Here is a 144,179-nt window from a genome sequence, read left to right on the forward strand (position 1 = left end):
GTGAGAGTTTATTTGAATAAACTTTCCTGTAAAAACAAAAGTGAAGTAGGATAATTGTTTTACAAATTCGAATTATAGTACTCATAAATTAGCAATAAAATTTAAAAGTATACTGGAGAGAGTTTTTATAAATTAGTTTATACATAAATTACATTTAATATAAAAATTAGAAAGTTTTGATCCGATTACACATTGCCTGGTCAAATGGGCTCTACCAGAAAGAAAGGCCAGGCCCGTATTTTCAATACATAGGTTTATGGTTCGAATTAGGTAAAAACGGGTTCTATTTTAAATACATTTTGACTAATTTCTTAAATCTAATAAATACTATATTTTTATATATGAAAAGTTATCTAAAAGAAAACTTAGAATTAATTTTCTTCATATATCTCGATATATTTTACATATTTAAATCAATGCTCAATTGAAATAGATACTGGTAATTAAATTCCTTTTCCTCCTTTCTACAAAACGTCCAAAAGAAAAGAAGAAAAGAAATTAAATCCTTATTTACCGGGATAAAAAGCATAATAGGCTCAACATGATCTTCATATTACTAACTCTTCATAGATATAATTTGATACCACAACAATTAATAATCAACTTATTTTATGATTTTAGAGAATTCGGAGAAATTGAATTGTAGAAAGATACAATTTCTAATGAAATAAGAAATAAGCACTTATAATACATTTGTAAATTTTCTATTCTTTATCCATTTAAAATCTATTCTTTATCCATTTAAAATCTATTCCTATTAAAATATTATGTCTTACAATTTGGAACACTAAAATATGTTTTTTTCCTATTGAAAATTAAATTCACATGTATTCATGATCTTAAGAATTAAGTGATATACTAGTCGTGCATAAATTTTGTATGATTAATTTTGTTGGTTTGGTAAGTTATCAACATGATGAAATTAATTTGATGAGTAGGAAAAAGTCAACCATACAACACATTTTTTTTCCAAAGTTTAAAGAGTAAGCATAAATGCTATTATAATAGGAAGACACAAAAGTTAAGAGTGTTATTTAAAAAGTTTTCATGTTTAAAAATTATATTTGTAATAGAAATTTTTCAAAAATTTTCTAACTTTCGTTCAAACAAGTAATATTTGGGTTGAAGAAGGTGAAAGAATTGAAGAAAGACAAAGAAGAAAAATAAGCATAGAATATGGCTTGTTGGTGGTGCCAACTACAACGCTCGAAAACGACACTTAAATTATTAACATAAAAACAGCAATAAACATATTACTTTCAAGTGATTAAGTTTTTTATGTACGTTTTTACATTAACAATGTTATAAATTCTATAACATTTTCATCTACAATTTGGTGTCGTAATTTATACTTAGGTCACATCATCGTGTTAAAATAAATAATTATTTAATCAACTATGTACATTGTTCCAATAACTCATAAAAGCGTTTAATGAACGTTCGAATAGAATTAAAAGAACAAAATATATGTAAGCATTGATAGTGCGATTTATTTATATAGTTATTTAATTATGAGTTATATATTTCACGAGGTGTGATTAAGTACATTGAAAAGACATGGACAGATTTTAATTGATTCAAATTGTAAAAATTATTATTTTAAAAACTAACTTATCCGGATGAAACTCAACTTAAAATGAAAAATCTTTTATAACGTCTTTTTTAGAAGTTATTCTTTTTTACGCAAGAAGACAATCGTCGTTCTAAAAGCACTTTTTCTTGTAAAAATAGTTTCTTGAAAAAAAAAGGCAAACAAACGTTTCGTTAAGAAGATCTTTTTGTGATGAAAAATGATTTAAGATTGCTATCAAAATCAAAATTGGTGAACAAGAAGTGGATTGGAGGGTTTTAGAAGAAGCGAGACCAATCGAAAAGTGCTTTAAAACGTCAAAAACTACGTTTTTCAAAGCCGGCAACGTAAATAACTTGTTTGGTTTGACAATCTAATTTTGTGGAAAGCTTTACGTTTAGAGTTTGGCATCAATGAAGATGTAATCTAAGTTCACTTCACACCGTTGTTTTTTCTTAGAAAAACTTCTTAAAAGCAAGTAAAAGGACATCACATTTTACCATACATGAAAGATAAAATTTTCAATCAAAGTTCTCTTACACCGTGCTTGGACGCATTTTTTAAATATGTATAATATTATGTTAGTAAATAGTGATAATGTAATGTTATTAAATTAATATATAAAATAAATTATTTATTAGAAATAAAGTAAAATATATTAGAAAAGATGAGAGAATAACTGTTAATAAATATAAAAAAAGAAAAGAAACAGAGATAGACCATTTTAGAAAAAAAGCTTATAAAAGTAATGGTTAATTTTTAAAAATTTAATAAATAATTATATTTTAAAGGATAAAATTGGTATTTTAAAATGTGGACACAAAATAGAGAATCATCTATATATTCTTATAGATAACTATTTTTAAAATATTATTTTTGATGTATGTAATAGTTAATTTTAGGTGTTAGAACTCATTTTCTTTTACTTTTCTCTTATTCAGATTAATAAGAAAACTAACTCAAAAATACTTTTAAGTTAGTAAACAATTAAAATACTCTTTTAGTTTGTTTGTTTTTTTTTCTAATTCTCATATAAATGTTTATAATGAAGTTCATTGAATCTTATTTTTGTCAAGTATGAATTTATGGCACAATCTAAGGAGAAAGAAGGTCTTGTTTTCTATTACCCCATGCAAAGATACACTTGGTGTAACAAGTTTCTTGAGTATGAATATGAAATGAAAAAATAATGAGCAGGTAAAAAAGCTCTACGTTTTCTTTTAAACAAGAGTAGGAAATAAGACCAAACTTCTTCAGAAGGAGACAAATCCATAAGCAACAAAAAATCATGAAGCTTGTTCAACATTTATCGTGGCTGAAGAACTAATTAACCATTACAACGTTGGTGATAATGGTATTAGTTATCGTCGTCGTCATGTTATTCCACCGTTTTTTCCTGAATTAAATTATAGTGAAAATCATACGCAACATATTACTAATGTTTTCTTAATTGTGCATGTACCTAAAAGTCTCATATATACCTTGTTTAAAACAAAATGTTAAATTAAGGACCACACTTTTTATTAAAGTCATGATGTTAGTGAGACTGGACAGTAGGTAAGCTATTTACCAAGTTTAATTTGGATGAGATTACAAGTTAAATTAAAAAAGTATTATTCAAACGTAAAGTCCACGTCATATATATTAAGACATTAATTAAGATAACATTCTTCACTTTAAGATTATGGGACATTTCTAGTCAACTATACATTAAAGATTATAAAGTTTTAATGTATAGATCTCATCGTCATATATAAACTTGTAGGGTTGAATTAAATTTAAATATAATTTTTAAAATAGTATTATAATTATTTAAAAAATATCTATGTTCGACAAAATAAGTGAATTGAAAATCTACATCAACTAAATTGATAAGACATATTTACAATAGATAAAATGTTAATTTAATTTTATTGAGTTAAATTTAAAATTTAATTCTTAAACTAAAATATATATATATATATATATATATATATATATTGATTTTTATTTCTAAAGATGGAAGCAAATTCATTATCCATCACTGTCAGTGCTATCTTTTGTATATTCACACATACCCCTTGAAATCCCGAACCGTTGAGCTTGAGGATTCAGGACCGATCCAGAAGTCAAGAACAGTGTTGCAGAAAATGCGCATTAATACAATTCAATAGTGTTAATGTATGCATTTGCAGATATATACACTAATGTTTTGTCTCAAAGTACTGTTGATATGTTGAAAACCGTGAGCGAGGTGGAAAAGCTTCTAATTCACATTTCAGTGTTACCAACAATTAATGCTTACTTACTGTGCCACAACAAGTTATTGCAATACATGTGTAACATGGTCTTTCCTTTTGTCGTTTAATACTATATATATATATATATATAGATGCATGTTTGGGTTGTGGCATTACATTTAGACAACAACATTGTGTTTGTGTTGTGTCTTACTGTTTAATGATCAACATTTCAAATCCCTCTCTCTATATATCTATCTATCTCATAATTTCTCTCAAATGGAACTGGGAAGCATAATTCACTTCTTTCAGGATAAGACCATCTTAGTCACTGGTGCCACTGGTTTTCTTGCAAAAAGTCTCTCTCTTTCTGTTATATTTATCCTTCTAAGCTTGTTTTATGTAGTGCTTTTCTACTACTGATACTAAGCTATATATATGTGTGTGTTTCCTTGTATGATTTTGCAGTTTTTGTGGAAAAAATATTGAGGGTTCAACCAAATGTGAAGAAACTTTATCTGCTTTTGAGAGTTAAAGATACTGAATCCGCTACTCAACGCTTAGATAATGAGGTGAATGATTCATCATATAACTTTCTTTAACTTATATCATAACCTATCCAATGTATTTAAATCTCTTTCTTTTGTACGTAGATCATAGGGAAGGATTTGTTTAGATTGCTGAAGGAAAAACTGGGAACAAGATTCAGTTCCTTTGTCTCAGAAAAGCTCACTGTGGTAGCTGGAGACATTTCACATGAGGACTTGAATTTGAAGAACTCCATTCTGAGGGAAGAAATTTGTAACCAAACAGATGTTATAGTTAATCTAGCTGCAACAACTAACTTCGATGAGAGGTAATGTTCAAGGTTTTTTTATTTTTTTGGAATAAATTGGTTGAGACCATTTAAAGGTGACGTTGTATAGACTTCTTTAACGAACTTTTAAACTGAAGTCGTCAGAGAAGATAACTTCTAATTTTTGAATTTAACTAAAGTCGAGTTCTCGATTATGACAACTTTAATTGTGCACCGTTTGGATTTTCATTTTCTACGAACAATAGTTATATCAACTTTGAATTACAATGTTGGTGTGAGGAGACGATTTTTGTTTGGTGGCACTGAGGTATTGAGCTGACCAATGAGAGGTAGGCAACATGAAGAGAGAAGGAAGGAGAAAATGACACGTATAACTGTGCTGTGGGTACATGTTGGGTAGTCTCGAGAAGGAAGAAATGTGGGATTGGACTGGGAAAGTGGGACCATGCATGGTGATTTTATTGGTAATGGTATTAGAAAAAGCATGCATTTCACGTATTTCAGAAATGTTTCTTTATGCATTACATATATGTAATATGCTTGAGGAATAGTTTAGAAGTCGCTCATTCCACATACAATTTCAGTTTAGAAGGTCACTTGTCCATTTTTGTAAAAATATCAGTGCTTGTATGGTAAGTTTTTCAACTGTGGCAATCATTTTAAAATCCATGTCACATTTTCTGATAGATTAAAGTTTCTTTTTTTTCGGGTTGATGAAATCTATAAATTTGTGTCTTCTTATGTCTTTTGAATATTCAGATACGATGTTGCACTGGGTATAAATACATTAGGAGTTAAGCATGTGATGAGCTTTGCCAAAAACTGTGTAAATCTGAAGGTGTTTGTACACGTATCAACAGGTTAGTATAAATGCATGATTAAAACTTTATCTTGCATTCAATCTTCCAAGGTGGTTGCAGTTTGTACTATATCTTACACTCTTGATGAAAAAAATGGTTATAAAATATACAGAAAATCATTCTAAAAAACCAGTATGTGCAATATGTTGAGAACTATTCGGAGAATTTCTTTGCTGTGATGTTGCAGCTTATGTATGTGGAGAAAGAGGAGGACTGATAGTAGAGGATCCACATGAGTTTGGTGTGTCACTAAATGGAGTGAGAGGACTAGACATTGAAATGGAAAAGAAGAAGGTAGAGGAGAAACTGAATGAGCTGAAAGAGGAGGGTGCCACAGAACATGATATTGAATTGGCCATGAAGGACTTGGGAAGTAAAAGGTTTGTTCCAATTCTACCACTACTCTAATGGTACCACTTTCATGTTTAACAGTTTAAATAACTACCAGAAGTTTGTCTAATTTCATGTGTATTCCAAAATATATGTGATATCTTGTAAAATTTTGCTGTCTAACATGATTAGAGCAACGAGGTATGGATGGCCAAACACGTATGTTTTCACAAAGGCAATGGGAGAAATGATTGTAGGAAGTACAAAGGGAAACATGAACGTGGTAATTGTACGTCCCACAATCATTACTAGTACTTACAGAGAACCTTTCCCTGGTTGGATCGAAGGTTTAAGGTACATCATATATATATGGTTTCAATACGTTCCTTTTTGTTTTTTCTTTCCAAGAAGGTGGTACAAAGAAATGGAAACACATAGTAACACAAATTTTCTTATCTGGTGGGGAGTTTCTTTGCAGAACCATAGACAGCTTGATTGTTGCTTATGGTAAAGGAAAGTTAACTTGCTTCCTTGCAGATCTTAAGGCTGTTTTTGATGTGGTATGCCAGTAACCAAACCCTTCTTTTATTGGTTTTTGTGAACCCTTAGTTGAGAAATTCAAGTTAAAGTTAGAGTCTAGGTCTCATTGAGAAAATTAAGCATCATATGACATAAATATCTTATGTGGATTGGACTATCGTTAACTTTTCTCATTAATTTTTCTTCTAAAAACTCATCACTCTTTTATGTAGTTCTTTTAAAAAAGGTTGATAAGTTGATAACTATATAATGTTGATGAGTTTGAGGCCATTGTTTTGGTTCAAATAAACCATGAAACAGATACCAGCAGACATGGTGGTGAATGCAATCCTGGTGAGCATGGTGGCTCATGCAAATCAACCTAGTGACATCATATACCATGTTGGTTCCTCTGTTGCAAATCCAGTGAGGTACCTTAATTTTCGAGACTACAGCGTAAGATATTTCAGGGAAAAACCATGGATAAACAAGGAAGGAAAGCCCGTCAAGGTTGGCAAAGTTACCATATTGAGCAACATCGATAGCTTCTACAGATATATGTACATTCGTTATCAGCTTCCCTTAAAGGTTACTTCAAATCCTAATTTCTCTAATTCATCCAAAGTAAACACATCATGTGAATTTTACTTGAGCTTAACAATGTTGTAATATTGTGTGCATTTGATAGGGACTGGAGCTGGTGAATGCAGCATCGTGCCATTATTTTCAGGAAATGTGTGTGGACTTCAATAGGAAGATACGCACAATCATGCGATTGGTCGAGCTTTACAAGCCTTACTTGTTCTTCAATGGGATGTAAGTTAATTATTAGAGGCCAACAGAAAACTTGTTTTGATAGTGATATTGATTATTAACTCACGATAATGCATGTTTTGTACACAGATTTGATGATTTGAACACAGAAAAGTTATTGTCAATGGCAAGAGAAGGTGGAGTAGAGACTGAATTGTTTTACTTTGACCCCAAAATTATTGATTGGGAAGACTATTTCATGAATGTTCATTTTCCTGGAATCATAAAGTATGCTTTCAAGTGATGCGTAAATACGTGAATACGTGCTTCCAGTTTCAATTTTAGCGTTTATCTTATGAAGCTTGAATTTGTTGCTTTCAAATTAGTGCTGCAGAGTTTGTAAGTGTTTGTAAGTGGGTTAGAGAATGAGTATGCTTGTTTCTTCTGTGTTTCCCTTATCTGTAGTAGTAAAATAATAATAATAACCAGGTACTGATTAAGCCATTAAAATTTCAATACAGAAAAAACTACAGCAATTTCTAGTAAACTTTATCAGAAAGAACTCTTTAATTTCTCGTAAGAATTTCCATGAATAAACTTATAATGCAAACTCTCACAATCAAAGTTCAATTTTAAAAATAATTAATGTTTTAAGTTATCTAATTGTGACTGAAAGGATACAATGTTAAAATTGAAAATTTAGGTTACAAATTAAGTTAAATAATTAAACTAATATTATATAGATGCGTTTGAATTTTTAAAAATATTAACAGTTATGTTTCCGTTACTAAAATTCCAAATTTATATTGAAAATGGAAATATTATTAATCAACACGGTAAGGTGGACGAATTTAAATTAAACTTGTGCCTCATTCACGAACTTTAGACAAACAACAACATATTATGCTAATTAATTATATTTAGGTTTCCAACATTATATTTAAAATTTTCAATTTTAGCTTTATCAATTTTGAAAACGTAACTATCAATAGTATTCAACACTTTGCGTGTGTATGTATCATCATACTATATTTTTTGGGACATGGGAAAAAACTCTTCTAATTTGAATTATATTATCAATGTTCCATGAAAACACGCTACCAATTGAAGTAATTTTCTATACAATTACTCCGGCAAAATGTCAAATAATAGTAAAAGAAAATTAATTTATGCTAATTAAGTTAGTGATCATCGTTTAATATAAAAAAAAAAGAAAAAAAAAAGTATAATTGTTGAACGTTTAGTTCTTGAACAAAAAATACCAACTTCATATTTGGACTAGTTGATGATGTTTCATTCATTCAGTATGGTCCAGCAACAGGTGTATCAGCCACTAACTAACTAACTCTTTGGAACCATGACCGAAACCCCGCACCACCTTAGATACTTACAACAATGGGATTAAACGGCAACTAATGCATTTTTAGATTCCACTTGTTTAGGGTTGAAAATATATTTTTTCAATTAGCTTAAAATCATTTGCAGAAGCTCAATAACCACGACAAAGTTTGCTAAGGACAAGTCAAAGAAAGAGCCTGCCCATGGAAAGATTTATCATGAAGGAGGAGACCTCTCTTTTCTTTTACCACTGATGGTAGTGGCATTGTTTTCATCGACTTGGGAATCCAAGCAGCTACTTGCACCATTAGAAACAGTAGCGACAGGATCATCACCACTTGGCCGGGTAATGCAGAGCCAACATCTTGAAGACTCACTGCTAGTACCTGGTGCTAGAGGTACATGCCAATAACCTTTTTCCGATTCCTGAAACAACATTTCAAGAACGGCATTTAAAAACAGTGGTCAAGAAACAAGGTTCCTAATTTGATGAGGCATGGTATACAAACATGTTGGATGCTGAAGTATTTAGGATTTTTATGTTTGCAAGCTCAGCTTAGATTTTTATGTTTCACTAATAACAATCATCAGATATACAACTTCAATATCCAAACATATAACGTCACTAGTTTCTACGCTATTTTGTAATATGAAACAAATTAAGAGGTAAAAACAAGCAATTGATAAAAAAGGGGTAGAAAAATCGTGCTCAGGCATCTTGACATTCCTATGGGTTTGGAAGGGTGTCACATCATCCCACACTCAGTTTGTTTACCCTCAGTCCTCAATCTTTGATACCTAAGTCCTAACTTCCTCCCATATCCCCTCAAATACCAAAAGATCAAAACTACCAAGTTGTCACAGAACAGAATGCAAGCGCATCCCAGAAGGAACAATAGAGTGGCCACTCCAAGCATTACCTGGATAACCAATGAATATGATGGAGGCATCTGAAGCTTTAGGTTTCCTTTAATAAAAGTGTAGTGAACCTGTACACAAAGAAAACAAGTTAACTAGAAGAAAAAAGAAGGGTAAGCCATATAAATCTTGAATAACCTACATATCACATGTTGGACTATACACAGATGAACCTTAACAGCTCCAACCGGAATCAGTTACTCCTATCTCAAACATAGGAAAATGTCCTAAAGGGAATAACAAACAACTAAAAATTATGCATAACATTTTTGTTTTCTCAAAAACTACACACGGCCTCCCAGAAAAATTGTAATCCCACATAAAACGGGTATAATAACATTTAATTAACATAAAATCATAATATCCAAATGAAATATCTTCCCATAGAAGACCCATTTTAAATTGTGAACAGCCAACAACTCACTCATGTATTGCTAAAGTAAGCAAAGCCACAAAAAGAAATATCTTACCTGATGTCTTTCTTTCCACTGGTTAAAAAAGTTGCTTCCTATGAGTTCAAATATGTGATCTCGCATTTCATCATTGGTCACAAGCAAGCACCTAAGTTTTACTGCAGCAAAGAGCCAATACCTGAAGCCCAAAAGATTAATATGATAGTAAATCAGTGATTAAACTTAACAAATTCAAAATAGGTCTTAAAAATACATATGAATCAGTGCCAAACAGAAAAAAAATAATATAACAAATTCATGAAAAACACAACAAAGAATCTTGACTAAATTAACTATTAAATATTTGAACCTCAAAAAGTTACCATCGGTTACATTTTAGTCCTTAAAAAAAATAACTTTCATTTAGACCTTCTCGGTTATTCAAGTCTCTATCCACTTTAGTTTCACCAAGAGCTTCAGCTTAATGCAGAAAAGTATCATGTATGGGACATCGAATGTGAATTAAGTCCCACGCAAAATTATATGTATTGCATAGATAACATGATAAATTCAAGTTCTAAATGCATACACACCAAACTGAATGCCAAAAAATAATGTAATGACAGTTTAGGACCAAATAGTAAATAATCATTTCTGAAAACAGTCAAACAGATCAAGAAATGATATTGTTGTCCAAAGATTAGCAGTGAACAAAAGCAGATGCAATGTTTAAGATATTTATTTGGAAATTTACCAATCATCATTGGACCCATTTGGAGTTGTATACAGTGCACCATTATTCATCCACTCCTCCACCAGTTTCCTGCTGGAAGGATTTTCCATCAGCCCTCTTAGGCGCTTGTTGTGCAGTACAACGAGCGGCCATTTCTTCCCACTCCGATTGTACAGTTCTTTCACAACACCATCAAGCTGCACTATTACAAAATCAACAATACAAACACAATTAGCTGCAAAAGCAATCAAGCGAAACTATCAGGCAAGAGCAATAAACTTACATAACTTGTTCAGACAGTAAAATTAAAGGAACTCTATAACTTAGGCATACAACCTGAGAAATGCTAAATCCACCATCAGCAAAATTTTGTTGGTAGAGCCCAACATTTGCTCCATCCACTATAGCTTCATAAGAGTCATGTTTTTCAAGCCAGGCCTGTAAGGGATAGAAGTATCAAAACCAAGCTATTATAGCCAGACTAACAATATCAATAGTAAATAATGGATGCATCAATATTGCAAAGGGTTTTTATACGAAAGTAATCCAATCCCAAATTGTGATGCATATTAAGTTTGTTGACTTTAACAATAACTACCCTAAAAGTCATACCTATCAAGATTCCTGATTGATACATACATAGCACAGAAACTAAACTCTAACAATAATATACCATCATTCATCTCATTTAAAATTGTGTTGCATTGCAATGAATGGAGAGATCAAGAACACCTGAAATTCACTAAAATTGGCTTTGACCTCTCGTTCCAAGGCCAAGCCAGCAACAGACCCTGCAAACTTCTCCGTCTCCGCATCATCAATATCAACACAAACCAATTGCCCGCCACAACAACAACAATGTCCATCAGCACCAACACTCGTTCTGCTGACGGCCCAATCCCCTTTACCAACCCATCCCTGACCATGCCACCCTCCCCCATTCCGCAAAACCCCCTCTTTGACCCGCCCCACATCAAATTCCACCTCACCAACCTCAGAGGCCTTGGCACCACGAAACCACTCCTCAATAACCACCGCAGTGGACTCACTAACACACCTCACACAGCTTCTAAGCTTATGCAAATACTCATACACCTTGTCCGCTCTACCACTCCGCGCACTCACCTTCAAAAGCGCGGCGAGTTCCGCCTCCTCCAAACTCACCCCAACGCCATTCATATGCTCCTCCACCTCGTAGGCCTTATCCGCGTCTAGCATTTCACAGAAACAGAACAACGCGGGATCGTAGGTTCGCAGCCTCGGGGTAGCGTTGTTGTACTTGCCAATGCCCTTCACCAACTCGAAGGCATAATCGGCGTCGCCCTTGGCCGCAGCGAGGCGCGCGACGGCGGTGACGGTGGCCTCGTTGGGAACGACGCCGAGAGCGGACATGTGACGGAAGGCGCGGAAACCGTAATCGAGTGCGGTGGTTTTAAGCGAGTGGTCGGCGACGGAGTTGGAGCAGAGGTAGAGGAGGGCATTGAAGTGGTGCTGGTTGAGGCGCGTGTTGTTCAAAACGGCGTCGTCGTAGAGGGATATGGCGCCTCGCAGGTCCTTAGCCTTGGAACATGAGTTGAGCTCAAATTGGAACTTTGCCTCAGGATTTTGACTGGTTTTCTTCTTCTTCTTTGGATTCTCCATTGAAGCGCAAGACTGAGAAATTGGTCCAGGAATTAACAGTTTCAAGTTGCAGGGTTTAGTTTAAAACCCTAGATGGCGGTTTTTTCTTGGGTTCGTTCGTTCCAAAGAGATGGCGGTTACTCACGATCGGGCCCTTAACTCATTGGACCCTTAACCCATGGGCCTGTCTTTGGTCTATACTTTTAACTCTTTTACACTGTTATATTAAATGATATTTTTATTTAACTCCTTTATTATGAAATATTATCTCTAGTTTTAAAAATAATTAGAGATTGTGATAAGTGCAATAAAAAAATATATAGAATTTTAATTAATAGTTTGAGGAGAAAAGAACATATTTAACTCTCTTTTTTATAATTAAAATATGATTATACTTACCATACATGTTTTACTTACTATTTCATTAATTTAATACATTTAGTATTAAACATATTAGGTATGTTTTTTAAAGACTTTAGATGATATTCTTAAATTAACTGAATACATTTCTTTATTACAAATTTAATATTTTTCTAAAAAAATTAATGAATACATTGACCAAAATTATTTCAATGATTAAAAATGTTATATTTCCCAATTTTGAAATCTTCTTGGTTAGTATTTAATATTTAAAAAAAAAAAAAAAAAAAAAAAAAAAAAAAAAAACTCCCCCCATTTTATACCACAATTATATTTATAGCTTATAATATATTTATTCATTCATTATTTTCATAAATAAGCTAACATTTGCTTGAATAAATGCATTCTGACGAAGACAAGGAAAAGAAACGGTCCCTTACAACCTGCAACATTTTTACATATTTCTATGCTGAGTTTAGGGTAACTGACAGTTAATTTCAACCTGTATTTAGTTAATTTATTTTACAACGTTATTTTTTGTCTGTATCCATCTGGGTTATGCAATCAAAAAGTATCAACTTTACTTCTCCAAACGAGATAGTTTCACTTCTTCTAAAAGAAAGAAAAAAAAATGTCTCTGTCAATTCTCAGAGGACTTTTGCAAGGATACACCAAATCCTTGCTTGACGAGGTAAGAAAATTCTACTCCAAATTAATTTAGATTCCACATGCATTTAACTATTTGTTGGTGATTTGTTTAGAATTTTCAATCTCCAGAAAAAATTAGCTTTTTTTTTTATTCCACCATCCGATTGTGGTTATTGGATACATAACATTTAGTAAATGATGATTTTTATACAAATCTAAATCTATATATATAATAAACTATTATTTTAGAATGTACTTGGTGCATTAGAGAAAAAAAAATGAAAAGGGAGAGAATTTGACTGTTTAGTTAGTACATAGGAGAAAGAAAGAACAAAAAAAAAAAACTTATGATGAATCATTGCTCTATTTCTAACATTTTATTTATTATTTTCAATCAAATAATACAATCTTGAAAATAATTTTTGTTTATTTCTTGTTTTTATATATGCAGGGGGTAGTGAATGATGAATTTAATGTGATGGTGGCTTTGAAGCGCATCGGAGAACCAAATCATGTTGTGCAGTTGATAGAAACATATATTGCAGATGTTGAAAGGATCTTATCTGAACTTTTACGTCATGAGTAATGTTATTGGTCATTCTATGATTCGCTTTATGTTCATATTATAAATATTTGCCTATTTTTCATTTTGTATTTTTTTTTTTTTACATTTGTAGAGAAGATAAAAAAATCGAGTTACAAAAGTTGACATCTCTTGCTCGTGAAATAGAGGATAAAAGCACAAGGTAGCTTGTTTGTTTACTTATTACTATGCATTTTGATACATTTGTTGTTCTTTTTACTTTGGTTGTGAAAAAAATAAATATTGATAGAAAAAAACCAATTGATGTTGTTAAGCCAGGACTTACAAATGTTGTAATAGTTCAAAATAAATTTTAGAATATCAAGTAAAATTATGCAAAAGGAAACATTATATCAGTTCTCATTAATATAGTTAATTTGGTTGAACATTAAACCTATCCTTTTAAGTAACATATTGATTTAAAGTATTACAAATTTTAATTTATCCATTATAAGCCACACCTGTTTAATTACTCTATTTACTAATTACATTTAGTCACTATATTTTTCCCTTTGTATTCAACAACATACAAAAACAGTTTATCTTAATAATCTTCATACAAAAACATGCAAGTGTGAGTAAATGTTTGTTATTATAAAAAAAAAAAACTGTAGAGTGTGAAAGTTTTTTTTTTTTTGCTTGTTTATTCAATATTGGGTCTTGGGTTATTACCGATTGAAACTTTAAATTATATATGCATTATTTAGATATATATTTATATATATGAATCATTTTCATCAGATATTTGGACATTTTATATTGGTTGTACAACTTTCATTTATATAGAGATATAGATAGATAGATAAATAAACACATGTAAAAAATTGTGGAGTTCTCAAATTAATTGATAATTTGTGGAAAAAGTTTTACATATAATATTGGCTACACAATGAGATGATGTTATATGTCAACTTTTTTTGACAAAAATTAGAAGCAAAATGATACTTTCATGTTGATTATGTGACACGATGGATGCAAAAGTTTCATAAGTATTCATTCAATCATGAAGCATAAACAATTTTGAGTGACTACATTAGCCAAATATAAATCATAAGACTTAATTTGCATGAGAAATTGTATTAGCACAATAAGATCATAAACAAAGTGAAAGACTTGAATTCAAACAATACACATATGGAGAAAACATTAACACAGGGAAGTATGAATTAATTGTCAAATGCAAACCAAGAAGTTAAATATACTAAATGCAATTATTAGTATATTATGAAAGGAGGTGGCACTAGCAATAAGGGAACATAGACAAAAAATTCAAGGGTATATTTTTTCAAATTCATTACATGTAATTTTAGAACTTCATGTAATTGTTTCTTTTTTAAAATTCTTTGGATTCTCATGAAATTTATTAAATTTAATCGACATAAATGTACTTTTTTTATCTTTATCTCAAGTCTTTCTCTTAAAAAAATCATTTTTTTATTTTTTATTATAATTTTTCTAATATTAATTTAGCAGCTCTCACATGTTTAGAAAAAGATAAATTTATCATTGTCCTATGGTACTCACTAAACAAATTTATCACATACAAAAAAAAATCCTTAAAAAGAGGTAAAAATAAATTTAATCAAAAAAAGAAATTAATCAATTCAAAATATTCTTTAACTCATCAATTTTACCATTGTGTAATTTTATTTTGAAAAGTTAAAGAAATCAAAGATGAAAATTCAAGAAGAAAAAGAGAGATGAAAAAGAAATAGAAATACAAAAAAAATGAAAAAAAAAGAGAATGAATTATATATACACAAGGTTTTAAGAATAAATATACAAATATACAAATATAATTTTAAAATACAAAAAATGAAATAAAAAAAATTTGGGAAGCTATGGGTCTCCTATGTCAACAAGAAGGTCCTGCGATGGGCACTAGGTGGTGGTGTTGAATGGTGACTTTTGTGTGGAATGTTGGTTTTACGTTATTAAATGAGGAAACATCACGGCAAGAAAAGGAGAGCAAAGGTTGTTGTTTGGCACACTGAGGTGACTTCACATCGGTGGATTTAAAAGAGCAAAGTAAGAAAAGACACACTTATTTGTACTTTAATAAAGCCAATCCAATGCATTAAATCTTATTATAACTCATGGTTATAATAGGAATTAATGTATTACATGAAATATTATATCGGAAATCTTACCGATTGAACAGAAAAAGCAACTAAATCTTGAGAGGAATTAATGGTGGCCGTTAAAGGAATTCTCTTTTATGTTGGAGAATCATGGAAAACAATCTAATAATAGATGGCATGAGATCCATGATCATGATTTGAGAACGAACTTGAAAGTAATCATCATTCAACCCTCTTAGAAAAGGAATAACACAGTCATTCTTCCTTTTTTTTATGTAACTTTGCAAACAGACCACACAAACACGATACGGAACAAGTGCAAACAAGAACACGATATGGCATGAGTCACCTTGTTTACAGTGCAAGATTTGATCTTGAAGATCCGCCACCCTGAATATATTTGAATGAGAGAATCAGTCCTTAAGATCGATCCATATGTCACGAGCTGTATCCATCCACATTACTGATTGTTTGATCAAAGCACTCAGTGAGCGTATAAGCCAAGACATCACCATGCGATTGCAACGACGCCAAGCATCATGTAGGGAATAAGTGATGGGAAGACATGGAAGACTGCCATTGATAAACCCTTCCTTGTTCTTGGTTTCAAGAGCCACCATCATTTCTCTTTGTCATTGATGGAAGTTGTTTTCGGTGAGAAGGGGTGAAACAAGGACGAATGCAGGGTTTCCTTCAGGGTAGAGGTATAAGGGGTTTGCCGAATTTATGACATGATCCGGAGGGTTTTGGCTTGGGTGAGCCATTGTCGATCAAAGAGAATAAGCAAAAGATTGGAAAAACAGAAAGTAAGAAGGGTAATTACCAAACTGATATCATATTAGTGTATAGAGGGTAACAGAAAATAAAAACCAGAGATAGAAGTCTTAATGCTTTATTGATCAACTCAACTGATACAAAGATAGAGAAAAAATAAAAGAAAACAAACCCTGTAACGGTAACAACATAAAACTAACTCAACTAACTCTAATAATTTATACAAATGGTATTACATTATTTTTATGACATTTTTACAATAACCAAAGTAGCATATACAATATTATTTCCATTTTTACACTACTAATAAGTGTATTGTTTTTATTTTATCATACATATTAAAATGGCTATTGTATGTAAATATATATATATATATATATATATATATATATATATATATATATATATATATATATATATATATATATATAAACATGGTTTTAAGCCAACACATAAACATCACATAACCTTTAAGTAAACACTCAAACATACTTGAGTTTTTAAGTTAAGTATGATATCACTTCTCATTTTTTTGTCATTGATATTGCATCTTTTATTATTTAAACTTATATTTTTTTGTAATTGATGTTGCAGAATTGGTGCAGAGCTTGTGAAGGCTGCATGCTATGATGTCATCAAAGCTTGTGACGACAACAACCAACAAAAGTAATTTTTTTCCTTTCTCATTCTTTATTTTGTATTTCAATCATTTATACAATACACTGTTCTATCTATTAAAACATTTTTATAGGAAATTATTGAATAAGACTTAGGATACAAATATGTGCATACATATTCAATCTTATATCAAAGATTATGCTAGAAGCAAAATGCTACTGGAACATGCAATAGTTAACCCTTTAGTTGCATAGATAAATGTAAGAGAAATAGAAATCAATGTTACAGCAGAGGGAACATATAGAAAAGAAGAGAAGGAATATGAATTAGTTTCTGGTAGGATAGTACTACAGATAAACAAGTTACACAACATGTTATTATAATGTGTTATTTTTTTTTTTCTTTCTAATTTTTATCGTTCTTAGATTTTGAAAGTCTATAATTTTGATATAACATTTCATTTCACTATTAAATTTGATACTAATTTTTGTGTATAAATTCTGGTGTTCAGTTTTGGTCGAAGTTTGACGTTATTAAGAAAGGAGTTTAGCAGTACCAAGAAAAAGTTGACTTCCTTTGCTCAAGTATATATAATATCTTTCTTTCTAGATAATTTAGTTTTTGTTCATTTTTCACACTTTATTATGTTTAATTACTTTGTTGTTTAATTCACAGATGGAGCAAAGGATTATCAGACTTGAGAAATCTCAATCACCAGCCTCTACTTCTCAATCACCAAAGTAGAGTTTATATCATGTTCTTATTTTAATTAACACTGTGTACATTTATGATACTTTTGTTGTATTGTGTGTTTTTTATCAACTTTCTGAATGATACTAATAGTTTTCATTGTAGACAATCTTATTATAATTAATTAAAATAATTATAAAGACACAATTATTAAAAACAAAACTTCTATTTACAAGTAGAAACACTTTTGTATTTCTACTTAAATAATATAATTTTTAAAATGTATAAAATAAACAATTTTGAAAAAAAAATTAATGAAATATTAATTACGTGATTATTTTTTATTAAAGAGTTAGCATTTTCTTTTATGTAGAAATTATATAATTATGTATTTTATTAAATAATAACATTTTTTTAATGTGATGAATGATAAAATTAGAAAAATGGCACTAAAAAAATGATACTTTTTGTTATATAAAAGCTAGTGAGACATAGGTGCATAGTATCTCTTTCTTATAATAAAAAAATACAATTAAAAAACTATTCATTGAAGTTATAAGAAGTTAATTATTGAAACAAATATTTTTTTTCTTTTTTTTCTTTGAATATAATTAGTAATTAGTGTAAGCATTTTTTATAAATAATAAAATGTGAAATGAGTTCCGTTGAAAACGTAAACGGTGGATATATAATAGGTATATTAGAAAACTGTTATAAAATATATTTTTTCTCTATTAATTATTATATAATGATAGATATAAATTATAGATCATAGATATATATTAAATAAAATAATTATTCTAATTTATATGAAGATGAAAAATAATTGAAATTTTATGACATAGGTTTTGTAAAAATAAAAAAAAGGGCTCGTCTGAGAATATGTATGGGCTTGTGGATCTGGGCCCATTTGAAAAAACGGGTGAAGGAACGAAACCATCCATTCTGAATAGTATAGTTCTCGTTATCCTTTCCTGTGTCTTCTGTGTCAAACTCAATCCACCAGAAATGACAGCAATATTAAGCCACCACCACCGCCTATTCTCCACTGCCACGCGCTTAAACTCTGCCACCAGAGACTCACGGCGGCGGCGAGGGAGCGGCACAAACTCTGTTCGGTGTGCTGATGTGAGCACAGCCACAAATGAGAATCGGCGAGTAACAGTGAGTAACCGGAGCGATTCACTGGAGATATGCCGAGTGCTGAACGGGATGTGGCAGACCAGTGGAGGTTGGGGTCGAATCGACAGAGACGACGCCGTAGAGGCCATGCTTCGTTACGCCGACGCTGGCTTATCTACCTTCGACATGGCCGATCACTGTAGGTTTACAATCTTTCTACTCGCTGCTACTCTGTGCTGACATGGACATTTCCTCTTGGCTGTGATATTGGTGCTTGTTAGTTTTCCCATAGATTAGAAATTACTTGGATGCCTAGTAATATTCATTTTCTTTGATATTTTCAACTATACATACCTAATTCGAAGTTCACATTTTTTTTTAACCAGACTTCTTTATACACGGTATTAAAAAACATTAAATATATTTTATAACAGAAAATGTTTTCCATGATTAAAAATAAGCTTAGCTTTTCTGTACTCTTATTATCTCTTATTATTATACATATAGATGTAATATTGAATTTTCTTTTATGTTAAGAGTTTATTATTATTGAAAAATATTATTAATTTTATTAATTTTCCAATACACTTTATAAAACAATTAAATGAAAGTGTAATAAGTGTTTTATATTGTAGAGATATTAAATATAGGTTTTAGGTAGTTTCTTTTGTATTTCTTTCAGATTGGTTAGATCCTGTGCTTTTGTTTTTATTTTTTCTTTTTTATTACATGTCAAATACATGGTTGGCATAAGTTTTGTTTTTTAAATTCGAAATATAAAAATATTAATTTTTCTTTGTTTATTAAATTAAAGGATTATTTAACATTTGATTTAGAATTATTCTTAATTTGTGATTCCCAATTAATAATTATTTATATTTTTAGCAAATTGTATTTATTTTTAAAACAAAATATTTAATAAGGTTTATAAACACTGTCGTGAATTGTTGACGTTAGGCTGAAACGATGTCGTTTGACGTGGACCGAAGCAATCCACGACATTGCCCTTTGTTTTTTTCAAAATTAAACGCGAATGAACTAACCATACATAAACACGTCCACTTCACCGTGCAAAACAACAATCGAAAACAATACATAAATTTTAAATAGAAAGAACCTTGGCCAAAAATAACAAAATTTTAAATATTTAATAAAACAAAAGTTTTATATCGAAACTCAATTACAAATATCCGTTCCCTTAAAAAAATTATTTATACCAATAAAATGATAAAAACGAATGGTGGAGAGCAACAGAGTGCTGATATAGGATAAAGCAGTGACGACGCTGCACTGTGACCATGACTCTATTCTTTCTCTTGTTAGAGCAACACGTAAATTTGCTAAAAGGAGCTGTCTTATTTCGTGTATTTCCTACAGTCACTATAGGTTCTTGAGCAATTTGGAAATGTCAGAGTTATTGCGGCATTCTTTGGGCAAATTCACTTTCAGTCCAAATGGAGCACCAACTAGGAGAGGAATAGTAGTAACACCAAAATATAGGCATCTGAGGCCATTCCAATGTGTGTACACACAGGATAATCGAAGCATTGTCGTGAAGAATGGCAATGATTCTTTGGATATATGTCGGGTTGTGAATGGGATGTGGCAAACCAGTGGTGGGTGGGGCAGAATTGATAGGAATGATGCTGTTGATGCTATGCTTAAATATGCTGATGCTGGACTCACCACTTTTGATATGGCTGATATATGTATGCAACTTAATTAACTGCTTCTACTTGCTTTCTGTTTAAAATAATGTACCCCTTTGAGGAAATTTCTTGACTACACGCTGAAGTTATTCGTTAGAGGAATAGAAGGTGATAGTAGATTTGATGTGTTCAAATTTGAGTGTTATGTGATTGTTGGATGCTTCAGATGTGGATTCTTCCCAACATGAGCTTTTTGCAAGTCTTCTTAGAGGTTATGCCTTTTGAGGATTGTTCTCATTGTTGTGTTCTTCGTCGGGCTTTGCAGATGGACCTGCTGAAGATCTATATGGGATTTTCATCAACCGAGTTCGTCGTGAGCGTCCTCCAGAATTATTGGAACAGGTCAGAGGGTGAGTTGATTAAGTAACTTCCTATTCTTTTATAATTTTTCTTCTATTTGAAGATTTGAAGAAGATGCAGCTACTTTTATAGTATTTGGCTGGTAAGAGTCCTACCATATATTTCTAAATTGTTATTGAAAGTATAAAGGAAAGTATTTTCTTATTATCCATTGTATCATTTGGTGCAGTCTCACTAAGTGGGTGCCTCCGCCAGTTAAGATGACTGCTAGTTTTGTAAAAGACAGCATCAATGTTTCAAGGAAGAGGATGGATGTAGAATCCTTGGACATGCTTCAGTTCCATTGGTAGTTAATCCCTCTGTATTGTGTTTATTTGATCTAAAAACTATCATGGTTCAAGCAGCATACTTATTTATCCAAATTTTGCAATTCTTGAAACTTTTAGGGAAAATCATAACCATTACCATAATCCATGACCATAAGATCATCATACTGAAAATCATACATTTTTTCTTCTGTACTGAAATAGTGAAGAAATGAGTACTGGATTCCCATTATCTAGCCAAACTACTTCTGTAAATAGTTATAGCTCTCTGAAGTTTAGGATTCTTATGACAATTCACCTCCATCTCTAATGGATTTAGGTGGGATTATTCAAATCCAGGCTACTTGGATGCGCTAAAACACCTTACAGACTTGAAAGAAGAAGGTTAGTTTTGTTTCTGATTAACGGTTACGAATCCATATATAAGTTCACATTTCTTGATTTGATCAAACTACGTTAGTTAAAATTTGATACAGGTAAAATCAAGACTGTGGCTCTGACAAATTTTGATACAGAGAGGTTACAAATTATTCTTGAAAATGAGATTCCTGTTGTAAGCAATCAGGTATATCCACTTGCTTTAATTTTTTTGAGTGTTTTAATAATTCTTTATACCTCGGGAACCTTAGTGGTATCTTCGATGTCACAGGTGCAACACTCACTCGTCGATATGCGTCCTCAACAAAGAATGGCAGAGCTTTGTCAGCATACAGGAGTCAAACTTATAACGTCTCTCTCTTTCTTAGAAGATAAAGAATTTTCAGCATAGAAAATAGTTCTTCCAAATACTAGATGAAAGTTTAGTACAAGTTATCTAAAAGAATTTCCACTTAGTAGATCAATTTCTGATGCAGGTATGGAACGGTAATGGGTGGTCTATTGTCTGAGAAGTTCCTTGACACCAACATAGCTATTCCTTTTGCTGGTCCTGCAATAAACACTCCCTCCCTCCAAAAGTACAAAAGGGTACGATTTCATGACCACCTTTCGTTATTTGTGGGTAGTTTAAGAAATATTTAGCATCTTTTGTCCTCTTTAAAAGGTTCTGTCACATGTAAATATGCGACCTTGTAAAACTAAGATAAGTTTTTTAGGTAGATGGTCTGGCAAAGGGTTATTAGTGACAAACAATTGAAGTTGATGATTTTGATTTTTGTCCACATAACTTAGTTATATTCATATATTTTTCTATACTTTGAATCTGTTGACAGATGGTAGATGCTTGGGGAGGATGGAATTTGTTCCAGGGATTGCTTAGGACTCTGAAACAAGTAGCTACTAAACATGGTGTTTCAATTGCAACGGTTGCTGTGAAGTATATATTAGATCAGGTGAATTTGATGTGCTTATTACTATAAAGTCTGATTCTCATGTTACATTGGATGAGCTATGATATATATCCCTTTCATTCTGCCTCTTGTCAAACATGCAGCCTGGTGTAGCAGGATCAATGATTGGTGTGAGACTTGGCTTGTCAGAACATATTCAAGACGCCAATGCTATATTTTCTCTTGCTCTTGATGAGGACGATGTGAGCAGCATAAGAGAAGCCACGGCGAAAGGAAAGGATCTACTAAAAGTGATTGGTGATTGTGGAGATGAATACAGGCGTGCATGAGTCATGTTGGGTTATCAAGCTGGTGAAATGCTGTGTTTATTTTACATAGTACAAGAGCATGAAAAGGGGGTTGGCGACAGAGGAAAGTGTTCAAAGCCCAATTTTTTGACAGTTGAAGATCTGTATGTAATACTTTTATGGATTACTCCGACTGGTAAAAAAACAATATACATGAAAAGAGAAAGTAATGAATTCTCTAATATATTTTGTCAGATTTATGCAAACTCTTTTCACGTATTGGCTATGTCGAAGTATGGAAACTTTGGTGTCACACTTGGCTCTGTTTAAACTGATTCTGGCAGTGTGTGTGATCTTTTTGCCTCAGAAATAATATAATGTTTTACAAAGCATTATCGAATAAATTCAAAGACTTCGTTATTAATACACGATTTGTGAAACAAATTAACTTTTACAATATATGACATTTATCAGTGGTAGGATGGTCTAATTTTGTATTAAGATCCATAATGAGAGTCTGCGTTTGTCACATACAAAACACAGTCGGCATACATTTCTAATTTGGAAAGCTCTGAGCTGGTACCTCCTTAAAGCATCTCTGATCTAAATCATTCATTGCTTTGGCTTTCTCAAGGAACTTTTTATCTTCAGTTTGGTAGTGCTGAGCTTCTTGGATCATTCTTTTTCTTGGCATCTAGGGTAAAACATGCATAGAAAGAAGCCACTAGGTGGAAGAGGAAGACCGAACAAATTGTTATCACCGGCTCCAGTTCTCTCATCTTTGTATATGTATATATATTTGTATTAGTATTAGTGTATTTAATAGTATATATTGTTTATTTTATTTATATTTTATGCAGTATAATAGTGTGTATAATATTGTATGTTTTTTATAATTTTAGCCTTTTAACTAATATTTTTAAATATGAACTTGTATTGTTAAATTTTGTAGGTTTAGTATTGTAAGTTTAATTTTGTACAATTATATTTATTTTACTCTTGATACTTTTCTTCTCTTGATACTTTATTTATGCACAATTCATCTTCAGTGGAACATTTGGGTAAGATAATTCTATTTCTTGATTCATTTGGCTGACTAATGTATTTATTAGGGTTGTATGTAGTGAAATATGATATTTTAGTTCTGTGTACAGTAGAAAATTTAAGTCGAAGGAAAATTGTTTCATCTCGTCTTTAAATGATTGATATTATAGGGTTGGCAAAGAAACAATAAAGACGGAAGGAATACAGGATTAATATATTGAGAGATACACAAAAAAGAAACAGGCTTTTGTTTTTAGGGAAAAATATGTTTTTAGTTCCTATAGTTTCGGCTGATTTTGGAAATGGTCTCTGCTTGAAACTTGTTAACCGTTTGGTCTCTGCACTTTTTAAATGTATGGTTTTTGTCCCTATTTTTGGACGGAGTTAAAAACGTCCTGTCGTGGCAAACAGCGTTCCACATCAGTGATAGATATTTTGACACCTGTGCAGAGATTGCAGTGACACGTGTATTAGGAATATATTTTTTTTACGTTTTAATAAGTAAAACACACGTTTTGATGGTGCAGTAATTTGGAATTGGATGGTAATTTTTGCTGGCGAACAGAGAGAGTTGTCGAGAGCATACCACAACCACCATCGTGCGACGCTGCAACGAGCTGAAATCGCGAGCGAGAAAAGGATTCCCATTGTTGAACTCATTAATCGTCTTCGAAGCAGGCGAAAGGTTGGGGAAGACGACTTAGTCGCGTGGTGATATTTTCTGCTGAAGACGAAGGTATGTTTCGTTTCGTTTAGGTTTCCATTCGTTTACTGTGCAATTCATTTTTAGGGTTTCAATTAGTTTACTTTGTGGTCCATCATATATATATATATATATATCTATAACTATATATAAAGGGGATTCCCTCTTTTGTGTCCACATTTCATAATTCCAACTTTACCCTTTATAATTTAATTATTTATTAAATTTTTAAAAATTAATGGTTATTTGTATAAGTTTTTATAAAATTATTTACTTATCTCCTTTTTCTTTTTTTCTCTTACTATTCATCAACAGTTATTTTTCTCTTATTTTCTCCGTACATTTTATTTTATTTTTTATAAATATACTTTTATTTTATTTATTAACTTAATAACATTACAACATCATCAATTATTAATATAATTCAAAAAAATGTGTACACACAGGCGCGATAGCGCCTGTGTTTACACTAGTATATATATATATATATATATATATATATATATATATATATATATATATATATATATATATATATATATATAGAGTATATAAATAAAATAGAATCACAAATTTTTCTATACAACATATTTATTTATATTTCATAACTTCTAAAATTCTCAATACTCATAATATTTCATTAATTATATAACACTTGAAATTAATATTTCATACTATTTCATATGATAATTATGTAACACTTAAATTTTCATAAGTTTGCATTTTAAGTTCACATCAAACTTTTCATATCAAAATACAGTTAAATAAATGTTTATTGTACACAAATAATGATTACAACTTACACATCTTTTAAAGTAATTATAAGAATTATTTTTAAATTACTCTTATGTAGAGGCATGCTTTAAGTACTGTTAACTTAAGTTCTAACTTTTATTTAGTTATCCTTCCAAATTATATAACTTTTTGTTATAATTTTGATAGAAAAAATTATATATATATATATATATATATATATATATATATATATATATATGATACACATTAATATAATATTTGATTTAATATAATTTTTTTTAATTAAGTAATGATGTAAAAATCATGGAAAAGCCTGACAACCTGCTTATATGATTTATTAACCTCGTAATTACAGGGAAGTTCATAATACAAGGAATGATATATAAATTTACCAAACTATTGAATAGAAAAATATTTCTTCTTTTATCATATTTTCAAAATATAATCTTATATATAATTTAGCTAATTATGTATTGTGGGATTTTATTTAGTTTTTTTAATACTCATATAAGGTCGTTTATTTATTTTTCTTATCTTTATTTTCTATCGTTTTTTATATTTAATTAAAATAAAATTATAATATTTTCAAAATAAATTATTAATATTTAAAATAGTATTATCTCAAAATATAAATTATTTATTATAAATATAAAATATAATTTATATGTTTACAATATTTTAAAAAAACTTTTAATTACAACATAATTGTATATTTAGACATATATTTTATTTTAGAATTTTAATTTTCTAAAATAAGTCCCGTCGTGTGCATTACTAAGTCTAAAATACTAGTTATGTATCATTCAATCACTCTATATATGATGTTAGTGTTGTTTGAATCAGAATCGCATTTGCAAATACTAAATTTATTAAACAAACCATTTTATCAGTATTTTATGTTTATTTCAAATAAAATAAAAATAGAAACTTACTTTACAAAGTTTATCGTAAAGAAATATAAAACATGGGATTATAATATAAATAATTATTTGTTGAAATTAAGGATGTCAAAAAAATCCGTATTCACGGATATTTATGGGTGAAACTCGTAACGGGGTAGAAAATGAATATTGTAAATAGGTACCTGAAAAACTGGTATAAGTATTTTTAATATCCGCAAGTTGACGAGACGATGAGTATCATAATATCTATACTCTACTTTAAATTAAAAATAAATAAAAACATATGATTAAAATATTAATATATTGATTTTGAATGAGTTACTTTTTTTATCAATTAGTTTAAAAAATTCATTTATTTGTAAACTGTCATTCAACACTATTTAAATAGGTTATTGGACTCTGTTTAAAATTTATGAATGTTATATATTGTATTTTATTTGAATTTACGATTAAACTATGTTGTCAAATATTTATTTTTATTTTTTTGTAAATACCCGCAGTATTCGTCCGTGTATATTAAAAAATTATGCGGGTACTCGCATAACGAATATCCAACGGATATGGGTACGAGATACAGAACACATATTTATCCAGTGGATAGAGTACAGAAAAACTACTACCCATACCCATATCCTACCCGCCTTGTCCACATCCTAATTTAAACTTAAACTAAATAATTAAAATAATATATTTAGTTATATTTATAGTTACTATTGACGAATTTTACTTTTGGTTGTTGCATTTTTTTTATTCCTTAAAAATAATGTAATTGATTTTAACTTTTATAGAATTTTGATATTTTAAATTTTCATTTCTCTAATTTTAATTCTTTAAAATTTAAAATTAATATCTTTGGTACGTGAAGTTTTGTAGATGAGAAAAAAATGTTTTAGAATTTATTTATTTTTTAAGCATGAGACGTTTAGATTACACCTCCTACCACGAATATTATAGAGATAGTATACAAAATTTTAGTTCGTTTCTTGAGAAATGAAAGCAAAAATCTGTTACAAAAAGAAAAGAATCACTAGTTTTATAGGACTTCAAACATATGTATGTAGCATAAAAAAGAGAAAGAAATATCTAAAGAATAAAAAAATTAAAATTTACAGAGAACAATACTAAATCTTATTTTTATATAATAATGTAGAATGTAGAATTATGTTTTATCTTTTTTTTTTTTTTTAAGAATCTTTTTACTTAATTGTTAATAGGGGCATTACTGGAAATAAGAAAGATGGAACCGCAAGAAGTGAAAACCCTAGTTATATATTAGGTTTCCGCTCTTCACTTCTGCGCCTCTCGCTCTGCTCAAACCCTAATCCCAAGCTCAGAAGCGAAATCACGTAATTCAGAAAGTGGGTTTTCCCTCTCTCGCACCCAATCTAATTTTGCACGTGTTGTGTTGTGCTATGTTGTTGATCTGTGTTACTGCTCAACCCTTCTCCAGACCTCCACCAGCCCAATTCAGGAAGACTTGTGCTGATGCCAGCCATCAAACTTCTTCTGCGATTGCAACTCGCCGGTGGCATCGCCTTCTCCTCCGATTCCGGTGCGTGCTCCGATTTCACTTTTCTCACTTAAGAATTTTGTGTCATTATCATTAGAAGTTATATGTGCCCATAAGGTGTTTGTAGAAATGTTGAAACAAAGTCCGTAAGGGTGAAATACTTGCCAAGTAGTTTGGTATATTTAAAAAAAAAAATTAATCACATTACTTGGTTTGTTTCTTTCTTTTTCACTCACCACTTATTCCTGCATTCACCTCCATTAGCTTGTGAATTAAATTTAAAAAGATAGGCACACTTACGAAGGAAAACAATCGTGAAGGCCACAGGAAACCCATCAACCGTTCCCTTGTACAGCCTTAGCTCACCGATCACCACTAGCCAACCAATAGCAATACGAACTATACTATTATATTGTAATTCGTGCTTATTTTTGTTTCAGCTGTCGTGTCTTGTGAGCTGCTATAGAAAAGAAAAAGAACAGAAAAAAACAGAATTGTTGTGGTTTCTTTGCGGAAGGATTACCATAAAGCAACCATGGATGGTACGTCATCTCTTGCATACTGACTATATTGTCTTTACTGGCATGTTAAATTGTTTTGCTTTAGATCACATTCCTTACAATAAAAAACTTGAAATAAAAAATGAAAAGTTTCAAATGTTTGGAAGATGAATAATGCTGATAAACTTGTGTGTGGGGTTCAGTTGATTCGCAGCCAACGATGGATGAAACAATTTTGGTTGGTGATGATTTAATGACTGGTCCTCCATCGCCTGTAGTCCCACCGGAAATAGCCTCCTATGTACTCCAAGGTGTTGATTTGTGTGATGGACTTCTCAGGAATCTATTTCTCTGTAAGTCTCGTTTTCATTAAGCAGGTGCAACTGTTCTTTCCCTTAATTCCTTTGCTTGCATAAAATCAGGGAACAATTTATTAGGCATCTTTGGTATTTGTTTTGGGTTGTTAGTTTGTTTTTTATATAGTTTTTAGTTGTATTTCTGTTTTTCTTCTTGCGGTATAGTATGTATATATAAACCTTTCCTTTAAGTGAATAAATGTAGTGAATTCTTCTGTCTGAATTCTAATACAGTTGTATAGAGAAGGAAGAACGTCTAAAATCCTGATAATTAATGTGTATAAAAAGTAAGGAAATTAACGGCGCAAAAAGAAAATAAGACTAATTTATTTATATACTTGTTTTTTTTTCTAGTTTAATTATAGTAACATATTGTATTCTGGAAATTGTATCATAAGATTTACTTTTAAGAAAAATAAGCCCTTGGATCTACGTGTTTATTTTCATTTGATAATTCTAAGTAGATGCAATGACATGCATTAAGCAGTTATTTTGCTTTGTTTGTAATTAGGATTAGGGTTATGTAGGGACATGAGTCACTTGATTTTTCCGACTTTACTTGTAAAAAGAGTGGTTACACTATTTTTGTATGACCAGATTGGAGAAGTTAAAGGATTAACTTCAACAAGGTTCAGCAATAGTGCAATATGTTAACGAGATCATTGTTTTTAATATTAGATGTTTGTCTATTCCAGCCTTTTTTTATCTGAACGTTTTATGAGCTTTTTCAGGCTTGCAAATCAATGACATTGAACCGTTTTGTCAAGACCAAATTGCTTTATATAAGGAATGTGCTGAACGAAGGGTGAGACCATTGTTATCATATATCATTTATGAATATCCGTTTATTTCTCTTCCTCCTTACTCCATCTCTTCCATTTTACCACTAAATCATATGTAATCTTCTTTGAATGATCTTTAATATGTGACAATTCAGTTTGTTAGATTATCTTCACCTTTACTTTTTTTTTTGGGAAAAAAAATAAATAAACCACAGGATAAGGAGATACGGAAGCGACTTCAAGATAGTGAATTGAAGTTGGGTTTATCAATGCCTCTAGATGAAGCCAAGGGGAGGGCCTCTCAGCTTGAGGCAGAAGTTACATCATTGGAGAGGTATGTTCAAGTAGTCCTATAATGTGGTTTATTGTCTAGAATGTTTCTTTGATTTAATATATCCTAAAGGAGCATAAAGCAAGCTTTTAATAAATCGTTGAAGAATGATTTTTCCCAAGATTTCAAACTACGGAAACTCCAGCTTCTGTAGGCATGATTATCTTTTATAACTAACATTTATTTTAAGGAAGGTGCTGCTGTATCTTACTCTTTTAAAGATATTACTGTACTTATCCCAAAATTTATGATGGTAGAGAAGAATATTTGTTCTTATTTGAACTTCTAATATCTATTTAAAAAATAAATCAAAATCTGGGACTAAAGTACATAATTTATTTTATTGAAGTTGGTAGTGAATTTGCATAATATAAACTCTCTTTAGGCTCTAATAACTAGAAACTAAATTCATAAGGGCTCTTGGATTGCCTTATATACATCTATTGGTTGACCTTATATACTTCTATTGGTTGACCTTATATACTTCTATTGGTTGACCTTATATACTTCTATTGGTTGACCTTATTTCCTCACTTTGACACTCAAACTTTTGATAATATTTGTGTATTGGATATCGTGTGACATTTGGGTGTGTGAATGTGATGTTTAGAATTTTCAATCTGTAGAAATCTTATGTACCTTGGTTTCATATGTATAGGCGCCTAATTCTTGCTAGTGGAGTTGAGGGCATTGAAGGTTTCCGCCAAAGATGGAGCCTACATGGCCGCCTTACTGATTCCAAGTAAGGTTTATAATCCATAATTGTGTTTTTGTGACACGTCACTTGATTGCCAATATTTTTATCTTGTGTCCATACATGAAAAGCCTTTGTCATTTTATCTGTAATTCAAGTGAACCGGTGTTCTAGGCTATCCAGGTGTGCAGTTTGGATGGTCCAGAATACCGGTGTGCATGAATTACAATATCAATTTTTAAATATCTTTTCATCAAATTTTTGCTGTCAAGTACGGTTACTGGATTATTAAATGATTTTGACCTGCCCTTACCGTGTAAATATCCTTATGAAACTATAGCAGTAGTCTGATTAGTGGATTCAGGGCTTCGCAGTTGTGCAGTGGTCTTGGTATTTGTTAATGCCCTTCTTTCGTTAATTGTTTTATTTTCTTGTCCTTGATTTCTGGTAATGTAAAATTTATGCAGAAATAGGTTGCAGTTCTTAAAGCAGGGCATAGATAGCAGAAAAAATAAGGATTAGTCCATTGGAGAATCAACTACCAAAAATTGACTCTTGATGTGAAGATTGCACCGGCATGAGGATTGCACCATGTTTTGTTTGTCCTCCCAATACTTAAAGTTTCAACTTTTCTAATATTCCAAGTGATAAATCAACCAAGAGTTTGGGATTTTAAGTCTGTATTCTGCATTTACAGAGATCGACTGATAAAATATTGGATTTGACCATTGTTGTGTTTGCTAGGAGTGTTAATTAGTTGGATCAATTCGACCAACCTATGAATGTAAAACAGATGAATTGAATTGGTTCAAATGGTTTAGATATTGCATTTGCAATCTACAAATCCTTTATATTTGAATAAAACAAATGGTATATTTTATATTAATTATTATGCATCATGTTTTTGCTGGTCTAAGTTAATTAAGATACAAAAATTTTATATCTTCAAATGATAAAACAATGAGCTGAGTTTTTTTTCTTAAAAAAAAAAAGCATGCATTTTTTTCTTTTTCTTAAGTGATAATTTGATATATTTGCATACAATTGAATTTAATTGATTGAATATGATAAATTTAGTTTAGATATCTTAAAATCTAATTCATAGAAAATTTGTTTATTTGAATATTAATTAATATTATTAAATACTAGTGAAAATACATGTCAAATGTGTAGTTTTTTTTATCGTAGACTAGCATAAACACATGCGTTATCTGTGTATGCATTTTTTAATGTGTGATATTATATTAGTAGGTGATAATATATAAAAAAAAAATATTTATTAAAAATAAAATGAAATATATCAAAAAAATAAAAAAATTAACCGTTGATAAATAAAAAAGAAGAGAAAAAGTACAGATAGACCGTTTTATAAAATATTTGTAAAAGTAATGGTCAATTTTCAAAAATTTAATAAATAATTTTATTTTAAAGGATAAAATTGGTATTTTAAAATGTGGACACAAATAAGGAAATCATCTTTATATATTGTTATAGATAATTGTTTTAATTAAAAAAAAAGGAATTAAATTTAAATAAATATAAATTTAAAAGAATAAAATGATAAAATAATTAAATTAATAGTCATTAAAAAAAGTGAAAATATAACTATTTTAATTTTACTTAAGGATAAAATTAGAAAGAAAAAAAAAGTGTATAAAAGAATGATATTAGCACATGACATCTCTTTATATATAATATATGTATTGAAGGTATCTTAAAATTATTTTAAAGTTATAAATGATGGTTGAGTAAACCTTTAATACTCTTTACTGGAGTTGAAGATATTTAATTTCTTAAATCATACGGAACAATGTTATGTGCAAAACTTGTGTTTATATTTGAAAGAAAGTTGTCAAGTTATCAAAGGAAACATGTAAAATATCTATTAAGTTCTTACTTTATCTCGTCATTTTAATTACTTCTATATGCATATTACAAAAGATAACAAATTACAAAATAATATGAAAATAAAAATAAGGTCAAAGAATTCATTACACTCTTGAAAGGTTCTCTTTGCTTTTTATGTTGTGTTGTGCAGAAAGATGGTCTCGTTCTCTAGACATTTTCTACAAAATATCATTATTTCTTAAATGTTGTCTTATACAAGATATTCAAATATTCTAAAAATGGTCATAATCTATTATTATTAACAACGGATGAACAATCACATGTGGAATGGGCTTCTCCAAGGTCCAATTACCTTTCTTAAATTGTTTCTTGTTTGAGTTGTTGACAGAATCATCCAAAGAGGGAAAGACAGATCATGAACCCATGGTCTGTAAATAAATAATGAAAGAAAGTATTTGATATAATGAGAATTACATTTCAAAAGTTTTTTATAAAGCAATTTTATGTTTTAACTAAAAATATTGTGTAAATAAAAAATAAAAAATATCAAATAATAAGATTGTTAAAATACAAAAAAGTTATATAATTATTTATTTTATTTAAAAAAAACTACATGAATAATAACAGTTTTATGTGTCATTGGATTTGGTTTTGCAAAAATTACATCATTTTTAACTATCATTATTTTTTTTAAATGTTATTTTATAACGTGTATAAAATGGTGAGTGATGCGACATTTTTTTTTAAATCCTCGTATCATGTTTTATGGCGTCAAAATTTATGACATTTTTTATTTGTTTGTATGTTATTGTTGATCGATTATTTTATAAAATGCAATAAAAGAGGAAGAGCGTACCTTAATTTTATTTAACTGATTCAATAAATAATACTTCACATGAATGCGGTTTAGATTGCTTTAACAAATTAATAATCTCCACCAAACATTGACGATAACTCAAATGTAAATTTTGATTTTTGCATTTTGTATCTTCTCGATTGTTCATCATTTACATTAAAACAAATATTTAATGCTTTTTTAGAAAATAAAGAATTTATTATATAATCAATTATTGAAAATATTTATTTAATATTTTTTATTTAAATTAGTTTTTATAAAGTATTTTTGTTTTTAAAATATTTTTTAATTTTAAAATTAGAAAATATTTTATATTTTATACTCTGTTACATCATATATATATATATATATATATATATATATATATATATATATATATATATATATATATATATATATATATATATATATATATATATATATATATATATATATATAAAGAGTATATGAATAAATAGAATCACAAGTTTCTCTATATAACATATCTATTTATATTTCATAATTTTTAAAATTCTCAAATACTCATAATATTTTATACTATTTTATATTATAATTATATAACACTTTAAATTAATATTTCATACTATTTCATATGGTAATTATATAACACTTGAAATTCTATAAGTTTGCATTTTAAATTCACATCAAACTTTTCATATCAAAATACAAAGTTAAATAAATATTTATTGTACACAAATAATGACTACAACTTACACATCTTTTAAAGTAATTATAAGAATTATTTTTAAATTACTCTTATGTAGAGGCATGCTTTAAGTACTGTTAACTTAAGTTCTAACTTTTATTTAGTTATCCTTTCAAATTATATAACTTTTTGTTATAATTTTGATAGAAAATTTTATATATATATATATATATATATATATATATATGATACACATTAATATAATATTTTTTTAATTAAGTAATGATGTAAAAATCATGGAAAAGTCTGACAACCTGCTTATATGATTTATTAACCTCGTAATTACAGGGAAGTCCATAATACAAGGAATGATATATAAATTTACCAAACTATTGAATAGAAAAATATTTCTTCTTTTATCATATTTTCAAAATATAATCTTATATATAATTTAGCTAATTATGTATTGTGGGATTTTATTTAGTTTTTTTAATACTCATATAAGGTTGTTTATTTATTTTTCTTATCTTTATTTTCTATCGTTTTTTATATTTAATTAAAATAAAATTATAATATTTTCAAAATAAATTATTAATATTTAAAATAGTATTATCTCAAAATATAAATTATTTATTATAAATATAAAATATAATTTATATGTTTACAATATTTTAAAAAAACTTTTAATTACAACATAATTGTATATTTAGACATATATTTTATTTTAGAATTTTAATTTTCTAAAATAAGTCCCGTCGTGTGCATTACTAAGTCTAAAATACTAGTTATGTATCATTCAATCACTCTATATATGATGTTAGTGTTGTTTGAATCAAAATCGCATTTGCAAATACTAAATTTATTAAACAAACCATTTTATCAGTATTTTATGTTTATTTCAAATAAAATAAAAATAGAAACTTACTTTACAAAGTTAATCGTAAAGAAATATAAAACATGGGATTATAATATAAATAATTATTTGTTGAAACTAAGGATGTCAAAAAAATCCGTACTCACAGGTATTTATGGGTGAAACTCGTAACGGGATAGAAAATGAATATTGTAAATAGGTACCCGAAAAATGTGTATAAGTATTTTTAATACCCGCAGGTTGACAAGACGACGAGTATCATAATATCTATACTCTACTTTAAATTAAAAATAAATAAAAAATATGATTAAAATATTAATATATTGATTTTGAATGAGTTATTTTTTTATTAATTAGTTTAAAAAAATTCATTTATTTGTAAACTGTCATTCAACACTATTTAAATAGGTTATTTGGACTCTGTTTAAAATTTATGAATGTTATATATTGTATTTTATTTGAATTTACGATTAAAATATGTTGTCAAATATTTATTTTTATTTTTTTGTAAATACCCGCAGTATCCATCCGTATATATTAAAAAATTATGCGGGTACCCGCATAACAGATATTCTACGGGATACAGAACACATATTTATCTAGTAGATAGAATACAGAAAAACTACTATCCATATTCATATCCTACCCGCCTTGTCGACATTCTAATTTAAACTTAAACTAAATAATTAAAATAATATATTTAGTTATATTTATAGTTACTATCGAATTTTACTCTTGGTTGTTGCATTTTTTTTATTCCTTAAAAATAATGTAATTGATTTTAACTTTTATAGAATTTTGATATTTTAAATTTTCATTTCTCTAATTTTAATTCTTTAAAATTTAAAATTAATATCTTTGGTACGTGAAGTTTTGTAGATGAGAAAAAAATGTTTTAGAATTTATTTATTTTTTAAGCATGAGACGTTTAGATTACACCTCCTACCACGAATATTACAGAGATAGTATACAAAATTTTAGTTCGTTTCTTGAGAAATGAAAGCAAAAATCTGTTACAAAAAGAAAAGAATCACTAGTTTTATAGGACTTCAAACATATGTATGTAGCATAAAAAAGAGAAAGAAATATCTAAAGAATAAAAAAATTAAAATTTACAGAGAACAATACTAAATCTTATTTTTATAGAATAATGTAGAATGTAGAATTATGTTTTATCTTTTTTTTTTTTTTTAAGAATCTTTTTACTTAATTGTTAATAGGGGCATTACTGGAAATAAGAAAGATGGAACCGCAAGAAGTGAAAACCCTAGTTATATATTAGGTTTCCGCTCTTCACTTCTGCGCCTCTCGCTCTGCTCAAACCCTAACCCCAAGCTCAGAAGCGAAATCACGTAATTCAGAAAGTGGGTTTTCCCTCTCTCGCACCCAATATAATTTTGCACGTGTTGTGTTGTGCTATGTTGTTGATCTGTGTTACTAACAAATGTAATGTGTTTTGTGATTTTGAATTCAGATATGAAGGTTGTGGGTGCATATTTGCTTGCAGTGTTGGGAGGGAACCCAGACCCTTCTGCAAGTGATATCAAACACATCCTTGGTGCAGGTATTTTTCTCAGTCCCAATTTTTCATTCCTTTTTACTTTTACACTATCTTTTATCATTTTTCACTCGCCGTAGTTGTTTTATGCTTTATTTTCATCTACCACAGTGGTTTTTTATCAATATTATTACTTTTAATTGTTGTTATTGGGATTGTTTTCTGCGATGGTTGAATCCAGTAATTTTTACTCTTGGTCGCTAGATTTATGATGTGGATTTGCAATGTCACAAATTTCTGTATTCAATACTAGAATGTTGCTAAAGGGTTTTTCTTTTTCAATCTTAAGGTTAGTGTTGTTTGGTTTGTAGAATTAGTTATCAGAATACTGAAATCATACTATGAGATGCAATGTCACATTATTTGTATTGAAGATTAGAACGTTGAGATTTTTTTTTTTTTACTAATTTGAAGTTTAGTGTGATTTGGTTTTTGGAATTAACCAGGGAATGACTATGAGAATGCAATATTTTGTTTAATGTTTGGTGATTCCTATATAGTTGTGCAATACTGACTATGAATATTCTTTCCAATGTTTTAGTTGGAGCTGAAGCTGATGATGAGTTGATTAAATTGCTCTTGACTGAAGTTAAGGGCAAAGACTTCAACGAGCTACTCGCCAGCGGAAGGGAAAAGATGTCTGCTGTGTCTGGCGGTGGTGGTGCGGTGGCTGTTGCTGCTGCGCCAGCTGCCGGTGGCGGTGGTGCCGCACCTGCCGCTGAAGCAAAGGAAGAGAAGAAAGTGGAAGAGAAGGAGGAGTCCGATGATGTAAGTTTTAAACTTGTGTCTCTAATTTCGTTTGTTTGATAAATTATAGTTCTCTTCTGATAAATGTGTTTTTACTTTCTTTGATTCGCAGGATATGGGTTTCAGTTTGTTTGACTAAAAGGTCTGAGGTGTTTTTATGTCTTACATTTGCTGTTCCATTTAGTATTTTAGCTCAATCCCAAGGTTTTGTTACTCGAGTTACATATTGTTTTAGGTTTTTGAGATTTGCCTTTTCACATTGGAGACAATGTAATGTTATCAAACTGTCTGATATAATTTAGTAACGTTTGGATTTAATTTGTTTGATCGGTTATTAAGTTGAACATTATCTTGTTTCTTCATATGAAAATAACTTGATGTTATTTAGAAAAAGGAACTCATAAGTATGTTTATTTAAACTTTTAAAAGCGACAAGAACCTGAAAATATAATCAATTTTGACTATGTTTTCTATCATCTAAGGAAAATCTGAAGTTAGAATACTAAGGAATATCTGAGGTAAAATCACTTGTTTACACCTTAAAATCGTGTTTTTCAATGGGTACTCGTAATTATGTTCTTGCTTATGTTGATTACCAAATTTAATCATTTGAATTACCTATTGAAATAGATTAGCAGCAGGGTAGAATTTAAGTATGAGTTGTCCATCGGCCTCGTACTAGTTCCTTTTGTTAATCAATCTTGGTGATATAATGATCAATTATTTATTCTTTTCATTAACCAATGAAATGATGCTTTCTATAATTCCCCTGTAACCATGTTTTTTCACATTTAACTATTCGCACTTAGGTATCATTCTTCTCAAAAGAAGTTGCCTAGAAATTGTTGTAGTATGGTTACAAATTATAATTGCGTTTTTAACTTCATTTTCCTCGAGTCCCTGAGGAAAGGAAAAAGGATGTATATCTTCGTTAATTAAAATTTAAAATAACTCTGCTTACGAAATTAAATTTTGAAGTTGGTATGAAATCTTTTGATAGAATGTTTTTTTTATGAAGATTTATTTTACTCTTTTCCTGGAAATGTTTTAAGTTTGCTTTATCCGGAATTTCTGTTATCTGTCATAGTTCCTGTTCTATACATCGCATTACCAGATAAAAAGTTTGTTTAAGATCTTCCAGTGGTATTATATTTTTGTATATGTAGTTGTCAGTATTTGAGAAGTAATAAACCTTTTTTATTGTTGCCATTTTCATTATCATAGGTCACTGTTTAACCATTACCATACGCGTATTTATATTAGTTGATTCCTTTAGGGCCTAATCACTATCTGCTTTTTAGTTTTAATATTATTGTTTAAAACTAAAATCAACTTGAATTGAATGTATCATCATTCGAAAATAAAATTAAAATTGACCATTTTAAAAGTAAGTTTCAATTGAGAGGGCAGAATATCTCAACTTCAAATTGTAAAACAAAGAGAGAAGGGAGAATATCTTGGCGATCCGGAGTACTACTATTTCGAACCGTAAGTGTATAGCATTTACTCCCTAAAAGCTATAATTTTTGTAAAGCTAAACATTTAGTGTCATTTTATGGCTCTCAACGCATATCACTTAGGAAGTTTATTTTTTTTAATACTGATGTTGATGTTATTGGTATTGGTATTTTAAACATTTAAGGATTTTATTTAGGCATCAAAAATAGTTTTAGGCTATGGATTCATTTAAAAAACATTCAACCTAAATTGAACTCTTAATTTTGGTTCAACTTGTCTCTAGTCATCAAAGATAATTTTAGCGCATAATATATATACTAAATTTTCTTTTGTATACATGTTTTTTTCATCTTCAACAAAATGATAATTTCATTAACTAGAAAAACATAACCTCTTTAAAAGATCGATAGCATTGTTCTACTACTTAGACATTTTCTATTCAAATATCACCAAGCTTTTGTGCTTTCATAACTTAAATTCTTAACACTAATAATGCACGCAGCATAACCGATAACACTAAGATGTCACAAACAACAATTACAGCGTTGCACCTTGTCTAAACACTGGCTTGTTATTACAGGTTTTAGATACACAGGTACGCCAGAGCCCCAGGATTGCTGCAGACTGCTTTAATAAATTGCAGGTCAAATTAAGATGGATGGGAACAGAGGTGTCCATGTTTTACGTGAGTTAAATTATTAGCCTGGAAATAACAAAGGGTAAAACAATTTATACCACACTTAAAAACTGTTTTAATAAGGTTAAAAATTACATGTCAAGTGATATTGGCAGACCTAATTCCTTTGACGTGCAAAGCACATTATAATGGCAGAGCAGAGGACAGAAGACAGCATCAGTAAGCTCAAGCCATTAGTCACATAAAAGAAGATGGAACCTGTAACGGAAGTGTAAGCATGAACCCATACTGTTCGTAGGAAACCTATGAAGCTAAAGGAAGAAGCTTCAAGACATCTATTTCAAACTTCTTCGGCCAAGTACCACCGGTAAATGTATGACTGATGACTGCACGAGCCAAAAAGATCAAAGACCTTCAAGACTTCGGCACAGTGACGTTTAGAATTTTAACATCTTGATACGGCTTGTCTGTCTTGTCTGTTTTCACTTTCTCTATGGCCTGCCAACATTAAAAGTTCTCAAATGGACTTTAATCAACATGACCCAAAACATATTTTAACATAGAACAAACCTTAAGAGCAACATTTATCAAAATTTCCATATTAGGGAAAAGGAAATTGAGGACTGATTTCAAAATGCCCAGACTACAAATATGGAAAGTATTTGCCGAGTGATTTTGAATAACATGAATCTCCTAAATGGTTAAGCAAAAATAGAAGGCAATTTACCTGTACAACATCCATTCCCTTTGCAACTCTACCAAATACAGTGTGCTTGTTGTCCAACCATGGAGTAGCCACTGTGGTGATAAAGAACTGAGAGCCATTTGTATTTGGGCCAGCATTTGCCATTGAAACTGTGAACGGTCTATCATGCCTCAAACTGTATGAGAAAAAAATAAATAAATTATTACTCAAATTCCATCTGAATAAAAATCATACCCCAGGAAGTTTCCACTTGCCATTAGCATATTCCCCAAACTAAGAAGCACTTTTGAAACTGTGTCCACATGCCCAATGTGGTCCAATAAAGTGGACTCAGCCAGCCCACTCCCAGACGTGTGAAATTTGCTTTTTTTTTTCTTTTCCAAAACACACAATTCTATCCAACCAGCTACCCTCTGCCATCAAACTATCACACATTGAACCAGTCACTATCTGCCTCTGAACCACCTAAGCTATCTTACTATGTTATCTTCTTTACATATGCAAACATTATATTAATGAACCAACCGCCATCAAACCATCCAACTAGCCACCGTTTCCTATTGTTGAACCACTGCACGTTCTTCGTCAAGAAATGTCCCCATGTTTCTGTAATATCTCTTATGATATAAATTTGATTAATATTTTCCTTTTCCGATTCAATTTTGATTAATGTTTTGCTTTTGAGTTGATCTGCTTAAAATGATTAAATTTTCATGCTGGTTAAAGATGAATTTTATAATTCTTAGGAATTTGATATTTATGTAATTCTTTGTATGACTCTTTAGAAGTACGGTATTGGTTCTTCCCCACGGTAGTTTAGGAGGTTGATACTTTTTCTGGATTTTTCTTTACAACAATGGTTTCTCAAATTCCTTCAAATTTTTTAATTATCAAATAAGATGTCTTAGTACTTTCGTTGAGACTAATTATCATATATGACTGTAAACATCTTATTGTGATATTTGATCATACAACTTGAGACTGAGACTTTAAAATATGAGTAGTGGACCACAGTACCACTCTCTTCCTCTTCTATTTGTAGTGAAGCAAGCACGTACATATGAAAAGATATGAAAAGACTACTCTAAGATACTAGGCATGATTACATGCAACAGTAGATATGGCAGTAGGTAGTTTCCCACACTCAACACCCTACACATAGGGTTAATGATACAATAGGTATAGGTAATAATTCTAACACTCCCCCTCAAGCTGGAGCATACAAATTGTATGAACCAAGCTTGGAACAAATGAACTCAATCCGAGGTCCCCTTAATGACTTGGTCAACACATCTGCAAGTTGGTCATTTGACCCAACGAACTCAGTACAAATTTCCTTAGTCATCAATTTTTCTCGGACAAAGTGGCAGTCAATTTCTATGTGTTTAGTTCTCTCATGAAACACTGGATTTGATGCAATGTGGAGAGCAGCCTGGTTGTCACAATACATCTTCATGGTCTGAATTTCACAGAAGTTAAGCTCTCGAAGAAATTGCTTTACCCATATGAGTTCACACGTGAGAGACGCCATTGCCCGATATTCAGCTTCAGCGGTGGATCGAGCCACTACATTTTGCTTCTTACTTTTCCAAGAGATAACATTTCCTCCAAGGAGGACACAATATCCCGTAGTAGAGCGTCTGTCAACAGGAGAGCCTGCCCAATCAGCATCACAGTACCCAGAGATTTGAACATTGCCTTTATCTTCATATAGCAAACCTTGTCCTGGAGCCTTCTTGAGGTACCTTAAAATACGGATGATGGCATTCCAATGTCCAAGACATGGAGTCTGCATAAACTGGCTAACAATTCCAACTGCGAAAGATAGATCAGGCCTCGTAATAGTGAGATAAATTAACTTTCCAACGAGCCTCCTATATCTCTCTGGATCGGAGAATAATTCGCCTTCTACTGTTGTTAACTTCTGATTCGGGTCCATAGGACTCTCTACTGGTCTGCAGTCAATCATACCTGTTTCTTGTAATATATCAAGAGCATATTTCCTTTGAGAGATTACAACTCCATCTTTTGACTGAGCTACTTCAATGCCCAAGAAGTATTTGAGGCTTCCGAGATCCTTGGTTTGAAAATGTTTACACAGGTGCTCCTTCAGTTGAGATATTCCAGTAGTATCATTTCCTGTAATAACAATATCATCAACATATACTATTAGGTAGACACATTTCCCAGGAGAGGTATGTTTGTAAAAGACTGAGTGATCTGCCTCACTGCGTCTTAACCCAAATTTCTGAACAATGGAGCTGAATTTTCCAAACCAAGCTCGTGGTGATTGTTTGAGGCCATATAAAGATCGATGCAATTTGCATACCATACCAGACTCCCCCTGAGCAACAAACCCAGGAGGTTGCTCCATGTAAACTTCCTCCTCAAGATCACCATGAAGGAAGGCATTTTTGATATCCAATTGATGAAGAGGCCAGTGACGAATTGCTGCCATTGCAAAGAAGAGACGAATAGTAGTCATCTTGGCCACGGGAGAGAAGGTGTCACAATAGTCAAGGCCATAAACCTGAGTGTACCCTTTTGCAACCAATCGGGCTTTGAGTCGATCAACCTGACCATCAGGGCCAACTTTAATTGCATACACCCATCGACAACCAACAGCCTTCTTACCCAAAGGGAGGGGCACGAGCTCCCAAGTATGATTGCTTTCAAGAGCCTGCATCTCTGCAATCATGGCTTGTCGCCATCCAGGATGATCAAGTGCTTCATTCACATTTTTGGGAATAACAACAGAAGACACTGAGGATAAAAGTGAACAATAGGAAGGCGATAATCGGTGATAGCTAAGAAAATTATAAATGGGATGTGGATTTCGAGAGGAACGAGTACCTTTTCTGAGAGCAATGGGCCAACCTGAATCACCTTCATCAGGAGTCGTGGGATCAAGAGACGAGGGAGAAGAATCTGAAGTAGGGGATTCACCATGTTCTTGAACAACTGGACTATTCGTCGGCGTCCTGTGTTGGAGAGAGTCAATAGGTGGAGATGATGGCTCAGGAGGACTTTGGTCGAGACTTGGAGGGACAGGGACATTGGAAATATTGTACTCAACCACGGGAATAGGAAGGACCTGCTGGATGACATGGACATCTTGAACAGATGGAGAGAAGTAAGGGGTCTGTTCAAAAAATGTAACATTGGCAGACATGTAATATTTCTTGGTTTCAGGAGAGTAACATCGATACCCTTTTTGAAGTCGTGAATAGCCCAAGAAAACACATTTGAGAGAGCGAGCAGAAAGCTTGTCTAACCCGGGAGACATGTCATGAACAAAACATACACAACCAAAAACTCTAGGAGAAGTGTGAAAGAGAGGATTGTCTGGAAACAGAATGGAGAAAGGGACCTTATGATTGAGAGAGGAAGATGGCATCCGATTAATAAGAAAACCTGCAGTTAAGATGGCATCTCCCCAATGATGGACAGGAACGTTGGCACTAAGCAAAAGGGTACGAGCAGTTTCAACTAAGTGTCAATTTTTTCTTTCTGCTATACCATTTTGTTGTGGCGTATGAGGACAAGTAGACTGGTGCAGGATACCATGGGAACTCAAAACATTAGAAAGAGCAGACGAAAAATACTATTTGGCATTGTCACTTCTTAAGATTTTAATTACTTGACCAAATTGATTCTTGATTTCATTCAAAAAGGATGTGAAGAGGGATAATAATTCAGAACGATCTTTCATAAGATAAACCCAAGTACATCTCGAATATTCATCAATGAAAGTAACAAAATACCTAAAGCCAAAAGATGAGACACGACTAGGTCCCCAGATATCGGAATGGATGACAGAAAAACTAGAAGTACACTTTGATTGAGATCTTTTAGGAAAGGTAGATCTAACATGTTTTCCTAGTTGACATGACTCACATTCTAAAGTCTGGAGACGACTAAGTTCAGGAAACATTTTCTTTAACTTGGACAGGTGAGGGTGACCAAGCCGATCATGTAACATTTTAGGATTGGGGGCTGCAACACAGGACACACGTGGACGAGATCCAAAATGGTATAATCCGCCCGCTTCATATCCTTCTCCAATCGGTTAACTGACAAAAGGTTACAGAGCAATTCAATGTTTTGGTTAACTGACTTAAGGAAATTAAATTGAAAGGACAATTAGGGACAAAAAGGACAGATTTTAGATTTAAGGACGGAGATAAGATGGCTTGACCGACTCCCTTTGAGGATGTTTTAGAACCATTTGCGAGGGTTATAAAATGAGATTTTTCTTGGAATGAAATGGTTGAGAACAAGGAGGTATTACCAGAAATGTGATCAGAAGCACCAGAGTCAATTACCCATGAATTGTGACCTTCCATGGATTGAGAGATGCAAACAGTTGATGTACTTGGAGCTTGAGATGACTGTGCCAAGCTGTTGGATTTGAGGCGTAGGTACTCTTGATACTCGTCCTCAGTGAACTTGGAGTCAGTAGTCTCTGCCTGGGAGACATTGGCTGTTTTGGCAGGAAATCCATGTAAAGTGTAGCAGTTTTCTTGGGTATGACCCATCCTTTTACAATACGTACACTGAGGACGCCCACGACCTCCACGTCCACCCCCTCTAGTTCCACGACCTCCTCTTCCTCGGGTGGCAACCATGACAGATGGTTCCATTACAGCAAGAGTTTCTGGAGTTTGAAGAGTTGGAACACGTATCATGCGGGAGATCAAAGTTTCCATGGAAGGAACCTCATGAGAGGTCAAAAGCTGATCTCGGATATGATTAAAGTCTGGGTGTATAGCGCGGAGGATCATTACCATATAGTACTTGTCAAGCTTTTTCTTCATTTCATCTAGAGAGTCGACTTCCAAGAACATTTGAAGTTCTTCCACAGCAGCTTGAGCGTCATTCATGAATGACATCATATCATGGTTAGTCTTTTTCATAGATGCCAACTTGTTCGCCGAATCATAGAGGCGTTGAATATCATTTGCATAGATATTCTGAGTTCGCTTCCAAAACGAGTGGCAAGTTTTGAAGGCCCGTAGGGACATCAAAAGTCGTGGTTCCACCGATTGCCACAATAGAGCACATAGTTGGAAATCCGCTTGTTTCCACTGTTCAGCTTTTTCAGACGGTACGTGGCTGCCATCTTTCTCAAGGTGTTCGTGGTGTCCTTGACCGAGAAACCACATCTCGACGGCAGCGGACCAAGATAAGTAATTTTGGCCATTTAGTTTCTCGGACGTAATGCAGGGGCTTCCAGAGAATGAAATAGCACTCCCAGTTCCTCCAGTGGCCATGATAAAGAGAAAGGATCTCGGAAACAGTAAAACAGTGACGAAAACAGTGAAACAGTGACAATTTTCGACTTCGAAAGGGACGATTTCCACAAGAGGTGCTACTGAACTTCACCGGAACAGAGATTTGATGGTCAAAACGGATAGAGGAGGCTCCGGCGACGGCGACGGAGGTGGCGCGACGACGAACTGGCGACGGGAAGGCGGCGCGTGAGCGGCACGCGCCTGCCTGCAGCGAACAGAGAAGACGCGCGTGGAGGCGCGTGGCGACGGCGCTGCCTGCGACACCGGCGGGGTTGGCTGTCGCGCGGAGAGGCGGTTCAGATCCGGTGGTTTCCGGACGGAACTGCGTCGGTGGACGGCGGCGGACGGTGGCGGACAGCGGCGGAGGACGCAGACAGTGGCGAGAAGTTGTTTGACAGTGTTGGGTAGTTCAGAAACGAGGTTAACCGAACTTAGACAGCCGCGGACAGCGGCGGTGACTAACGGCGATCAACCGCGGACAGCGGTGACGGACCAGCTGAGACAGAAACCAGAGCGGGATCGACCCGCTCTGATACCAACTTGAGACTGAGACTTTAAAATATGAGTAGTGGACCACAGTACCACTCTCTTCCTCTTCTATTTGTAGTGAAGCAAGCACGTACATATGAAAAGATATGAAAAGACTACTCTAAGATACTAGGCATGATTACATGCAACAGTAGATATGGCAGTAGGTAGTTTCCCACACTCAACACCCTACACATAGGGTTAATGATACAATAGGTATAGGTAATAATTCTAACAATACATACAGTATATCTGTATGTGTATACCGTGACCCTATGTCCTACAATTTTTAATGTAGTCATATCCCTGTGAGCGTGTTGTGTTTGTCTCCTAGTCCATGCTACATAACCCCCAAATAATCATCAGCTTGGAGTCTGAAATTGCGATGATATTTCTTGCATATGATAGTATGTTTAAAAACAAACATAATTACCTTTTATGAAATTCATCCTCAAATTCTCTCCCCCAAATAGATTGCCCACCAGTGCCATCTCCCAGAGGATCTCCTGTTTGAATCATGAAGCCTTTGATGACCCTATGAAAAATAAGATTGTCATAGTAGCCATTTCGGCAGTGTGTTGTGAAATTCTCCACAGTTTTTGGACATTCCTCAGGGTATAATTTCATGTGAATATCACCCATTGTGGTGTGTAGAATCTGCAAAAAGAAGAATATATAAGAAAACCCTGTGATTGTAAAAGAAAAATATATAAGAAAACCAACTAAGATGTAAGGATCAAGCAGTCAGAAGAGAATTTGAGAAGGAGTTACTCCACAATATGGAAGGAGTTACACCATCATATGACTTTTAAAGAAGACAATAATAGTAAAGTAAGAAAGATCACTTGTAGTAGTCTATTATAGAAACCTATCTATGATCCTATATTAAGAGCGATTCAAGACACCAACAATTATAGTACAGGGCAATAGAAAAATTTAGGAATAGGAATTAATCATTCCATTAACATTAAGACTTGAAGATCCGAACCCCTTCAATAACATAAGAAAGGTAAGCTTTTGGAATATCAGTTTCAATTCTCAACCTACTTTTTAAAGGCAAACAAAGATAACTCACCACATTCTCAGGAAGTGATGTTGTAACTGACTTTCCAATGTCTGAAACTGCCAAAAGTTCATCAGCAGGAGGTTTTTCATTGAACACATCCCTTCCTTTAGTTGCATCTTCAGGCTCCTCCGGCTCTCTTCGACTGATACATGATAGATTTCACAACTTAGATAACGGGACTTTCATTTGCATGAGATACTACTAACGGTGACATTCTTTAAAAATATGTACCAAGGTAAAAAATACTACCAACCAAATATCTGTATGATATTATCAAATAACAAAACTATATGACTTTGGATTTCATAACAGAGTAAAATGATCAGTAGAGTGTACATTCTTACCTGAATAAATAGATTCTGTGCTTTTTAAAGGCACAACACAAGAGAGTGGGATCTGTCAAAGGCTCCTTACTCTCATTAACATTTGCAGCTGCTGAAGGAATCTTTCTTACTCTTTTGCTACTCCGATCACCTTGATATAAAGCTATTCTTAAGAACCTATCATTATTCTCCACCTTTCCAAGTATTCGACTAACTTTATTGGTGTGCAGATTAACAATCTACAACATATGGAAGATGTAAACAAATAAGAGAAAAGGAGTACCATCTAGCCACCTCATGTATCAGTGAACAATGAAGCAAAAGTAATAAAATAGAAAGGTAGTACCATCTTACTTTTATCCCAAGCAAGGTTGCATATATAAGAAAATTGGAACTTTCATCAAAGACTGCATTTGGAAGTGGTGCACTTTCTGTTTTTTCTATTTCCTTCTCAACAGCCATTCTTCGACCAAAATCAATAGCTTCCAACCGATATAATGGAGCATCACTTCTTTGGAGATCTTGAGCAACCTTTATAAAGCAATTCATTTGCCATATTATTATGTCTACAAATGACAAAAGAAAGGGAGAAATTATGATAAAACTGTTACCTCTAAAGATTCATCATAAACTCGCCTTAATTTCCCGGTTCTGAACCAAAACACACGTATCCTTCTATCAGGTGATGTAATGGAAAATTGTTTACCATCTGGACTTACCTAAAAAAGGTGCAATGTGCTCAATAAAACCATCAAAGTTAAACACCAGATATCTAGCTTTCAAAAACCACCCAAATAACATAATGTTGAATTATCAACTATGAGTTCAGAAATATGATCATATAATTGAAGTACCTCAATAGCCGAAACAGAAGTCTTGCATTTTGCAATTTCAAAGAGGTCAGTGTCACTTTTCAGTTTAAAATTGACCCTACAACAACAACCCGAGGAAACCATTAAAGAGCATAAGTAACTGAACAAATTCCAACATCAAAACTTGTGTAATTGAGAATTTCCAGAACTGTTTTTCCCTATATAGTAGAATAATAAATAGCAAATACTAATACAATCACAAAATGTTTGAAATATTGGCACTTCCATGGGATTTCTGATTACAATACTGATTCATTTTGTATAGGTTAGGCTTGTAAGCAACTTAATGGTTGACAAATTAAAAAGCCTTAGATCATTGGCTCTAAGTGGTCGACAATGGTGCCAACAGGGGAGGATATAAACCATTAGCCAGAAGTTAAGAAAAAATGCCACCTATGAACAGAATAGCAAATGTTATTGCCCGACAAGATTTCATCTTATGGTGGAAATTTTGAAACTAAATGATCTTATTGAATATGCAGTAGCATTTTTTAAGGATGCCTAAATCCATTAATAGTTTGTGACAAAATCTTAATCATGTTATTGGCTATTACAGCTGGTGTTTATAATAATTCATTGAAAATAAGTTAAAATGCAGCTTCTTAATTCCCAGGTTTTAATATGATGATATTCATTTATAAAAATGGACAGGCAGAATTACAATAAGAAAAAAGTAAGCACATACTCATCCTCTGGAAATTGAAGTGTTACAGGACTCCAGTATTCAATTATCCCCTTCGCATCTGCTGAAAGTACGGAATCATACACTGCGTTGTACTTCATAACTTTGATAGGACACATATGTATCTGAACAAAGGAGGGAAATGAGACAGATATGCAATTAAATTATGCAAAACATCACCAAAAGAATTGTAATTCTTTTCGAAAGAATAAGTTACATTAAAGTTAGTTTAGAATTGGAACCTCTTTGGAGACAATGGGATCATTTGAACCAGCTCGTGCATCATATATGTGCACAAAAGATGAGTTCCTATCACTAATAGCAAGCCTCGCTTTGACATCCCCTTGTTTGTAAACCCATTCAACAGCACCAGGAGTATATGGCAAACGAATCATGACCATCATGTCATAGTTGACAACATCATATATTTTTACAGAGCGGTCATCTGATATTGTGCAGCAGAGCAGACCATCAAGACTAACCTGCATAGCTGAAATAAGTCATGGTTGATGACAAGCATAACGAGACTCTGAAAATATAAATACATAATACAGCAAGAAAATAATCGCAATAATACTTTCTATGCCTAGCAAAATCATACTATACAGTTTAGTAATATAATATATCAGAGAAGTCAGGCCAGAATACATTAATTTAACAGATTATATAAAATTTATAGCAAAAGTGTCACGTGAGGTTAACAAACTTACAGCTAGACCTTCAATTGGACCAAGATGAGATCTGAAGTGTTTGGCAAACTCAATACCAATAGGCTTTTTCTTCCAAAACTTCAAATGCCCTGACAACAAGAAGTACCCACAATGTCATTCCAGATATATAAACTATTCCAAAGATTAAGCTAATTCAAATAAGACTTATATGCTATCATAAGTATAACGTTGCCCCTGTACCGATGCTTCCACAGTTACACGGCACCGATGATTTTACAAAAAAAAAAAAACACAGGGACAAAAGTAGCGGTAAGGTTACAACTAATAGGATCACTCTATTCAAATGAGTAGCTTCAAATTTTCAGTACGCTACTTACAACTAGCAAAACACTAAAAATTAATCATAAATTCAAATTAGGAATACCATCGGAACTTCCAGTGATGAAAAAATCCGCAGCTGAGACAGCGACATGCGTAACCACGTCACGGTGCATATAACTTTTCTCGTACCTGCATCGAAAACAACAATAAGAAACTGAAGGAATCCATAGCATTCACGAGATTTTCACTTTAGGAGTTGCGCAATTTCTCGATTGAAGAAACCCTAATTCAGAAACTACGATATTGGCGCGGAAACTGACATGTTGGCGGAGGGTAAAGCGTTGAGGTAGGCCTGCTCGAACTGAAGGGGTCGCTTGGGCCGAGCCCGAGGGGCCGGGCCCGGGCCTATCATCGGTTCCTCTTCGCCAGCGTTGGCACCATTCTCGTGTTCTTCCATCTTCAAAACCAGTACTTGGATGTAATTGAATGAGGAAGAACAACAAAGCTTAGTATCTTTCTCTAAATGTAGAAATTTCAAAGTGAGGGAGCGAAATCTTGTTCGGAAGAGTTGAAACTCTAGTGAAAGAGTGAAAAAAGACCGAAGCAATCTAAACCCTAAAACGGTACGTCGTTTAATTCTAACGGATAACCCATGTTGGGTTGGGATGTTTTCTTTCTGCACCACCAAAAAAACTCTTCATCACCACCTATTTCTTGGTAGCTGGCCCAATCAATATAATGTAATTGATGTATTCATATGAAAATTAAATATTTTATTGTAATTACTCTGAGATGAGTTTATGTTTAGCCGGTTGATAAAAAATATTTTATCATATAGGTGTATGAAAATTAAACTTATAAATTAAACAGAGTATAACTTTGATGAAATTGAGAAGAGAATTATAGAACTAATATGTGTAGATAGAAACGCAAAATTTCCTTTAATATTAATATTATAAAATCAAATATTTGTTTATTACGAGAATGTCAAGTATTTATGTTAAAAAAAACAGACAACTTACAGGTATCATTAATATGTTCAAAATATTTTAGAAAATAATTAATTTTCTCAATATTTTTAATACGTTTATTTTCTCAAACAGTCAATTTGATTCGAATTTAAAATTAGTTGTTAAACTAAACCATTTAATTTATTTATATATAAAATATAATGTTATATGTTTTAAATTAATTGGACCCTGACAAACTTACATGGTTAAAATAGTTTTTTGTCCCAATTTTCGTCGAGTTTTTTTAAATAAGTCCTAATTTTGGTTTTGTGTTCAAATAGGTCCCAATTTTCGTCAATTTTGTTCAATTTGGTCTTTTTTGCTAACACCGTTTAAATCATTAACGGTCATGAACAGTGACGGCCACGAGTCACTTCGTGATTTTTTTGAATTTTTTTATTTTTATTTTTATTTTTTTAATTTTTTTAAAATGTACACGTGTCAACTCAGGAGTGTGCCACGTGTCACTTCGTGGTTTTTTTGAATTTTTTTTTGTATTTTTTTAAAAAAAATTTAAAATTTTTTTCATTTTTTTTAAATGTCCATGTGTCAACCCAATAGCGTCCACGTGTCAAAGTCAATGTTCTAAATTCAATTTAGTCCTTATATTTGTTATTTTTGTTCAATTAGGTTCCAATTTTTGTTAACATTAACCAATTTGGTCCCTCTCCAAATTAAAACAAAATTTAATTCTTATATTAAAATTCACATTTTTTATTAAATATTTTTATATAATATATTAAAATTCACATCATTATAACTTTGATATAAAAATTAAATTTGGTCACATCTTCCATAGGGACCAAATTGATTCATGTTAACAAAAATTGGGACCTAATTGAACAAAAATAACAAATATAATGACCAAATTGAATATAGAATATTGACTTTGACACGTGGCATACTACTGGGTTGACACGTGGACATCTAAAAAAATAAAAATAAAATTCAAAAATAAAAAATTCAAAAAATTCAAAAAATTCAAAAAATTCAAAAAATTCAAAAAAACCACGAAGTGACACGTGACCGTCACTGTTCATGGCCGTTAATGATTTAAACAGTGTTAGCAAAAAAGGACCCAATTGAACAAAATTGACAAAAATTGGGACCTATTTGAACACAAAACCAAAATTAGGACTTATTTGAAAAAACTTGACGAGGGACCAAAAACATGATAACATTTTGTAGTTCTTAACTAAAAAATTATACAATTTATTTATGATTATGAAATAAAATTTCAATTATGAATAAAAATAATTGTGCAAAAGAAATTAAGAAAAAAAAAATTATTGACAATTTTTCATTTTAAAATGTCAATAATATTATAGTAATTATTTATTAAAAACAATCTGATATAATAAAATCACAATATATAAATTACTTTGAATTTTATATTTTAATTAAAAGTGAATCAATAAGGTTAGTCTCCGCTTCAAACACATTTCAATAAGGTTGCCACACTATTAGACTTAATATATATAAAGTGCATGATCTTTAAAATACTCCATATCTCTTGCACAACCTTATTCCAAAAATTTATCTAATAAAATATTTAAGAATTTGTTTTACATATGTTTTTCTTTTTCTTTATATTCTTTCATTTGACTCAATCATACACGTGATATTTATAATTTAATCAAATTTCAAATATTGATGACTTAAACTTAATTGAAATTTCATCAGGTTATTTAAAGTCGAAGTATTATCTATAATGTCATTTTTTTTAAGTAATGTCATTAGAATTTCTTTCGTACCAAAATTAATTGTTTTATTTTCTAATTAAACATTTTGAAGTTATTATTTTGATCCATACATGATAATATTATTCTTATCTTATATTATAAAGAATATTTTTATTTACTGTGTATTCTTTCTCTCTGTGTTAAACATGTTATTTATCTGTATTAAACACGTTATTTCTTAGTTGAAATTAATTATGTATTTTTTATGGCATCTGAATTATATTTGGTCATCTAAGTTAGTTTTTAACCAATGTAATACTTAGAGATTATTTACCAACTGCTATATTTTTTGGTTAATGTTATTCAAGGTTTTTTAATAAATATTCTTGACTTATTTTTACATTATTTAAAAAAAATCACAAGTTATTTCTCATGTTACTTAAAATTTGTATTTCATAGGTTAATAATAATAATAATAATAATAATAATAATATTATTATTATTCAATTGATATTGTTTTAAAAAATCAATTTATATATCATGTGTTATAAAATAAAGCTAATAATAGAAGAATGAAGAAAAAAAATGAATTGAGAGAATGAAGAACAATTTTTCTAATATCTTTTATGATTGATTGAGGGGAAAGTCTATTTATAAATACAACATAATATAAATATTTATATAAATAATAATAAATTATACGAGTATAATCATATCATTCATACAAATAATACCAAATAATTAATGGTATTCTTTATGTTCAAAGTCCATAATTTTTCTTTTACCAATAACATAAAAAAACAACTTTAACTAAAGTTGAACTAGTTTTCGTGTATGTTAGTTGAAAATAACACCGTCATGTTAATTGAGGCTTTTTTTTTTTGTCAGCCGAAAAAGATAATAATTCAAATTTATTGGGTATTGAATTTCCTTGAAATTATGAAATCCTTTTTTAAATGCACAAGTTCAAATTTATTTTTTAATTCCTCATTTATTATAGTTAGTTATAACTTTTTCCTTTTCTCTTTTAGTCTTTGTATATGTAATAACATCTTATCATAGTTTATGTAATGTATCAAATTTTAACCTTTTAATTAATGCCTACAAAATAAGCTTAACTAAAATATTATAAATAAACATAATAAAATGCATACAGAGATTATAAGGAAATATTTTTAAATATAAAAATTAAAACGTTATATATAGAGATAGAACCAAACAAATAATAAAACATTTTTTTTCCAAGCAAGCAAGTTTAAGAAAATTAGGCGATCTCTAATAAATAAGAGTCAGTCAGTCAGAAAAAACTTAACTATGTTTATATTAAAAAAATCTGAAAATTTGAAATTTAAGAACAAAATTTCAGGCCACGTATTTCGAAAAGTATTATTCATATATCAATTTTGAAATTTTTGATTATTTTATTAGCATTTTACAAATAATGTACTGCGCTAAGATAGCAAAAAATTTAAGCACGGGAAAAGAAAATAAACAAAATAAATTTCAATCAAATAATTAATACTAAATAAGAAAAGAATAATCTAAAAATTTAAAAATAGTGTTTCAAAATAAAAGTAACAAAAAATAAAATACCAGAACATTCTAGGAAGCACTAAGAGCATCCGCTTATGATATTGTGTGACATTTCATTAAAGCGTTGCAAATATTATCAATTGAAAACCTGCAATCATTTCCTCTCTTACGCTAAAACCCTTCCTTCAAAGTAAGCATCCCAATCCTTTTCTTAGCACTTTCAGTTCAATTTGATTTTCAATCATTTTGCTGTTCTTTATCTCTTGATTTCATTATAATTTTCTCCTCTTAATAGCGCGTGTTTCCATGGGTCCATCGTCTTAAAATCAGTGTCAGAAAATTTGGTAAATGTTACGTTAGCTGCTCTATTTGGTGTTATTTAATGACCCGTGAAGTTACAGAGTGTTATGATATTTGCATAGAACTGACGCGTGTGAACTATAGTTGTCTGCAACTTACTTCATTGGATGCTGCTAGACGACAACATCTGATGATAGATAGACAGCCATAAGGAACATCATGAATTACGGAACTGTCAATTTTCTTGATGTCTTTAACGTTTGACTTAGAGTAAAATTTGACAACCATTAGCCAATTTGTTATCGAAAGTTAAAAACCAAATTGATTACTGTGTCTCGAACTTGGGGCCAAATTGATTACTCTGTGTGCCGAATTTTGGTAACCAAATTGATACCAGAGTCGAGGATTATTTTTCTTGTATGAATCAAATTCATAGGTGGCGAGGGTATCTGCTATTAGCAAAGTAGGTCCAAGCATGAAAATATGCAGATTAGGATGTATTGTTTTGTTGTGAACTTGTGACACAAGCATTGCGTTGAACCTGGGCAATCACGGTTCATTGTTGATTCAACTTGTAAGAGAGTCCCTCGAAGGTGTTTGTCAAATTGTTTCAGACATATTTCGTCAGTATTTTGTAGATACCTTCATAGTTGCTTGTATATGGTTCTCTAACATAATATCTTATTTCTTGTTATGAACTTATGATATTGTTTATGCTAGATTTATCTGAGACAATTGGTGAATTGAATAACCTTTTTTGTTGGTCCCCACAAAGGATGTCAGAACCACCATTTAGACCACGAGAGAAACTTATTGAGAAGCAAAAGTATTTCCAGAGTGTCCATAAGCACACGTATTTGAAAGGGCCATATGACAAGATTACCTCTGTTGCAATACCACTTGCATTAGCAGCATCTTCATTGTATCTGATTGTAAGTTTGTTTGTTATTGATTTTCAGAAATCTTCATATAGACTTTGCAGATTGAATATATCAAAATAGCATTCAATGAGTCTTCTCTTATTTCTGGTGCAGTACATTTTTAACATTGTTTTGCACTTTTTTATCAGGGAAGAGGGATCTACAACATGTCACATGGAATAGGGAAGAAAGAATGACTTACACTTTGTGTTTGATTTCTGTGCTTATATGTTTTGTGCCTTTGTAAATTTCTGTAATTTTCAGACTTTGATCACCAAAGGAAGTTCAAAACTTGGAATGAATAGTGTTCTCTATTTGGTTGATGTAATGATGTAATGTAATGTTGTGTGTAAATAACTGGATGTTCATATTTACTTTTTGTTTCATTTTCACCAGGTATACCTCAAATAACATAAACAAAACACGTAAGACATGCTATCTTAACAAGAGAGAAGAAAGCACACTTTTTAGTACAGAATAATATCAAAAGCATGGATATTATGGAATTAAAAGTAAATATGGAAATTGTTTTCAAATGGAAGACCCGCTGTCTTATTTGTACTTTCTTTTTATTTTTTTAGTGATTTTTCTTATTTTAAATTTGAACACGTGATTTTAAAGTAGTTTATATTTTTCTTTCTGCGTATTTGCTTGATGTATCAATCAACATAGCCCGTTTGAATTATTACCACATGGCCTATAGCAAAGTTTGTTATCAGAATTTTAATATATCCCAATTTTAATACGAGGTACTTTAATATACCCATGTAAGAAAAATATGAAATATGATTTCAAAAGTGCTTAAAATCTGAAGTCAGAGTGTACTTGTATTATAATTTGAAATATGGTAAAGGGAAAATCCATTAAAATAAAACAATTATTTAATAAATTTATTTTCATAATATATATAAATAATTTAATTAAAATATAATCAAAATATTAGTATAATGAGTTGTAAAATTGATGCTTTCTTTTATTGGGTTATCAAATTATATTTATTGAAAAATTATCTTGAGCGAGTCATTTGGTCCTAGGTAACATTTAGACAGTATATACTTTAAAATTATTGTTGTAATAGTTCAGATATTCGTCTAGATAATATAAATAATGTTATTCTATTTTAAAAGATTATTATAAAAATAACATAACATTTCCTTCTATTTTGTAAGAGTTTAAATTCAGTATAATATAAATGTAAACATTTAATAAATTAATTTATCATTAATGGTTTAAAAAATACCTTTATTCTCCAATTTACAATAACAAATTTTTTTATTTTATTATAAAAAACTCAAATTCACTACCATGAATCAATAACCATAACGATATTGACTCTTTTAATTGTTTTTATTTTTTTAATAACCATAACGATATTGACTCTTTTAATTGTTTTTATTTTTTTAATTTTCTATTGCCATTTCAGAAAAACATTAACTATTAACCAAACTGATTCAAATTGTTTTAATGATATCTACAATTATATATTGATATATATATATATATATATATATATATATATATAAACTAATAATATATTACTATTAACTTAACAAATAAAAACAGATACACATAACACGTGTTTTTACTTTTTTTTTTATAATAAAAAAATTAATTATTATTATGAAGTTGAAAGATAATATTTTCATGTTAGAGACATTTTTTATTGACATACTTTCATAGTCTACATAATGTTAAAGACATGAAGGTAAAGTAAACATATTTTCATACTTTACTTGCTGAGTTAGAGATGTTAATTATAGGTCTAAAATCGAGTTAAATGTGTTTAATTTGTGTGAGCTGCATATTTAAGTTGTGACTAACTCTACATAGTGTGGAAAGAATGCTTATATAAAAAAATTGTATAAAATGTCTGATTATATGAGTGTGAAAAGAACGTTGATACACCAGTGCAATGAAGGATAATGCCTACGATTATTTTCGATGTTAAACTATGGTTAATGAACCATAATATATCAAGCTGTAGTAAAAAGGAAGTCCTTTAGAATATGGTTTGATAAAATACAGTTAGCAAAATTTCATAAAATTTATGAAATGTATTATTAATATATATATATATATATATATATATATATATATATATATATACTAATAAACTATTAATTTTTTTTTAAACTGTCCAATTGGACTATGCAATATTTAATACACGTAAATTATTAATAGCATCTCCTCTTATATTAATTTTAAAAAATATACATTTTAAAAAAATGAGCTAGTACATATTTTTCTCGAAGGGAAAATTAAGCCTCATTCAACAACAATTTTGAACAAACTAAATTTAAACATATAATTAATCATTTAAAAAAAATAATTCAACATATTAAGCCCAAAAAATATATTAAACAACATATTAACAAAATAATTATTTCAAATAATAAAAAAACTCATAAATTTTTTAAAGCTAGTAGTCATGAGAGAGGAACCCGAACCTCCCCGCTCTACGAACCTCCCCGCTCATAGTCCTGCTCTATGAATCTCCCTGCTCGTAGTCCTGCTTTACAGACCTACCCACCCGTAGTCCAACACATGTGATCCACCAGCCCCGTACCTCTCTGCACGTGGCATCTCTCAAACGTGAGCACGGAACATACGAACCTATCACGCTCGTATCCCCACGCGAGAGTAACTGGATATGAATCTCCCCGCTCATATCATCACATGTTAACCACCATCCATGAACCTACCTGCTCATGGCACAGCATCTCCCGATCCAAGCATCATCGCTTAAAAGCCACGTACACAAGTCATAGACTGCTTGATTTTCGCCCGGCGCAACATCCAGCACCGCCAGGCGAAACAGGCCTAGACCGCTTGGCGGTACCTTCCCGCCGCCAGGCGCGAACGTTCTCTAGACCCACTGTTTTACAGGCGCCGCCTGGCAGAGCACACCTTGCCGCCAGGCGCCATACCAGAAGCTCCCTGCTACTGGTTTTGGCACCCAAATTGGTTGGTTCTGAAATCCATAATGCTCTAAGATGTATTACACATTTGTTTTATCGGGGTTTGTTAGTTTCCAGCCATTACACCCTCACTTTAACTTCCTATCTCCCATGCTCAAGATATTTCATTCTTACCCCTTGACTCACCAAGGTCTCTCCTCAAGCATAATTGTCCATCCAACTTAAGAAAATAGCCTAATCCCTCCCATTTGGCTTACTCCGTCCTAGAGACATAGTTCTTTCATTCCATTTGTCATACAACTTCTCACAATTAATTTGTTAGCTTCACTGCCATATACCCCCACGTATAGCTCATATGCTTATGTCAAACCCATTTAGGTACTTTCTTTCATTCTTCTATCAATATTAATCATCACACCAGTACCCAAGGCACACCATTCGCTACCTAAATACCACTATTCAGGAATATATCAAACCTCCTCATAACATACTCCACTCGTACTATACTGCCATGAGTGTTGTCCCACACAATATTGCATAATCACATGTCTTCTATTTAAGCTTACAAGTCACTAAGGACACCTAAAGCCCATAATTCATAATCACATATATTTAATAACACAGATGCAAAGTACTAGGCTTCCAACCCTAAACTATTAACTAATGTTATCCTTTCCTCTTTCTTTCCTTAACACGACTTTCAACAACCCATCACATAGTCATACCATCAAATTCAGCCTCCAAATTCAATACCAGGCAATAATTCACTCATGGTTTACTAACCCAATTTCCTTTGACATTATATCCTCTAATTCGTACATACTATGAACCATAATAATTCAATTTGGATTCTACCCATTCCAACACCCCAACTCTATCCACGATAAATTATAAAGGGTATTCTCAAAGCACCAACATACCCCAATTCTAACAATTTCATACTATTAACACATAGCATCAAACACAAGATCACAATCAGAAGTCCCAATGACCCCTGCGCACATAGCAAATCAAAAGAAACACGCGAACAACGTCGCGCCGTCTAGCAGATCTTCATCGTCGCCAGGCGGTTCATGGCAGAATCAAGAACAAGGCACACCTTTGATGTGCCGCCTGGCGGCCCAACCCTTGGGCCGCCAGGTGGTTTCTAGGAAAAATCCAGAAACCCCAATAAAATACTGCAACTAGAGTGGAAATCATGCAATTGCGATCATACAAGGTATAACATAGCGATTGCTATTAAAAACACGCAGAAACAACTCCCCTTACCTGAATTCCTCGCTCAAAATTCGAAATTGATGTGTATATTCAACCCAAGGACTCTCTTAGTTGTGGTTTCTCCTCCAACAATGGCTTCACTCTCCAATTCTTACTATAATCCCGCACCAGTCCACTAAAATTCCTCTGTCTGAGAGTTCCCACGTAGTTTCAGACCTTTCCTTGCCTAATCTCCCCTCTCTCTATCTTAATGCTCACTTAATTACTCCATTACTCCCCTAAAACGAAAAAATAAATAAAAATGGGTTAATGGTTATTCAACCCTCTTAATTGGAATGTTTTCCAGCCCCCTAATCTACCTCTCTTGACTGCTAGGGATCCTAAACCTTTCCATAATCATACCAAACGAAAATTTGGCAAAAGAAAAGTAAGTTTTGTTCTCAGCAAGATTTGAACCCACAACCCATTGATTACCAAGTCAATTGCACAACTAAACCAACCAATTCATATTTGTGATAATTCCTACAAATTTTAGGATTTCATTATCACATCTCACATTCAAATAAGTCAATAAAATAATGCACAGATTAAAATAACACACAATTAGCATACATAGGACTCAAACCCAAATCCTTTCACATAATCAAAGTACTCTCAATCATTTGAGTTAGTACTTCTTCACATTATAGTTTTCTGCATTAAATGTCTTAAAGACTTCTATTATCGGTGGTGGTGGCTGCCAGGACTCTGACATGCTCACAACTCCGAGCTGTGTGGTGTCATTCTCGATGGGGCATAGTGGTTCTCAATTCAAGAGAGAGAAAGGGAGGGAGGGAAGGAAGGAAGTCTCGTCGTTCCTAAAGAGGAAGGCACTATCGACGCCGACAAGGCTTTAAGTAGTTGGTCCGACGACGTTGTTGGGCACATTGCGAGGTAACGACTTTTGTCGGAGGCGGTAGGGTCGAGTTGCTTTGTTTTGATGGATTGGCCAGAAATAGAGGGTAGAAGAAGCTTCCACGCGCAAAGGAGAAAGCAAACAGTGGCACAGACGCCGACGATGGTGATGCCCCAGGTTGCTTGTGACGATGATGGGTGGCAGTAGAGCTTCTTCAAACTCCCATAGTTGTCACGATTTGAATAGGGGTTGAATAATGGAGAAACAAACCCTTCTCACTTAGGTAAAGAAGATGAATAGGGGTTGAATTATGGAGTACATTTTTCTTATAACCATAGCCTATACTATATAGTTAATTGATATATTTGCACCAATGATATAAAAAAGTATTAGAAGTTTAATCACAGGAATGTGGCTGTCCAAACTAGTATAAGAGATGTGCTGGTAGAAAATTACCTAAGATTTAATTATAGGATTACGGGTGAGACATGTATTTATATAAGAAATTGTATTACGGATTTGATGAAAGGGTTTTGACTACATCAATCCGAGTGAAAGATACACATATGAGTGAGTGATACACTAACTAATAAATTATATCAAATATTTAATCATAAGACTATATGAATTCATTCATATATGGAGTGGGAAACATGTCCATAAAAAATGATTTTGTAATTAATAAAAATTAAATCTTTACCCTTAATAAAAGATTTAGAAGAGAATAAGTTTTTTTATTTGTATGACCAAAAATTATTTTATCAAGACCATAGGATAGACGTCAAATGTTTTTTTACAATATCAAAGCATCCCTAGACAAACCCAATACATGTCTACCCACAAAAGATATAAGATATAAAGAAAAACAGTTTTATAAAATAAAACAGGTATAAGTAATAAAATTATACTTCATTGTTTTATTATAAACTTTTGAATCTCTATGTATAAATATAAATGTCAATACAAAATAATAGATTAAATATGTTTTTAGTCTCTTAATTAACTTTCAGTAAATTTTGGAATTAGTCAATTTCAAAATTTTGGATCAATTTAATTTTTCATCTTTCGAAATACGTATGAATTTAGTTCTTTTAATCAAAGTTTGTTAAATTTATTTGACATTTCAAGCGTATTTTATAATAGTATTTGACTTAACATTAAAGGAAAAATGTGTTAAACAATATAAACAACTCAAATACAATCCTGAAATGCGTATGAAACATCAAATAAACCCAACAAAATTTGATTAAAATGACTAAATTCACATATTTTGAAAAATGAAAGACTAAATTGGTCCAAAATTTCAAAATGAACTAACTCCAAAATTTACTGAAAGTTAAGAGATAAAAACATATTTAACCCTAAAATAATTAAAGATTAAATTTGTATGGGTATGATTATGCGATAAAATAGGAATCATATTATTTTGGACTCACTCAAAGCTTCCAGACGAGCGAAGATGCTTGCACATGTATCGCAGATTTCTCATTGAATTCAACCGGCCACATCTCCGAGAGGACCACCTTTTTTTCCTAAAAGTAATGACCACAAACTCCCCCTCCTTATAACCTTGTCTCTTTTATGACTTTCATTTTTTCTAAGTGCTTAAATCTTTTCATTTGTAAAATTCAATCCAGAATTTAGTGATGATACCGCAATAAGAAATTTCCACCAAACCTTTCTTTGTATTTTTAAATATAAAAGAATTTGGAATAAAATTATTATTTTATCAGATGCCTCATGCATGTCCGAAAATTGAAAAGTGTTCATGTAACATAGTGATCTACTTTTACCACATTAAAAAAAATATGATATTGATACTACTAAATTTTGATAACTTTCTCTTATAATATGAGATGACATCTTTTGAGTGATTTTTGAATATTGAGAATGAACAAATGAAAAATTACTTAAAAAATGTCATTTAAGATTGTAAGAAAAAATTGTTAAAATTTAGTAGTCAAAACATCATTTTCCTAAAAAATATTTAAATTTTTAGATATATGTAATCACACAAATATGTATATTTATTAATCACACTTGGAATTGGCCAAGTTGGTCTTGCTATCCATGATTTTCATTTAGTTAATTATTATTATTTGTGTTCTCATCTTTGTCAACAACACTGCCTGCTATATTACGGTGGTGAAGAATCTGACATTTTTTAAAATTCCTTCATATGAGTTTCTTTGAAGCTCTTTACATTATTATCGAACTCAAACTAAATTCTAACTAGGTAACCCAGAAAATGCTCAACTTATACCTATTAAGCCTCTGAACATATAACGAGGACACAGAAATGTTGCATGCTACGTATAATCTGCATGCATTCTTATGTTGTTAATTGTTAATATGTCCAGAGAGTGAGATCTGTTTCACAATCAACCTCGTCCCAATCAAAACTCATCATAGAAGGTGGAGTAATGAGAAGACCCTCTGCCATACTATGTAACAAACCTGGCATGTTATAAAACGCCTCTTCGTCAAAGAACACTGATTTCTTAAACTCCTCGACATCATTCACAGTCTTGTCAATTTCAACCCTTGAATCATTTGCAGAGGATGAAGAAGTGTTAGTTGAAACAAAAACCTCGGAAACATGTGCTGCAGCAGCTCTAATATCTGCAGCTGAAGATGACTTTGCAACTGGAAGAAGAGAAACCGAATCAGGGAAATTCAATGCCGCAGAGGTGCCCTTAAGTGCTAGGGCAGCCACGTCATGTGCCCTAGCTGCCATTTCTGGTGTAGAGTATGTTCCAAGCCATATCCTTGATTTGGTGTTGGGTTCACGGACTTCACACACCCATCTGTTACCGTTTCTCTGACGAACTCCTCTATACACTGGATGTCGTGTTTCTTGAAACTTTTTTCTCCCGGCTTTTCTCTTGTGAGAACCACACGGTTTTTGTGTGGGCAATGGTGAATTTTCCGATGGAGAATTCGGGTTGCAGAGTTGGCTCTGAGAAGAAGTAGATGATGGCGATGAAGAGAAAGAGTAGTCATCATTGTTCATGGTTACGTCCACGATGATGAAGAATGAAATAGTTGATGAATGATGAGTACAGGTGAAAAAGAAAAATGCTGTTATATATAGACTGAGAAGAGTAGTACAATTTCATGTCTTTTAAACCAAACATGTACAAAAATCGAAAGAGAAAGAAAGATATGCTACAGAACCACCAGGTTGCGAGGAACACGTGCTACACAAGGAATCAAATGTTCATGGCCAAAATTGGAAGTTAACTGAAAAGGACATAATTATTAATTTTGTAGAATATATTGACCTTGAATTTGAAGTCTAAAATTTGGTTCATGTTGGAAACAATATGAATGTTAATTGACATTTATACGACAAAGCATTAATCAGAGTCTCGTATCTGAGAATGATTTGGAACTGTACAAAGGACAGCATGACACACGTTGCAACTTTTTGTTCTTTAGAAAATAATTTGTTTCAAACATGATCCTATGATAAAATTAGGTACACTTTAGTAGGCGTTTAAATTTATTTTTCACTTGTTAAAATTTAAGAATATAGAAATTTGAAATTTAAGGATATTGAAGTTTAAATTATGATTATTTATTATAGTGTCTAACATTATTATAATTTTATTTAAACCGTCCAACATTTACCTTCTATATTATATGAGATTTTGTCTTAAGTGTCTTCACAAATTTCTGTTAGTTTTTTTTAATTATATATTATATTTTGTCTTCATATATGTCTTATGCATATAATTGTATTTTTTTTTCATTGTAAAGTTTATGCTGCGAGACAATGAAAGTATAAATGACAACAATACATGTACATGTGAACGTGAATATTTAGATAAAATTGACGACAAATAATTAATGTTCATAAATATTTATTATTTACGAATAACATGTATTTTAATAAAAATTTATAGAGATATCATATTATTCCTATTCATGAATATTCATTATCCAAAAAAATTAAAATTAAAATTAATTTATATATTAACTTTAATTAAAATTAAAATTTAATTTATATTTTATTAGATTAAATTAAATTAAAATTAAATTTTAATTTTTTTTAAATTTTCTTTAAACTTTATTTTAAAATATTTTTTTAAATATTCATGTATATTTACGAATAATAAGTTCTACATTATTTACACCCTATCCACGTTCCCGTTCCATTCCTCTAAAAGCAGTATTCGAAATCATTAAAGTTGTTGAAAGAAGCATTATGGAAATCTGACTCATCAAATTGTGGGAATGGTTCTGACCACAAGAAAAAGAGAAGTCCAACATAGAAATAGGAAAAGTTTCACATTAAATTGGTGTTTGTAAACTTTTTTTTTTCTTACAAATCTTATGATAAATGTCAACGCTGTTTGATGATTGGTCAATGTTTAAAAATCGTAACTTCTAAATTTGTTGTTGACTAATTAGGCCGAGTTCAGCGCCCAATTTTGTACCAGACTTCTACAAATGAGTTGACTTATTGTATAACAATGGTGTCTACTCAATAAAACTTAATAATATAATTAAGTTAATTTTCATCATATAATAATATAAATGAATGGGTATGTGATTATGGATAAATATGAAATACACAAAAAAAATATGATATAAATGATATGATTATAATACAGTTAAACATGTCTTTGTGTTAGAGATTATTTTACAGCGAAATTTTATGATTATTTTACAGAAACGGCTACAGGGACGAATGGATGATGATATTAAGGTCGCCGAGAAATTTTACAACGAAAAAGAAATTTAAATAACGAAACTATAAACACAAACCTGTTTACGATCCATAAACATTATGGAGTTCTGGAAAAAGTTGTTAAAATTAAAGCGTTTTGCACTTTTGTCCTCCATGTAAGCAGATGAAAATGGAAATCTGTAGGACACCCGATTTTCTAATTCAGGAACGTAAAAATGAAAAACCAAAGCACTGGATGTGTACACTACACGAAACTGAAAAGCCAAATCAAATCTGCAATGCACTCTTTGCAGAGATACGAAAAGACTCTCTGAACTTTTTGAAATATGCGTTGTCGCCAAAAACTCACATATTTTTTCACCAAATAATTATTAATATATCTCACATATTTTCCCTTTTAACTTTTTATTATTCTAGAAACACACAGTGCTTTTTTAAGTGCTTTAAGTAGATTTTTCAAAAGAATATTTTTTTATGTTTAGATTCCCCTATAACTAATTTAAATATAAATTAAAACTATATCAATGAATAAAATAACAATAATATAAATATAAAATACACACAACAGCAATATAAAAAAAAACAAAAAAAATCCGTGCGTACGCACGGGTCTCATAGTGACATATAAAAACAAATACTGAATACATGTCCAATTTGATAAAAGAAATAGTGAATGCTATTTCATGAACGGAACCTTTAAAGTCAACGAAAACAAATATTACACATAAAGTGTTTCTTTTCCAGTTTTTTCATAAATAAAAATTGTTTTAAAAGAAAAAACACACAATTTTTCTTACAAAAAGTATATGTGTGTAAATAAATAATTTAAACACGCGAAAACCAATTTTACGTCGGTGGTCCTGTTTTTGTTGTTTAACAATATAACTCCACGTGTGCCATTGACCTCTCTAATCATGAAATGTGTACGCTTTTGACATCACATGGCTGAAGTCAACGTTGACTACTGCATCAAGTCAACTGTATTCTCTACCAGTTATTATATAATAATTATTTTTAAAATATCGGTTTTATTGTTCATTTTTCTTGTAGTTTTTAGGAGAACTTTTTATTTATATTAGTCGATTATGCTTAAATAACACTTTCATGTTTTTACATAAATGTAGTTAAGTTAAGATTATCATAATCCTGACATTAGTGCAAATCAGGCCCATGTGAGCACAATTGAAGTACCATTATGCCCTGGGTTCCCCAACTGGAAGATACATTTTTATTATAAAACAAAATTTTGAATTTATTTATTTTATCAGAAAAATTCTTCAATTAGAATACTAAACATTTTTTTTAATTGGAGAGGATATATTAGATATCGGGATGGACGGTGAGGACTGAACTTACTTATTACTGGTCATGTTTTAAAACATTCATTCTATTTTTATTTATATATAAAATTTTGTAATAGATATTTTTTGTTTTTATATAAAAAGTTAATTTTAGAATATAATTTAAATAAAATTACACACTAAAACCTTTATTATGAATAAATTTTAAAAAATTAGACAGTTACATTAAAGTATAAGTTCGATTTTGTTTAAAATAGTTTTAATTTTGTAAATCTAAATAAAAGATATAAATATGTAAAATCATATTTTAAATAAATTTTCAATAATTAATATTTATTTATATAATAATTATTCTTTTTTATTTTTTAAATTTTCAAATAAAATTTATTAACAATGATTAACAAATAATATTATCCATAAACTAAATAATATAATATTCATATTAAATATCCATTAAAAATATTGCAAATATTCTTAAAAAAAATTCATATAATATCCATAATGAATTTTACGTATAAATAATACAAAATGTGTATTTTTTTTTATCACATTAAGTCTTGTTTTGATGATTAAAGTAATTTTCCTTAGAAAAAGTTTTTATATTGATTTATTTATTTATTTTACTTTTTTTCTTTTTCCTCTCACAATAAGTTGTCATAACAAAATTGTAGATAGAATTACCATAGTCCATTATGTTTTTGTCACTCCTTCACCTTTATTCCCATTGTTTACACCTGCATCCAAGAATCACATATTGTGTTTGAATAAATTTTTATGAATTTCTTTCTTTTAATATTTTTTAAGAAAATATTTAATTAAATTAGTCTGTATTCGAAACTCTATTTAAAAAATAACAAAATTTGTATAAAAACTATTATTTCAATTTAAAAAGTATCCTGTAATTTTAGTTTAAATCATTTCAATTTTTTGATTGGTAAGTTTTAAAGACAGTCAGAATATACGAAGATCAGAATATAGGAAGAGTTCAATTTACATTCTCATATTCTATGATGAGACATATATCTTTAATGATCAAAAGAAAAACATTTTTATGCCAAAATCATGTTTATTAAATTCAACATGCTATTAGTAGATATTTAATTTTAATTAAATTTAAAAATGTTAAATATATGACTACAATGTTCAATAAAATAAAATTGATTTGAATTTTCCGTCCAAAACCTAAAGACACCCTTCTTATAATAATCCCCACAAAAGATGTATCACATTTTATTTTGGTTAAAAATGAATCACATTGAAACAGATACATGGCAATGATGATGCACCCAAAAGCCATTTTCAGAAAATGACATAACATGAACGAAGACACTTTACTTTATCACTTTTACCAAATTTGGTTCTCTTCTAATTTCTCACGATTATACAATTAAAAAAACTTTTATTGTTTAATTCTCCAATCACAAGAGTTCATTGGAAAGTTGCCTTTTGCAAACTTAAATGGTAAATTTCATTCACATAATCGTACTTTGATAGCTAATTAAAATAAAATAATTATTTATTGATTTAAATTTCTAAACTACTAATAGTTTTATTTACAATAATTTGTTAATTATGTTTCTTGTGCCTGATTAACAGTTGTCATTTTCTAATGGAATGCCATACTATTGCTCAACACATCTTTTTGTTGTAAGGGAACATAATTTTTTTTTTCTGTTTTGGCTTAATTATTTGTTATCACATATCATATTTTTTCTTTTATATTTTATTTCACAGATTGTTATTATACAATGATAATTTTAGTGGTAGAGTTTTCTTACGAATCAGTGTAAATATGTGAAATTATTATAAAAATAGATTACGGTTATCCAAAAAACGTAGTATGTATTGAAGATGTAACATTTTGAAATTATTGAAAAAGAATAGAACACAGTTTAATTAAACTGTAATTTTTATGAAGGAACTATAGTTTATATTGAGATAGATTACGATTTTAAGTGAATCGTAATTTATACTGTTTTTAATATTAAGTTTTTTTATTCTCACTCTGTCCATGAAAGTTATTATGGTCTCTCCTTGGTATTAAACACAGACTTTTCCTTCTCTGGTGCAAAATATTGGTTCTTCCTCTTTTCTTGCTTTGACTCCCTCCACTTAGGTTTCGTCTCTTTTCTTCTTATTTTTCTTTCTCTTCCATTTATGTTTCTCTTGTGTTTGACTATTTGCGCTATCATAATTAACATTATCATATTTTATTTTTCATTTCTTTTTATCAAAAAAATTAAAAAGAATATCAACAGAATTTGATTATCAAAAAGTTATAAATAAAAAGAATTATTTATAAAGTTTGTTACCCTAATACAAAATTAAAAACAAAACCGCAGATCCAGTCCGATTCGAAAAATCTATAAATAAGAGATTTGGCAAACTAAGTTTGATTTTGTTGTAACTTATCTCGTTACAAAGGAAAAGATCGGAATATAGTTTGTTGTTTAATTCTCCCTAGTGTTGACTCCATTTACAAAGTTTATTGCAGAGTTACCTGTTTTTTTTTTTAAATTTAAATTCTAAAGTTCATTCACATAATCATACTTTGATAGTTCATTAAAATAAAATGATCATTTAATGATTTGAATTTCTAAACTACTAACTAATAATTGTACTTAGAATAATTTGCTAATTATATTTATTGTGCCTAATTAATCGTTGTCATTTTCGAAGGACTACCATAGGATTGCTCAAAGGAAAATATGGTTCATTTTTTTTTAGGTGGGTTAACCCACCAACCCGTGGTGGATTGAGCCGGGTTAAAAATTTTCTGACTCATCATAAAGTGAATCGGGTTGGATTCACTCATTTTCAACCCAACTCGTGGTGAGCCAACCCATGTAAGCCGGGTTGGCTCACTTTGACATGTGTACTTTTAGTGGTAGAGTTTCTTTATATGTTAAGTTATTATGCGGAGAGATTAATGTTTTCCAAAAATTGTAGTCCATATTGAAATGATGATATTTTTAAGATTATTGAAGAAGAATAGATTACACTTTAATTAAAATTTTATCTAAAGGAATCCTAGTAAGATAGATTACAAATTTAAGTGAATTGTAGTTTATACTATCTCAAATAGATTAAACTTTTTCATTTTTACTTTCATTATCGTTTCTCGTTGTTGGATGCAAAATTTTCCTTCTCATCATTGATAAAAAAGAGATTTCTACGTCAAATAACAAATTTAAAAAATCAACATCGTAAAAAAAAACACTGACATTTTTAGAGTTTCTGTGGATTTTTTAACAACGATTGTCTAAATAACCGTCATTAAAAATGAGATAAATAAGAAATAATGATAATTATATAGATAGCCATCGTTGAAAGCGAGACAGATGAGAATCAAAGACAGTTATATAGAAAATATAATACTTTCACACACAAAAAAGTGAGAGGTTATCTCCCATACAACTTTCATTTTAAACATTTCATAACAAGATCTATATAATATATTTATACTTATACAAGGAAATATTACTTCCATGATAACTATTTTGCTCTCTAACTTCAATAATTTGATGCATACATCTTCCACACATTTGTCCATTCACATCTAACTAGGTACAAATGTAATTTATAATATCATATAAAACAAGCAAATTATAATGGTACAACACAACTTTTAGACTATTTAAAATTAACTTTGATAAAGAGAAAAATACCTCATTTGACACATAGTAATATCGCTTCAACGATTTTTCTTTTCACTTGATCCACATTTCTCATAAAAATCATAAATTTTTGACTATTGAAATATTGTTAAAATGAAGAGAATTGCTTGAATTGGATTCTTATTATAACATGAATAATATCTCCAAAATCTACTTAATTTTTCTTTAATAATGCTGTTTGAGTTAGATCCTTACTATAATTTGAACAAGATCTTCAAAATTTACTCAATTTCTCTTTAATGAATTATTGCGTGAACAAAAAATTTCATTTATGATATAAAAAAGTCTTACATTGTATCAAGACAAATCTTGTACCATTTATCATCAATTCTAGAATCATTCCACCTAATAAGTTAAACACAACAAAACAAACTCTAAATAAATTTGGACATAATAATATTAGTTTCAATTAAAATTTCAATTCAACGTGTCGTTGAATTAAAATTTCAGACACATGACTACAATTGAACAATTACATATCATCACATAAATTCTAAATTTATGTCATCAAATACTATATAGACTAATTAAGTCTCACTCATAAATTATACGCAACCTTAGTTCACCAAATCAAATAATAAGAAGTTTTTTGGAAAATAAGAAATAGGGTCTTTTGTAGGGATGTCAAAGTTGGTCAGGCCTCCCAGCCCACCAAGAAAAGGGCGGGTCGGGTTAAAATTTCCAACCTATCAACCTATTGTAACTCGGTTTGCCTAGCCCGCCATTTTAGCGGGCCAAAACGGGTCAGCCTGTCGTGAGCCGACAACCCTTTTTTTGTTTTAATTTATTTAATGTTTAAAATTAAAAATAATACTTTTTTTAAATTATATAAATAAATAAATATATATATATATATATATATATATATATATATATATAATAGATTTATAAACAAAATTTTTAAAAAAGCTAAAAATAATTTAAAAAAATAAAAAAAAAGAGACGAGTCAGTCCGTCGGCCCGCCGATCCTCCCTAAGACGAGATAGGTTACAATATTCAACCCGTTTATTGGTGGTGGGCCAGTTCGGCCCAACCCGTTTTTCACGGGCCAAAGACCTTATTTGCCATCCCTAGTCTTTTGTTCTTTTATCTCTTAAATTTAACACATTTACCATGCTTATCTAAAATCTCTTAATACCAAGGTTTCACACCAATACATACAAAAAAAAAATGATCAATCATAAATAAAATTGAAGTTTAAATAAACTTCATTGCCCTTGAGCTTTCTTTGTATCCTAAAAAATAAAAGTTGAAGAAGAAATAATGGAATTAAACAGTTTCTTGATTACCCCAAAAATTCCAATATGGAAAACTTGAACAAGCTTAAAACTCAGACACCTCATTTTTCAAACAATTCTAAACATGCAAATTCAAAAAGTTGTTAAATTATGAAAAGAAGAAGCAATTCTATATTTCTGATAACACCCCACATATTTACAAAGCTCAACTCCTCCGTATTTTAAGTCCGTTACAATTTCAACTCACACACCAATAGTCCAAACTTATTTATTATCTACACCACCCAAAATTATTATTCTCACTCAGCTGATCACAAATATCATCGCTTTTAAAAAGTCTAAAACATTACATCACACACATCTTAAATGCATGATTACTTAAATTAAATATGGTATTATAATAATGTATATATTTTTTATTTCTACTCTAATATCAGATATCTGTTACGGTTACGATTATACAAATGCGATACAGTGATACAATAATCAATATACAATAATGTATATATTCATATCCAAAATATACATTATTCGCATTTTATATGTAAGGTCAGTAAATTAATACAAAATTACTACTAAATAAAAAATTTAGTCTTAAATCATTATACCTAAACTTAAATGCTTAAAACATATAAGTTATAGCTAAATAATGTAAATCTAAAAAAAAAGGCTAAATATTAAACACAAATCACATTTAACCATCAAAATTTGAATGGTTATAAACTTGATCAAATCTAACAAAAAGTTACAAGAATTCTTGAACTTCAATAATTGAATTGAAGTTGTCATTTGATTGAAGCCAGTTGTAAAGAATTCCACTCAACATACTCTCTTTCTATCTGAGGTTTAGTTTATATGTTTTGATCAAGCTTCAATATTTTAAAAAGTCATGAATAATTAAAAAATAATTTTGTATAACAGTTTAAAATGTTCACTATACATTTAAAACATAATTCTGTTCCAAGAAATTAAGGTGACGACAGTGAAATTTGTAAAGGTGAAGACAAGTGCAATAATTTACGTAGACGGTGCACATGCTAAGGACATGGAGAAAAGTTGAGGTTGTATCAGACCACTTTTCTGCACACACACATATAGCACAAAAGAAAAAGGTAGTGAAGAAAGAAAAGTTGTTCCATGTATAATGATGATGTTCTGTGATTCAAAAATGAGGCCAATTATCACTCAAACTTGTCCAAGGACCCCATTCATGTGCCAAACCACACAATTTTTACTATGCCATGGAAACAAGATGTGCATTATAGTGGGTCTAAAGCTGAAAGTATCAGTACCTTTCCCACCTTTCCTTAGATTCAGCTGTGGATGCTGTCTCCTGTCACTTTTCTTTTTTCTTTTACAACTTCATTTCTATAGCAATGAAAGGAGTCATGGGGTTCTGACAAACAGCAGATCAAGAACGTGAGCCACATTTTCAATATATATTTGTCTGAAAGGAACAAGCTTTGTGGTATGCTAGCAATGGGGGAATTCAAACACTTTGTGATTGTTAAGTTCAAGGAAGGTGTGGCAGTTGATGAGCTCACAAAAGGGATGGAGAAGTTGGTCTCAGAGATTGATGCTGTCAAGTCCTTTGAATGGTATGTTTTCTCTTTTCTTAATTACCTTGTACTTTCCAAAACATCGTTAAAAATCTCAGGTCGATAAGATATAAAACGAGTTTATAATATATAATTGAGTACAAATCTTATCTTACAAATCGGTCTACAGAATTGAGTTAGGTTTAAAGTTCATTTCTTAACGAAATGTTCTCATGAATACTTTTTCTTTCACATGAATGTTCTTTCATACACACCAACCTGATAAGAACTGAATCTCTGACGGTTTTTTGCTTTTGGCTCTGATACTGATATTGTCATGTGTTTGATTGCATTTATGTTGAAAAGGGGAAGGGACATTGAAAGCTTAGATGTGCTGAGACAAGGTTTCACTCATGCCTTTTTAATGACATTCAACAAGAAAGAAGACTTTGCTGCATTTCAAAGCCACCCGAATCATGTTGAGTTTTCCACAACATTTTCAGCAGCAATTGAGAACATTGTGCTGCTGGATTTCCCATCTACTCTTGTCAAGGCCCCAGCATGATCCTCAACATAATATTCCACCAATAAAAAAACCCTCTTCAAATTTGTTTAGTCTATGTTTTAGCTTGTGTTTCTCTATCTGCAGTTCTGTCATGAGTTGTTGTTACTGCTACATCTCGTGCACTTTGAACTCGTAGTATTATGGATTATGAATTATAATGATGAACTTTTTTGCCTTATAATTGATGAATATACACTTCTAGGAGTTAGTATTTTGCATTTCAAATCGCTATTTAGTTTTTGTTTCATTAAAACAAACACAAAATATACCATCATAAGCATAAATAGAAAAAGTAACTTTTACATGGCAGAGAATGAGAATCAATGTTTCAATGGTACGGAACATGCATAGCTTGAAAACAATGCTTGATGAATCCAATTTAGTTGTTTTCCATGTGAAAAGACATGGAAAATCACAAAAATATAAGCTTAATGATTCCCACAAAAAGCAATAAGAACTTTTTCAGGTATTAACATGGAGCCAACTTTCAAAAGCAGAAGATTCTCAATATCTACCTTTATGTATTGTAATATAGCGTCATTACATGACTCACAATTTGATAGCTGAAGCCTGTTGAGTTGCATTTATAGGGAAAAGAGATGAACATGAAGCCATTCAACAAAATCCAAATTCTCTATTATTTGTTCATCTTCCACACCACACTATGTACTCCCATAGAACAGCACAATCATACCAACTACTGCAGTGATAGCAAAACTGAATCATCTTTCTTGAATCCAAATTCTTCTATTACATCCCTATTAAGCAAAATCACCATATGCAGATCTCAGAATCTCTACTTGAGAACATCTCTTGGACTTTTCCAAGTTTCTTCACTTGACTATGATGCTAGATTACTAACCATATCTCACCCTTGTTCTTCTTCTCTCCATTATATTTCTCCTCTGGCTGTTACTGCAGGCTTTCAATCTCCTCCAGAACCTAACTCACTCCTTCTTTTCAACTGTTCAAGCACAACAGATTCCATTCCACCATTTATCCGAAATGGCAAAGGCTTGCTACATAACTGTGGAAATGCTGCTTCAACTTCTTCTAGGGTTCAAGGGCAAGAGAAAAGTCCAAATTCAAGTTTAGTTATTGAAGATCTTCAAAGGGCTGTGGACAAGGGCTTTCAACCTAAAGATTTGAACTGCTCTCACTATAGCTGGATGCATAGAAGCTCCTCAAATGGTGAAGGGTATGTGTTGGGAACAAGGATGTCCTTTGATGTGCCAAATCATGTGGAAGATCTTTGTAAAGAGTGTGAAAAGCCTAATGGAAACTGTGGTGTAGGGTTGAAGTGTTTGTGCCATGCAAAAGAGTGCAGTGAGTGCCTTCATCTATCACATGTTCAAAGTCTTTCTTTTACTTTACTTCTTCCATTCTAGTTTAATTAATTTTGCTTCCACCCAGAATTGCTTTGTGACTCTGATGATGTTTTTGCAGAAGACAAGATCATCTCAGAAAGTGGGTCCATGAAATCTGTTGGTAATAATGTTCTTCTCTCTTTCCTTTCTGTCATTGGTGTTGTAGCTTTCTTCAAGGATGTGTAGGTAGCGGTTTTTAAGGATGAATATATTTTTATCACCAACACTTTGTTGCTATATATGATTATGTTACTTACGATTTAATATCAAACACTTAAATTGATGTTCTCTATTTTAATGAAACAGATCCTTAATTTTTATCATATGGAAGGTTTTGTATAATTATATAATGCACCTATTGTACATAGGAAAACTAGTAATGAATGACATTTCAAATTGTTGGCAGCAAAAAAGAACAGAAGCAGATTAATGAGGTGATAGTTTTAATTATTTACCCTGTTTTTGTCCAATATACTTGTTGTTTTATTTAGTTCTTCACAAAATTTATAACAAAGGAAATTTTAAATGTGAAGTATATATATATATATATATATATATATATATATATATATATATATATATATATATATATATATGTCAGAAGAAGTAACAGAGATTGAGATTTCAAATGTAATACAAGTGAAAACCTTCAATTTCTGGATGTACTCTGTATAAGAATTTGTGAATCTCACTATAAAGAAACAATACTATTTTTCTTGCTACGTTTAACCTAGACTTGAAGGACATATTTAGTGGTTTAATATGATATTATTATTTTTATTTTTTTTTCGTTATACTAAACTAGAATAATTGTATTGTTCTTCATATCCCAGTCATGTTGGTATAGGATATTTCTTATCCGAGAGAAAATTTAGTTAGAATGTAACCAATTATATCCTATACCAACATTCTAAATATATCTTTGAGTAGTGTATGTTCAATGTATATTACCAATTACAATATTAATAATTAAATGATAATTATTTAATACTTTTATTTAAAATATTTGAAGCATAATAATAATTTAATTATTAAAAATATATTATAACATGCAAAGTATATCTACAGAAAATCTATCAGTATTTTAGGTAGTTTTGGTTGTTTCAATGCATCATCACTTGTTACGTCACCATTTGTTGGCATGTATGATTGATTATAAGTGAATTAATTGTATTTAAATCGAGATACACATATTATATATATATATATATATATATATATATATATATATATCCATAACAAATTACACAAATACATTATTATTGGAAATCTCAATTGTCAATGATGAATTCCTCGATAATATGACAATGAATATTATAACATCATTCTCATGAGACGTTGATTGATGTAACTTATCACTAATCAATTTTCTTAGGAGATATCGAAGAATGTAACTTATCACTAATCAACCTTATGAAAGGTTCATACTGAACGTACTTCATTCAAGACTAACACTTGATTCATAAAAAATATTATTGATAGAAATTAAGATAGTGCATAACCCATTTATTAAATATTAGAAATTCAAGGGTGAGTCTAAATATTATATGAGTAAAAATGAAGAATTTGAACTTCATATAAGAATGAAAATCCATAAATTCATTATCTTAAGGTTTTGGATTGAAAATAATGTTAATCCCTTATGTGTGAGTTTGACTCATATGATCCTTACTCGAAACACCCAAGTAGTTATATAACATATACACATTAAAATATTTTATATAATTTTAATAAAATAATATTCTTAACATAATTATATTGGCCATAATAATACAATAACTTATTACTTTTTCTCCTATGTTATTGGTTGCCACTAACATGACAAGATGTTAAATTTCCATACATGAAAACCCTTGTACCCAATCTTTCCTTGAGTCTTAATCCTTTTTGGTAGTTATGGAAAGTAGTATTTCTTTTATATCACATTTTTTTCTATGTACTCAAAGCTTAATTTGGATTAATTTGACACAATAAGATATATTTTAGAAAAGAGGCGTAATTTGTTGGGAGATTAGTTGCTTGGTAGGTGTTAATTTAGCATCACTCTTAGTCTTCCCTTTCACTGTTTTTCTCCATTCTGGATCAATCTTTTCTGGGCCAAGCATTGATTGACACTGTAATGTACCATCTTCTTCTTTCACCTCACAACCATGTGTCATGTCTCAATATCAAAATTATGGCAAAAAATTATCCCAATTTTTCCATGCCAAGTATGAACAGAAAAAACCAGTTTAATCGGAAGAGATTTGAAGTTAACAATTATTTATTCATCCTTCTCTAACTATTACTCTTTTAGTAATTTAGAATACCCTAGTGTGTGTACCTGTACCTATAAAGTTATCAAAAACATCCTAAAATGAAGTTCCAATTAAGTAATCTTAGAAAATATTTTAAAAAATATATAATAAAAATTAATATTGTGAACCATTTGTGTGATTTTTTTTAGTAACATAATTTTAAAACTCATAATTCTCCAAAACTAAAACATATTAGAATAATTTAAGATATGAAATTATCTTAAACAAAAAAATATCAGTTTGAAATTATTTTTACATACTTCAATATTCCTGATCTAATATTTTTTTTCACTGGATCTAAATATTTTAATTTTTATATTATTAATTTATTTTAATATATTTGGATGCAAAATAAAACTTAATATAATAGCTCATTAAACTGAAGTTAATGAAAATTGCATTTTTAATACACTTTATCTTTAAAACAAGAAAAAATGTTCCATTACATTACGAATCATATTATGTGTGTTATTTTTTATAATAAAAAAATAATAAAATTATTATTAATAATATAATTTTATTTTTATAATAAATTAAATATCAATATTTTAAATAATTTTACTTTAAATAAATTTATTTATTTTGTATGTAGTTTCATCATAAAAATTTTAAAAAAAATAATCAAATCAACAAATATTAAATTAGAAAAAATCTTAAAAGGTACGATTGATAAAATAATTATTTAAAGAGTAAAATTAAAAGACAAATGTGAACACCAGAAAAGAAAAAAATCTTCTTATTTTAGAAAATAGAATAAAAACATATAATTATAATAAACATGTGAGACACATAATCAATTTTGTCTGTTTTCAATAATATTCTAATAGTCAAAAATAAACTTCTCCATTATTGAGTATTTTTATAAAATGGATTTATAAGTTATATATATATATATATATATATATATATATATATATATATATATATATATTGTATTTGGAGAGTTAAATTAAATATTTATTCGAGATTTGATGATGAGTGTATGATAAGTCCAATTAAAAATGTAGTGTTTACTTGTACTAAAAATATTTATTTTATTATTCATCATACTTGTTAGGTACTTATTTAAGAGAAACAAAAAAATTAATGAAATTATTTTATTTCCAAAATAATATTGGCACCCATTTTTTTTTTCGTGAATAATAAAATGTTATTAGAGTTGAGGATGTTTATACAAAGAAGAAGATTTGTATTGAATCAACTACAAAGACAGATAGAAAACAAGTGGGTGTGCTGTTTCCTCCTCTCTAATTTGCATGTTATAAATAGGGGTTGGGTTAAGTAGAGTAATGTCTGCCCGTGATTTGTTACCCTTACTATCACTTGTTTCGTTACTCCATAATGGAAATACAGGATATCAATAAAATTTGTAATTGTGGATAAAATTTGTAATAGATATGAAATGTAAATAGTAAATGATACTCGCAGATAATGAGTATGAATATTTTTAATATCCACGTATTAATGTGACAGATATGGGTATCATATTATCCGTACCTGTTATATTCTAATTTAAATTAAAAAAATGATTAAAATATTAGCATATTGATTTAAATGAGTTATTTTTTTTTTATTAATTAGTTTTAAAAAAATTATTTTTTTGCAAACTGTCATTCAATCCTTTTTAAATGAGTTATTTGAACTTTGTTTAAAATTTATGAATATTATGTAGTGTATTTTATTTGAATTTACGATTAAAATATGTTGTTAAATATTTATTTTTATTTTTTTTGTAAATATTCGTGGGTACCCATGAATATTCGTAGATATTAAAAAAATTATACGAGTACCCGCATAACGGATACCCGACAGATATGGATACGGGTACGAGACAGATATTTATCTAGCGGATAAAGTTTGGGGAAGCTACTACCTATACCTTACCCGTCCCATTAACATCTCTATGTACACAGTATGTTTTCTTTAAATTTGTGAGGGTTGTCGCAAATATTTTAAAAATTTTATTTTAAATTTTTTTAAAATGAGATCAAAAAATGTATAAAAAAATATAAATTTAAAGGACAACTAAATAAAAGTTAAACATAGATCCAAATATTATGAAATTTAAAAAACAATCCTTGTAAAAAATCACACTCTAAAATTTATGTTTTCCTGTTTGGTATATTTACTTTAACCACTTTATTTATAAACAAATAACACATCAATAAAGTCATAAACAAGTGACACAGTGATGCTATTAATAAAATTATAATAAAACATTAAAAAGAAAACTACAAGTATATAATCATCATCAATTATTTCTTCTAGTATTATAATAAGTTTATTTATCATAATGATTAGCAAATGCATATAAATATATAATTTGAAGTGCTCGTTTAATTACTCATTTCACAACCAATCTTGAACACACCAATAAATAACAAAATGTTAACTATTCAATAACAACATTAATGATAATGTTGGAAAAAAGATTGTATGATTAAATTTTATTCCATTATATTTTTTACGATGATATTTTAGGTTTTATTTTTAATTACTTGCATATTGGGTAGAGAAAAAACATAAGGAATAGATTAGAAAAATTAAACATTAATGGAAAAACATGATGATTATTATGACCAATTTAGTTCGGTGTCAAAAGATTTAGTGACAGCTGGCCGTCGAATTACATTACATAAGTCATGCAAGAAAAAAAAAATTGTAATGGGACTCAAATAAAATCACACTCTAAAATTTATATTTTCCTCTTCAATATCTTCGCACAAACATAAATTATGCTATTAATCAATGTTAATATGATGTGTTGATATATAGTAATATGTTTTCTTTATGAATTAGGTTCCCGAAGAAAAAGTTTGAATTTTTTTGACTTTGTTGCATAAATTTCGAATGATTTCCTAGAGAAACGTAGATATTAAAAGAAGAAAAGTTAGATTGTTATTTATTTATGTATGAATTTTTTGTGTTGAATATTTTAGGTCTCCAATCATCTATACTAAATTCATGGTTCAACGGATATGAGATTATGAGTATATTAGTTTGAATTTGACCTAGTTAGTACTATAAATGGGTATCAATGATAGTATAATTATATAATCAATGATAACTTGGTTGTATTAATTTGAAAACATGACGAAACTCCGTGGCCTTGAAATTTTGGAACCTGTAAAAGGTTGTCTCTAATTTCTACAGGGTTGGCCTTAACTGTCATATCACTGTCTAAAGTAGTTATACTTGTGTTTCTTATTCACATTGTTTGAAATATATTTCGGTACATAATACATTCACATGCACTGAAATTATCAAAATTTAAATGTTAAAACAACAATTTTCTTCCTAAAAACACCATCACGCATGCTCTTACTCTTTCCTTCAAACACTTTACATCATATCACTCATTTATCCTTTTCATTACTTTCTTTTCAACAAATCTATTCCTTTTCTCATTCTAAACTTTGGAACATCTTGCATCAATATCATCAATAAAATGTTTGTGCATCCATTTGTTAATAATAACGATTACCTTTTTCTTCATAATTTATATAAATTTTTCTAATCATTCACATATTTTAATAATACATGTATCACATCACAAACTACTGTATATAATTCACAAAAATTGGTATTGGAAGCAATTACTTTACCTTTTGGACATGTATTTAGAAATAAAACGTGTGTGCAAGCTATCAAAATTTGCCTACGTTAGGTTGAACCTAGAAAATTTTATGAGAGAAATTAGAAAAAAAACACACAAAGAGATGGGAAATATAAAAGGGACGAAAAACAAACTTAGAAATAAAGAACATAAAATTTATAAAATGTGGTATGTAACTATTATACAAACACTTCTAAACATTTTCATATTACATGAAATTTTTCTTTCAAATTTGTTAAAAAAATTTACAAGAAAAAGTTTTTTCCTGCTATTTTTTCGAAGAATCTAAGTTGGAAGGTAATTTATTCATGAGTAATTATTTCCTCTAAAATTATTAAATCTGTAAGTATTTTCTACAAAATTTGTTGCGAAATGTTTTATATAAAATATTTTGCAAAAAAAATTGACAACAATTTCCTACAATTTTTTTTTCATAACAAAATTTATAAATATTTCCTAAAAAAAAATTCAAAACAAAATTGACAGAAAATATGAATTTTTTTAGTAGTGCAATTTATCAACAAATGTTGTATATATACAAAAAATAATAGTCTTATACATTGTGATAGGTATTATTATTCATTACTCTTTTCAGATATTTAATCAGAAAATTATGTTTATTAACCTCAAAATGTTATAAAGACTGCATAAGACTTCATAGGGACTTAACCTGGTAGATGAAAACTGTTAATCAAAGATTTCTATCAGTGAAATCTAGTGTTAAGAGAATTTAAAAAAAAAAATTCAAATCCTTTCCACGTAAACATATTAAAAATATGCTTGCTTTACATATTAAATTATATTCTCATGAAATATATTAATAGGAACGTAACCATATTAAAAATGTAATATTCTTATGTACTACAAAGTAATAATTTCTTTCAGAAATCAGAGGATGAATATTCAAATACACAACATATTTCTCTAATCAATTACTAATTATGTAAGGATATGTTAATTATATACAAAATATATAGTTTTGTTGTACAGTTTACCAATGATTTGCAAATGCTAAGATTCGGATCGGATACATTTGACAGCATTTTAAGCAGTTTTTTCGCGTTGTGAAAGTGCTTTTGCCGGCTTTTACACTGTGTAGGTTTGGTCACTACTAGAGAGGATTTCCCGGGTTCAACGAAGACATTAGGAAAGTACACTCTCTAGGTTCACGAACGTGACTTTTAGCCTAAAATCATTTTTAAAATCACTTCCAACCATGTCAGCCACCGTGCCAGTTACATCAGATCATCATTGCCCTAGTGTGCTTAACAATTCAAAAACTTTCTTCCACTGCTCTTTTTTTTTTTTTTTAATGTATAATATTTTAAACTTTTATTTATCAATTTTAGCAAGTTGTATTTACATGATGATAAGATTTTATGGCGAAGAGATTGTGTATGAATAGCACGATTTCAAAGTGAAATCATATCGACTTTATTTTATGTAATTTTTAGATGAGAGAGAAATTGTGAAGTTAAACACCATTTTTATTTTTCATTTTTACTTTTAATTAAAATTGTGTGAGTCTTTTACAATTTTAATATAATTTGATTTGAATGAAGTTGTATAAGTTAACACAATTTTATTGTAATCTAATTTAAACTGAAATCGTGCAAAATAACACACACAATCTTCCAATCACTTTCCCTTTAAATTTCTACATTTCTCTCACTTCGCCAAAACTAACACACCCACCATTGGTACACACAGGGGAAGGATTTCGGGTTTCAGATTTTTGCTTTGAATTGTTAGAATCAGAAGACAAAGATGATGCATATAAAAAATAGGTTTAATTAGATATAAATAATTAGGTACTAAATTGAAATAAAAAGACATATATGTGGACTAAATCGAAATCAATACAATAACATCTGATAATGACACTGACACGAGGCATTGCAATGCCATGTGACATTGATTGCCACGTGTTACACACAGGGACCTCACACGTGGTATTTTTTTTTTCAAAAATTTGAAAAGAATAAAAAAAATCACAAACTGACACGTGACACGTTGTTAACAGCGTTAGTCAAAGGGACATAATTGAAGCACTTTTTCAAAAATTGAAATGTAATTGACACTTTATTTAAAAGCGGATACTAAATTGACACACTTCTATTAAAGTGGGTACTATCCGAGTAATTAAACATAACAAATAATAATAAAAGACTAAAGAAGATTAAGAAAATGAAATGGCGAAAAAAAAATCGAAAAGGACTAACACATGTCAATGTCTTTTAGGTAAGTGTAATCTATTCTTCATGTCAAAAAAATTAACATTATTGGTCCAGAAGATCAGATACATGCATTTCTTAAGTATAGGAGCTTAATAAGATCAAAATTTAAAATATGAAAAAAACTAAAATTGTGTTATAGTTTACTGAAAAAAAAAACATATCTAATTAAAAATATTAATGAAAATTATATCATGCATGCACGATTTATTCGTAATAAAATCATATTATATACAAGCGAGACTTTTCCATATCTACAATTTTTTTAAAAATGACCCAATTCAGTATTTTATGAAGAAAATTGTATCAGTAGAGGAAAACCTCCGCTTACTTATCTTTCATTATTTAAATCAAAACATGTATAATGCCATCATCTTATTTATCTTTGGTATTACCAAGTTATATATTTTTTTAATAAACTATGTTTTACCTGTAATTATATTTCTTCAAATCTTTTATAAGAGTTTTAATTTCAAAAGGATTTCTTTTAATTTTCTGTAACAGTATAAAAGTTTACTTATATTTCATAAGAAATATATCTATAAATAAAATAAAAAACTAAAATTATCATAAAGTAGGTATAGGTTGATTTAAAATTAATTTTTAAACATTTGAAAATTTTATTTTCATTTTACTTTACTGTACTGGTTTTTAATGATTTATGTTGTTTTACCTTATTCGAAATTTTAAGGTAGGTAAAATTTTACAATACGAATTTAATGAAAGTAAATTAGGATGATTTTTCGTGTGACTATTATAACTAAAATACATAAAATAATATAATGGGCGCAGGTGATTTGAACAAAGTTTAACTTCTTTATTTTCAGTTGAGATGCGTGTTCATTGACATCTACACAGTAAAAAATCAATTTCAGACATGACCACACATTTCATTCTGTTCGCGTTTGTAACATGTGTTTCCTTATTTTATAAATTTAATTTAATAATGTTTTATATTTTGAAAGTTCAATTCTCATTTTTATAGTTTAAAATATACTTACATTAATAGTTCTCATAATTTCTGTTTTTATATCAACTGTCTACTTAGCATATAAATTTAAGCACGAAATCATAATTATTTTGATATTTTCAAAAATTACTGGACTCACGTGCTCAACTACATGTAATTATAATACAATTCAAACTAACACTTCTTTCATCACACATACACGCATATATATATATATATATATATATATATATATATATATATATATATATATATATATATATATAATATTTTATTATTATATTCTTGTCTCAATATTTTCACCAGCTATTGTTTTTGAGCCCCCACCACGTTGCGGTATCATGTGAATCTAATAGTTTTTTTTTTTTAAATAATTTCATGATTAGTTACACAGTTGCCTTTCTTATTAGTACATTCAATCATTATTTTATTAGTGAGTTACAACTTATCAATATTTTTCTTAACTTAAAAATAAATATAATTAGATATTCTAAATATTATTTATTTAGTTTATTAATATTTTACTATTATCTATATTTAGTTAATACATCTTTATTGTTTTTTCTCATGACATGATTGCTATAGAAATATATCCAAATTATAATATATTATATAAGTTAAATTATACTTTTAATACCCATTTTTGTAGCAAAATTTAAATTTGGTCCCTCAATTCTTTTTTATCTCAATCTGATTCTTATTTTGAAAATTTTGATGCAATCAAGTCCTTTCCGTTAGTGGTGTAGTAACAATGTTAAATGGGGTGTCACGTGTTAGTTCCTAGATTTTTTGTAAAAATTGTGCAATTTTGTCAATCTCCAAATTGTACACCCCATTTAACACCATTACTACACCACTAGCGGAAAGGACTTGATTGCATCAAATTTATCAAAATAGGGACCAGATTGAGACAAAAAAGAATTGAGGGACCAAATTCAAATTTTGTTATGAAAATGAGGACCAAAGTTATAATTTAACCTATTATATATTACATGTTACACCTGATATAAAATTAAATTAAACTAAATTTCTTTTATAAGAACACGACTCAATGACTTCTATTCTTAATAAGGACACTTAAAATAGAACTAGAGTTCATCTTCATTTTATAAATTTTAATTCTACATTTCACACAACTTATATTTTACTCTTGAATGTATATGTACAAATTAAATATCTACTTTTAAATTAGTTTTTATTTTAAATTAAAAATTTTGTATACAACGTTTCTTATTTTCTGAATTAATAATTTAATCTCTATATTTTAATTTTAATTAATTTTACTTTTTATATTTATTTTCAACTCAATTGAATCTTTATTTGAACAGAAATACTTTATACATCACAGTGACACTATTTAAAATTCATGTCATCTTTTACTATATAAAATCTCTAAACTGTGTTAAAAAAATCTAACAAATGTTATATTAATTGTTTTTTACTCAAATAAGATTTAATTGAATTTTGAAAGAAAAAAAAAACTGAATCGAATAAAAAAATGAAATTATTAATAAAACCCTTTTTCTATTCTGGTTTTCTCCGTGAACAGATGCCATCATCGGTGACGCTATCTTGCAAGACTTTTTGTGTACGATAGGAAAATTGTGGGTCCCATTACTAATGTTGATGTTGGATGTTGGTTAACCCACTTATACTACGGTCGCAAATTCAATGTAATGAGAATATTTTTATTCAGTTATTGGAATAATAAAGGAAAAGTTCGGTGAACCAAACTTCAATTAATTTACCATAATGTAGTAAAACGATGAAAGTATTAAATAAAGAATGAAAGATGATGTGATTACGTCTTAAACATCTTCATGCATGCTCTGACCAATCGCATCACAATACAGAGAAAAACGAAAGCACGTGATGAGAGGCTTCCAAGTCAGGGATGAACAACTACCATCAGAGAAATTTTTGAGAAATACTATGTTTTCTTCGGATTAGTTTTATTATTTTATAGAGAGTGATAAAAGATAAATATATTTTAAAAATTACTTTTTATATAATTGTTAAGTATATTTTTAATTATTTAATTTTTAATAATAATAATTAAGATTAGTGTTTTTTTTTTAAATCTTAGACTAATTTTGTCTTCTTCTTTAAAATTGAACCGTATAAATTTAATTTTTTTAATTAAATTTTATTAAATTTATTTGATATTTTAAATATTTTTATATGTTAATATTAGATAAAAAAATACGAAAGTTGAAAAAAAAATACAAATTCAAAATTTTTAAAATTAATAAATAAAACATATTTAATTTTTTATAAATTTCAGTTTTGAGATTTTTTTTTATTATGAAATCAATTGTCACTCATTTTTTTTGTTTATCTAAGATAAAGTTTTTCCAATAATCATATAAATAATTTTCTAGTTCACATTGTTAGGATGATTTATTCCTTTATTTTAAGTTAGAGTTATTTAGTGCTATACATGTAAGAATTTTCACAACCAATCTTAACGAGTTTATTTTTTACTCAATGCCAATAAAAAAATTTTGGTTGAAATCTGTAATAGTTATTTTTTGTTCATGTCTATAAACTTGAAGCAGTAACTTTTTGGATTTGATAATAATAGAACTAGCTATCCAAACAAAAAACGTAAATTATGTAAATTTGAATTATTTTACCTTAACAAAATATTTAAATAAATAAATAACTTAAAATAAAATAAATTTGAATTCAATATATTTTAATTTCTTAAAAGTTACAAAATTTTTCATTAAGAGAAAAATCTCCACGACGCAATTGAAACCATCTAAAAATAGTTAAAATGAATAACCTTTTGATGTGAATATGTAATATATATCATATGAGAAACCAAATGAACATATCACCACAATGCAATTGATTAAAACATAATAGGTTAAAACACATATTTAGATTATATTTTCATTCAATTTTGTCAATTCAGTAATAATATTTTATTTTTTTCCCAATTTCATTAATTTTATTCAATTTAGTCATTTTTTACTAATGTCGTTAACATATCAACTTATCAGCATGCCACATGTTAATAACATTGTTTTTATATTTAATTTGATATCTATATTCATTATTTTTTTTTCAATTTAGTCTATTTTCTTTAATGCAACAATTTTATTCCTCTCCAAGTTGAGGCCAAATCTACTTTTTTATATAAATGTTGTACTAATGTTTTTATTAAAATTTATTTTTTAATTATTTTTTTTTTGTTTAAGGTTACAATTAGTTTAAAATTAGAATGCAAAATTTAAAGATGAAAACTGATATCATTGATCTAAAATTTGGAGAAGTTAAAAATTACATAATCACATAAAATAATGGTGTTAATCACATAAATTTGTATTTTTTCTTTTATGTTCTTGTAAAAGGACTTCCAACACACCCTCTTATATACATATCGTTAGCGGCCCGATAATTGGTGAAACAGAATGTCCAGTAAAGTTCGTTAGGATATGCTCTGACTTGGCTCTGATACCATGTTAGAAGTAAGTTTTTAAGCCTAACTTAACCTCACAAGACCGGCTTGTAAGGTGAGGTTTGCACCTCACTTATATATTATGAAATTGTCTTATATCTAGTCGATGTGGGTTATGGGCCCACCACACTTCCACTATGTTTTGTGGGGTATTTCTATTCGATGTGGGACTTCCAACATACATAGAGAGAGAAAGAAGGTTTGTCTTGTTAGACTATTTCTACATTTTCTTGGCTTGTAACAGGCTTCGGATCAAGTTTTCATGTCTTCCATTCACATTATGACAACACCATTTAATATATATCATATGAGAAACCAAATGAACATATCACCACAATGCAATTAATTAAAACATAATTAGTTAAAATACATATTTGGATCATATTTTCGTTCAATTGTGTCAATTCAGTAATAATATATTTTTTTTATCAGATCTCAATCTTCATTAATTTTATTCAATTTAGTCATTTCTTATTAACGTCCTTGACGTGTCAACCATCAATGTGCCACATGTTAGTAATTTTATTTTTATATTCAATTTGATATTTATATTTATTATTGTTTTTTTTTTTTAAATTTAGTCCCTTTTTTTTAATGCAACAATTTTATTCCTCCCCAAGTTGAGGCCAAATCTAATATTTTATGTAAATGTTGTACTGATGTTTTTATTAAAATTTATTTTTTTATTAAATATTTTTTGTTTAAGGTTACAATTAGTTTAAAATTAGAATGCAAATTTTAAAGATGAAAACTAATATCATTAATCTAAAATTTGGAAAAGTTAAAAATTACATAAAATAATGGTGTTAATCACATAAATTTGTATTTTTTCTTTTATGTTCTTGTAAAAACACCCCTTTATATACATATCGTGCGTGGGACTATAAATTAATGGGTAGTCTATTAACGGTCTGATAGCGGGTGAAATAGAATGTTCAAGAAATCTCGTTAGGATAAGTTTTTTTCTTTTTTTAAACAATAGCTTTGATACCATGTTAGAAGTGAGTTTTAAGACTAACTAAACCCCTAAAAACCGGCATTTAAAGTGAGGATTGCACCCACTTATATATTGTGAATTGACCTTATCTCTAATCGATATGAGACTTCCAACACATCTCGTGCATGAGACTAAAAATTAGTGGGTGGTCCGTTAACGGGTAGAACATAATGTCCAATAAAGTTTGTTAGGATAAGCTCTTACTTGGCTCTGATACCAAGTTAGAAGTGGATTTTTAAGCCTAACTTAAATCCATAAAACCGGTTTGTAAGGTAATGTTTGGACTTCACTTATGTACTATGAAATTACCTTATCTATAGTCGATATGGGTTATGAGCCCACCACGCTTCGACTGCGTTTTGTGGGGTATCTCTATTGAATGTGGGACTTTCAACTTACAGTGAGAAAGAAAGAAGATTTGTCTTGTTAGGCTATTTCTACATTTTCTTGGCTTGTAGCAAGTTTCAGATAAAGTTTTCATGTCTTCCATTCACATGATGACAACACCATTTAATGCTCATGATCAAACAACAAGACAAAAATGCAATATACGAGATAAACAACTTTGGTTTTCCTTTGAAAATGTATGAATGTTACTTGTTAACTAAAAACGTTTGGAAAATAAATAAATAAATGAGGGGCGATTCAATAATGAAATAACATTTTACAAATTAAAGGAAAAAAAATCAATTAAGAAAAACTATCAATTAAAATTAAGTTCTATAATTGAAGTTATCATCTGTTTTTAAATATGAGATTTTTATTATTTGTTTTTGAATTTTGTTTGACCATAAAATTAACCAATCATGACCAATTAATTTTAAGAGAATACTAAACATCTTAAATTTAATAAACTTAGGTTAAATTTATATGAAAAAACATTTAAACATCCAAAATTTAATAAAATTTAGATGAGAAAACCATTTGTCTTTTAAGTCATCTAACAAAATTTATTGGAATACACTTTAATATGTATTTGAAGTCTAGTTTAAATATTTTTAAGATAAGATATTGACTTATTTATGTAATATATTTAATTTTATCTTCATATATAATTAATATAAGATATTTTAACATTAAAGATACCATAGATTCCTAATAGAAATTTAAACAATACATTTACACATATTAAACAAAAATGTTAACAATTCAAACATTAGATTCAAGATCTAATGAAAAAGCATACTCACGATTCAATATTCAAAAGAATACTTAAAGCTAATAAATGTAAAGGAAAATATACTACGATTTCCAATTTTGTACTTCTATCATTTACTCTCTAACATGATTTAATATGATTTACTGTGGCATTTTTTTTAAATAATCAATACTTTTTTGGACAGAGTTGTTCTTTAATAAATTTCATTAGTAAACTAATATCAAACTTTCTATTTTGGATTTTGGGAAAATTCTTGAGAATTAAATATTTTAAAATTTGTCAAAAAAATTTATGGATAATTTATAATTTTTATTATTGATCGATTTATTTTCCATCAATAAAATAAATAAATTTTTATAAAAAATTAATTATTATTATTATTATTATTATTATTATTATTATTATTATTATTATTATCTTCTTTCTTGATTTTATTGTTGACTATGAGCTGTCGTGGACCCCTAAATGTTTTATTCATACACTGAAACATAAAAATATAAGAGGTTTTGGAACGACGAAGATAATCATAGAAATAAAAATGTATTGTAAAACAATATTTGATAAAACATATTGTAATTATGTTTTTTGAAATTTGAGGGAATTATTATTCATACATTTGTCTTTGCACTATATTAACTGACTCAATCCACATAACTACATACTATGTGAGGTGTTTATTTAAGATTCATATTAAGGTTGTTTGATGATAAATTTGAAAATGAGGATATGATTTCAAATTCCTCTTATTTGTACACTAAGTTATAAGAATGGTTTGAAAATACTGAAAGTGTGACAGATTCTGAGTTTAATTTTTCATTACAATTTGTTATTATTAAGTGCAAGATTTGTTTAAAATTAAAAAATATAAAATTATCAAATGAAATTTTATTAGTATAAATGTGATTTATGTTATTTATGTTGTTTGGGAGTACTTCTCATTAACAAAATACTAAAAATTAACGGTTATTAATAAAAATAAATACATACGATATATATACTTCTTGTTATGAAGTGTGAGGTGTTTTAAGATTAAAAAATATAAAATTATCAAATAAAAATTTATTTATATAATTCTGATTTATGTTGTTTTTGAGGAAATTTAAATCTAACATTGGACTAATGTTAATGACTAAGTGTCAATGATTATCAATTTGAACAGTAACCTATAAGTGTAGATTTTTAGGGTTCTACTTTTAATTTTGTTGCACTTTGAACATACAAGGTCCTGATTGACATATATTTATATTCTTTGTTAATAAAAAAAATTATTGTTTGTGAGGAAAAAAAAACCGGTAGGAGATAAATGAAATTAGATCAGTTTCTCATGAAAAATTGTCAAAATTTTTGTAAGTTTGAGATAATTTTTAATGAATTTTAAATCTGAAAGAGATTTGTAAAGTAATTTGTGATAAGATTCACACCTATTTATAAATCGACCTTATTTTCCAATAATAATACACAGACAATTGATTATAAAAGTCACATGCTTTTCTTCTTCTTGTTCATTGTTATTTCTCAAATCTCATTCCCATTCCCATATGTAAAACATATTATAATCTTTATATATGTTCATATATATATATATATATATATATATATATATATATATATATATATATATATATATATATATATATATACTAGGATTATAAATCCGAACATTTCATTGTTTTTTTTTTTGAAAATTTTAATTGAAATGGTTTTATCATTTTTACAATAATCTTAACATTTTAGAAATCAGGGTTTTATTATATTTTTAAATTAAAAACTTAAAATAATTAGCTGATTTCGAATAGTATATATCAACCCAAATAAAATTTTTTGATTAAATTGATGGAAATATTGTTCTCTCGTCCTTATTCAGAAAGCGTGAAGCATGTGTGTTCAAAGGCACTTGACCATGATATTTCGAATACTTCACCATCAGTTTCATGATTCTATATTTAAAGTGCTCAATAATTTATGGATTCAGTATGCGACGTGACATGATGTTCTTTTTCCTTTTCTTTTTAACTTTTATAGTTGTAAAAGGTACCTATAAGAACTCTCAAAGGAATTGTTTAATATTTTCACAATTAAGTCTTATTTTCTATTTTTAAAAGGTTATAGAAGACAGAATTGATTAAATTATTTTTTAATTTTATTCCACTCAAAAGTTATCAACCAAAGATTAAATTTTATATATAGCATATTGAAAGAAAATTTTCCTCTCCTTCCAACTATATTAATACCACCTTACATAATTCTTCAGTTTCTCTTTATCAAAACTTCACTGTATTTCTCACTTACATATTATTCAAATAATTACATATCTTCGATCTATCTTGGTTATTTTGAAAGAATATAAAATTTTGAGTTATATATAGATACAAACTATATATAATAAGAAATTCATTAAATAAAAGTTGATTTAAATATATTTTAGAAATTAAGAACTTTCAGTATTTAAATTATGTTTTATTGTTATTAAATAAGATTATTAAATCAATCTTCAAAATTAGCGATCAAAATTTTTTTTTATCTCTCAATTTTAGTTGATCTGAATTCAGAGTCTAGTCTAGTTTGTAATCATTTTAATATTCTTTAAATTTAATATCATTAATTCAATCTCTAAATTAGTGTTAAAAAAGATTACATGTTTAGTTTCAAACTAGGAGAAATTGATTTGCTCACGAACATAAAAAATATTTTATAAAAAAAAAAAACTAGTTTTCTTTTTATTAGTGGAGAAAAAGTAATTTACATCACAAAAATTTAATGTATCACTACTAAAAATTCTCGTATTATATGAAAATTTTCTTGCAAATTTGTTAAAAAAATTTGCAAGAAAAGACTTTTTCCTACTAAATTTTTTAAGAATTTTAATTGACAGGTAATTTCTTCGTGAATAATTATTTCCTACAAAATTATAAAATTCGTAAGTATTTTCTAAAAAGTTTGTTACAAAAATTGTTTTATACAAAATATTTTGCAAAAAAATTAGCAGCAATTTCCTGCAAAATTTTTTTCATAACAAAATTTATAAGTATTTCCTAGAAAATAATTTCAAAACAAAATTGACAGGAAATGTGATGTTTTTTAGTAATGTATGTTATCTAAAATGAAAGATAGGAGTAGATATTTGTAATTGAAAATAATTCTTTTACACGAGAGATCTTAGTATATGAGTAAAATTAAAAATTTATGTTAGATTATGATTTAGTCTGACATATATTTTAAAATTTAGGTTAAGTTATAGGACGTTTGATGTAATTTTTTTTATAAGTCCTATGTGCAACTTCTTTTTTATTTTCTCTTTGAGATTTTGGATTTTTTCTTCCTTCATTTTTGTGAGTGATTTTGCATGAAGAGGTTTATGTCCAATTCGATTTGGTTAGGGTATTTTTCATTGAAGTTAGTAATAAACCTCCAATTTTTGTTTTTGAAGGTAATACATGATTGTTTTAGGATTTCAATCATTGAAATATATTTGTGTTATTTAAATGTTAAAATTTTAAATTATGAATATGCATTTTCTCTAGCTCCCGAAAAGGACATTATATGGACTGGATTAAAAGGATCGATCATTCTAAAATTAGAATTCATTTCTTGTCGAAAATATTCACTTGTAGCATACCATATCTCAATGAATTGGCGTAATTTTTCTAATCCAAGTTGATAGTATAACAATTCGATCATTATATATATATATATATATATATATATATATATATATATATATATATATATATATATATATATATGAGAGTTATTGTACAACCTGATTAGTAAATTTAAGTAGCTTATTTCGAAGCCTTGTTTAAATTAGTTTCTTTAATTAGTTTCTTTATAAAAAAAAAAAAGATGGAAAAGCATAAAGAATGTATCTAGTGAGAAAATTCATCCTAGCCATTCATTAAAACGTTTTACACACACACGCACGCATATTTATATATTACTATTTTTTTTTTATTCTTTTAAATATCTCCTTTTCCATGACAAAAATAAATTCAAACAAACATCTTTATTCCTCCAATCAAATAAAGTACAAAGAAAACATTAGATCAATTATTCAAAACATATAGTGTGAAAATAAATGAAACTAAAGTAGTTTGAGTCTACTCTTTCCTCGATGAAAACGATTGCTCCAGAAATTATTTACAGCACATACGCACATGTCAAATCATTGTACCTCCAACACACTTTCCCTCTTTATAAACCCTTCTCTCCATGAACCCTACCTATGCTCACACACTACCAAAATTCACACTTTTCCTTTTCAATTTCTGTAATTATCACCACCAAAAACTCACAATCTACCATGAATTTTCAGATCGAATACCCTTTTTCATTTCAATCTTCTTCCACCGTTTTCCAATCATCATCACCATGCACACCACCCAATAATAATAATAATAACCCTAACCTACTCTCACATCCTTTAGTTCATGCACAATTTGTAGTTTCGCCCAAAAGAAAAGGTGGGAGAAAGAAGTTCAAGGAAACTCGCCACCCGATTTATAGGGGTGTCCGACAAAGGAAGGGAAAGTGGGTTTGTGAGCTCAGGGAACCCAAGAAGACCACAAGGATTTGGTTAGGGACATACCCTACACCTGAAATGGCAGCTAGGGCACATGATGTGGGTGCCCTAGCAATTAGGGGCGCTTCAGCGATTCTAAACTTTCCAAACTCAGCTTCTCTTCTTCCAATCCTTAATTCATCTTCACCTAAAGATATTCGAGCAGCTGCAGCAGAAGCTGCTGAGAGTTTCCGACCAATCGCGCTTTCTTCCTTTTCCAATCCTCGTAACAGCAAAACTGGTCGCAAAACAAAGTGCAGGAGAGTTAGTAAAAAGGTTTCACCAATGGAGGAAACCACACAGGAAACAGTGTTGGACTCGTCATTGAACATCATGCACAATTTGGATCGTGAAAAATGTGATGTTCTGAACAGTGGCATGGAGAAAAACAATTGTGATTTGTCTTCAACTGTGTTCTTCGATGAAGAGGCATTGTTCAACATGCCTGGTCTGTTGGATAGAATGGCAGAGAGTTTATGTCTTCTTCCATTACCTTCGGTGGATTATTGGGATGATCATGCTTATTTCACAGACTTCAATTTGTGGACTGATTGATCGATTAACCTCTGGGGAATTTGATCAAACACTTTGCAATGTAAGAAGAAAAATATGTAATTTTGATTTGTTGATTCTCCCTTTATGCACATAACTGAAGTTTGATGTTATTCATATACAATCAAGTTGCATCACTCTTCGCCCATTTGCTTTGTATAAATGTAAATGCAATGAGGAGATGAATCCTTTTTCTGTTGGGTGTATGTTGATAGAATTAATTATGGCCACTTGGATTAAACCATGATTAAAACTGGTTAGTAAGTGTGATTGTATTTGGATAAATAATTTTAAAAATTCTTTTAAGGAAAATAAAAACGTTAGATATATTTTTTAATTTATAAATAAAAAGTGCTAATTATTAAACGAAGCATTTGGATGTCTCAACTATTGTAAAAGAAAAAAGCTTATATATATATATATATATATATATATATATATATATATATATATATATATATATATATATATATATATATATATATATATATATATATATAATACACCAAGATATTATCATAAGAACAAGGTTTAACTATCAACCTAAAATTCCATATCGTAATTTTAAAACACGACAAATAGAAGGGTTAGATACTTTGAACTAACATTACTTGATTTTGATTGTTTAGCATGTTTTTTTTTTTTTAATGTGAATTTACTTGGGGTATGTAGTAATATACATAAAGAATTTAAAGAAATGACGTATTGCAAAAGATAAACTCAAACAAACATGAGGCTTGTAGTAATATTTTTTTCACTTCATCGTGTAGGCATGTAGTAATATATTTTTTTCACTTCATTAATAAATAAAAAATAGGTAATGGATATTTTTTACTTCATGTTAATTATCACTTAAAAAAACATATTCATAATATTTTAACTTTTGAAATAGCACTCTTAACTCTTATTAAAACTATAATATGAAATAGGTAATAAAAGTATTTTGATAGAATAAGCATTAACTAGGGGTGAGTTTTGTTCATTTTTTTAATTAAAAATATATTTTACTCAAACACAAAAATTATATGTTAAAGGTGGTTTAGTTAGATCTGTTTAAGGTTTTACTCTGTTATTAGTTTGGCCTGGATAGGTACTTATTGAAAAAAAAATTCTTTTACTGTCAGTTTATGTGATTTACTTCTTTAATGGTTTATGAGATGAGGATGTGCATTGAACTCGGGATGATACTGATGTGCTTCCTAAAAAGGTTGTGAAATTTTTTTACTCATTTTGTATGCAGTGGTGGAACTTGGACAAAAAATTTAAGGGTGCCCATTTAAATTTTTTATACATAATTAACTAATTAAAAAAACTTTTTATGTTTTTATTTAAACCATTTTTATACCGTAATTCATATTTTCCAATTTGTAATCTTTCTAATTGATTGAATTCACATAAAAATGGGTATTCTAATTTCTATTCCAAGATTATTCAACTAATTCATTTTATACAGTGAAAAACATAAAATCCCAACATTTTATAATGTAAGGTTATACTAATTTGAAAAAAGTATAATTAGGATTCATGTCAATCCCATAAAAAAAATTCCTAAAACCAAGTTAGTTTTCATACTAATTTAGGGAAAACTTAATTTAAGAGAAATATCATAACGGGAGAACAATAGATCTAACTTACATAAATCATACTAGGATACTGATTCAGGAGATCTTTTGAGTATGCGTTATTCAATCTCTCTGTTCTTCAATCTTCATTTCTCAATCTGTCTTTGTTTTATTTTTACACTTTATTAATAGTTTATTGTGAAAAAACTTTATGATCAGATATAAAATTTTAATTCATTTATCATTCAAGGTCCATCAAATTAATTTTTTTTAAACATATAAATAATTTAATATATAAATAATATATATATATATATATATATATATAACTTAATAAAAATAATATATAAATATATAAATTTATACATATATATATATATATATGTATATAAAATTAAAAACCATGGGGGAGCCATGGCTCTCCTTGGTCATAAGGAAGGTCCGCCGTTGTTTGTATGGAATGTGTGGGTTGGGGGAACTTGATTTGGTTGGATGAGGTGTCACCCGCTAAAACTTTGATTATTTGAAAATTGTTGTATGATCGTTTACCTAATAATTTAGATGTTAAAAAAGAATAGTTATTTTATGCTCTGTGTTTTTTGTGTGGTAATGATCTTGAATCTTCCTCTCATTTGTTTTTTCATTGTTCTAATTGTTATACGATTGTGTGAATGGTTCAAGAATTTTTTTCAGGATTTACACTTTTCTTCTTTGGATTTGGTTGTTCATTTTATGAAGTATCCTTGTAGTCCTTTGCTTAAAATGATTAAAGTGACTAACGCCATTACTGTAGTTATCTGGATTATTTGGAGATGAGAAATTTTAGTAGATTTCACAATCCAATTGTGTTTCCTTTTACTATTTTTCAAATTAAGATGTTAGTGCATGCGTATGACTAAAATTAAATCTAAAAATTATGAGTAATATTGTCTCTAACTTTTTTGTGTTGAATTTTTTTGATATTCAAACTAGGAAGGGTGTGGTGGTTTCGTTATATACATGACAAATTTCATCTGGTATAAAGGTGAATATTGATGGTGTAACTAGATGTTGTACTAGGTGAATATGTGAATAGTTTTTAAGCCTTTTTAGGGATACAAACATTTATGCTTCAGAGTATGCTTGCAAAGAGGACTTTCAGAGACTTTTGTTGGAAAGTAATTATTTTTAGTCTGCCATAATTTTTTGGATCTTTTGGATCGATGAGTGGTTCCTTGAAGTCTTAGAGCACTACAAGAAAATACTTAAATAATGACCCAATTTTAGTAATAAAAAATAATTAGTCACTATGATATCAATTTATAAACTAAAATTTTTTTGTAACTAATATAGTTTCTAAATTGACCAATATAATAAATTGGTCTCTAAATCGTTAATCAAAATTAACCATTTAAGTTTTTGGATATTAAAGATCATATTAATAATTTTCTTTTCCTTTTATTTAAAAAGAAAACAGATTAAATATAAAGGCACAAGAAATATTGTTTCTTGTTTAGTAAAGAATAAAGGTGTTTATGTTGCTTTAGCACTTTTCTTTCCCAAGACTAAAAAGGCAGCATTCACATTACCATGTATGTTTATTTTTTTAACACATTATCATGTATATTATTGTGTTATTCCTCTCTCATATATGAATAAACTTGAACTAATAAATAATATATTAATATTTAAATAATTAATTATCGTTCGATTTGATTTGGATCGGTTAAAAAATGTCAAATTATTAATTGGTATAGAAAAAAAAAAGTTCAAATTAATCCAAAAATTGTAATTTTAATCAATTATCGAATTTTTTATGGATTTTTTTTATTGAATCTGTTGTGATGATATCTTCCGCTATGCTTCTTGCATGTGGCATTCATAGAGACTTCAAGATGTATTGAATGCTTTTGATATAGCATTAAATGTGTATGTATTATTTATAATACATATTGAATATTGAGAAAATTATAGATGAACTTGTAACTGTGGATAATAATCGACTAAACTTTTTATCTCTTAGTAAAATTCATTGATAAATATTATCCATCAATTTTTTACTATCGATAAACTGTCACTAATTTTAATTTATCAAGAAATTTTAGATGATAAATTTTAACCGTGGATAATATTATTTTTTTAATGATTATATGTATTTCATTTCTAATAATAGATTATAAACTTGGAAATATATAATCAATTATCTCTAAGCTCATACGTTTTTTTCTTTTAAATGTGAGCATACCAAAGTATTCAACAATCATCATCACAAAATGTATATCATGACTTTACCCTGAAAGCGATATTTGATAATTAATTTCAATGCATATATCGTTATATGTCATTTTCATTGTAAAATAAATCAATGTTTACCAACTTTTAAAAAAATGTTATTTTTATTTCACTAAAGGCAAAGCCCCCAAACAAACAGAAGAAACGCCGTCTCCACAAGTTTATTAATAATCTTTTACTAACACACCATTCAATACATTTCCAAAACCACTGCTCTTCAACATTTAAAAATTATTTATATAAATGAGTAAAAAAAAGTAAACGTCGTATCAGAAATTCAAATTGGTATAATTAATTACAAGACACCAATGGAAAATGTAAATGTACTGAAAAATTCAATGCATGGTTTTGAAGTTTTACATTATTTATTTAGATGTGGTTAATGAAGGTAATTAATATATAGGAAAAGAAACTCATGTATTAATCATTGCATTACGATTTTTTTTTTATAACTAATCATGGGGTGTTAGTTTTACATAGTTTAAGAATACACGTCACTGTGAACAAATAATAATATAATCTACTTTCAAACTTACCTGGTCAGCATTGAAATGAATTACATTTGTGGTTGAAGTTCTCGTGCCGTAAATAAATTTATATTTGACTATATATCTCAGATAGATATAAAAATATAAAAGAGATAGCGTAAAAGATTATAATGTTCGTTTTTAAATGATTTTGTTGTTAGAAGAGATTTTGAAAATTAATGAAGAAAGATATATTTAAATTAGTATGAGATTATTAAAGTAAAGTGACACAATTAAAGTAAAGTGATGAGACTATTAACATATTTGAATAAATAAGAATAAAAATATTATTATAGACTAATCATTAAAAAATATGTTTATTTCATTAAAGACTGTTATTTTGGTTTTAGAGAAAAATTTTCAATTACTACTTATAAATTTGTAAGAAATTTTCAATCTAACTGAATTTCTTTGACCTTAACTTTTTTTATGGAATTATTGAACATGTTAAAATTTGTAATTATGAGATGATAAAACTAAATCATTAAAGCACGGAGGAATTTTTCTATTTATCAGAGTGGAAATGTATGATTTTTTATTAATGGGAAAATCAATCAAGCATGCTTTGGTTTTGATTATTTAATAATATATTTGCAAAGTCAAGCTATCCATTCACTAATTATTCCAACAGATAACTATATTTTTGTTGAAGGTTAGTAATCATTATCCAAAAGTTAGTTCGGATTATAAGTCCAATAAATTTAACATTTGTTTATAAATTTATATATTAAATAATGTATAATTAAGTTAGTAATGATTGAAATTCGTTTGATCTATGATATTTATTATTGGACATCCAACCAATATTTATTCTTATGCTCAATAGATATCTTCAATTCTTAACTTGAAGTAATTGGTTGAAAATATCAAATAGATTAGGAATAAGACAAAATTATAATATTTAAGTGACTGTAAATTTTGTTTTATAAGTTAATTTTAAAGTATATAAATGAGTTTAAATATTATCTAATCAAATCAGATTTGTAAGATTATATTATATTTAAAGTTTATTTTTATAATATCATATAATAGATAGTATAATTTATCACGTCACGTTATCTACTATTGTATTCTCCCCTAATCTTACCTTAAAGATGTTCAATTTCATAAATTAGTACAAATTTTACCTCATCAAATTAGATTTATAGGTTTAAATTAATTTAAATTTTAGTTTTGTAAGAAATATTATTTAGATTATACATAATTTATTTCCTATTTACAATTTTCCACGTCATTTAATAGATGTATAGTTTTATCGCTAAGTAGCATGATGCTTAGTAATAAGGCATAAACATTAAGAAAGTTAAAAATATGCATATTTTTATCTTTTTCCGACACCTAATAAAATACTAACGTTTTAATATTTTTATTTGATTTATCGTAATTTATTTTATATTTTAAAATAAAAATATTTTTCTATTGATGTTGCATAGATGTAATGATCACTAAATATTATTCTCAAACAATTATAAGTAGACAAAATTTACTTGCACTTCTTATATTTAGTTGAATTTCTTTTTCTACTCCTCTTGTTTAGACCCTTGTATTGTTGATTGTTTGAAAACCATTACATTGACACTATTTTATACTAACTTTCTATTGCTATAACTGTTAAAAAGGAAAATGAGTCACTTAGTAATTTCAGAAAAAAAAAATAGAAGGACTATAATTCATCTAATAAACATTATTAACACTTATCACGTACTTTTACATATTTTTTTCCATCTTTCAACCCAAATTATCAATATCATATATTACCAAAAATTTTAAGTCGTATAAAATATTTTACAGTCAAAAGAAACAGAAAACATTATACTTATTATGTAACTATATTAATTATTTTTTAATTTTTATTTGAAATCACAAATAAATTTGTTCTCCATGAATTGACATCAGAGTTAGTTTTTTGGGACTTCAAATTTTGATGTGGCTTGCCATGGTTGCATCGATTTCATCAATGTTGTGGACTCTTTTTTTATTATTAATTAAATAGGTTTTATTTGTAAAAGTTAAATTAATTTAACTTTTAATTTGTAAAGATGTTATCAACGTGACCTACTCACACTTCACTTGTAGAATGCACCCAAAACAAAGTATGAAAAGTGTTTGAACATAATAAATTTAAGAGCCCAATAAAATCTAAATTCACAAATGAAAGGCTTGAAGCACATAATAATCGCTCAAGGGCCTGTACTTGTCAAAACTTGGGCCCTCAATCTGGGTTGAGATGTAAAAAAAAAGCCCAATATAAATGTTTCCTTTCTTTACAAAAAAACAACACAGAAAATCAATAAAAAATCCAAATTCACAATAGAGATACATTAGGTATCTGATGAATGAGTCTTCTGATCAACAGGTACAACTAAAATGAATGATTCCTTACAAAATAAATTTTGTAAAAACACCAATAATGATGAATTTCATTTCTAATATGTAGATAATAATAATATCATTGTATTAATAACGAATTTACAAAATTTGAACTCATGTACTACTAGTTCAGTATCAAGTCTGATCTGATAATAAGTTGAATATCTGTAAATACAAACTCAGTCAAAAAAACATCTGTTAAAGGATGATTCCCTGTATATATACTATTGGTAGATTCCCAACACATATTTGCATTTGTTAAGAGTAAAGGTGAAAGATGATGTGCCAGAACATTGGTTCTACCTAACAAAGCTATTTCTATCTTTTACCATGTTACAGACAGTGGTGGCAATCATTGGATTTTGCGTGTGGATTAGAGAATTCAGGGACCAAGGAATCATAAACACATGTCATGGATTTTGAAGACATTGGACTAGACCAGACCATCATGTAATGAAAGCTTACACCACCAAGGACAATAACATCGTTTAAAATGGTTAAGCTTTGTCTTAATGATTCTGATATCAGTGTCAGAAAGTGACTCAACTAAACCTAACAATTCTGCTTCTGAACCTGTTCATGCCTAAGTGCTGTGTAAATTCAAAGCAAGTGAAAACTAAATCATACATGTTGAGTACTTGTTTGTTTCCACAGTGTATGGTGTAATTTTTTGAACCTTTTACAGTGAAAAACTATGAACAGAATTGTAAAGGACAAGGTAGAATAATGTGGCTTCAATTCATTCACAAGATTCTCAGCTTTATTCTTCTGTAAAGGCTAAAAGCATCTCAATTATGCCAACCAAGATCTCATTTCCCTTTTACCAAATCTTCACAGATATTCATGTCTTAATCCAAGAACTCTTTTTCCAAAAAAACATGTTTTTTTTTTTTATACAAATCCCGCACTAGACACTACTCAGAACCAACAGTCAAAGGAAGTATCAGGAAAAAACAGAGAAACAAAAGTCACAAGCTGAACCAGCTATTCTGATAACATCACTCAAATTTCTGCAACTCAAATTTATTTTCTTTCTGTTTCCTATGAGAAAAAATAATTAGTATGTATCCCTTCAACAAGAAAGGGGAAAGAAAAAACAAAACAAAGAGTCAAAACAAATACACAAGAAATAAAAAAACATGTTAAAAAAAATTAAAAAGAACATGTTCCTTATCTTAACAAGAAGTAGTCTTCTGCTGAGTTCGAGATTGAATTCTTAGTATACAGTTGTGTTGAATCCTCGAACAAGATTGATATGTTTTTTCTTCATGTGCTCTTACATGCATAGATCAACAAGGAGAATTCAACTCTGTCTTTGTCTTTCTGTGCAATCTTTTCCTCTAACCACAATCTGCTATCCAAGCCACTTCTGGTTCTGAACATGAACACTGCATACCCAGAAGCAGGGTTGAAAAACCAGTTATGAACATCCCAAAGCAAATCCACCAGCAACCCATCAACAAAAATCGTTTGGTTTCCCCTGAAATTCCACTGCAGCCTCTTCACACGGATCACCGTTTTCTTATCAATGCAAACGGACAAAACAGGAGCCTTTAACCCCTCATTCTCCCCACTGCACCGGATTAAAATGTCGTGCCAAGTTCCGGTGTCACAGAACTGAGCCTTGGTGGCGTAAACGGCGTTCCCGGAGCAATGTTCACGCCGTGACAGAAGCGAAACCTTGGCCAAAAGGGTTCTCGTTTTGAACTTCTTCACCACATCTTCTTCTCCCAGAACGAGCCCTATCTCTGCATCCACCAGAATCGCCACGTAAAACCCTTCAACAGGTTCGGGACCGGTCTCGTACTTGGCCTTCGACAGGTCCCAGAACACTTCAACCTTGGACTCCTCGGATTCTAGGACCTTGCTTCCTTTCTTTTTCCTGAAAAACCTCGAATTTGTGTTGAGCCTGAAAGATGGTGCCAAAGGGTTGTCTTCGCCGAACGTCACGGTGAGTCCTTGGTTGGAGTGGCTCTTGCACCACGTGACTGTGATGAGAACCTGCTTTTGGTTGGAGAGGGTGGTTTTGTAGACAGAGGTCACCGAGTTCTGCGTGGAAGGTGTAACAGTGGGGGATATGCACGCGTTGTTTGAGTAGCTAGAACACGAAGAGTGTGACACATTCACTGCGTTTTCATTGAAGCAAGATATTATATCTGCCATGTTCATTTTTGCATAATAAGAACAACCAGAAGTTGAGATCTGAAGTTTCAGTGGTGGGTGCTTTCTGTTTTTCAGAATCTAAAGAGAAATCGTGAACTCAGAAGAATGGATTTGAAATGTGTTTGTTCTGGTTTTGTGAAGGAAAATCTGGGGAAGGAAGAGAAGAGAAAGAAGGAAGAGAAAGAAGGAAGAGAAGAAAAGAGAAGGAAGAGAAGACAATAAAAGGACCATTACCATTTAATTTCCATTAACATGACTTTCTCTTTTCTCTTACCTTAAACTATATACCTATGTACCTATAAATAATGTGATTAATTAACATGAACAAAAGAATAGAAGAATGAAACACAAACCTAGGTGGGTGCTTTTTTAATCTGTTTTTGCCAGTTAATAGCTGCAATTATTTTAGAGTAGTTACGCATTATATTTGAAAGTTGGAAAAAAGATGAAAAAAAGGGTTACCAAAAAGTTTTTCTTTCTCTTACCCTATGCTTCTTTTTCAGTACTTTCTTGGACATCATCATGCTCTGCTTTACAAAATAATTACAAATATTTTGGTACGACAAGAAGATGGAGACGGAGAGAAATAAAGAGTGTCCTAGAATACATACATACATACACTATGAAACTACTTAGTTACCCATGAATTATTACTCTGTTCTTTAATGCTGCATTTTTTCTGCACCTCGGATTTCACGAGTGTGTATCAGTAGTTTGCAACTTACGAGGACAAATATCATTGATAAATTATGAACATTTTACATTAGTTTTTGAAAAATTTTAAATACAAAGACAATTTATAACTACCAACTGTAAAAAGTTAATGATTGTAGTTTTGTTCTGTCGTCCTCTGGGTTTTTCAATTTTTAACTAGTTTTATTCTAATTTCTAGCGGTAAATTATTAAAGTAGTTGAAGGAACTCGTTTTTAGGAGGAAGATCGGTAGGAATTTAAGTGTAAATTTAAGTTTACATCGGATAGAAACGAGGAAGGAGAACACTATATAAAAATAAATATTTATTATTTTAAAATTTTTGGTTGAAAGTAATGTCAATTCTTTATATAATTGGGCTCAGGTATCGTTGGTGTAAAATATTAACCATTTTTATGCGTGATTAATTTTTATATTAAATTTGCTTCATAGCCTTTATTTGGATTTCCTTTCATGGTATTGTTTAAAGGTTTTTCTAGAGCGGTCAAAACAGGTAATCCGGTCCGACCCGGCTCGACTCACCACGGGTTGATGATTTATTGAGCCAACCCAATCCGGCTCACTTTTTAGCGAGCCAAAAAAATTTGAATCCGGCCCGGCCCACCATAGGTTGGCAGGTTAAACGGGTTGGCTCACAGGTTCACTTAATTTAAAAAATATTTTATTTTTTTATTTTTTTTTCAGTCAAAACTAAATTGTAATTCTAATTAAAAATAAACTTTAATACAATCCAAATACAAACCAAAATAAAAAAAAAATACAAATTATTTATGTGTTGGATAAAAAACAACCTAACATGACCCAAATGTGAAGCTCAACTTAATAAAATAAAAAATAAACAACACTTGTGGGACCCTGCGGGTTGGTGAGCCAACTCGGTTCATCATGGGTTCAACTCGAATGAGCTGGGTTCTAAATGAACTGGGTCAAAAATCAACCGGGTTGGCGCACGGGTTCCAACCCATTTTGACAGCTCTAGGTTTTTCAATAAATTAAAAAACATATTTATTTTTTATTTTTAAATATAGTCTTTCAATAAGTTACATGTGATTTCTTTCCGTTTTTTATTTTTTTAATGTGTGTTATTAGATTTTCTCTATATATTATCATAACTAGTTTTTATTTTTATATTAATTAAGTTAAGAATATAATTAGAAAACAAAAATGCTATTCAGTAATACTCACATAGAAGAATGGTTAATAATAACTATACAGTTTAAAAAAAAAGAGTGTAAATCAATTCGATAAAATTAATTTTAATTTATAAAATATAACCGAATCCACATTAATTTAAAAACAGGTTTTTAGTATTTGTTAAAACTTGTATCTTCAAAATAATATCAATCCTTCTTTATATTCAAAATTAAGAGTAATAACAATTTTTTATTCTTGAATTATTAAAATTTGAGAACTAATATATCAAGTTGAAAATATAGAAACAAAGCAACAGTTTGCATAAAAGTATAAAATATAAAGTTTCATTAAAATAATGATAAAAGAATATTCATATTAAAGTATATATTTTTCCTTAAATGTGTAAAATATACGATCTTTCGTTAATGGAAAACCCTAGTTGGACTTAGGTAACTTTGGTACAATGTTGGTTGATTCCACTAATTCAAGTTATGCTATTTATCAAACATTTATTTGTAACCACTTGTTTCTACAAAATTTTCAGTTTTATCATGATCCTAAAATTGTTACCACAAAATCTTTACCTAATATTGATAACCTTTTAATTTAAGTCTCACTATCAACCCTAATTTTTTCTGCATGAGTTGGTAAAGCATCTTGAAAACTCTTGAAGCATATAATAAAGGATAGGTAAGCTAAAATTTCCATTTTCCACACACCCATTAACCAAAATCAAAACCCCAAAATTAGGTAAAGATTTGGAAGCAAAAAAGGTTGTGGGATACAACATAAATTTTTTGGTTCTTTTACCTTTTTTATTTTCTGACTCCAACTTTTTACCTTTTTTTTGTGATAACCAAAAACATGAAAGAGTGAGTGGGGAAACCATGAATAAATGTTGGCCCACAAAATAAATTTGGCCTGAAGACACACCAACTCCTACTCCCTATATACCTATGGTTAAAAGCACACTTGCTACAAGACAAAAATTTATAATTTTTTCAATTTTTTTTCATTTATTAATTATTTAATCTCATGGATAATAAAATCCAGAATAAAATATTTAATGTCATTATAATGGGGTGGAACTACTTGTTTTTAATTAGTGCTCCTCCTCTACTTGTTGTAGCTTGAGAAAGAAAGACATTTCGATATGAATTATTGCAAGTCAATGATGGTTAAATAATAATTATAAAAAATCTTCTAATATTTTCTTAATGTTCTTTACATTTGTTTAATGAAGAAAGTGTTGAATGTTTCCAACGTTTTTAAAAACTGAGTGAATTTATTCTTTTGATAAGTGATTCCTTTGTAAAATAATGAGAGAATTGTAAACAGGAAAATATAAAAGGATATGGAACTACTCGTTTTTAAAACTTTTGTCAAGAGTTGCATTTGTTTTAATTTTCTTTCTGTAATATTCACTATTTTAGTGATAAACACATTCCACATTAAACTTAAAAAAATGTTTTTTATTTGCTCCTATAAAAAATAAATGGAAAATCTATCGGAAAAAAACTTGACTTTATCCTATGAGAGTTAGATTAATTAATCAACTTTATAATTATTTATAAATGGTCAAAATCTGACCTTTTCATCTCATCACAGTAAGCATTTTAAAAAAATAGAACAAGTTGGCATGATTAGTAGAATAACATGGATGAGGCTTAATTGAAAATGCCACAAACAGTTTTTAAAGCCAATAGAGAAATGAAAGAATATATAGATGTGTATTTGGCAACAACTTGTGTTAAATATATATTTTTTTAATTGAGTGATAGCATTAATAGAAAGAAAAACGTTAAATAAGTTAGTGTAACTCAATGTACTATGTTTGATTTATAAGTGTGATGAGATAAGAGTGGAAATAAATGAGGAATGGAAAAAGAATGGGGAATCTGTCACACAGAACATAAAACAGGGACATCATTGTTTTGGTTCGTGTATTGAGGTACAAGTGTGAAGCCATGAGTATTGTGTTTATGGACCCCATGCTCTGTTTCTCGAGCATACCCAGTGTCCTCATTAAATATCAACTATATTTTTTATGCACCCCTCATTATGAACCAAAACTTACAAATTAATTATCATCAACCTAAGTATTGAGTAGTTGGTGAATCTGAATTTTTCTTTTTTTGGGGTAAAATTTTGGATTCAAAGTTTATGAATAGAAAAACGAACACAGTAAAAGAATTAACTAGCTTAAATGATTTTAATAAAATTCTTTGAAAGATGAAGATTTTATTACTTATATAATATAAATTGGTTTCATTTATGGTTTGTGTAGATCTACTATACATTCTTCTAGTGTAATACATTCAGTTTATGTGGATGTTCAATACATTCTTATAGTTTATTTGAACCTAACAAATTCTTTTACGGGTGAATTTGAATTTGTGCATTTACAATTTATGAATAGAAAAACAACTTACTAAAAAAAAAGACTAACCGGCTTAATTTATAAAAAATGAAAATTGTGTTTACTTATATATTATAAATTGATTTTATTTATAGATTATGTGAATTTCTAATACATCCATCTCAACCAGAAATATACATATCGTATGTGAAATTATATCTCTAATACATTTCTCTTACATTAAGATATTATTAAAAATTATGAATCTAAATTTTACATTGAATAAAAATAAGAAAGTTAAACATCATATACAGATGAAGACCCACAAACTCATTACTTTAATGTTTTGGATGGAAGATAGTGTTAATCTCTTATGTGTAAGTTGAACTCATGTTTCATTGTTGTTGTTTCTCCTGAAGATGTTCTCAAAAAGACTTATCAATATCAAACCTCATTAGCATAAGGTTTGATGTCATATTAGAAAATAAGTTTAAACCTAACTAATTCTTAAAAAAAACAACTTACAAAACAAGAATTGTCTTTATTTACATATGGTAAAATTGATCTTAACTCAAGTACATATAAAATCTTCAAGATCATTTGAAATAAAATTATAAAGAATTAAGAAAGTGAGATATTGTATTAAAGCAATAAATATTTCACTTTACTAAAGAACAATATGAAGAGTGGAAATTAATTTAGGAAGAGAGAAAAGTTTAATAACTCACATGAAACTCTGTCTAACTCTTTAAAAGAAGAAAAGAAAAGAGTGAGATCTATTGTAAATCACAATTTTATAACAGGTGTCTATGTATCGTTACTTTGGTGACCTTGCTATAAGAGTTTTACAACTTAGAAAAAAAAAATCTTAAGGAAACTAAACATAAATGGTAAATTTTTGCATGAACTGTTTTTTTTTTTTGGGTTAGGAAGAAGGCATATATAGACTTCACATTAATGGTTAATTTTGTTTTCCAAACTTTTCTTTAATATATAGTAAAAATGGTATGTTAACTCAACACTTATGTGTTCAAAACAAGTTATAACTTATAAAATTTTTTAGAATTGTGTGGACAAGTACTGTGGAATGAACTTTTAGAAATAGCTAACAATTTAATACACTATATAAGCTACTTTTTGGTAAGTTCATAGTTTGATATGATTACGAATACTTCTTTTTTTCCTAATGAATTCAATTTTAATAGCTTCGAAGACGAGTTTGATCCCACTCTTACTCTTTTTCTTTTTCTTTTTCTTTTTTCATGTTAATTTAACATTAGTTGAATGAAGATTCCAAAGGGTGATATAAAACTAAACGTGAAGGTGACAATTCAAAAGGGATAAAGAATCCAACTGAAAAGAAAATTCTTGTGTCTTGGCCTTATGTAAATACCAAAAAATTCTCTTCAGAAAAAAGTCAAGGCATCTTTTACCAAAAAAAATAAATAAAAATCATGATTCCATTGAACTTCTCTTCATGTTTATATATCAAATTACAGGTAAATATATATGAAGATATTTTTCAATATGTATCATTATTAATTATAGTGCATTTTGTAAGCCTAAATTTGTATGAAATAAACTATATATATCCATGGCAATAATGAAGTTAAGGACATGTCTCTTTCACTTCTTAATTTTCTTATTCGTATTATATATTTTTGATAAATTATTAATTGATCCCATAATGATTTTTTATGGGCTTATTTATACATATTTAAGTTCTTATATTTAAAATTAAAAAGAATTAATGAAATATAATTATAGTATATCATAAAAAGATTGGTCGAAAAGTTGTAGAAATGTGATAATCCATAAACATATCTAATATTAAAAAAGAAAAGAAAAAAATCTTCTTTTAAAGACAATTTTTATCTAAAATACGTATAAATATTAAATATGAACAGTTGTTTTAATTTTACATATTTCAAGATATACTTTTATTTCTGAGTGAAAAATGGATAAAGTTGTATTCTGAGGATTCGAGAATAAAAAGTTGAAAGAAAAAGAAGAAAGGAAAAGACAATGTTAAACTTGTTCCAAAAGCAACGTTAAAAACTGCATCTGCATGTTAACAAGTTGCAATTGATGAGAATGATAAAGAAAAAGCAAAGACAATCTATGATAGCCAATTCATTCTCTTGAGTGAATATAAGGTGCAAAACGAATGACAGCTTGCTTTCTGACATGAGATTTTTATTATCTTAATCTACAAAACTTTTTCAACCAACAAAAAAAAATAAAAGTTAGAAAAGTCTTTGTCATAAATATCCCTTGAAGCTTATATATTATTTAAAAATTAAAAACCTAAAACATCATCTTCTTACAATAATATCGATTCAACAATGTTGTTTGTCCTAAGTTCTGACTAATCTTTTATTTTTCTCTCCAACATCTATCACCTCTATGATATGCTCTCCAGAATATTGTTTTAGATTAGATTAATCTCCAGTGATAATTTTAGATGCTAATCTAAACTGAAATTATTATTAAAAATCCTATTGTTATTAAAACTAAATTAATTTATATTATACAAGTGAGTACAAATTATATTTTAAAAATTGATTTTATAAAATTAAATTAAACTTAAATCAAATGTTTAATATAATTCTATAATTTAGTTTGGAGTAATCAATTTAGATATCAATTTATAAAATAAAAAATTCTTATTATTAAAATAGTTATTATTATAAATAAAAAATTATAATTAGTCTCTAAATTAATTTTTTAAGATTTAGTTGCCAAAAGAAGTTACTTGGTGAATATTAGTTATCAATATTTTTATTACCATATGAATTATTGATTTTTAAATTAGTCTCTAATTAATTAGTGACCAATTTAGTAATCAATTATAATTTTTAATTTATAATAGTGACTATTATAATAATCACTAATTTTTTATTTTGTAAATTAGTATCTAATTAATTACTATAGTAACCTATGATGCACGAATACGATACGTGTATCGGATACGAAACGTATCTAACACATCGATATGTTTATTTTAAAAATAACAAGATACGATACGTGATATATACGCGATATGTGAATATTAAAAAATATACAATAATTCTTAAAAACATAATAAATATGTGATTGTTATTGTGTGAATCCAAATTAAAACTATATATACTAAAGTTGTCAACATAAAAAAATAAAAATTATTGCCATTGTAAAAATACCACTATAAGACACCTTTCAAATAATGACCAATTTTAGTAACAAAAAATATGTTAGAGATCAATTTTCTAATTAGAGACCAATTATAGTCAAAATCTTGGTAGCTAATGTTAGTACCAATTTAAAAACCAATTCATAATAAAAACTATTTTAATTATCTATTTAGACACCAATTATATATTTTTTTTGAACTATTTTAGTTGCAAACAACTTTTAGTTTTTAAATAGGTAATTAAATTGGTCACTATATAATTAATTTTTTTTTCACTAAAATTTGTCATTATTCAAAAATTTTCTTGTATTGTATTATGACTTTATAAATTAGATATTTCACTACTTCACTAAGTATCAATAAAGTATCCTAAAGTATCGGACACGGACACATGTCGGATACGGATACGTGACCCCGGTTGAAGTATCAGTACATCATAAATAGTAACTAACAATTTTTTGTCACTAAGATTGATTGTTAATGAAAATCTTATAATAAATGTCTTGTATCGACTAAAAATAAAATTAATTTATAATACATAAATAAAAACACTTTTACCTTACACATTAAAAAATTAGAAAATAAATTAATTTACACTATATAAATAAAGAAAAGTGAAAGTGAAAGTGAAAGTGAAATATGACATACCAGAGAATGCATTGTTTGAGTTAATAGATATAAACCTAACCAAAATTGTAAATGTGGGATAGAAATAAACTTGGCAGTTGGGTCTCATAAAAGAAACGAAGGTCTTTCCATGTGAGGCTGGGCTCATGTGCCAGTACCCATAATTGCGCGCAATTTTAAGTACAAGAATCATTCATAAACATAAAAACTTTGTTACAAAAAAAATAAAAGAAATTTAAATATGTTTTTGTCCCAATATCTAGAACAATCTGTGTTATAAAAATGATTAGGGCAAAAAGCTGTTTCGTTGACCGTACTATAATGCTCTGAATAAGATGCAATATTGGGGTGTGTGATAACACTATGGTCGTTGAAGTACTAAACAAAACTTAGGTTATTAATGTTCCATCACGTGGACTTTATGGTGAACAAATTTATCTAAACATTTCATATTCAATGCCAATGGCTGTTACAAATGCCCATAGTCTTTTACCTGCTGCAGGTACCAAACAAAAACAGGTTAATGCCAAAAATCTTAAATTTCGAAAGACTATTAAATAAATGTAAGTGTTTGTGTCATATACAAATTTTCAGAAGAGATGCAACTTTTTCCACTTTTGGCAATAATTCAAAAGTGTTTTGAACAAAACACTTTGCACGACTAGCTTAAGATATACGTTTGTCAGAAGCATATATTACCAATATGGTTTGGGAACTAACTATGATTTATGATGGCGGAACAAGAATTCAAGAATAAATAACTAAAGGGAAAGAAAGAATTAATAAATAAATAAAAAGTGATTAACCAAACCATTATACTTTTTCACTGTGACATCACGAAGATTAATTTTTTGTATCTTATTATTAAGACGACAATTCTATTTATAGATAGATAATGTTACTATAAATAGTTAAATCTTATAAAAAGTAATTAACATATATATGAATAATAGTATAAAATTAATGGACAATTATTAATTCATAACATTTTCACGATAATTTTAGAGATATCATATTGTTGAGAATAATCAAAGTGTAACTCAAAGTCTCATATTGAGTAGAAAAGACAAAGTTGAACAATATATAAGATGAAAGACTCATAATTTTATTACCTTAAAGTTTTGAGTTAGAAGTGATGTCAAATATTTTATATGTGATGAAAGATCATTGTCATATACATAGAATTATAATTTCTCAATGACTATAAATCATATATAAAAAATATATAAACCCAACCCAATAATGCACTGAATTAAGTAAATAAATATGTCATGTTGCCAATTTTTTCTGCAATACACAAAAAAAAGAAGGATCATTGGATAAAGGGACCTTACCAAATTTTAATTTTATTTTTCTTGAAATTTATAAGTTGATAGCCAAGATCTGTAAATGATGGTGGGTCCTAAGAGGTTCATTAAATATATTGCATGTGCAAGAGAAAGATTAGTCTCGCAAGCTAATCTCCTCCAAAGAGGAGTGAAAAATGGAAGGCACGATCAAAATAATAAATGCCTTGTTTTGAAAGGCAATTTTGAAACAACTATATATATATGTGGAGTGCTTTGTTAGGATTTTGTTGTTTCTTTGATGTTTGGTGAAGAGTCATTTTTCTTCTTAACGAGACATGCATTTGATTTAATTCATGAAAATGACACTTACAAATTCCAACATTTCCTTCAACACCCTAAATTTTCCTTAAGGATAAAACAAAATCTCTGTTTTACATCATAATGTCGGCAACAAAATAATTAAAAATCAACATCAACCAACAAGTTTTTTGTGATTAGATTGAATAAAGGGAAAATTGCACCTTTCAATACCTTAAGTTATAAAAATTAGTACATGATCATATCAACCCAACAAAAGAAAAATTAAAATATGAAAGCAAAGATCTTAATAGAAGAGTAATCTATGGTTCAACTTGTTAAAACTCTACTAAAATTAAATAATCACCATGGATTAGTTATTTTGTTCAGCGTAATATCTCAACTAAATTTTAAGGATATATCTCGACTAAAATAAAAGATTAGGTGGTACTTTATCTGGATGCAAATTTAAGAAAAAGATAAGGCATATTTAGTAATTTTCACTTCTCTTAATGTTATTTAATACAGTATTTATTTCAATTTCCCTATAAATCTTTTGGACAATAAAGGATTGGAAATGAAAGATGTCTAACATGATTTATAAAAGAAAAATGGAAATGGATACAATGCTTCAACATCTCAGATATGAATTGGAAGAACGTAATGAATTAATTGTGGGTGCAGCTCTTATTTATTAAGGGTTTAACTTTGTTTTAGTAAAATTATACTAATAAAACTATATTTATTATATTATTTTATATATTTGAAGAAACATCAATTAGTTGAAAAGTAATTCTTACAATAAAGAGTAGAGTTAATATATGCGAAAATTATATTGATTGTGAAATAATATTGGATTATTTATTACACACAAAAAATCTGAGTGTTTTTTTTCACTCAATAAAATTTAAAGATATCTCTTTTAGTCTAGAATGTTTTACGTCTTAGGAAATTCATTGTCTCTCGATTATAACGAAAATGTGATAATGATTCATGTCTTAAACTTTAATTTTTTAATTTTTTATGTTGAATATTTGTTGTGACTTGATCTCAAGACTTGATTGTTGACAACATAGTAGAAGAAGAAAAAATGAAACTCAACCTCACCACACATTTACTATCATAAATTTCACGATTTGAACTTCAGCATATTTTTTTGTCATCAATTAAATTTTGAATATTTTTTTATTGAATACGAAACTTATTGATATTATTACACACTCGTGCACTTGTAGAAAGTTAAAGAAACATCATTAGATACTAACAATGGCAAAGAAGGCACTTGAAGGGAGAGTGAATGTGAAAAATAAAAACGTAGTGTCCTACAATACATATTCTACATCACGGATTTCACATTAATTAAGAATGGAAATGGAAAGTGTATAACTAGTTAACCACTTAAGAGGAACCAATATCGTTGATAAATTATGAAAATTTTAATCGTTTCTAAAAATATAAAAGGATATATAATTACTCGTTTCCAAAAACTTTCCTCAATTCCATCTGTTTTAATTTTCTTTCTGTATTCACTATTTTAGTAATAAATACAATCCACACTAACCTTAAAAAATTATTATTTTTTATTTGCTCCTATCAAAATTAAATGGAAAATCGATTAGGGAAACTTGACTTTATCCTATGAGAGTTAAATTAACTAATCAAATTTATAATATAAATGGTCAAAATTTGACCTTTTCATCTCATCACAGTAAGCATTTAAAAAAAATAAATAGGAACAACTTGGCATGATTAGTAGAATAACAAGGATGAGGCTTAATTAAAATGCGACAGACAGTTTTTAAGGTCAAGAGAGAAGTGAACGAATATATAGATATGGATCTGGCAACAACTTTTGTTAAATAATAAAAAAAACTTCATTTTTGTATTTTGTTGTTAAAAGAAGCTGCAACGACCCTAGTTTTAAGAAGTTTATTGTTACATTAGTATTTGAATTTAAGAAAACACTAAATAAATGAAATAATGCTAGAGAAAAAGAAAAAGTTGATATGTTTTTCAGAAATCAAAATTACAATTTACTAACTAAAAATATTTCTAACCTTAAAGTGAGAAGTATGAAAATTACGTTTCCAATCTCCTAAAAAGTGTTTATGCATGATCGCTCTAAATATTATCCTCAAACAATTAGAATTAGACTAAATTCAATCGTACTTTATAATTGTTAAAAGGGAAAATGAGTTACTAGTAATTTCAGAAAAAAAGAAAAGATTTTCCTTTGGTCTACTTTCCTGCATAAACAAAATTAAAGTATGATTTTTGCTATACATTAGCAAAAGATTAAAAAGAAGGACCGAATGAAATAGACTTACCTGGATTCATTGAGAGCGCGAAAAAAAAAAAATCAGAAATGTGGCTTAAACTCTAATTACAAAACCCTTCTTTTAAGCCCAGTACACATAACAAGGCCCAAAGTAAATATGCTTCCAATTGATATTCAGCAGTTAGTGGTAGATTAGATTTTCATATGTTAAAATTTTACATTTTTTTTCTGCTTAGATTGTTAATTAATTTCACAGTGGAATACGCATTTATCTATATGTATAGCTATATACAAAGGAGATACACATTTTTTATAGGTTATTACCACTTTATTCAGAAACGACAAAGTTAAAACTATCTTTACAATTTGATCCAGGTATAATCATATTTTATTAAATATTTAACAGAACATTATATACTTTATGAAAATTTAAAATTTTGATGGTAAAATCATGTGAAACAAACTTGAAAATAAAGTTTACAAAACCCAGTTACATTGGAGATGGAAAGTTAAGTCTTGAACATTTAAAGAATAATTTTATAGTTTATTATTTAAAATAAATAAATTAAAATTCTGATAGTTGAAGGAGTAATTAATGCGAATAAAATTAAGATTGGTCGGTGCACAGCCCACAGTCACATATCTCCTCCAATTGGATTCATTTTGCTTTCGACCAAATTTGAGTAAATTTTAGAATTAGTGTTTTTTTTTTTAACTTTATACTAATTTAGTCTTTTATTTTTAAAAATATGTGGATTTAATCATTTTTACCAGATTTTGTTAAATTTATTTGACATTTTAAACGTATTTTATGATAATATTTGAGTTAACATTGAAGGAAAAATGTGTCATGGTATAAACAATTCAAATACTATCATGAAATATGCTTGAAACGTCAGATAAACTTAATAAAATTTGGGTAAAAGGATTAAATTCACGTATATTAAAGATGAATGACTAAATTGGTCAAAAATTTTGAAGAGAGACAAATTCCAAATTTCACTAAAACTTGATGGGCCAAACACATATTTAATCCTAATTTTAGGGATAAAATAGAATATATAATAATAATAAGGTTTAATTAATTTTCAAGTTAATCATAATTTTATAAATTTATGTATAGTTTTATTAATTTTTTTCTTATTACAAACTTCAAATTTTTAATCAAAATTTTTTATATTTAAGTGCATTGTTATTGTGTTTTATATTATAGGTTAATTACTCTATGTTTTGGTTTAAAAAGGTTAAATTCATCTTCTAATTTCTTTTAATTTTAATTTAGTTACAATTTTTGAAAAATTAATGTAATTTAATCATTTTTGTTAAGTTTTTAAAAAAAAATTCATCAAAACTGAAATTATTAATAAAGATAATTTATTTTGTTAGTATAATTAATATAATATCAGTGACAATTGTGATGAAAAATTGTTGATCTATTTCAATAAATTTAACAAAAATAATAAAATTGCATTAATTTTCAAAAATTAAAATTAAATTGAGACTTAAAAAAAGTGAAAGAACAACTTAATATCTTTTAAAGAAAAGATATTAAATTGTGGCTTCACTTTGCATTTTAAACTTTTTAGGGTTTAGCATTTCAAACTTTTTAAATAGTTTTTTTTATCCCATTATACACCTCTATCGTAAAAAAGATTGAACCAAGATGGTATCAAAGCATTACATATACGATAAGGGTCAGTTTCCTTTGGTGTGTGTTTTGGATAAACCAAATTGAAAGCACTAGTATTGATGTAACTAACTTAAACTTTTAAGTTAATGACAGTACAACTAATAATATACATATTCGTGTCTTAATCCAACACCTTGTTAGAAATGGAAACTACCAAAAGAACCAAAGGTAAGAAACATAGAGAATCAAGGGCATGGTTTTTTGTAATGAATTATTCTTGGAAGGTGATGGAGAATGATGATCCTAAAGATTTATTATATTCGTTTTTTATGAAACGTGAATAAATGAAAACCGTTGATTTGCAAGATACTTCAATCTTTGGTATTTTGTTATTTTGAAAAGATTTGAGAGTGATATTTACCATCTCATCAATGCGTACTTTTTTATCATTGTTGGTCATTGATGGAGAAGCACGAAGATCGCAGTGTAAAAGTCCAACTGATTTACTGGAACAAACTGTGTTTTTAAAAAAGTGAATAGAACTAGATACATTTTAGTTGGATTCGATTCCAACTTCAAAAACTTTGGTGCATTTATCCGGTTTCATTTTATTATATTTCATTCCAAATTCATGAAAAAAGCTTTGGTGCATTTACCGAGTTCCATTTTTGTTGTATCTGATTCCAAATTCATGATTACAAATATTTAATTTTTATTTTTTGCTTTAATAAAAAAATTTCAAATAATTAATTTTTTAATCAATTATATTATAATATTTATTTTATTCAAATAATAAATATTATTATTACAAATATTTAAGTTTTTTTTTCATTAATAAAGAAAAAAATTAAAATTAATAATTTTTCAAATCAACTATATTATAATATTTATTTTATTAAAATAATAAATATTTATAATAATTTTTTTCATCATAAAAAATTCAAAATTAATTATAACTTATCTAAATATCATTTTATATAACTTTTAACATCAAGAACAATTTGATAGTTTTACTTTATTATCTATTAAATTTTATTTTTTATTTGTCACACCACTCAAATAATTTACAAATTTTCACAAATTTTATGGTCAAATCAATATCACTAACACTTACAAATCCCTTCAAAAAGAACAATATAAACTTCACCCAAACTTCACCCTCAAATTCATCCAAATCAATCTTCTATCACTTCCTCAAATCATTCTTTCTAATAAAAACATATCCTATAAAAAAATAATATAGAACAACTAGCTCCACGTGAAAAATAAAATGGAAAAATAACATGGAAACAAAATTGACAGATAAACAAAAAGTCAAGTACTCAACCAATAATCATCTAGTAACAAATATTAAAACCATGACCATGGATACAACTACTCATCTAATCCTGGTGAGGGTGTCTTCGTCATTTTATTTGGTGGAGAGATAAAAGAATAGACATAATTAAACATAATAAAATTGGATTGAGACTCTAATTTGATTATGAAAACTCTATATTGATTCTTTTGCAAATCTACAACATTAGTCAATTGAATTGAACAACAATATATTAGATAACGGATTTTGTTCATCTAGGTTGAAAAGGTAGAATTAATTTGACGGCTTCAAATCAACATTATCATACATGTGCTTGCTGGCTTTTTTAAACATTTATATTAAACAATTAATATAATTATAATTATTTAAAAATAAATAATTTATTTAACAAGTTATATTTAAATGTTATAATTATACATAATTAACAATATTATATTTAAATAAAGAATTTGTAATAAAATAATTAAAAATAAATAATTATTATTTTTGCTAATGAATTATAAAACGTAAAACCAATAATATCAACCCCATCAATAATAATGAATTATACTAATAACAATATTAATTCTAAAATAATAATAGTAATAATAATAAACTATTATTATATTTAAAGAAATAATTTATAGATATAATTATATTCGAGTGTTATAATTATGTATGGTTATAAATATAATAATCAAATAAATAGCTTAATAAAATAAAATAAAAAATCACAGGTATTTTTATAACAAATTAACTACAAATAAATAATATTATTTAATAATTGATTCTTGTAATAAAAATAATATAAAATAATAATAATAATAATAATAATAATAATAATAATAATAATAATAATAATTGCTCTTAAATGTGTCAAAACGAGTCCGTCAATCTAATTTGTTGTTAACCCGATCCACTCGAGTCAGGTTGGCTCGCTAATTAAAGACAAGTTGAATAATGGATCCTGTCACGCAATGGGACAGGTTGGCGAGCTTCCACCATTTTTATGTATTTTTTGTTATTTTTTCCAAGTTTTCAACTATAGAGAAAATAGAGACAATGCACTGCAACAATTTCCACATAAGAGAGGTTGAGAATGAGAAGCAAACAAGCACAACTTAAACAAAGAAAGAAAACAAACCATAGAAATCCCAAAATCTCAATCTGCAAAAGTCTCAATCCAAAAAAACCCCAATACGTAAAAGTCTCCATCTATACAAACCTCAATCCAAAAAACCCTAAAATACATCACAACCAGAAATCAACTACCAAAAATTAACCGCATTTCGTTTGTTGTGGAAGTTGAAGCACGTTCCTGGTCACTAGAGAGAACGAGGAGTGTTGTGCGAAGTAGGAGAGAATGGAAGAAGGGTTCTCTAAGCGGTAAGGAAGGAAGTGTGATGGAAGGGAAGTGTGGTGGTTGTTGTCGTTGTGCGTCTCTTGTCACGATCTCGTTCTCCCTGTTGTCGTTGTTGTGCGCCTCCACTCCCGATCTCGCTCTCCATTGTGTGGCATGGTGTTGTGGCGATGGTTGTTGCTCGTAGTGACAATTGTTTATCGCAGTGGTGGTCATTGCTCGCGGTGGGTCGCTTTGGTTGTGTGAAAGACGATAGAGTTGGTGCGATAACAACCTACTCATAATTTTTTAAATTCGTGTTTAGATATTTTTAAAATATATTAATAGGGGTTAATCTAAACAAAATGGAGTTAAAATTCTTAGATACTTTGAATTAAATAGCAATAGAAATGAAAAATTATTGAAAAATCTAGAATTATTGAAAAAAAATTCAATTATTCATTTCCATTTTTTCATTTAGTTTTAATTAAATTTAAATTCAATTAAATTGTTTATTATTCTGAATATTTGATTTTTGTCAAAAAGAATAAATAATTCATTCTAATAATATAATTACAATAAAATGTTATTGACTCTACTTTCTTCTTTCCGCATTATACCGTTTTTTTTAATCACAACACCCTTAACTATTTTGCTCGTAAGTAATAAATATTATGAATTGTTCTTTTAATTGAAATCAGAAAATTAAAGAGTTTAGTTTTAAATATTTTTACTACTATTATTCTCTCCCTATATTAGTCATTTAAGATTCACTTTGAAAAAAATGTTGTAATCACTTATAAACTGAAGGCTAGTAATTAAATTAACCAATTGTATTAATGATTAATGATAGAATGGGAAAGGAAATAGTACAAACAATTTATGTATATTTAATATTAGTTTGATAGTCCATTTACCATTTTCGAAATTTATCATTTACCTTTTTTTTTCATGATTTTATCTTCAAACTTTTTCATTTTCATTCATTTGTTCATTAATTTTTTAATAAAGTGATAAATTTGAACAAAAGGTTTTTTTTTTTTTTGGAAAAGTAAAAATGACACTATGTTATGACCACTTTATTCAGAAACGAGAACGTTAAAACTATTTTTACAATTTGATCCACGCATAATCATATTTTATTACATATTTAACAGAACATTACATACTTTATGAAAATTTAAAATTTTGATGGTAAAATCATGTGAAACAAACTTGAAAATAAAGTTTATAAAACCCAGTTACATTGGAGATGGAAAGTTAAGTCCTGAACATTTAAAGAATATTTTTATAGTTTATTATTTTAAAAAAATAAATTAAAATTATGATAGTTGAAGGAGTAATTAATGCGAATAAAATTAAGATTGGTTCGTGCACAAGTCACACAACTACTCCAATTGGATTGGTTTTGCTTTCAATCGATTTTAATTTTGTGGATAAAATAGAATATGGAATAATAATAATAATAAGGTTTAATTAAATTTCAACTTAATCATAAATTTATGTATAGTTTTATTAATTTTTGTATGCTTATTACAAACTTCAAATTTTTAATAAAAATTTGTTATATTTAAGTGGATTGTTATTGTACTTTATATTATAGGTTAATTACTCACTTTATTTTTATTTTCCTTTAAAAATGTCAAATTCATCATTTAGTTTCTTCTTAATCTTAATTTAGTCTCAATTTTTGAAAAACTGGTATAATATGATCATTTTTGTTAAGTTTTTTTAAATTTTTTCATCAAAACTGAAGTTAATAAACATGATTTGTTTTGTTAGTATAACTAACATAATATCACTGATAATTCTAATAAAAAAATTATTGATTTGTTTCAATAAATTTAACGTGACAAAATTGTATAATTTTTTTAAAAATCAAAACTAAATTAAGACTTAAGAAAGGTGAAAGACCAACATAATATATTTCAAAAAAAGAAAAATATTAAGTTGGTCTTTCACTTTGCATTTTAAACTTTTTAGGACTTAGCTTTTTAAACTTTTTAAATAGTTTTTTTTATCCCATTATACCTCTATTAGAAAAGATATCGAACCAAGATGGTATCAGAACAATACATATACGATAGGATTTTATACATTTACCACTTATCTAAATATCATTTTATATTATTTTTAATATCAAAGACAAATTGGTAATTTTATTTTATTATCTACTAAATTTACAAACTTTCAAAAATTTACCACTCAAATAATTTTCAAACTTCCAAAAATTTGATTGTCAAATCATTTCCACTATCACTCACAGATCCTTTCAAAAAAACAACATAAATTTCATCCTTAAATTCATCCAAATCAATCTTCTATCTCTTTATCAAATCATTCTTTCTATGTAAAAAATATGGAACAACTAGGTCCACATAAAAATAAAATGAAAAAATAACATAGAAACAAAAAGTCAAGTACTCAACCAATAATCATCTAGTAACAAATATTAAAACCATTACCATGGATACAACTACTCATCTAATCCTGGTGAGGTTGTCTTCGTCATCTCTTCGTCAACTTTCACAACCGACTCTCCGTCGTTTTTCGCACTCACAGTAACCTTCGCGCGTTTCCTCTCCATCTAAAGATTCAAATTAACATTCAAAAACAAAATATCTGACTCAATCAAAAAATAAAAATATTTCTATATATACCTCAACTATTATTTTCTTGTTCTTTTTCAATTCCTTCATTACTTTTGTCAGTTTCGCAGAAACATCTTTCCGTTTCCTATTCACTTTTGCAATCTTTGCTGTAAGTTTATATATTATGGCATCGTTTCTATCAAGAAGGTTTTTAAGATACGATCCAATCAAGGCATCCTCCACAGACGTGTCATAACATCGCAGATTTGGCTTGTTTGTTTCGTTTTTCTTTTGTTCCCTTATCTGCATAAACAAAAGATTTCGTTGTAAGTTAGCAAAAGGTTAGTGAATGACTGATGAAATAGACTTATCGAGGTCCATTGAAAGGGAAAGCGCAGGAAGAATAACGATGGAATAGACTTACCCAGCTCCACTGAAAGGGGAAGCGCAGAACAGAAGAAATATCGTTAGAGAAAAACTTGATAAACCTAATTTCAAAACCTTTTCATTGTTTTTGTCCTGTGAGCGTTAATGAAAATTGCATTCATATAGTTTTTTGTGATTTTGAATTTTAAAGTCAAATTTTATTTTCATATATATTTTTAGTTTTAAATTTGACAACGTGTATCTTTATTTTAGAAAAATTAAACTAAACTAAAATTATTAGTGAATTTTATATCTTTAAAAATGTTAAGAATTTATAATTTTTACTTTGTAATAATATATTTATGTTTATGTTATCAAAATTATTTTAATGTTTAAGTTTTCTTGAAAGGTAAGAATATATGTGACTTTTGTTCAAAATAAAATTTCATATCTTTAAAAGTTTTAAAAATTTATAATTTTTATTTTTTACATTATATTATTTTATAATTACATTGTTATTAGATATTATTGTATTTTATAATAATTATTATATTGTTATGAATGATCAAATATTTTTAACTTTTCAACTTCACTACTAAAAAAACTCATATTTTCAATTAATTTTGTTTTTAATTATTTTGCGTAGGAAATATTTTAAATTTTTTTGTGAAAAGAAATTTGCAAGAAATTACTACCAATTTTTTTGCAAAATATTTTGTATAAAACACTTTTAGTAACAAAATTTGTGAAAAATACTTACAAATTTTATAATTTTATAAGAAATAATTATCCACGAAAGAATTATCTGGCAATTAAGATTCTTAAAAAAAATAACAGAAAAAAATATTTTTTTACAAATTTTGTTATTAGAGTTGTAAAAAAAATCTCATGTAATATGAAAATTTATAGTAATGTTTCTATATTTGTTATCAGAAATATTAAAGACTTTAAATTTCTATATATGTTTTTTATTTTAAATCTTAAATTTAATTTTGTTTATTGTCCTTTATAATTTTAAATTTTAAATCTAAACTTTATTATGGTATATACTAAAAGATATTTCTCACCCACCGGCTTAAAAGCAGTTTCGATTTCCAAGAAGCTAATTTTGAAATTTATTTCCGAAAAACACTTTATAATGCATTATAAAACAATTTTAGAAATTTGAAAGAAAATATTGTAAGGTTTCTTATTTTTAATATACTTATTTATAATATGGTGTGAATATATTAGCAATATGACCAATTCACTGTGCGGTAACTTGGTGCAAAAATTATCCAATGATAAATTTGAATTTGTATGTGTGATTATTGTATATATTTGAATATTTCAATTCAATATAATTTTGATTTTGTATATGATTTTTATTTTGATTTTGATTTTGGATATAATTTTGATATTGATATTGAAATCCGTTAAGTTCGCAAGCTTGAAAATTTATATATTGTAGGTAACACTACATTATTTAATAAATATATGTGTATGATTTATTATTATTTAAATTATCTTATTTATTTAAAATATAAATTTAAATTTTAAAATACACATAAAATCTTCCATATGTGATTGAAAAAATAACTGAAGATTCATAATCTGAAAAGTGGTTCAAAAACTTGAAACAATAATTACAAATAAATATAAATAATAAATAACCAATAAATAAATGAATCAATAAATAAATAGTAAATATAAAAAAAAATGATGACATTTGGAATTCTAAAATAACACATTCCCTAAATCCTAAATTCAAAAGATTGAATGAAAAAATTCAACTAATTCATTAAATAAATATGTGTATGTCATTTGTTAGTATTTCAATTATGTTAATATTTATTTTAAAATATGAAAAAGTGGGTTAGAGATTGAGAAACAGTGATTACACAACATTTAATACAATAATAAATAAATATAAATAATAATTAAAAGAATTAAATAAGTAAATAAATTAATAAATGAAGTTTGTAAAATAAATAAATAAAAGGCTTAAATTATGAAAATTTCGTTTTGGATTCCCTACATTACGAAAGTTAACAGTTTTGAAAACACTGAAGGCTTTCCATATATAACATTTGAGTAACTCGTTACAATATTAAAAACAAATTAAAATTTTAATTATAAAATTGTCATTTTCAATCATTGTATACATAGATAAATGAGACCAATGGTCTGCCAACATACTTTTAAGAAAGGTTAGTGTCAGAATTAATTAATTAAAGGAGGCTAAACAGTGTTCTAAGGACACTAGTTAAGGAATGTTTTCATTAGTTTTATCATTCTTACATTGAAGTTTGAATAATTAATTTTATTAATTAAAATAGTATAAATGCATACTGATTTTATAAAGACAAAATTATCCTTTAAAATCTCTAAACAAGAAAAATAAGTCTTTTAGAAACTCAATTAAATCTCAAATTGATACTTTATTTTTTTATTTCTTGTAAAATTTGTAGATGTTGAATACTATTTTTTGTTGATTTTTATGTTAATTTAAAAAAATTTATGTTTCATTATAGTTTAATTTTTAATAACATTAAAATATAGTTATTTTATTATTTAATTATTTTTTAACTTTTATCGATCAACATTAAATAAAATATTATAACAATTGTACAATACTTATGGGTATTCTTGTCTTTTAAATAAAATAAAATTGCATTTTAGTTATGATTAGGTCAAATTTCATTTAATATTACAATTAATTATGAACTTTTGTAGATTTTAATGTGTATTAATTATTTTTAACCAGTGTACTTAGGGTACTGGTTAGCAAGATCCTAATTAATATTGATGTCATATGTTCTACTAAATCAATTAATTCAAAATTAAACAAATGAATCAAACAAATAATCAAACTTTGTTACCATGTTATTATAGTTTTTTACGATTTTGAATTTTAAATTCAAACTTTATTACCATATATTTCGAATTTCAAAATTTAGTAATATGTATCTTAAGTGCATGAAAAAAAAGAGTAAACCATCATTTTTGAGAATATCTAAAGTTATTTTTATTTTTGTCAACATAATTGATTTTTGGAGATGAAAAGTAAGTATGGAAAAATGAAAATTTTTGAAAGGTGTATAAACCTTCTTCAAAAAGTTACATACAACTAAAGAAAATTAAGTAAATATCGAAAGAATCGTTCATGAATTTAACCTATTAAACTTTAATAAATATTTTCTATAGTGTGAATTTGGTTTTAATTTTTTTTAACTTTTGGAAAATTTGATTCCACCTTTATGATATGCATTTATTATTAAAATAAATTGTAGTTATGATTTGTCTTTATGATTTGCATTTATTTTATTATTATAATTCTTAAATAGTAAATTTTATGTTATGAAATTAAATTTATTTAAAATATTTACTTCAAAACATATACAACGAAATAATTATTTATATATTTATGTTTGAAATACTTTCATATTAAATTAGATTATTATTATTATATACTTAATTTATGTAGTTAAAAATATATTTTTCTAAAAAGTTGTAAGTTATAACTCTGTGTATCTAAGATCAATTAAGATTTTTTAATGTCTTGCATGTCATATGATATTTTGGTAAATCAAGATGACTTTTATTTTTTTATTCATACATCTTTCAAATTTATTTTTCCAATAAGGTTTTTAATGCAACTTACTTAAGTAAGGTTATCACTGAAAAAAAAAGTTATTTTCAAAAATACTGTTGGAGAAAGCCACTAACAATATAATTTTGAAAACAGAATGTATTGTCTATGACTTTTACTCATACTTTTTGCATATATAAAAGAAAATAAAGAAAGAACATAAGAAGAAACTTGACATTATCAACCAAATCATGGAGTATTTTTTTTATTGACAAATTTAAAAAAGTTTAACCTATATGTATTTATTATATATTATATAATATATATATATATATATATATATATATATGTATTTTTTTATTTTTTTTATCTATTCAATATTATTTCGCTTTTTATTCTTGTTCTTTTTAATAAGTTAATTGTTGTCTATTATTCACTGTTTATTCATTTATTTGTAATATTTATATTTAATAATGGTTAAACTTAAAACTCAAAATAATATTGTTTCAAAATATAAAATAGAAAACATGAAACATTGTAAATATAAAAAGTGTTTAAAAAAAAAACTTAAAATGAAGAAGAAATGAAATAGGAAAAGATTAATCAAAATAGCTAAATAATTATGATATCTTTGTTGAGTTTATCTCTGTTACTTTAAAAAATAAGTGATTCTCACTCCTCAAGTTAAATTTTGTAAATGTTATTGACAAATATGAATCTATTATAATAAACGTTCCTCCAATTTTTATTTTTTTTAAGTATTTATTATTTTATAAATATTCTTCATTCAAACTTTATTTTTATTAATTATTTATTTTATTATCAGAGTCTTTATATTTTGATTATTTTCAATACAATAAATTAATTATGATATATTCATATATCATCTTCAAATTATCATATGAGAGATTTTGTGCATACTTTGCATTGTGTTGAGACAAACAACAAAATATCATTAATTTATTCATAATTAATGTTGCATAATTAATAATGAAAGTGTGTTTAAAGAGACAAATCAGTTATAATTTATTAAAAAAATTATTAGCAATTCCATCTATAATTTTTATCGACAAATCAATTAGTATCGAATAAAAAAAGTTTTTATTAAAGTTAACAAATAATATTTGGATTTGAATTTATTTGTATTAAATTATAAAATTTATTAATGATGTGTAATAATATGATTAATAATTTAAAGAGTTTATTTTTCTGTGGCTTAACCTTATAAGTTAAATAAACAATTTGAATCAAGTAGTTGTTTGTTAATCACTTAAACTTTGATAACTTGTACAAATCTTATCTTTCTATTTTCTTTGGATTTTGTTCAATATAATTGATCTTAACCGTTATACATTATTATTATTATTATATTTATTATTATTTATCGTACGTCTACAAAAATATGAGAGTGTGTTAAAATTGTTTATAATAAATATAAATTTGAGTAATATTGACTATATGAAATTGTTAACGAGGTGTATCTTCACAATACCAAGTATTAATAGTAACATATTATATTATATTATATTAATAGTAGTATAATATTCGATATTTGGAATTTAAGAATTAAAATTTATAATAAAAATTATAAGGTACATTATATATATATATATATATATATATATATATATATTTTGTTAAAATAAAATATAAATATGTTGTAAAATAAGATCCTAATAAAAACGAAGTTAATATTAAAATTTGTAAATAAACTAAAATATATTAGCATATGTCATCAATTTTTTTTCTTAATCATAAATATTAAGGTAAAATTTTAATATTTGGATGCGAATATGTTTGTATTAAATTATAAAATTAACATAATAATTTATTAATTGTAATAATTTGAAAATTTTACTTTTTTTCAATACTATGCTCTAGCTTAACCTTATAGGTTAAATAAACAATTTGAATCAACTACTTGTTTGGTAATTAGTTAAACTTTGATAACTTGTGCAAAAAAGATTTTATCTTTCTTTTTTTTCTTTGGATTTGATTCGATATAATGATGAAAATACCGTGAATAAGCATGCTTTTTTTACAATAACACTGTTAAGGATAAGGAAGATTTGAACTCAGTATCTGATAATTACTTTATTGTATAATATATGTGATCGTTGAATAAATAACATGATTAATTTATAAAGTTATCAATCATATATGTAAAGTTTTTATAAAGTTATCGACCATATATGTAAAGTTTTAATTTATGGATTGTGTAAGTTAATTATTTTCTTAAATAAAGTGTTCATTTTTGAATTCACTATTATTTTTAGAATTAAGTTATCAATTTTATGGTCTGAAAGTCTTATTATTTACATTATTATTTTAAGATTAGAATCTTCTCTTGGGTTGACCACGTAAATGAGTCACATAAATAAAATTCATAAGTAAAGAAAAAAATAGAATCCTTTAGAGTGTATATATACAGTGATAATTGTTTTTAAAGTGCGAAACATAACTCGATACAAAATAGATACAAAAGCGTATCTAAATTTATTTTATATTTTAAAATGAAATATCTTTTCTTGATGTTAAATAGATACAAAATAGAAAATATATTGTGTATCATCATCACTAGTGATTTAAAAAATAAATAAAAAATAGGAGTGTGGTTATAATTCATCTAGCAAATATCATATATTATTAAATTTAGTCCATCTTTCACGTACTTCTACCGATTTTGTCCATCTTTCAACCCAAAATATCAATATCATATATTATTAAATTTAGTCTTGATAAAATATTTGATTTGATGAAAAGATTAACATCATATATGATTTAAACATTTGTTAGAAATAATATTTATGTTAATAAGATTCATATCGAGAGTTTATGCTATTGGTATATTCCTAACATAATTTCAACAGGAAAAAACATAGAAACGAAAAACATAGAAACGAAAAATCACATGATCAACCAATTATGATAATATGTAAAAAATTAAATTATGTAACAGTAGCGGGTTAACCCATTAAAGTAGGTAACCGGAATAAATGAGTCCATGACCCAACCGAAAACCCGTTTCTGATAATGGCCTTCTTTAAGCCCAATAAAGATAACAAGGCCCAAATTAAATATGCTCCTTCGTTCTGTCAGTGCCATGTATCCCAATTGAGTGAAAAGTAATTTGAGTTTGTCTATGTTAATTTTCATAGATTAAAATTATATATTTTTTCTGATAACTTTTTTCAATTTAAATATTACTTATTAATTAATATAAATAGAACAACTTGGCATGATTAGTAGAGTAAAAAGGATGAGGCTTAATTAAAATGCGACAAACAGATTTTAAGGTCAAGAAAGAAGTGAACGAATATATAGATATGGATATGGCAACAACTTTTGTTAAATAATAAAAAAAACTTCATTTTTGTATTTTGTTGTTAAAAGAAGCTGCAACGACCCTAGGTTTTAAGAAGTTTATTCTTACATTAGTATTTAAATTTAAGAAAACACTAAATAAATGAAATAATGCTAGAGAAAAAGAAAAAGTTGATATGTTTTTCAGAAATCAAAATTACAATTTACTAACTAAAAATATTTCTAACCTTCTTAAGTGTGAAGTATGAAAATTACGTTTCCAATCTCCTAAGTGTTTATGCATGATCGCTCTTATCCTCAAACAAATATAATTAGACTAAATTTACTTGTACTTCTGATATTCAGTTGAATTTCTTTCTACTCCTCTTTTTTAATCCTTGTATTGTTGATTGTTTGTAAAATATTACATTCACAATATATTGCACTAACTTTCTATTGCTTGAAAAACATATCTCGTACTTTATAATTGTTAAAAGGGAAAATGAGTCACTAGTAATTTCAGAAAAAAAAAAATCCTTTGGTCTACTTTCTTGCATAAACAAAATTAAAGTACGATTTTTGCTATACATTAGCAAAAGATTAGAAAGAGGGACCGAATGAAATAGACTTATCTAGCTTCGTTGAAAGCGCGAAAAAAAAAATCAGAAATGTGGCTTAAACTCTAATTATAAAACCCTTTCATCATTTTATCCGTTAAGAGTATTTAAACAGAATAAATTGGGTCTTTCTTCCTGTACCTCCAAAATTTCTTTTACACTTCCAAATTTTCTTTAAACTTTCAAAAAACAATTTGACCATTTAAGAAACACGAACATCGCATCCTCAAAATTACTTCCAAATGTCAACTTCGGAAAGTCATAATATATGACTTTCGGAAGCTAAATATATCACCAGAAGTCAATTTCTGGAAATCAATATATCACCGGAAGTCGACTTTAGAAAGTCAAAATGTTCATCAGAAGTCAACTTCCGGAAGTCAAAATGTATCAAAAATTATTACCGGAAGTCGACTTTCGGAAGTCAAAAAACATTACCGAAAGTCAACTTCCGGAGATCAAAAAATTAATTCTATTTTAAATATTTTAAATTCTTTTTAAAATTAATGTTTTCTAACTTTTAATTGTTTTTTAGATTATTATTTATTATTATATTTATTTTTTATGTTTTCATATTTCTTAATATATATTTTAAAAATAAAAAATATATTAATATCAATATATATAATTTAATTTTTATTTAATATACTAAAAAATAAATATAAATATAAAAATAATTAAAATTAAAATAATGTTAAACTTTAAATAAAAAAACAAAAAAATAAAAAAATTATTCTGCTTCATTTAATTTTATTTAATATTTAAATTGATATTAAAATAATAAAACTTTAAATTAAAAAAAGAAAATATATATCTATATATATATTTTTGTTTTTTTTAATTTAAAATTTCATTATTTACATGTATGTATATATATATATATATATATATATATATATATATATATATATATATATATATATATATATATAATTTTAAATATGATTTTTTAATTTTTTTAATTTTTATTAAATTTTTATTAAATTATATTAAAATAAATTTAAATTTAAAAATATTAAAAAATGTATAATTGAAAAAAATTTAAAAATATGATTAAAATTAAATGTTTTATTTTTAAATAAAAATAAAAAATTCAAATAAAAAATAAAATACTATACACATTAAATGTATAAATAAAATAATTATAATAATATCTAAAAAATAAATAAAATTAAACATAAAATAGAAAAATAATTCAAATTATAATAGTAAAACTTTAACTAAAAACAGAAAAAAAATAATCTAAAGTAATTTTTCTTTTAAATTTATATATTTTATAATTTTTAATATTTTTAATATGTGTTTTAAAAAATAAAATAAAATAAAATAAAACTTAGAAAACATAAATTTTAAAAAGAATTAAAAATATTTAAAATAAAATTAATTTTTTATTTTCGGAAGTCGACTTCCGGTAATGTTTTTTGACTTTCGGTATTAATTTTTGACTTCCGGTATTAATTTTTGACTTCCGGAAGTCGACTTTCGGTGATACATTTTGACTTCCGAAAGTCAACTTCGGGTGATATATTTTGACTTCCGGAAGTCGACTTCCGGTAATATATTTTGACTTTCGAAAGTCGACTTTAGGTGATATATTTTGACTTTCGGCGACTTCGAGTGATATATTTTGATTTTCGGAAGTCGACATCCGGAAGTCATTTTGGCGGGTGTGATGTCTGTGGGTTTTCTTAAATGGTCAAAGAATTTTTTAAAAATTTAAAAATATTTTAGAAGTATAGAAGAAATGCTTGGAGGTGTAGGAAGAAAGACCCAATAAATTTGATTCATGAACCAACAAAAAACCTGTATCTGATAATGGCCTTTTTTAAGCCCAGTACACATTACAAGGCCCAAACTAAACACGCTCAATTTTCCAATTGATATTCAGCAATTTGAGGTAGATTATGTTGATTTTCATATAATTACTATGTATCTTAATTATGTATTTATAATTTTTTTTAAGTGAATAAATATTTTTTACAGTCATTAATTATTAAAATTATAATTTCTAGTTATATTATAGTGAATCTATAATTTAGTCACTCCATTAGTTTCTAAATGTAAATAATATTAACTACAAATTTAAGTCTCTAATAATAAGGTAATTAGAAACCAAAAAATTAGTTTCTAAGTTTATTCTTTTTACTAACCAAAATTTAGATATTGGAATAAATTAATAGTGTTTAAACGGAAGACAATATTTTAAATTTACATATTAAAACACTTAAATTTGCATATTATAGTGTTTAAAAAGGAAAAAACCAAATATATTAAATATGTCTTAAATTTGTTAACACACATAAATTGAGTCATAATTATATTCTTTTTATAAAATTCAAGTCTTACATTTTTCCTTTTTCTTTTTTCTCTTAATTGTCAATTCTTTTTAATTTTCATTCATATTTCCTTTCCTTAGGTAACACAGGTATCAATGTGGGTTTCAAATATTGATTTGAAATAAAGAGAAATGAACTTAGGATTTTCAAATTAGAACTTTATCAATCTTTGAGTTAAATCTTGAGAGTGAGAACTTATATGGACTAAAATCTTAAGTCTTTTTTGTGTTGGATCTTGTTCTCCTTTAAGGAACAACAAATTACAAAAATAAATAATTTAAAAGTTATAATTTATATTAAATATTAATCTAAAATTTATTATCTAATAGTTTAAACTAAGTAAGTATTAATTTTTATTTTTAAATAAAAAATAAACAACAACAAATTGTAAAAGTAAATAATTTACTTAATTATAATTTTGGTTAAATACTATTCTAAAATTTATTATATTCTTAGTTTAATCTGATTAAATAATTTATATTAATTTTATAGAAAAAATGTTTGTAGATTTAGCTTTCTAACATTTTTTAGTCGCTAATTCGGTCGCTATGTATAATGTTTACTAATACAATATTTATTTCGGTCGCTAATTTGATGGCTAAAACATTATTTTTAGCGACCAAATATATTCGGTCGCTAATTACCATATTAAATATATCTTGAGTGATCAACATATCTTTGGTCGTTAATACAATTTTACTTCATTCGCTAATTCGGTGGCTAAAACATTATATTTAGCGACCAAAAAGATTCGGTTGCAAATCACTATATTAAACATATTGCAAATTTTTTATGTCTATTTTAAGATTATTTCGGTCGCTAATTCGGTGGCTAAAACATTACATTTAGCGACTAACAATACTCAATCGCTATTTTTGTCGCTATATGAATAAATGCTACTATGCACTGATTTAATCACTATTTCGATCACTAATTTGCAGCTACTTTTGTTCAGTTGCTATTTCAGTCGCAATTTGCGATCAATTTTTTTCGGTCGCTAATGTTGGTTGTTAAATTGTGTTTTTTTGTAGTGATATTTAACAATATATTTTAATTGTAAATTCAAATAAAATACAACACGTAACATTTATAAATTTCAAGCAAAGTCAAAATAACTCATTTAAATTGAATGATAGTTTACAAAATAGAAAGATTTTATTTTAAAATCAATTGATGAAAAGTAACTCATTCAAGATCAATGTTAATATTTTAATCATGTTTTTTTTAATTTAAATTAAAGTATAATGGGTACGGGTATCTACGAGTACTATGATATTGTACTTACCTAGTTAACATACAGATATAAAAAATACACGTACAGTTAACCACAAATATTCATTTATAATATTATTTTTTATCTATTACGCGGGTTTTATCGCGGGAACATTTTTTTTTACATCCATAATTCAGACATTTTTTTTATTTAGGTTTTTAATAGTTATTAAGGACACCTATGAGCCCTGAAGCAATTCCCCTTCAGCCTTTTTGCTTGTTTTTCTTGCTTTCCTATCATCATATCATCATTTTCTACTGCATCCAAAACTAAATTATATCTTTTTTTGTATATTCTGCTACGTTTTACCCTTCACTGATGTTCGCAGAAAAGTATCGAGAGTGAAAAAAAAAGTAGCTATGTAGGGTTATTTATAACGAGAACGATTAGTTGACAATCCAAATTTGAGAGAGAAAAAGAAAAGTTGGAGAGTATAAAGGAAAAGAGGAGACTGAGAGTAAGAGAGAGAGCTTGAAACCTGGTTTTGAGAAGGCTGAGAACAAATGGCATGTACATGATATTCCATTTGTGGTAAAAAAAATTGGAATGTTTTTGTTAAGAAAATAATAAAATATTACAATTTTGGTGGGGCTGGTTCCCAATTAACATGTCTCTCTCACTATTATTGTTTTGAATAAATTTTAACCAACAGTTAAGTGTGTATTAGAAAGAGAATTTTGCAAACATACCTTTTTTATTGGCCTCTGTTTGGGAGAAAATTTAAAAGTATGTTTAATTAAAGATCAGAATTGACGATTATAAAGAAGAATATTTTTGGTAGCTAAGGTGTATGTTTCATAGGTTGTTAGAGCTTTTGATAGCTTAGGAGGCACTGATCTAACTAATGGAAATAGCTTAGGAGGCACTGATGTAAACATTAAATACTCCAAAAGTAACAAAAACTTTCGGGTTAACTTTTTTTAGTGAAATTTGGAATTAGTCTCTCATCAAAATTTTTGATTAATTTAGTCATTTATCTTTAGAAATGCATAAATTAGTCATTTTAATCAAATTTTGTTAAATTTATTTGAAGTTTCAAACATGTTTTATGATAATATTTGAGTTAGCATTTAAACGAAGATGGATCAAACGATATAAACATTTAAATACTATCATGAAATATGTTTGAAAAATTAGATAAACTTAACAAAATCTGATTAAAATGACTAAATCCATGCATTTCTAAAAAGAAGAATTAAATTGGTCAAAATTTTCGAAAAAAAAATCAATTTCAAATTTCACTAAGACTTGAGGGACAAAAACATACTTAACCTAAAACTTTTTTCAAATCTACAGTAAAATTTCTTTTTTCGTGGTAAATTTTATTACTTTATTGGACTCACTATCTTAACAGTTTTACATTATATTTATTAACAATGAAGATATAAAAAAAATTACAAATATAATACATTTATCGATGGATGTGATCGAGCAACCACAATTAAAGCCACCAAATCCATCTTCAACTCGATCTATTTTCCATCATCTCCAAAACCCAATCTCCTTTCTCAAAAACTATATATACACCTGCACCGATAAAACGGAGAAAAATTATTATCATCAGTGGCGGAATTTGGACAAAAAATTCGGAAGTGCCAATTTTTTTTTTTTTTATATAATTTATTAATCAAAAAAATATTTCTTTTACTTAAACCATTTTCATATTACAATTCACACTTCTCAATTTTTAATCTCTCTAATTGATTAAATTCAAGCAAAATGATATTCTAATTTATAGTCCAATTCAAGATTATTAAACTAATTCATTGTATGCTCTTGAAAACATAAAATCACAACATTTTATAAGGTAGGATTATACTAATTTGAGAAAAATATAATTAGGATTCATTTCAATTTCATAAAATAATCCCTAAAATTAAGTTAGTTTTCATACTAATTTAAAGAAAACTTAATTTAGAAGAAATATCATAATGGAAGAATCATAAATCTAATCTACACGAATCATAGGATACTAAGATACTGATTCAGGAGATCTTGTAAATATGAGTTCTTCGATCTCTTTGTTCTCCCATCTCCATTTCTCAATCTGTCTTTCTTTTTACATTTACATTTTATTAACAGTTTGATATGATAAAAAAAAAAACTTTATAGTCAGATACAAAACTTTAATCCTTTATTAATCAAGATCCATCAAATTAATTTTTATTTTATTTTTTAAAAATATATAAATAATATATATATATACATATAAATAATAAAAATAATATAAATTTAAATTTAAAAAATATATAAAAATATATAAAATTAAAAATTAAAAACCATGGGGGAGTCGTGGCTCCCCTTGGTCACGTGCTAGTTCCGCCGTTGATTATCATCCTCCTCTTGCAAACACATAAGGAAAGCTCTATAAACCAATTAACTTCTAAAGAGAAGATGGATGAAAAGAATCAAAGAGGAGGATTCTCTCTCATATGCAATGCCACTTTTAGGTTTACATGTTGTTGGGAATAGTCTAAGTGTGAGTCAAAGTTCCACATTGGATAGAAAAGACAAAGTTAAACACTATATAAGAATAAAGACCCATAACAACATTGCCTTAAGGTTTTGGTGTAAAAGTGGTGTCTAAGGTCTTATATGTGTAAGACTAATGTCATATAACCATATAGAACCACAATCTCTCAATAACTATAATCATAACCATATATGAAAAAATATATAACCTATCACATCTAATAACAACGGTGCAAATAATAATGATATTGTGTTCCTGTCTTAATCCGTCGTTAGATTCACTATAGTCACGTTTTCCTTGGTCATCTTCGCATATTTAGATTGTTTTCCTGCAGAAAAAATTTAAACGTATGGTCAGTTAGCAAAAATTTAAAGAATAATGGATGAAATAGTCTTTACACTGATCCATCCAAAGGAAAATGAAAAAAAAAATATCCAGAGGAAGGAAGCACAAAAATGTTTCTCAAGAATGAACTTTAAGAACCTGCAGTACACCTTTATATATCCTTAGGAAGAACTGATAACCTGCACTACGTCTTTATAATATTTTTTTTCTGCTCAGATTGTTAATATACATTTATTTTTACTCACGAAAATCAATTCAGCATGCGACAACTGATAATTGCATACTCCTAAATTTTATCTTGAATCATAAATATCTGTTCTTTTACAGATTTTTCATAAAAGTATTCTTCTTTTAATTTTTTCCGCGTGTTCTTTATTTGTGACTTTAAACCTCTTTTACAAAATCATGATTTTTATGTATAATAGTTTGGGACCTGTACTTGCATATCATTTTTTTATATTTATATTAAATAATTAATATAATTATAATTATTTTAAAATAAATAATTTATTTCAAAAATTTACATTTAAGTGTTATAATTATAAATAATCTAATATACGAAAACAATTACTCCTGAATCTAAATAATCCAATTTAAATTACTGACACTTGTTCATTTTATAGTCAATCACCCCTATTTTAAATCTCTTTCTCAGCATTCTTTATTTGTGATTGGAAACCTTTTTAACGTTTTTGACACCTGTCCAAAATCAGAATTTTTATGTATTGTAGATGAGAAACTTTGGACCTTGATGAGTACACATTTATATCTTAATTTTATGTTTAATTTTCATTTTTAATTAAATTTTATTCTTAAAAAATTAATTTAATTAAAATTTCTGATAATTAAATTATTTAAATTTATAAGGTAAAAATGTTTTAAAAAGTATTTTTTAATTATATAAATTATTTTTAGATATTCTAATATTTATTTATTAAAGTTAATATTAAGTTCATTTAAAGTGTAAAAATTAATTAATTAAGATTATAAAATAACTTTAAATAAGATTAAGATCCACAAATTTTAAAAATATCGATCATGCATCCTTTACATTATTTTATACATTACTTATAACACTCCCGTTCTCTCTGGATGGACCGTCCAAAAATCTATTATGCACTCCTGATACATTTATTTTCATTTTTTTTTACCACTTACAAAATCAGCTCCTTTCAGAAGTTGACATGTGTCCTAATTCACTTTTCTCTAAACTATCCATTCAGATGATGCCACATGGTGATCCTAACACACATCTGAACCGATCTCATCATTACACGTCATCATCTTCAACCTTCTCCAAAACAGAAATTCTATATTCTTCCGCCACCTGTACCGTCGAGCCACCATGGAAGCCACCGCTAACTTCGTTCAACATCTCAACGGCGACAACGTCCCAGACCGAAAGTCAGATTCCCGGAAATTGGGATTCAGAACCAGTTCAACACAAATCTGGAAAACGCGAAACCTGCACCGTGCACCCTAGCCACCATCAACGACAGATCCGCATCTTCCACGGAGCACCATCAACGGAAATCGCAACAGATATGCAAAACTTTCAGAAATCCTCAAATTTTAGAAAATTTAATTTAAATTTTTTTTATAAAAAATAATTCTGCATTTCAAAATTAATCTAAATATTTGAACTAAATTTAAATTTTAATCTAAATATTTAAATTTAAATTTAAAAATAATTTAAATCGATTTTAATGAAAACAATAAATTTGAATCAAAAATTTAATTCAATTATTTAAATCTAAAATAGATTTAGATTTCATGATTAAAAATTCAATCTATAAAAACTCCTACTCTTAAGAATAAGTCAAGAAATAAATGAAGAAATATATTAGTCAAATACTCCATGATAATTAAGTAGAAGAGAAGTATCGAACGAAAAAGAAAAAAAGGATGGCCATAATTATTTATAATGGAGAAAATTTTAATTGTGTCAAATAGGTTTTTATTTTTTATTTTTTATATTTTGGGCTCTGTTGGTTTCTTTATTTTTAACCGGTTCTATTATGTTTATTGTGTTAGTAACTCATCAATTTTTCCCATAAAATATTAACCAATTGATTTTAGTTGGATTTCCTTTATTATACTTCCTTTCATTGTGTTGTTTAAAGGTTTATCAAAATTCATTTTGTTATTTTTAAATGTAACTACATATATTTCTTTCAGTTTTTATGCTATTTTAATGTCTTGTCTATATGTTACTTTATTTTCTCTTTATATGTGTGTCCGGTGTATTTATTTATTTTTTATTAAAAAATATTTTTTTTAAATTAATTAGAAATAAAATTTAAAAGATAAAACAAATTTTATTAATAAAAGAAAAACTGATAGTAAAAGGTGTATACTTAAAAATGGTTATTAAGCATTTATTTCCTCTCTTTATATAGTTAAAAGTAATTATAAACAAAATTTAAAGGATAAAATCATTTTTATTAATAAAGGTAAAGTTAGTAAAATGTGTACACTTGAACACTTACCAAAACAATCATCTTTATACATATATAATTATAGTTAATTAATTTTTTTATGTTAACTAAATGGGGGATACAATTAGAAAAAAAATTGGTTATCTTAAATTTTTAAAATATCAAATGGAAAATAATATTTTAATTGAAAAACAACTATTAAAAAAGAACCGCAAGAGTGTTTAGCAAAAAAATTTCTTATTCTTTATTCACGAAACACTTGTATAAGATCTTTATTTGAAGGCATTAAATTTAACGATACAAAGAAGAAAAGAAGAATGGTTAACATAACAAATAGTTTAAAAATGAAATGAGTATAATTCAATTCGATAAAATTAATTTTAATTTATTAAATATTATTGAACCCGTATTAATTTAAAAAGAGTTGTTTAGTGTTTATTATTTTAACTGTATCTTCAAAACCAATATCAATATTTATACAAAATTAGAATCTGACGATATTTAACCTTTTAAAAAAATTATAAACAATTTACTTTTAAAATGTTTTATACTGTTCAAAATAACTAGTAGACCACGAGCACACAATCTGTACTTTTTGTATTTATTTTGTATGCTAAAATAATAAAGTAATAAAAATATTATATAATAAAATATTATAAAAATTAAGTTATATTATTATAAATGTTATTATTAAAGTAATAAAGTAATAAATTTAAGTGATAATAATAATTTTAGTTTTAAACATAATAAATAATATTGTTATTATAATATTGTGAAGTTAATTAATTTTATAAAATAATTATAATAGTTTTTAATTTTGATATGTATGAACGTCTTTTTTATTTCAAATATTTTTATTATAATAATATAATTGTTATTATATTTATTTAACCTTTAAAAATAGTAATTAATATTAATATTAATATAACTTATAAATTATAAATATTTAAAAGATTAAAAAATTATTTTAAAAAAATATTTAGTGTAATAAGGTTTTTTATAATTAAAAAAAAACACTTCTAACAATAACATTATTATGAATCATAGTAATAAATAATAAAAGTAATAATAATATGAATAATAATAAATTAATGATAATAATAATAATAATAATATTAATATTAATATTAATGTCAATACTAATACTAAGACCAATATTAAGGATAACCATCTATAATTATATATAAAAATATACAGCAAAACAAATAAAAAAGACAAATAATTAAAATATGATTCTATAGTAAATAAAATTAAAAGATATGTCTAATTACAATAATAATAATACCATCATAATAACATGTCTTATCCTTTTTAAAATAATTATCAAAAGTTAGTCCAATGAACTTAATTTAAGTTTAATTATCTTAAATAAAAATTAAAACTCAAATAAGATAATAAATAATACACATATTAATATGTAAAAAAATTAAAAATTACAAAAACAAAAGAAAATAATATATATATATATATATATATATATATATATATATATATATATATATACACCCTGCAACAATCCTAGGCTTTAAGAAGTTTATTGTTATTAGTCTTATATGTTTTTCAGAAATCAAAATTATAATTTACTAACTAAAAATATTTCTAACCGTAAGTATGAGGCATTAAAACTATGTTTCCAATTTCCTAAGTGGATGGCTAAATTTGAAACACAATATGTCATCAGTATTTTAAGTCTTCTCCATAAAACTCAACAACTTCATTTTTCGCTTAATATACATTGTTCCGCATTTAACTAATTTTACATATAAAAAAAAAAGGGTTTTCAGTGGACATCCATGATTGACTTATGTTAAGTGAGAAAAATACTTGATTTTCCAACTGCAGATCATTAATCAAAAATGTTATCTTATAATACCTTCGCCTAAGGCACTTACACACCATAACTTTATAAAAATATTGTATCAAAATCACAAGGAAACTTGTAATCAGAACCTTGTGGGGAACTAATCTAACAACACATTAAAACTAAATGAAACATTGATAAAACTACTCTTCCATGGCGGCATGATTCTCCTCTGATTGCTGTTGAGAAACCTTTACCTTGATCTTTGGTAAAGTGAGAGATGGATCCTGTTGAAGCACTGAAGGAGCTTTCACCAAACTGATGCCCTGTTCCAACTCTCTCACTGCCTCCTTCATGAGCTTTTCCTTTTTGCCTTTCATCCTATTCAAGTTTTTACACAATATCAGCAAAATATCAAACAAAATACTTTGTAAATCTTTACAATATAAACAAATAGGAATCAAAGAGGACCTATTCTTATGGTGTCTTTCCTCCCTGGTGACTCTGATCTTATCAATCTTTGGAATAGCCTTCAGGACGTTCTCCGCAACATTCCTGTCATATCTTTCAGGCCTGTTTCGCTTTCTCTCAAACTCAAAGGTCGAATCCTAAAACAAAAAACAACAGCTGTTAAGTTTGCCCAGAACAAAGCAATTAAATTAAAAGGGTACCTATCGAGATAATTACCTGTGTCATATCCTTTCCATGCACTCTACGATATGCCTTGGTCCATTTTACCTTGCGGGGATTTCTCTTCATTTTGAAGTTTTTGTGGCATTTTGACCTACAAAACCGAAAAATCTGCCAAAACAAAAACAGTTAATCTCAACTGATCTAACTAGACCAATCAATAGGATATAAATACAAAGATGATGAATAAACAAGTGTAGAATACTCTTAAGAGTTAGATCCCAAATAAGGAGTGGTCTTCATTTTACCTTTGCATCATTACGAACAAACTGGATTCCATGTCCAGGATATACGGTTGAAGAGCAAAACCAGCATTTTTCCAATCTCATTGTGCCTCAGAATAGAGCAACACTTCACTGGAAAAAAAAACAAGAACAGATAACAACAAGATTATATAAAATACTATTACATATACCCTAATGAACTAATAAAATATGCAACAGAATCAACATTAAACCATTACATATACAATAGAAACTATCAGTATCGGTAAACAAACATCACCCAATAAAACCAATTCCCTGAACTTCCAAAAACATTCTACTTTTAAGAACTGCAAAAAAAAAAACAGAGAAAATTGCGCGAAAGTAGCGAAGTATTGCTTTCCACAGTAGGCGGTATCAGAGAAAAAGTATCTACGTTCCCACAGTATACATATAACCTTATTATCCTACTAATCATCGTCCTAATCTCAATTATAACATTCAAAAATGTTAAAACATACCATGATTATAGCATCAAAGGAAATCGACACAACATCGTTCTAAATATTTACCCTAAAAATAATATCGAGACGATTGGAATTGAAACATAGTTGAAGTTATGGATTTGCACTTACGTGATTGCTGCTATGGTTGTACTCCGATTCTGTCCACGCCCTCGCGGTGGCTTTGGCAGTGGATTCAGAAGAGAAAAACTAGAGAAGCCCTAATTCTAAAACCCGTGTTTTCTTTATTATTAATGGATTGTTGCGGGTTAACCCGTTAAAATATGTAACCCGAATGAATTTGGCAAGTCTGATTTCATGCTGAAAGCCCGTTACTTATAATGGCCTTTTTAAAGTCCAATACACATGACAAGGCCCAAACTAAATACGTTTCTTTGTTCAGTCAGTCCCATGGATACTCCCAATTTGATGAAACAGTTTTTTTCTTTTTGGAGTAATTTGAGGTTAATTATGTTAATTTTTATATATTAAAATTATATATTTTTCTCTGATAGTTTTTTTTAAAATTTAAATATTCTAGATATTAATCAATATAAAAAATTATTGCTTTAAACTTTAGCACCTTATGTTAGTTAATTTTTTTCAATTTTAATTTAACAAGTTTCTAACGCCGCAAACTGAGACTGTCCAACTTCACAAGTTTCTAACGCACACACTATTGTTACCTTTCTAACCTCACGGAACCATTGAATAATCTTTTACTGATATATGATTCAACACATTTCCCAAATCGACTACTTGCTCAACTTTTTTTTTTTTTCTATCTTTAAAATATATTGTATTTATGAATGGAGAGATAAATAGAGTTAAAAACTCTTTATATAAATGTGTGAGTAAAAAAAGTAAATGTTATATAAAAAATTAAAATTGCTATACTTACATGATACTAATTGAAAATGAAAATTTCCTGAAAATATATTTTGAAATTTACATTATTTAGATCGGGACTTAATGAAGGTAATATAAGAGAAGGAACTGATATATTAGTCGTTGCATTAAGATTTTTTTCTTCTTATAATTAATCATGTTACTTTTATATAGTTTAAAAATACATGTCACCCTAAATAAATAATAAGCTTAATTACTTGTTTTATCTTTTGATCGAAAAATTTTAAGTCAATCAACTTAAATTTTTAATTTGACTAAGTTTGAAATTTTAAAAAATTAACTCATTTTTTATTACTATAATATCAAAACATTAAACGTGTAACTTCGTATTTTTGTTTTTTTTTTATTTTAGAAAAAAAAAACAATATGTCAGGTTCTAGTATGCCATGTGACAATAGCAAAATCATATGTTAATATTAATAATAGCGCCAAATGTTAATATTATTCTCAAGTATCATTATTTTTCATACAATTCAGTTTTTATATATGTTTTTTTTTTATTTCATTAAGTCACAAAATTTGTTTAAGTAGAAGAATTTTGTTTACCTTGAACCAAATTTATTAATTATATAAATGTTATACTTTTATATATATATATATATATATATATTAAAATTGATTTTTTATTAAAGGTTTATGAAATTATTTTTAAATATTTTAACATATTATTAGATTCTATTAAAATAAATTATTTTTAATATTATAAAATAATATTGATTAGTAATATAATAATTTTAAATACTTAATCCTTTTGTAAATGGAATTTAAATTTATTTAATAAATATAATGATATTTATATGATAAATAATAAAATGTTGTGTGAATTAAAAATAAAAAATTGTTTGAAAATACTAAAATTTAAAATGAAAATAATTAAAAAAATCAAATTTTCTTATATAATTAAAAAAATAAAAGTGTACAATAACTTAAATATTTAATATCTACTATTTAAATTTTAATTATTATAACAATAAAGCAATTCATTATGTGATTACTTTAATTGTTTTTATTTAATATATTAAAAGGTTAATTTTAATAAAAATATGAGTATAATATTTATCTGGGTGAAAAGTAAGTTTTTCAGCAACTTCACTGTTATTTTTCATATATTAAAAGTGTATATTTTTCCTGATATTTTTTTTAACTTAAAAATATTACTAAATATAAATTATTATAAAAATGTATTAGTTTTATATTTAACACTTTATCATATTTTAGTTAATTCTGTTCTTATTTAACTTATTATCCATTGCACACGGGACACTAGATATGGTTTTTATTATTTAAAAAGTGAGTATTGCTTTTATACTTCAAATATTTTCAGTATAAATTCCATTTGTAATTATTTTCTAAAGATTTTATTGGATTGAAAACAGAGGGTAAATGGAAAGAATAGAAGTAAGAATGGAAATTATTTTACACGGGTTGGTTAAAGATACAAAATTCTTATGTTTTCTTTAATTCAAATTTTAAAAATGTGTTTCTTTATTCAAACAACACTGGT

The 144,179-nt window shown here is 28.0% G+C and overlaps 15 protein-coding genes, 1 long non-coding RNA gene and 1 pseudogene across 22 annotated transcripts in view; 10 read left to right on the forward strand and 7 right to left on the reverse strand.

Moving 5' to 3' along the window:
- Nucleotides 1-3,893: 3,893 nt before the first annotated feature.
- LOC114183689 (fatty acyl-CoA reductase 3-like) lies at nucleotides 3,894-7,519 on the forward strand. Its single transcript, XM_028070801.2, has 10 exons — nucleotides 3,894-4,147; nucleotides 4,258-4,361; nucleotides 4,443-4,645; nucleotides 5,366-5,466; nucleotides 5,654-5,846; nucleotides 5,989-6,150; nucleotides 6,275-6,356; nucleotides 6,637-6,903; nucleotides 7,004-7,131; nucleotides 7,219-7,519. Exons 1-10 carry the CDS (start codon nucleotides 4,069-4,071, stop codon nucleotides 7,370-7,372), a joined length of 1,473 nt encoding a protein of 490 aa, XP_027926602.1. The 5' UTR covers nucleotides 3,894-4,068; the 3' UTR covers nucleotides 7,373-7,519.
- A 778-nt stretch (nucleotides 7,520-8,297) lies between these two features.
- LOC114183199 (proteinaceous RNase P 2-like) lies at nucleotides 8,298-12,181 on the reverse strand. Its single transcript, XM_028070128.2, has 6 exons — nucleotides 11,182-12,181; nucleotides 10,786-10,887; nucleotides 10,471-10,646; nucleotides 9,795-9,915; nucleotides 9,327-9,395; nucleotides 8,298-8,832 (listed from the first exon to the last, which is right to left on the reverse strand). The coding sequence occupies exons 1-6, from the start codon at nucleotides 12,088-12,090 to the stop codon at nucleotides 8,623-8,625; spliced, it is 1,587 nt and encodes a 528-aa protein (XP_027925929.1). The 5' UTR covers nucleotides 12,091-12,181; the 3' UTR covers nucleotides 8,298-8,622.
- An 879-nt stretch (nucleotides 12,182-13,060) lies between these two features.
- LOC114186303 (histidine-containing phosphotransfer protein 1-like) lies at nucleotides 13,061-17,969 on the forward strand. Its single transcript, XM_085673915.1, has 6 exons — nucleotides 13,061-13,120; nucleotides 13,529-13,659; nucleotides 13,755-13,823; nucleotides 17,110-17,181; nucleotides 17,645-17,717; nucleotides 17,809-17,969. Exons 1-6 carry the CDS (start codon nucleotides 13,061-13,063, stop codon nucleotides 17,875-17,877), a joined length of 474 nt encoding a protein of 157 aa, XP_085530041.1. The 3' UTR covers nucleotides 17,878-17,969.
- Nucleotides 17,970-18,761: 792 nt separating this feature from the next.
- LOC114183134 (NAD(P)-linked oxidoreductase superfamily protein) lies at nucleotides 18,762-23,122 on the forward strand. Of its 2 annotated transcripts, XM_085673260.1 has the most exons (10): nucleotides 18,784-19,144; nucleotides 20,323-20,654; nucleotides 20,920-21,004; nucleotides 21,184-21,300; nucleotides 21,600-21,664; nucleotides 21,757-21,845; nucleotides 21,930-22,009; nucleotides 22,135-22,246; nucleotides 22,492-22,611; nucleotides 22,713-23,122. In XM_085673260.1, exons 1-10 carry the CDS (start codon nucleotides 19,017-19,019, stop codon nucleotides 22,896-22,898), a joined length of 1,314 nt encoding a protein of 437 aa, XP_085529386.1. In that variant the 5' UTR covers nucleotides 18,784-19,016; the 3' UTR covers nucleotides 22,899-23,122. The 2 variants fall into 2 exon arrangements, with proteins under 2 accessions (XP_027925835.2, XP_085529386.1); XM_028070034.2 differs by lacking the exon at nucleotides 20,323-20,654 and having other exon boundaries at nucleotides 18,762-19,144.
- Nucleotides 23,123-27,478: 4,356 nt separating this feature from the next.
- On the forward strand, nucleotides 27,479-31,278 carry LOC114183770 (uncharacterized). The gene is made up of 8 exons (XM_028070898.2): nucleotides 27,479-27,619; nucleotides 27,712-27,813; nucleotides 28,212-28,313; nucleotides 28,475-28,624; nucleotides 29,359-29,432; nucleotides 29,625-29,743; nucleotides 30,399-30,482; nucleotides 30,902-31,278. The coding sequence occupies exons 3-8, from the start codon at nucleotides 28,307-28,309 to the stop codon at nucleotides 30,954-30,956; spliced, it is 489 nt and encodes a 162-aa protein (XP_027926699.2). The 5' UTR covers nucleotides 27,479-27,619; nucleotides 27,712-27,813; nucleotides 28,212-28,306; the 3' UTR covers nucleotides 30,957-31,278.
- LOC114183481 (large ribosomal subunit protein P2B-like) lies at nucleotides 27,522-37,281 on the forward strand. Of its 2 annotated transcripts, none has more exons than XM_085673262.1 (4): nucleotides 27,522-27,619; nucleotides 36,133-36,222; nucleotides 36,758-36,984; nucleotides 37,076-37,281. In XM_085673262.1, the coding sequence occupies exons 2-4, from the start codon at nucleotides 36,135-36,137 to the stop codon at nucleotides 37,100-37,102; spliced, it is 342 nt and encodes a 113-aa protein (XP_085529388.1). In that variant the 5' UTR covers nucleotides 27,522-27,619; nucleotides 36,133-36,134; the 3' UTR covers nucleotides 37,103-37,281. The 2 variants fall into 2 exon arrangements, with proteins under 2 accessions (XP_085529388.1, XP_027926311.1); XM_028070510.2 differs by lacking the exon at nucleotides 27,522-27,619 and adding an exon at nucleotides 35,885-36,022.
- Nucleotides 37,282-39,076: 1,795 nt separating this feature from the next.
- CYP71 (cyclophilin71) lies at nucleotides 39,077-50,119 on the reverse strand. 3 transcript variants are annotated; one of them, XR_003604937.2, is made up of 14 exons: nucleotides 49,842-50,119; nucleotides 49,625-49,710; nucleotides 49,240-49,328; nucleotides 48,772-49,011; nucleotides 48,533-48,654; nucleotides 47,830-47,905; nucleotides 47,587-47,694; nucleotides 47,330-47,506; nucleotides 46,997-47,214; nucleotides 46,662-46,794; nucleotides 46,020-46,243; nucleotides 39,786-39,939; nucleotides 39,216-39,556; nucleotides 39,077-39,124 (listed from the first exon to the last, which is right to left on the reverse strand). XR_003604937.2 is itself a non-coding variant. In XM_028073909.2 (13 exons), exons 1-13 carry the CDS (start codon nucleotides 49,976-49,978, stop codon nucleotides 39,473-39,475), a joined length of 1,848 nt encoding a protein of 615 aa, XP_027929710.2. In that variant the 5' UTR covers nucleotides 49,979-50,119; the 3' UTR covers nucleotides 39,132-39,472. The 3 variants fall into 3 exon arrangements, 2 of the variants coding, with proteins under 2 accessions (XP_027929710.2, XP_027929711.1); XM_028073909.2 differs by lacking the exon at nucleotides 39,077-39,124 and having other exon boundaries at nucleotides 39,132-39,556; XM_028073910.2 differs by lacking the exon at nucleotides 39,077-39,124 and having other exon boundaries at nucleotides 39,132-39,556; nucleotides 48,772-49,019; nucleotides 49,842-50,084.
- Nucleotides 43,443-46,013, reverse strand: LOC146886520 (uncharacterized). The gene has a single exon (XM_085673261.1). It carries the CDS (start codon nucleotides 45,035-45,037, stop codon nucleotides 43,814-43,816), a length of 1,224 nt encoding a protein of 407 aa, XP_085529387.1. The 5' UTR covers nucleotides 45,038-46,013; the 3' UTR covers nucleotides 43,443-43,813.
- A 3,737-nt stretch (nucleotides 50,120-53,856) lies between the features above and the next one.
- LOC114186175 (uncharacterized) lies at nucleotides 53,857-55,347 on the forward strand. 3 transcript variants are annotated; one of them, XM_028074203.2, is made up of 3 exons: nucleotides 53,857-53,936; nucleotides 54,822-54,978; nucleotides 55,116-55,347. In XM_028074203.2, exons 2-3 carry the CDS (start codon nucleotides 54,823-54,825, stop codon nucleotides 55,161-55,163), a joined length of 204 nt encoding a protein of 67 aa, XP_027930004.2. In that variant the 5' UTR covers nucleotides 53,857-53,936; nucleotide 54,822; the 3' UTR covers nucleotides 55,164-55,347. The 3 variants fall into 3 exon arrangements, with proteins under 3 accessions (XP_027930004.2, XP_085528978.1, XP_027930003.2); XM_085672852.1 differs by lacking the exon at nucleotides 53,857-53,936 and adding an exon at nucleotides 53,979-54,639; XM_028074202.2 differs by lacking the exon at nucleotides 53,857-53,936 and having other exon boundaries at nucleotides 54,674-54,978.
- Nucleotides 55,348-62,165: 6,818 nt separating this feature from the next.
- On the reverse strand, nucleotides 62,166-63,033 carry LOC114184754 (dehydration-responsive element-binding protein 1B pseudogene; annotated as a pseudogene).
- A 9,146-nt stretch (nucleotides 63,034-72,179) lies between these two features.
- Nucleotides 72,180-73,194, forward strand: LOC114183808 (Stress responsive A/B Barrel Domain-containing protein). The gene is made up of 2 exons (XM_028070957.2): nucleotides 72,180-72,508; nucleotides 72,815-73,194. The coding sequence occupies exons 1-2, from the start codon at nucleotides 72,381-72,383 to the stop codon at nucleotides 73,011-73,013; spliced, it is 327 nt and encodes a 108-aa protein (XP_027926758.2). The 5' UTR covers nucleotides 72,180-72,380; the 3' UTR covers nucleotides 73,014-73,194.
- A 146-nt stretch (nucleotides 73,195-73,340) lies between these two features.
- Nucleotides 73,341-74,703, forward strand: LOC114183807 (uncharacterized). The gene is made up of 2 exons (XM_028070956.2): nucleotides 73,341-74,339; nucleotides 74,460-74,703. Exons 1-2 carry the CDS (start codon nucleotides 73,613-73,615, stop codon nucleotides 74,564-74,566), a joined length of 834 nt encoding a protein of 277 aa, XP_027926757.2. The 5' UTR covers nucleotides 73,341-73,612; the 3' UTR covers nucleotides 74,567-74,703.
- Nucleotides 74,704-93,343: 18,640 nt separating this feature from the next.
- LOC114184755 (dehydration-responsive element-binding protein 1F-like) lies at nucleotides 93,344-94,386 on the forward strand. Its single transcript, XM_085674096.1, has one exon. It carries the CDS (start codon nucleotides 93,420-93,422, stop codon nucleotides 94,230-94,232), a length of 813 nt encoding a protein of 270 aa, XP_085530222.1. The 5' UTR covers nucleotides 93,344-93,419; the 3' UTR covers nucleotides 94,233-94,386.
- A 7,541-nt stretch (nucleotides 94,387-101,927) lies between these two features.
- LOC114183441 (uncharacterized) lies at nucleotides 101,928-103,459 on the reverse strand. Its single transcript, XM_028070461.2, has one exon. It carries the CDS (start codon nucleotides 103,126-103,128, stop codon nucleotides 102,226-102,228), a length of 903 nt encoding a protein of 300 aa, XP_027926262.1. The 5' UTR covers nucleotides 103,129-103,459; the 3' UTR covers nucleotides 101,928-102,225.
- An 18,286-nt stretch (nucleotides 103,460-121,745) lies between these two features.
- On the reverse strand, nucleotides 121,746-122,399 carry LOC114182927 (uncharacterized). The gene is made up of 3 exons (XR_014994963.1): nucleotides 122,272-122,399; nucleotides 121,917-122,150; nucleotides 121,746-121,843 (listed from the first exon to the last, which is right to left on the reverse strand). It is a non-coding gene; the product is annotated as an uncharacterized LOC114182927 (long non-coding RNA).
- An 18,016-nt stretch (nucleotides 122,400-140,415) lies between these two features.
- LOC114183836 (Ribosomal protein L24e family protein) lies at nucleotides 140,416-142,033 on the reverse strand. Its single transcript, XM_028070991.2, has 5 exons — nucleotides 141,899-142,033; nucleotides 141,309-141,416; nucleotides 141,058-141,171; nucleotides 140,842-140,978; nucleotides 140,416-140,751 (listed from the first exon to the last, which is right to left on the reverse strand). Exons 2-5 carry the CDS (start codon nucleotides 141,387-141,389, stop codon nucleotides 140,574-140,576), a joined length of 510 nt encoding a protein of 169 aa, XP_027926792.1. The 5' UTR covers nucleotides 141,390-141,416; nucleotides 141,899-142,033; the 3' UTR covers nucleotides 140,416-140,573.
- Nucleotides 142,034-144,079: 2,046 nt separating this feature from the next.
- Nucleotides 144,080-144,179, forward strand: part of LOC146886521 (uncharacterized) — a 2,094-nt gene continuing 1,994 nt past the window's right edge. The window contains exon 1 of the mRNA XM_085673490.1: nucleotides 144,080-144,099. Coding sequence (XP_085529616.1) covers nucleotides 144,080-144,099 — 20 coding nt within the window. The remainder of the gene's footprint in view (nucleotides 144,100-144,179) is intronic.

This window comes from Vigna unguiculata, chromosome 5 (genome assembly GCF_037176805.1).
Source record: "Vigna unguiculata cultivar grain cowpea cultivar isolate G323 ecotype 2 chromosome 5, ASM3717680v1, whole genome shotgun sequence".
In the NCBI taxonomy this organism is placed as follows: domain Eukaryota; kingdom Viridiplantae; phylum Streptophyta; class Magnoliopsida; order Fabales; family Fabaceae; genus Vigna; species Vigna unguiculata.

Coding starts and splice junctions, on each gene's coding strand:
- LOC114186303 (XM_085673915.1), top strand. CDS start 13,061: ATGTCTCTGTCAATTCTCAGAGGACTTTTGCAAGGATACACCAAATCC. Junction 13,824..17,109: donor ATAGAGGATAAAAGCACAAG/GTAGCTTGTTTG, acceptor TTGATGTTGCAG/AATTGGTGCAGAGCTTGTGA. Junction 17,182..17,644: donor GACGACAACAACCAACAAAA/GTAATTTTTTTC, acceptor TCTGGTGTTCAG/TTTTGGTCGAAGTTTGACGT.
- LOC114183836 (XM_028070991.2), bottom strand. CDS start 141,389: ATGAGATTGGAAAAATGCTGGTTTTGCTCTTCAACCGTATATCCTGGA. Junction 140,979..141,057: donor ATGGAAAGGATATGACACAG/GTAATTATCTCG, acceptor TTTTTGTTTTAG/GATTCGACCTTTGAGTTTGA. Junction 140,752..140,841: donor GAAAGACACCATAAGAATAG/GTCCTCTTTGAT, acceptor AAACTTGAATAG/GATGAAAGGCAAAAAGGAAA.
- LOC114183807 (XM_028070956.2), top strand. CDS start 73,613: ATGAACATGAAGCCATTCAACAAAATCCAAATTCTCTATTATTTGTTC. Junction 74,340..74,459: donor GTGCCATGCAAAAGAGTGCA/GTGAGTGCCTTC, acceptor ATGTTTTTGCAG/AAGACAAGATCATCTCAGAA.
- LOC114184755 (XM_085674096.1), top strand. CDS start 93,420: ATGAATTTTCAGATCGAATACCCTTTTTCATTTCAATCTTCTTCCACC.
- LOC114183808 (XM_028070957.2), top strand. CDS start 72,381: ATGCTAGCAATGGGGGAATTCAAACACTTTGTGATTGTTAAGTTCAAG. Junction 72,509..72,814: donor GCTGTCAAGTCCTTTGAATG/GTATGTTTTCTC, acceptor TATGTTGAAAAG/GGGAAGGGACATTGAAAGCT.
- LOC146886520 (XM_085673261.1), bottom strand. CDS start 45,037: ATGGCCACTGGAGGAACTGGGAGTGCTATTTCATTCTCTGGAAGCCCC.
- LOC114183481 (XM_085673262.1), top strand. CDS start 36,135: ATGAAGGTTGTGGGTGCATATTTGCTTGCAGTGTTGGGAGGGAACCCA. Junction 36,223..36,757: donor CAAACACATCCTTGGTGCAG/GTATTTTTCTCA, acceptor CCAATGTTTTAG/TTGGAGCTGAAGCTGATGAT. Junction 36,985..37,075: donor AGAAGGAGGAGTCCGATGAT/GTAAGTTTTAAA, acceptor TTTGATTCGCAG/GATATGGGTTTCAGTTTGTT.
- LOC114186175 (XM_028074202.2), top strand. CDS start 54,748: ATGATATTGTTTATGCTAGATTTATCTGAGACAATTGGTGAATTGAAT. Junction 54,979..55,115: donor CATCTTCATTGTATCTGATT/GTAAGTTTGTTT, acceptor CTTTTTTATCAG/GGAAGAGGGATCTACAACAT.
- LOC114183134 (XM_085673260.1), top strand. CDS start 19,017: ATGCCGAGTGCTGAACGGGATGTGGCAGACCAGTGGAGGTTGGGGTCG. Junction 20,655..20,919: donor TTTTGATATGGCTGATATAT/GTATGCAACTTA, acceptor CGGGCTTTGCAG/ATGGACCTGCTGAAGATCTA. Junction 21,846..21,929: donor TTCCTGTTGTAAGCAATCAG/GTATATCCACTT, acceptor TCGATGTCACAG/GTGCAACACTCACTCGTCGA.
- LOC114183689 (XM_028070801.2), top strand. CDS start 4,069: ATGGAACTGGGAAGCATAATTCACTTCTTTCAGGATAAGACCATCTTA. Junction 5,467..5,653: donor GTTTGTACACGTATCAACAG/GTTAGTATAAAT, acceptor GTGATGTTGCAG/CTTATGTATGTGGAGAAAGA. Junction 6,357..6,636: donor TTAAGGCTGTTTTTGATGTG/GTATGCCAGTAA, acceptor ACCATGAAACAG/ATACCAGCAGACATGGTGGT.
- LOC114183770 (XM_028070898.2), top strand. Junction 28,625..29,358: donor TCTCAGGAATCTATTTCTCT/GTAAGTCTCGTT, acceptor GAGCTTTTTCAG/GCTTGCAAATCAATGACATT. Junction 29,744..30,398: donor GAAGTTACATCATTGGAGAG/GTATGTTCAAGT, acceptor TCATATGTATAG/GCGCCTAATTCTTGCTAGTG.
- CYP71 (XM_028073909.2), bottom strand. CDS start 49,978: ATGGAAGAACACGAGAATGGTGCCAACGCTGGCGAAGAGGAACCGATG. Junction 47,906..48,532: donor CTTCAATTTCCAGAGGATGA/GTATGTGCTTAC, acceptor TTGTTGTTGTAG/GGTCAATTTTAAACTGAAAA. Junction 47,695..47,829: donor CTTCTGTTTCGGCTATTGAG/GTACTTCAATTA, acceptor CACCTTTTTTAG/GTAAGTCCAGATGGTAAACA.
- LOC114183441 (XM_028070461.2), bottom strand. CDS start 103,128: ATGAACATGGCAGATATAATATCTTGCTTCAATGAAAACGCAGTGAAT.
- LOC114183199 (XM_028070128.2), bottom strand. CDS start 12,090: ATGGAGAATCCAAAGAAGAAGAAGAAAACCAGTCAAAATCCTGAGGCA. Junction 9,916..10,470: donor AATGGGTCCAATGATGATTG/GTAAATTTCCAA, acceptor TTTGGGCTTCAG/GTATTGGCTCTTTGCTGCAG. Junction 9,396..9,794: donor AGTGGAAAGAAAGACATCAG/GTAAGATATTTC, acceptor CTTTGTGTACAG/GTTCACTACACTTTTATTAA.